The sequence below is a fragment of the Salvelinus namaycush genome, chromosome 28, assembly GCF_016432855.1.
Source record: "Salvelinus namaycush isolate Seneca chromosome 28, SaNama_1.0, whole genome shotgun sequence".
Lineage (NCBI taxonomy): Eukaryota > Metazoa > Chordata > Actinopteri > Salmoniformes > Salmonidae > Salvelinus > Salvelinus namaycush.
Window position 1 is genome coordinate 17,788,119 of NC_052334.1, and position 144,179 is coordinate 17,932,297.

At 43.0% G+C, this 144,179-nt stretch overlaps 3 protein-coding genes across 4 annotated transcripts; 1 reads left to right on the forward strand and 2 right to left on the reverse strand.

Annotated features, from left to right (window-relative positions):
- Positions 1-5,015: 5,015 nt before the first annotated feature.
- Positions 5,016-90,797, reverse strand: LOC120023797 (protein Daple-like). Its single transcript, XM_038967908.1, has 32 exons — positions 90,419-90,797; positions 85,636-85,736; positions 79,219-79,327; positions 45,812-45,881; positions 42,762-42,820; positions 41,050-41,133; positions 40,452-40,592; positions 40,055-40,251; positions 39,756-39,837; positions 39,109-39,267; positions 38,191-38,337; positions 37,819-37,963; positions 37,277-37,458; positions 36,753-36,890; positions 36,321-36,596; positions 35,608-36,153; positions 35,012-35,251; positions 33,078-33,205; positions 24,173-24,314; positions 23,781-23,978; positions 23,244-23,405; positions 22,661-22,938; positions 20,515-20,658; positions 19,712-19,898; positions 19,289-19,434; positions 19,113-19,202; positions 18,036-18,319; positions 13,738-13,941; positions 12,409-12,474; positions 12,181-12,249; positions 11,735-11,958; positions 5,016-7,618 (listed from the first exon to the last, which is right to left on the reverse strand). The coding sequence occupies exons 1-32, from the start codon at positions 90,476-90,478 to the stop codon at positions 6,653-6,655; spliced, it is 6,024 nt and encodes a 2,007-aa protein (XP_038823836.1). The 5' UTR covers positions 90,479-90,797; the 3' UTR covers positions 5,016-6,652.
- Positions 90,798-123,252: 32,455 nt separating this feature from the next.
- Positions 123,253-129,082, forward strand: LOC120023729 (stathmin-4-like). 2 transcript variants are annotated; one of them, XM_038967800.1, is made up of 4 exons: positions 123,253-123,266; positions 127,973-128,147; positions 128,422-128,613; positions 129,026-129,082. In XM_038967800.1, the coding sequence occupies exons 1-4, from the start codon at positions 123,253-123,255 to the stop codon at positions 129,080-129,082; spliced, it is 438 nt and encodes a 145-aa protein (XP_038823728.1). The 2 variants fall into 2 exon arrangements, with proteins under 2 accessions (XP_038823728.1, XP_038823729.1); XM_038967801.1 differs by lacking the exon at positions 123,253-123,266 and adding an exon at positions 127,605-127,710 and having other exon boundaries at positions 127,942-128,147.
- Positions 129,083-131,319: 2,237 nt separating this feature from the next.
- On the reverse strand, positions 131,320-132,358 carry LOC120023078 (interleukin-17F-like). Its single transcript, XM_038967035.1, has 3 exons — positions 132,326-132,358; positions 131,907-132,148; positions 131,320-131,554 (listed from the first exon to the last, which is right to left on the reverse strand). The coding sequence occupies exons 1-3, from the start codon at positions 132,356-132,358 to the stop codon at positions 131,320-131,322; spliced, it is 510 nt and encodes a 169-aa protein (XP_038822963.1).
- Positions 132,359-144,179: the final 11,821 nt, after the last annotated feature.

Genomic DNA, 144,179 nt, shown 5'->3' on the forward strand with positions numbered 1-144,179 from the left:
CCCCTTGTGAAACAAAACCGCGACTCATCAGTGAAGAGCACTTTTTGCCAGTCCTGTCTGGTCCAGCGACGGTGGGTTTGTGCCCATAGGCGACGTTGTTGCCGGTGATGTCTGGTGAGGACCTGCCTTACAACAGGCCTACAAGCCCTCAGTCCAGCCTCTCTCAGCCTATTGCGGACAGTCTGAGCACTGATGGATTGTGTGTTCCTGGTGTTACTCGGGCAGTTGTTGTTGCCATTCTGTACCTGTCCCGCAGGTGTGATGTTCGGATGTACCGATCCTGTGCAGGTGGTGTTACACATGGTCTGCCACTGCGAGGACGATCAGCTGTCCGACAGTACGGACATTGCAATTTATTGCCCTGACCACATCTGCAGTCCTCATGCCTCCTTGCAGCATGCCTAAGGCACGTTCACACAGATGAGTAGGGACCCTGGGCATCTTTCTTTTGGTGTTTTTCAGAGTCAGTAGAAAGGCCTCTTTAGTGTCCTAAGTTTTCATAACTGTGACCTTAATTGCCTACCGTCTGTAAGCTGTTAGTGTCTTAATGACTGTTCCACAGGTGCATGTTCATTAATTGTTTATGGTTCATTGAACAAGCATGGGAAACAGTGTTTAAACACTTTACAATGAAGATCTTTTAAGTTATTTGGATTTTTACGAATTATCTTTGAAAGACAGGGTCCTGAAAAAGGGACGTTTATTTTTTGCTGAGTTTAAACGTAATGAGGACATTAAGGGGTCAGTGCTTATGGTATAGCTGACCCTGCTCATGTATTATTCATTGAGGATACTAGACAATCTAACGGAGTTGACCAAATTTTGGAATCACAGTTTTGAAATAAATATTCTTTGAATTCAGATAGGGCTATTGCAAGAAACTACATAATATCCTTTTTCAGTTAATATCCATTTGGAGAGTTTGAAAATTGGGATCCTTTGCTCCGGACAATGTCATTTCCAGTCATAGAGCCGACATGGAATTTAATAAGTATTTAGAAAATTCCCAGAACAAATATTTTTCCTTATAACATGTTGGTAAATGTACATTTTGAGCTCAAATAATGCAACAAAATCTATAATAAGGTTTCCCTGCCGGACAAGGAGTGTCCTGACTTTCAAGAACCACCAAGATGCATATCCTAACTTTCTCCACCAGTGCCGGTGTTGTGCCGAAAAGCTCCCCACTTCCAGAATTCTCCCCCCCTTCGCGTGAACGCGCACACACTCAGTTCTTCATTGCTGCAACTTGCTTGAAGGGGGAACTCATGCGAAGGGGGGGGGGGGTATTCTGGCAGGGGGGAGCTTTTTGGCACAATATTGACTGCAGACCACAAACATTACAGCACAATTAGCAGCAATCAGACCTTGGAGGTAATGTCTAACTGAAGGCACTCCTGTGCTGTGAGTCAGCAATGAGTATAGAGATCCAATTCATGTCGGTTTAATTTCAGCAGTATCTAATCGGCTTTCCAAAGAGCCACTTGCTTGAGGCAAGTGTGTGTGTGTGTGAGTGACTAAATCCGAACCAGTTCATAGCTCAATGCCAGTCAACCTATTCAGTCATAGACCAATCATTCATAGACCAATACACCGGAGACTGGCTCCCTGAGGGCATTACTTAGCCCACTAAGAAAAACTCCAAGTGACTGGGGGACCACAAAAAGAATGCATTGGCACATTGACTTAGTTTGACTTCCTACTTCTTGTCCTAAACGCCCATAGAATAATTATTCCACTATACTCACTTGCAGAGGTATTGGACAATGACTGCTTGGACAGTGTAATATTTTAAAAGCTGGAAAAAATGTATATTACCCACTTAACAATATAGACAACTCTTTCCAAACCTTGCACCTGTTATCGCATTGGTCTCCAAGCTGAAATCTGTCCACAATATATATACTCTGGCTAAATACTGTCCACAACACAGCATTTAGTTTTTTTCTCAGTATAGCCTACATGATGTTTAATAAGATAGTTGCATTAGAAGAAGCTAAAATTGGATACATACATGTATTCTATAATATACACAATTTAGGCTACTTCCCTCAGACAACAAACACTGGAAAGCTTATTGTACAATTGCAATAGCACAGCATTTAGGAATTATTTGCAAAAATGGTCATTTCAAACAATTCGTTTTTAAAACCAATTAGAGCTACCAAGGCTTAGCCTATAAAAAAAATACATAGAATGAGTCTTTGGGGCAATGGACTAGGTTTAGAATATACAGTTGACTAAATAAAGCACGTGTTACAAAATAAAGCACGTGTTGCATTATTATAAAGATAGGATAAATAAAATAAAAATATGTTTACCTTATCTGCCCCCCTTGTAATAGGCTGCGCGCGCGCTGTCTGATGGTGAGAGGCCATAGGTTTCTCCGTAGCAACTCGGTCAGTGCTCTGAAGAAAGAATCGCATTTTTTTTTTACTAATCCGAAAGTAACCCTGCTATACCACACAAGAGTGCCACTGAGGAACGTCAGAGGCAGGCGGTCCCAAGGTGTTTCCCTCAGCGCCACAGAACATTTTCCCGCGAAATGTGTGTGAGGTGAGAAAAATATATATCAAAACCACACTTTCATGATAAGAATGATCGTTGCGCCAGTGCAGGACATCTTGAACTACATCTATCATCATGTGAGTGAATTCCCTGTCCTCCTCCTTCCAGTAAACTACACTCCTACTGTGTGTCTATTCATGCTGGGACTGACACTCTAATAATATTTTATCAGTTGCATGGTGTGGGTAAAACCATCACATATTACCCTGACTATTGTCACACAGTAACATAAATCGGCCTACAAAGACAGGCAGGATAAACTACATTTTACAAAACTTTATTTAAAAAGGTTTCAATTGTTTTTGGACAAAAAAGGTCTATGCATCTTCATTAAGCTATGAAAACAAATCACAAACATTTGCTATATTAAAATTTCAGTATCTTTGCATGTTTGTAGGTCTGTCATAACTAGTCATTTTTTAGTAGTGTTTGGTCACGATTATCAAACTCCAATCTCTAACCTACTGTACAGTATACACAGAACCGACATACCAGTCGGACAAAACACATGGTGATGGAACACGTATTGTGCATAGAAAAGAGAGGAAAGAAAGGAGGATACCTAGTCAGTTGCACAACTGAATGCATTCACCCGAAATGTGTCTTCCACATTTAACTCGGAATCAGAGAGGTGCGGTGGGCTCCCTTAATCGACATCCATGTCATCAGCGCCCAAGGAGCCGTTGTTGTTGTTGGTTAACTGCCTTGCTCCAGGGCAGAACGGTAGATTTTTCCATCTTGCTGGCTCGGGGATTCAAACCAGCAACCTTCCGGTTACTGGCTCAATGCTCTTAACTGCTATGCTACCTAGGCCTGTGTGTGATCCACAGCAAACAGCTGATGTTCCTCTTGGGAATGCCAATCATGCCAACCTTTGATCAATCTGTTTGGTGTCTGAATAGAACAAGTTGAAGGAAGATTTGAGTGCCAAATATTTTCATGCTCTACTACATAATGTTTACATATCTTACAGTATATACAGTTGAATTCGGAAGTTTATATACACCTTAGCCAAATACATTTAAACTCAGTTTTTCACAATTCCTGACATTTAATACAAGTAAAAATTCCCTGTCTAAGTTCAGTTAGGATCACCACTTTATTTTAAGAATGTGAAATACCAGAATAATAGTAGTGATTTATTTCAGCTTTTATTTCTTTCATCACATTCCCAGTGGGTCAGAAGTTTACATACACTCAATTAGTATTTGGTAGCATTGCCTTTAAATGGTTTAACTTGGGTCAAACATTTCGGGTAGCCTTCCACAAGCTTCCCACAATAAGTTGGGTGAATCTTGGCCCATTCCTCCTGACAGAGCTAGTGTAACTGAGTCAGGTTTGTAGGCCTCCTTGCTCGCACACGCTTTTTCAGTTTTGCCCACAAGTTTTCTATGGGATTGATGTCAGGGCTTTGTGATGGCAACTCCAATTCCTTGACTTTGTTGTCCTTGAGCCATTTTGCCACAACTTTGGAAGAATGCTTGGGGTCATTGTCCATTTGGAAGACCCATTTGTGACCAAGCTTTAACTTCCTGACTGATGTCTTGAGATGTTGCTTCAATATATCCACATAATTGTCCTGCCTCATGATGCCATCTACTTTGTGAAGTGCACCAGTCCCTCCTGCAGCAAAGCACCCCCACAACATGATGCTGCCACCCCCGTGCTTCACGGCTGGGATGGTGTTCTTCGGCTTGCAAGCATCCTCCTTTTTCCTCCAAACATAACGATGGTCATTACGGCCAAACAGTTCTATTTTTGTTTCATCAGACCAGAGGACATTTCTCCAAAAAGTACGATCTTTGTCCCCATGTGCAGTTGTAACCCGTAGTCTGGCTTTTTTATGGCGGTTTTGGAGCATGGCTTCTTCCTTGCTAAGCGGCCTTTCAGGTTATGTCGATATAGGACTCGTTTTTACTGTGGATATAGATACTTTTGTACCCGTTTCCTCCAGCATCTTCACATGGTCTTTTGCTGTTGTTCTGGGATTGAGTTGCACTTTTCATACCAAAGTACGTTCATCTCTAGGAGACCGAACACATCTCCTTCCTGAGCGGTATGACGGCTGCGTGGTCCCATGGTGTTTATACTTGCGTACTATTGTTTGTATAGATGAACGTGGTACCTTCAGGCGTTTGTAAATTGCTCCCAAGGATGAACCAGACTTGTGGAGGTCTACAATTTTTTTTTCTGAGGTCTTGGCTGATTTCTTTTGATTTTTCCATGATGTCAAGCAAAGAGGCACTGAGTTTGAAGATGTGGATGTATTTCAAGGCCTACCTTCAATCGACCCAAAAACTTCTGTCCCACTGGAATTGTGATACAGTGAATTATAAATTAAATAATCTGTCTGTAAACAATTGTTGGAAAAATTACTTGTGTCATGCACAAAGTAGATGTCCTAACCAACATGCCAAAACTATAGTTTGTTAACAAGAAATGTGTGGAGTGGTTGAAAAACAAGTTTTAATGACTCCAACCTAAGTGTATGTAAACTTCCCACTTCAACTGTACTATAATACACTCTAATAGGCGGACTAGTCGTCTACCTAATAGAGGAGTCTAATGAGATTTTTATCCACTGGCTTTTTACTAATACAGAAAACGCATCAATACATTACGATAATGAGAGGTTGTGCACAATTCAAAATGACACCACCCTTAGTGAACCACACACTCAACTTCACAACAAACTCATTTAGGTGAGAAGATAAAAACACAAACAAGCAGACATAGTTTTGTCATTTGAGAGGAACATAACATAACATAATACATTGAGTCTTACTGACATTTTAGAGCTGGGTAGTGGTGTAAAAAGAATATACAAAATGTAATAATTCCAACTATAATTCCACTATCAATAATTCAAAACTAAAAAGACAATCCTTTAATAGCCTCTTGTCGATAATGTCACCGATTAGTTTTCTGTAATAAAAATGTATCCAGTGTTCAGACACATATCTACTTATTCATCCTTGTCTTATAGTGCTCTTCGGATTGTATTTGGAAAATAAGATTTATTTTCTGCACATACAAGATATCTATTGTATAGGGATCAGTTTTCTGGGGGCATTAATGGTGGTTAGTCATGGAGAACATTATACATTTCATTTTTTAATTCTTCAACCTGACCAATGTCTCAAACTCTCATTCATCTTTCTTAATTTCTCTCTGTCCATCATCACCATTATGTCAATCATCTCCAAATCTCCATCTTTCTTCATCTTAAACTCACTCAATCCTTTCCTCCAGAAATGGTCCCCTCTTGCTACAAAAAGCCCTGCTTTGTCTCTCTTCATGAGTTGGTCAGTCTGGTGTTCCCTCCCTCTATGGTATATCTGCCTGTTTCGTCCTGCCTCGCGTACACAAAAACAGATATGGGATGAATTACATGCTCCCCACAAGCCAGTTTCACTTTGAGATGAGATATACGCAAAAGCCTATAGTTTGGGTCACCCACAGACGCAACAGAAAACAGCATCTTCAAAGTGGGAGCGGACCCATTTCCAGTAATGTGTCACTGAGGCTGTGTTGAGATAAACAATCTGTCCTCAAGCTCCTAAAGATGGAGGACAGACGTTACCATGCAATTACTCTGGGAGTGGTCTTTCTCTCCTTCCCCAAAATGTTAGTTTTTCAGATTCAGAATAGAACTCATTGGACAGGGCCAGACCCACTGTGCTGTGCATACAGTGCACATAGAGCAACCAGTGTTGTCCAATAGAAGAAAAGAAAAATACATTCGTTGCTCTCTAGTGCTTTTGCCTTCCTCAAAGCATTCCTGTACACGTTAATGTAACTGCGGCACTGGCGGTCCCAAGTACCATGCCCACGTGTTGGTCATGCAAATCAACCATATGTTGCCAGCTGGGTACAGCGCCCTGTGGTGTGGTGTTCTCTTTGGGGTAGAATTTCCTTTATGAAGCTTTAAAAGCAGCTAGGAAGTTTCAAATGGTCAGAAACAGAAAGGATGTGGTCCAGTACAGTGAGGACCAGCCTAGCGGTGCCAGACCAGGTATCCTGTGGTTTAGCAGGAAGAAAAGGTTTTGTACAGTACTGAAGCCTGCCACTACAATAACGGCTCCTAGACACAGCCGTACTCATACCACACAGTCTGAGGGTCGTTGTTGGGGTCTGGGGAGGTGCTCCTGGGGTGCTCCTCTGTGCTGCAGCTCAGCCCCCCTCCTCCCCCCACCTCTGGTTTCTTCAGCAGCGGGCAGTTAGCCTGGAGCCTCGCATCCCCCTCCTGTGGCTCCTCCAGCCTCAGAGCCGGCGCTGCCCTCAACATGGCAACCTCCCCACAGTGGTTCTTCTGGTGGGTGGGCTGTCCTTGTTGCTGCAGTCCGGAGCTGGGGCTGTTGTTCCTGGGGGTGGAGCCTGGTGTTGTTCTCCCTCCGTAGCACTTGGGCTGCAGGGACAGGGAGGAGTGGTGCTGGGGAGGGGCCAGGCTGAGAGGTTCCTCTTTGGGTGGAGCCAGAGACAGTCTGCGGGGGTCTATGTCCAAGGGTCCTGCTAACCTGGCAGACTGGGGGCGCTCCCTGGCCGTGGCTCCAGCCCCAGGCCTCCTGACCACCCCATCCCCACCACCTCGGCTGGGCGAGCCTCCTGCCTCCATGTCTGGCAGGTAGCTACCTGGACCATTGGAGTGCAGCAGGTCAGCGGAGGCCAGGCTGAAGGTCCGAGACAAACTGCTGCTGCCCAGACGTCCTCCACAGGGTGAAAAGGGTCCCAGGGGTAAAGGCCGCCCCCCTGTCCCTAACCCGTTGCTGGTCCGGTTGGGTAGGGTCTGTGAGTGGGACTGGGGCGTGGAGGTGGATCCCTCTTGTAGCCGGACGCTGGGCTTGACACACTGGCCTGGTTTGGAGGTCCTGCCTGGCCCCTCGCCAGCCTGGTGGAGGTCTGTGTCTCTCTTTACAGTGGGCGTAACATAGCTGGTGGGGGTCTTGGCTCCATCTCTCAGAGGAGAGGGCCGACAAAGGGTGGATCTCTCTCTCTGTTCTAATGGGTTGAAGTAGTCCGCCACCAGATCTTCCCGACTGCCTGACTGCACCTGAGGGGAGGGAGAAGGGAGACAGAAACAGTATGTAGACAGATTCGTCAAGGAAATAAACCCTCATCACCCAGGGAGGGAGTCCATCCAGAGCTATAACTCTCCATGCTCAAATTCCTGGATCACTGGGAATTCAAGGGTTTTTCTTTATTTAAAAAAAATTCTACATTGTAGAATAATAATAAAGACATGAAATAACACCTATGGAATCATGTAGTAACCAAAAAAGGTGTTCAACAAATACAAATATATTTTATACTTGAGATTCTTCAAAGTAGCCATACATTGCCCCAATGATATCTTTGTACACTCTTGGCACTCAACCAGCTTCACCTGGAATGCTTTTCCAACAGTATTGAAGGAGTTCCCACATATGCTGAGAACTTGTTGGCTGCTTTTCCTTCACGCTGCAGTCCAACTCATCCCAAACCATCTCAATTGGGTTGAGGTTGGGTGATTGTGAAGGCCAGGTCATCTGATGCAGCACTCCATCACTCTCCTTCTTGATCAAATAGCCCTTACACAGCCTGGAGGTGTGTTGGGTCATTGTCCTGTTGAAAAACAAATGATAGTCCCACTAAGCCCAACCCAGATGGGATGGCGTATCACTGTGGAATGCTGTGGTAGCCATGCTGGTTGTGTGCCTTGAATTCTAAATAAATCACAGACAGCACCATCACACCTCCTCCATGCTTCACGGTGGCAACCACACATGCGGAGATCATCCGTTCACCTACTCTGCTTCTCACAAAGACACGGCAGTTGGAACCAAAAATCTCAAATTTGGACTCATTAGACCAAAGAAAAGATTTCCACTGGTCAAATGTCCATTGCTAGTGTTTCTTGGCCCAAGCAAGTCTCTCCATCTTATTGGTATCCTTTAGTAGTGGTTTCTTTACAGCAATCCAACCATGAAGGCCTCTGAACAGTTGATGTTGAGATGGGTCTGTTACTTGAACTCTGAAGCATTTATTTGGGCTGCAATTTCTGAGGCCGGTAACGCTAATGAACTTATCCTCTGCAGCAGAGGTAACTCTGGGTCTTCCTTTCCTGTGGCAGTCCTCATGAGAGCCAGTTACATCATAGCACTTGATAGTTTCTTAAAGTACAGTTGCAAAAACTTTCAAAGTCCTTGAAATTTTCCAGATTGACTGACCTTCATGTCTTAAAGTAATGATGGTCTGTCATTTCTCTTTGCTTAATTGAGCTGTTCTTGCATTAATATGGACGTGGTCTTTTACCAAATAGGCCCATCTTCTGTATACCACCCCTACCATGTCACAACACAACTGATTGGCTCAAACGCATTCAGGAAAGACATTCCACAAATTAACTTTTAACAAGGCACACCTGTTAATTGAAATGCATTCCAGGACTACCTCATGACGCTGGTTGAGAGAATGACAAGAGTGTGCAAAGCTGTCAAGGCAAAGGGTGGCTACTTTGAAGAATATCAAATATAAAATGTATTTTGATTTGTTTAACACTTATTTGGTTACTACATGATTCCATATGTGTTATTTCATAGTTGTGATGTCTTCACTATTATTCTACAATGTAGATAATAGTAAAAAAAATAAAACTTGAATGAGTAAGTGTGTCCAAACTTTTGACTGGTAATGTAGTTAAAGTAAAACAGGGAAAATCAATAAATATGGGTTGTATTTACAATGGTGTTTGTTCTTCACTGGTTGCCCTTTACTTGTGGCAACAGGTCAAATCTTGCTGCTGTAATTGCACACTGTGGTATTTCACCCAATAGATATGGGAGTTTATCAAAATTGGATTTGTTTTAGAATTCTTTGTGGGTCTGTGTAATCTGAGGGAAATGTGTGTCTAATATGGTCATATATTTGGCAGGAGGTTCGGAAGTGCAGCTCAGTTTCCACCTCATTTTGTGGGCAGTGTGCACATAGCCGGTATCCTCTTGAAAGCCAGGTCTGCCTACTGCGGCCTTTCTCAATAGCAAGGCTATGCTCACTGAGTCTATACATAGTCAAAGATTTCCTTAAATTTTGGGTCAGTCAGTGGTTAGGTATTCTGCTACTGTGTACTCTCTGTTTAGGGCCAAATAGCATTCTAGTTTGCGCAGATTTTTTGTTAATTCTTTCCAATGTGTCAAGTAATTATCTTTTTGTTTTCTCATGATTTGGTTGGGTCTAATTGTGTTGCTGTCCTGGGATTTGTGTACAGAGCCCCAGGATCAGCTTGCTTAGGGGACTCTTCTCCAGGTTAATCTCTCTGTAGGTGATGGCTTTGTTACGGAAGTTTGGAAATCGCTTCCTTTTAGGTGGTTGTAGAATTTAATGGTTATTTTCTGGATTTTGATCATTAACAGGTATTGGCCCAACTCTGCTCTGCATGCATTATTTGGTGTTTTACGTTGTACACAGAGGATATTTTTGCAGAATTCCGCATGCAGTCTTAATTTGGTGTTTGTCCAAATTTGTGAATTCTTGGTTGGTGAGCGAACACCAGACCTCACAACCATAACGGGCAATGGGTTCCATAACTGATTCAAGTATTTTTATCCAGATCCTAATTTGTATGTCAAATTTGATGTTTCTTTTGATGGCATAGAAGTATTGTTTTAGTGATTCACCATAGTGAAAGCGTAGGCTCAGGTTCAGGGTCTCTATGTTTTTGGTTACATTTCTCAATTTCTTTTAGGTTTATGGATTCATTACAAACCATTTGTCATTGTTAATTTTCTTAGGTTGTCTGCTTGACATTTTTAGATTTAATAGGGAAGCTGAGAGATCAAATATACTGTTTAGGCTTTCTACTGTTCTAAGTTTACACCTTCACTATTACAGTAAAACATTTTGTCCAGGAAGTTGTCTAAAAGGGATTGAATGTGTTGTTGCCTAATTGTTTTTTGGTATGTTTCCACACTACTTTCCTTCCATCTATACCATTTAATATTATTTGGTTCCTATGGCTTTGATGAGTATTGCTCTGTTCAAGTAGACTGTGATTTTGCTGTGATCTGATAGAGGTGTCAGTGAGCTGACTGAACACAGTCTCTGGGTTGAGGTCTGTGATAAAGTAGTCTACGGTACTACTGCCAAGAGATGAGCTATAGGTGTACCTACCGTAGGATTCCCATCGAAGCCTACCATTAACTATGCACATTACCAACAACTCCTGAGGCTCTGTCGCACGCTGGTTATGTTGTCGTAGTTGTGCCTAGGGGGGCATATGGGGGAGGGAATGCTGTCACCTCCAGGTAGGTGTTTGTCCCCCTGTGTGCTGAGGGTGTCAGGTTCTTGTCCAGTTCTAGCATTTAGGTCGCCACATACTAGTACATGTCCCTGGGCCTGGAAATGATTGGATTTCCCCCTCTAGGATGGAGAAGATCTCTTCATTGAAGTATGGGCATTCTAGTAGAGGGATATGCTGTAGGTAGCACACAGGAGGACATTTCTCTCTGTTGAGATCATTTCCTTTTGAATTTTTTGCCAAATTCAAAATGTTCCTGTTTAGATTAATTGAATAGAGTTAGGTCTGCTCTATACAAAATTAGCATACCCCCTGGATATGCTCGGATATTCTAGGATGAGCGCTCTCGCTCTCTGAAAAACGTGCTTTACATAGCATCACTCACCACAGAACTAGACCTTACCTTATATCTGAAACTGGGGACTTAGAGAGAAACCTGTTCAGTATTCCTCATTTGCAGATGTAAAAAACAAACTTAGTTCAGACCATTCATATTTTAGAGGCTCTTTTTGGGAGATAGTTAAATAATTCAGCCAACCTAGACTAAATGATTGGACATCATAATTTAAAACATGAGATTTGGCCATAAGAAGCCACAATGCCTTCATCCATTTCCGTATGACACTGTATGCTTATAGTGGCTGGTGAAATTTAACAACCCAGAATATATGTGTCAAGCAAAACTACTGGCTATATCCACAACGCCATTCATGCCAAACCCCCCCATACATCACTTTATGACATAGTATGTGCCAGATCTTCCAGTTGTTGATGAATATGTTTAGCCATACTAAGCTAGTACCCCCACATCCCAAACCCTTCATCCATCTCCACATGACACATTATCTCTCTATGCTTACAGTGGTTGGCACGTATGTGTGTGTCAATGCTTACAGTGGGTGGTGACAGGGTGTTGCTCTCTTCCAGGAACTCTTCCAAGGTGACCATCTCGCTGCCAGGCTGGGGTGCACTCCTCTGGACCGGGGTGTGGGAGTGTATGTCGTAAGGGACAATGGCGCTCCAGGGGAGGGTCAGGGAGTGGGACACGTCGTGACTAAGGCCAACTACGTCATCACTGGGCAGACTGGCAGAACGGTCCTGCAGGTGCTCCAGGGAATCTGGATGGACAGAGGGAGGTAGAGATAGATAACTGCCGAAAATGACTTCATTAAGTCCGTAGTTGGGGATAGATAGTACCAAAAAGCAGGCTAAAATAGCGGTTGGAGATATGCTTAGTGTAACATCAAGTCTGGTATAGAAAGCAAAGATTGTTAAAAATAAAAAATATATTGAATAGGTACTTTGCAGGGTTTACAGATAGGAATAGATGCTGGTTGTACCTTTGCAGTTGACAGGGGAGTTGCTGCTGGAGGTGTTGCGACTGAGCTCAGCAGAGCCTGGTCGATAACCTGCAGAGAAAGAGATGGAGGGGACTACATTTTCACTATGGCTCAGAGAGGTAAGGGAGAGAAAGAATGAATAAGAAAAAAGAGTGAGCAAGAATGAAAGAAACCTAGTGAGAGGGACACAGAGCCGTCTGACATGTATTGATCATCCTTGTTCTTTACCTGCGTTTCCATGGACAAAATGAGCATCAGGGGAGTGAACCCGAGAGTCGTCCTCATAGATGAAACCTGCAGAGGACACAGACAGAAAAGGGGGAAGTGAGAGTTACTCATTCACGTCATCACACATTTATAGAGCGATAAAGGTATGTGTTATGAGTCATTGGTCTTAACAGACGTTTCCCCACAACTTTACCACATCATTGCACCAACGTCTCTTATTAACTGTTCCTGTCCCACTTTACAACTGAAAGTGTACACACTGAAAGGTCGGGAGAGTAAAGGGCGATTAAGGGTAATCTCCAAGCTGTAGGATAAAAACTAAACTGTATTTACACAGTAGGAAGTGAGCCGCCAGTATTTCAAGTATAAAAAAGATTTTCATTTTACATGAGCATAACCATAAGCTTATGTCTCTCAACACGCTTCAACCCTATATGACAGCCTATAGATAAACTATAGATAGTTGACTTAGTATCTACATACTGAATCCAAATGTTGCTCCTGTATAATATCATGTAGAAACTGACTCTGCAAGATGATGTAGCCTAAAACCACAAGGCTCCTTCCTGTAAGTGTTTGTGTATCTATTCCCCAGTTGATGGGACAAGGTTCTGAGATTCGACCAGAAGGTTTCAAGCAAAGTAAACAAACTTTCCATTAGACCGCGACTGTGATTATTGACTGAGGACAGCAGAATTATTCCATTAGAAAGCACTGAACACTGATTGTCAGCCAGATTTTTCAGCACTGTGTAAACAATGCATTCTGGGGGATTAGGGATTTAAGTCACCTGTTTGGTGTTATTCTAGAACACTAGCTAGGTTTCTATCCAATTGGCGACAGATTGTCATGCAAATATTTAAAAAAAGATGCACATTTCCCCACCAAAGGGGTTTCCATCAAACTGACTTGGTGCAGATAAAATGCTGTGCGTGAATACGTAGTGCACATAAAAATCACTTTTGTGATGAAGTGTCATGTACTGAATAACATTTATTTAACCCTTATTTTACCAGGTAAGTTGACAGAACACATTCTCATTTACAGCAACAACCTAGGTAATGGTTACAGAGAAGAAGGGGGATTAAAGCAGAAGTTAAATGTGTTTCCATCGCATTTTCAACTCTTGCAATGGTTTTGTCACAAAATAAGTTGCAGTAAAATTGCAAACTTGCCCAATCTGCCACAAAACTGTGGATGGAAACCTGGTTAATGACTAAGTAGAGACTGAAGCAAATTTGTTTCATGACATAGAAAGGACATACTGCGGGCCTATACTATGTCATGGTCATTGAAGACGGCAGTGCATGGGCATTGGGCCCACTGTACCTTTGGGCCTGCGTCCAGGCCTGGAGCTGGGTGTCAGGCCTGAGGTGGAGGGGTGGTTGGCGGGGGTGGAGTGAGCAGCAGCCCCCCCTAGCTCCACACCTCTCCGTCTGGCGTACAGCTCCTCAGTGCCATTCACACCCTCACTGCTGCCCCCTGAAGCACGGAACAGCTCCCTGCCTCTGGACACTCCACTGTTGTTTAGTGCTAGGGAAACAATGACAGAGCAGTTAGTATCTATGATTGTACCATATCCTTCCAAACAAACCCCATTCTGGACACAGCAGACGCAGGTGAGCTGGAGGCTGCTGGACAGTGGACACAGTTAGGGCAGATGGACTATACATTTGTTAAAGCAGAGAAGGGTTACCGTCAGCAAAAGCTTTCTAAGGGAACAAGTTGACTCCTGGCCTTTGGCGTGTTTACTACGGTACACTGATGTATAGTAGTCTCAATTATCACTTCTTCAGTCAGACCTTTCCAAATGACAAGGTACATACACCAATGGTTTTCAGAGGCATTTTGGACCTACCAATGTTGCTATCCGATTAGTCATAACGAAAGTATAATAGGCTAAATCCAATTTTACTTATTCAGGCTGAACCTTGGCCTGCTGAGACAGAATAGAACACTGACAGTTCTACTTCAACAGGAAGTGAAGGCCTTGGCAGTTTCCTGTCTGATTAGATCTCAGAAGAGAGAGAAAGATCACCAACTACTTCTCTGATAGAGTTCATTGTGTCAAATCGGAGGGCCTGTTGTTCGGACCTCTGGCAGTCTCTATGGTGGTGCCACAGGGTTCAATTCTCGGGCGACTCTTTTCTCTGTATACATCAACGATGTTGCTCTTGCTGCTGGTGATTCTCTGATCCACCTCTATGCAGACGACACCATTCTGGATACTTCTGGCCCTTCTTTGGACACTGTGTTAACTAACCTCCAGACGAGCTTCAATGCCATACAACACTCCTTCTGTGGCCTCCACCTGCTCTTAAATACAAGTAAAACTAAATGCATGCTCTTCAACCGGTCGCTGCCCACACCTGCCCACCCGTCCAGCATCACTACTCTGCACGGTTCTGACTTAGAATATGTGGACAACTACAAATACCTAGGTGTCTGCTTAGACTGTAAACTCTCTTTCCAGACTCACATTAAGCATCTCCAATCCAAAATGAAATCTAGAATCGGCTTCCTATTTCGCAACAAAGCATCCTTCACTCATGCTGCCAAACATACCCTCGTAAAACTGACCATCCTACCGATCCTCGACTTCGGCGATGCCATTTACAAAATATTCTCCAACACTCTACTCAACAAATTGGATGCAGTCTATCACAGTGCCATCCGTTTTGTCACCAAAGCCCCATATACTACCCACCACTGCGACCTGTACGCTCTCGTAGGCTGGCCCTCGCTTCATACTCGTCGCCAAACCCACTGGCTCCAGGTCATCTACAAGTCTTTGCTAGGTAAAGCCCCGCCTTAGCTCACTGGTCACCATAGCAGCATCCCCCCGTAGCACGCGCTCCAGCAGGTATATCTCACTAGTCACCCCCAAAGCCAATTCCTCCTTTGGCCGCCTTTCCTTCCAGTTCTCTGCTGCCAATGACTGGAACGAACTTCAAAAATCACTAAAGCTGGAGACTCATATCTCCCTCACTAGCTTTAAGCACCAGCTGTCAGAGCAGCTCACAGATCACTGCACCTGTACATAGCTCATCTGCAAATAGCTCATCCAATGAACTCATCCCCATACTGTATTTATTTATTTATCTTGCTCCTTTGCACCCCAGTATCTCTACTTGCACATTCATCTTCTGCACATCAATCACTCCAGTGTCTAATTGGTATATTGTAATTACTTTGCCACCATGGCCTATTTATTGCCTTACCTCCCTTATCTTACCTCATTTGCACATGCTGTATATAGATTTTCTTCAACTGTATTATTGACTGTATGTTTTGTTTATTCCATGTGTAACTCTGTGTTGTTGTATGTGTCGAACGGCTTTGCTTTATTCTTGGCCAGGTCGCAGTTGCAAATGAGAACTTGTTCTCAACTGGCCTACCTGGTTAAATAAAGGTGAAAAAAAAAGAGTGCGTTAATACGCTAACAGACAGCAGTGTCTCAGTCAGTAGGGTGTCTGGTAGGCTACTGGCTGGCCAAAGCCTTTGATTCCCTTCCCTGCTCCCTCAGTCAAGCATGGGATTGGTCATTGATGCAAAGCCTACCGTGTTTAGTAGTCACATACATCAATAGATCCAATAGAACAGTTATTATGTATTTTAGCACAGCCATTGTCATTAAGGTGGGCTGAGCGAGGGGATGACAAGAATGGTGTGGAGGGAAAAGAGATGGATGGTGATTGTAAAAAAGCATGGCAGAAAGTGACAGACACACGGCACACAAGAGTACAGGATATGGAATAAAGGAAGATGTGAGATTGTGGTGTTTGGGTGTGAGAGAAGGAGAGTCAGGGAGAGTATAGTGCTAGCTGGAGGCAGTCATTATCAGCAATGCAACACAGGCTAACGCTTAACATGGAACAACGTGGCACAGAGAGCATGTGTACACAGGCAACCTAAACACTCAATCACTCCCTAAGTGGTATTTATATCACTCCTGGGGGGGGAAGCAGAAATCCTTTGAATAGCAGTAAATATTGCAGATTGCCTCCAAGTAATTCTCCTCTCAACATTCCTTCATCCATGTGGAACATGGTATTGATACTGGCTGCCAGACTAAGAGACAGAGCAGACAGATTAACTGCCTTTATTGGGATGGTAGGCATCGCTCTTCACAGTTACCCACTTTACATGATTAACCATATCAGGTGACACACAGATCTCTCATTCTCACAGAAGTAGGCAAAGCTGTTGGATGGCTGCAGCAAGGGGGGCTCCAATCCAAAACAAGGCTACTTACTGCAGGGTCTACCAGAGTGGAGTGCCTGGTGTGAGGCTGGAGGCCTCAAACTAGCCTGTTCAGTTCAGAGTTCTGTGTGTGTGTGTGTGTGTGTGTGTGTGTGTGTGTGTGTGTGTGTGTGTGTGTGTGTGTGTGTGTGTGTGTGTGTTGTGATGGGAGGAAAGCTTGATAAGTGTGTATATGTGTGCATTAAGACGTCTGTTTTCTGTAAGGAAATAATGACAGGGGGCCAAAAAGTAAAGATGCTACAGATAAAAGAAGGGGGTAAATAAAGAGGAACGAGTGAAGATGGTGGTGTTATAAAGAGGAACGAGTGAAGATGGTGGTGTTATAAAGAGGAACGTGTGAAGATGGTGGTGTTATAAAGAGGAACGTGTGAAGATGGTGGTGTTATAAAGAGGAACGTGTGAAGATGGTGGTGTTATAAAGAGGAACGTGTGAAGATGGTGGTGTTATAAAGAGGAATGAGTGAAGATGGTGGTGTTATAAAGAGGAACGTGTGAAGATGGTGGTGTTATAAAGAGGAATGAGTGAAGATGGTGGTGTTATAAAGAGGAATGAGTGAAGATGGTGGTGTTTATAAAGAGGAATGTGTGAAGATGGTGGTGTTTATAAAGAGGAATGTGTGAAGATGGTGGTGTTATAAAGAGGAATGAGTGAAGATGGTGGTGTTTATAAAGAGGAATGTGTGAAGATGGTGGTGTTATAAAGAGGAATGTGTGAAGATGGTGGTGTTATAAAGAGGAATGAGTGAAGATGGTGGTGTTAGAACTGTCCAATGATGGGCGGGAGGGGCTCGGTGGTGCAGGTGGGGATGTCAGAGGAGGACCAGAAGCGAAGGCGTCTAGAGCAAGAACGTTGTGAGGGAGGCGTCTTGGGAACCTTCTCCTGGCTCCTAGTCCTCAGAAAGCCAAACCGCTTGGCTGCAGTGACAGGGGGTACTGCTGGCAGGACTGTGGTTACTGTTGACAGGGCTGGGGCAAGGAATGGGGGTACTGAACAGGAGGGGGTTATGTTTTACATACAATGACAAAGAAGAGGGAGAAAGAGATTGAGTGAAAGTAGTTAACTGCATGCATTATATAAATGAACAGGGCCCGAAATTGCCCAACAAAGATGACGAGATAAAGTATTAAAATGTTTAGTCATGCAACAGATCCCCATTGAACTAGTAGAGAATGAAGAACAGACTTAAAAAAAACAAAGGCAAGATGAGTTTGAGGGGGAAGACATTTTAGATTTTGTGTAGCTAGTTTACAGCTACCTCTTGTGGAAAAAAAGAGGACTTGTAGAACTGTAGGGCCAGGACAACTTCCATTATTCAGGGGTAGAACTACCCTGGATGAGTAGACATCCCCTCTGTCTGTCTTACCTCTGCTGGAGTATGTGGGGGTGGGGTTGAGGGCAGGGAAGTGTCCCTGTCCATGGTGGTTCTCCTCCAGAGAGTGGTTCCATACAGAGTCCAGGCTGAGGCAGGACTGGCGGGGGGGCAGTGGAGGGGGAGGCGTGGGGGGAGGGACGTCAGGGAAGTCCAAGGTGGGAGGTTCGGGCAGGGGAATGTCAGGGGCGCTCCGCACCCTCTCCCTGGAGCTGTCCTGTCTGTTCTTGGGCTTGATGAGTTTGGCCAGAGCCTTGGCCCCGGCCCAATGGTTCCTCCTGACAGACACAGACAAAAAGGAAATCATAGTTACACTCAGACATCCATCTAACTTCAGCCCATAGGTCACACTGGACTAGTGGAAACCCCTGCAGCAAAGCTACCACCTCATCCTCGACAGACAGGCACCATGGCAGGTGGAAGCTAGTCGGCCTACTGATGCAGCACATAGTACTAGCAGCCTGCCAGTCCCGTCAGAGACCTCACTGCCCGGGCCTGGCAATGACAGTGGCCTTGTTCCTCCTTTTCTTCCACCTCTCGAGAATAGTGCCAGCCCTCCTCCTCCTCTCCCAGAAAACCAAGCTGATGACTACCAGAGGCCCAGCGGCACTCATGAGAGTGACCTCCCCTTCTGTGAACACTGGTAAGCCTACGAGTGATGAGAAAGATCACCCCGGCAGCGTGGAGTCCAAGTTCCAATGTGTAATATAAAAAGGATACCTGCTAAATACTGTAAATACAGAAGCTATAGATAGGCTAGATGGCTAGACTACATTGTCTACATAATGAAACAATCCATAGTAAGCTATTGTTTTGATGGTGGACTGATTGTATTTGGCATTAATAGACAGGTTTTATGAAGCACAAACTTTCTATCCAAGCTGTGAGAGCACGAGGACAGCTAAGGTAGGCTATAGGCATACAGGACAATTGGGCAGGAGGGTTTACTGACCATATGACCTGACCAGGAAAAGCTCTGGGATCTAGGGCTTGCTAATGGATCCATTTGTCATCCTATTCATAGTTAATTGACTAAGCTACATTAGCAAATCAAAATGTAACAGTACTAACTTTTTAGGGGTTGGATCATAAAACTTGTACTGATCCATGATCTTCTCCTCCAGTTTCTCCTTCTGCCTCCGGAGCAAGTTCAACTTGTCACTGGAAACACAGGAGTTGTTAGATTTATTTATGACATTCAATTATCAAAATGACTTTCCTCTATACCTGCACACACATCTACTTACATGTACTGTTTCTGCTCTTCGTGGTAGAGCTCCTTGCTCTCCATGGTTCTCTCCAGCAGGGTCTGGTTCTGTTGGCTCAACATCTGGATCTGACTCAGTAGGTGGTGGTTCTCCTCCTCCAGGTTCCCCTTCAGACGGGTCAGCAGCTGGAGACAGAACACACAGATACACACTGTTGCTAAAACTGCAGCATGTACATGTGTCACTACAATTCAATTGCATAATATCCAACTTTAGAAATGCACTAAACATTTCATATGGTTTAAGTCAATGGTTACACTGACCCAGATGAAGTTGTATAGTAAAGATTAGGACACAAATTAAGCCTACTTCTGGACAAAACTGCACTTTCAAGTCTCTAAAGCATAAAAGCTGTATGTGCAGTAGCTGATTGCAGTCCTCGAGTGTCAGTGGTCTGTGTACCTCACAGTGGTTGTCCAGCTTGGTCATGGAGATGTCCAGGCCCTGGTGCTGCTCCTTCATCGAGTCGTATCTGGCCTGCCAGCGGTTCACCTCCAGCTGAGCTCTGTTCAGACCGGTCTTCAACTCCTTGGTCTGCACCTGCAGCCCGTCATACTCCGCACGCAGTTGGGAGTGAGTCTGGGTCAACCTACAGGGGATGTCAAGAGACAGTATGAAGAGACATATGAGGTCCTGGTGCTTTGCAAAATAAATCACTCTTCAAAAGCCTAATTTTAGGGTCAGATCGTCAGTTTTGTAGTTAGTTAATTTTGTTAGATTTTTGCATTGAGTTCAGCCATACTGATTGTTTCAGCCCATTCACAGACTTTTCCACTTGGCAACAAGAGTTTTATCTGATTGTAGTGTTACATGACACGTGGTAGTGTGTGTATACGGAGCAAGATAAGGAGAAAGTCAGCCATTACAGTATGTAACCACCAGAGGGTACCAGCGTCAGGCTGTACTCTACCAGTGTTTCTGCTGCACTCATATTTTCCATTGGAAACACGGTTCTCTACATTTTAGTAATTTAGCACACTCTTATTCAGAGCGACTTAGAGCATCAATTAGAATAATGTGCCTTACTCAAGTGCACATTTCTTCACCTAGCCGGCTTTGTGGATTCAAACCAGTGACCGTTCAGTTACTGGCCCAATGCTCTTAACCACTAGGCTACCTTCATTCTCTCCCATATGGTGACGTTTGTAAAGCTGGAGTTAGTAGGTGTGGTTGTATAGAGGTGCTGCTGTACTGACTGAGCTCACCGGTCCACCACCCCCCTCAGACTCTGGTTCTCCCCCAGAATCAGCGCATTTTTGTGGATCTCCTCTCCTAGACTCTCCCTCTCCTTCTGAAGGGTGGACTCCACTGTCTCCATGGCATCTTTCTGCTTCAGCAGCACTATGTACCTGCACAGAGAGAGACACGGAGACTGGGTTAAAGATAGAACCTCCACAGCAGTCACATAAACAGATATATGGTGCCCAGTTAACTGTCCCCAGGTTGTGTGTTGTGTTACATCTAAAATAGGCCATGGTGATCCCATCCCTTATAGATTCCTAATGATCACCAAACCACCTAACCTCTCTTTACACTTAATAAGAAAGAAACAACAATAGCGATGTTAGATTGGACAAGAGTTGGTTGGAAAAGTCATGAGATATTGAGCGCCTGTGACGTGGTGGTGGTTTGTTCTAAGAGCTGCCATGATCACAGACCTTGGCTATCCCATCAGGGTCGTTTCATTCATTTTCACCAAATGAAGAAGAAAAACACTGACCGAAACAGGGAGGGACTACCTCAACCTGTCCAATAACCACTAATTTTAGTTTTGTTAAAAAACATTTTGCACCAGCGTGCCCTAACAAAAACACAACCCATATATAGACCAGCTGACATTCCAGCTGATTAGGCCCTTGACGGTACAGCAGGCAGACTCTTCTAATCCATGGGCCTCAAACCCAGGCCCCTACTCCATTATTCATAAAGGAGAGAAGGCTAGGAGGAGAGATTATTAGTCAGCCAGATCAGCCAGCCAGTCCACAGTGCCTCTCACATCACTCCATTTAAACTGAACTGACGGTAAGGTTCACAATAGAGTACCACATAATGAGTCATAATAGCCATAAAACCTAGCGTTCAAACAGGAAAATGGTTCCAATCGCTTTTCCACCATTCATTTTTTCCCATAGGGGATTTTAGAAACACTTAATATAAGGGCTGTGTTTTGTGTAGTCTTACCCTGGCGTGACGTTTTGATAACCATGTAAATCTCTCTAGGACAAGGTGACTTTTATCAATATATTTGCATGGATTTACCCCCCCAAAATGAAACGCTAATTATCTGCTAATGTGGCTATCATAAAGAACTACAAATACCATGATGATTTGGATGAGACTGCTGAATCGAGGCAAAGGTAAGAATATCTGTATTAACTATCTAATGTTAGCTAAATGTAGTAATGAATAAATTGGCTAAATGTCTTTAAAATTGACAATTCTGTGAACAGTCTTGTGCAAGTTTTAAATAGACACAATACCTGTTAAGAAAATGTGTCAGCTACAGATTACATGCAGGTGCTTGCAGTGATTTGTAGTTTTGCATGATGTCTACTTTGATGCTAATTTGCATTTTCGAATCTGAGAGTAAATAGAGCTGAATATATTGATAAAAGTCATCTTGTCCTAGAGAGATTTAGATGGTTATCAAAACGTCAAGCCAGGGTAAGCCTACACAAAACACAGCCCTTATTTTAAGTGTTTCTAAAATTCCCTATAGGAAAAATGAATGGTGGAAATACGATTGGAACCAGTTGCCTGTTTGACCGCTTGGTTTTATGGGTATTATAACTCCACCACTGTGGGGCTCTATAGGACAATCTTTCCAGTACAGGAGGGACGGTGGAAAAACAAGGGTGTGTGGTGTGTGCAGACAAACAAGAGAACAGTTTCCATGGAAGAGGGTGATATCTGAAACCACTAGTGTGTGTGTGTGTATGACCCATTTCGGTCTGACCCATATGTGTGCAATCACTTGGTGTGTGAGGTGTAAAGAAATGTAAAGAAAATGATTTATTCTTGATTTATTGCCTTTTTTATCCTTTTGCCTAGAAGACCAGCATCCCAGAGTCGCCTCTTCACTGTTGACGTTGAGACTGGTGTTTTGTGGGTACTATTTAATGAAGCTGCCAGTTGAGGACTTGTGAGGCGTCTGTTTCTCAAACTAGACACTCTAATGTACTTGTCCTCTTGCTCAGTTGTGCACCGGGGCCTCCCACTCATTTCTAAGTGACCCCAAACTTTTGAACGGGAGTGTATATAAAAACATGTGTGTGCCCAGTGGTTTGTGCCTAGTGGTTTGTGTAACCCCTGTGAGTGTGTGTATGTATGTGTGTTCTGTGTGTGACCCACTTGTTCTCCAGTGCACGGTGCTCCTTCTCCAGAGCTCTCCGGTTGCCCTTCTGGGCGGCGTGTTGGGTGATGAGCTGCTCGTACTCCGCCGCCTGTCTCTCGTGAACGCTCAGCAAGCGCTCGTGGTCCTGCAGCACGCCCTCCCTACCCGCCCGCGCTTCCTCCCGCTGCCGCTGCCACGCCTCCGACTCGCTCTCCAGAGCCCCCACCTGGCCCTGCAGCACGGCATTCTGGGCCATGAGAGATGCACTCTGGGAGTTGAGGGTAGAGTTCTCCACCTAACGGAAGGATACAAAGGAAGAGTATCACTTTATTAAAACCATTAAGATGTTGTCTGCGTCAGCTGGCATTCAAACACACCACAGAGGTATAATTCTCAGATTATCACAACATCTCCATTTTCTACATCTCAAATTGGTCATCCTACAACATCTACATAGGCAACAACTGACACAGCTACTCTAAGAATGCAAACAAGGGGGTGAAAAACAAAAACAACCACCAGACCACCACACAGCCAAGCTCAGAGCGAGAAGCACAGTAGCATGTTGGAGTAGAGCCACTGTAGTATGTATTTTAGTACCTGTAGTTTGGCTGTCTGTTTGTGCAGGGCTGTGTTGTGCTGCTGCAGTGCTACAGCCTGCCCCTGTAGGACCACATTCTGGGCATTCAGCTGGCTGTTCTGGTTGTCTAGCTGTCTCAGCTGATCTTTCAGTAGGTGCTTCTCTGTCTGCAAGGTTGCATTCTGAAAGGAAAGTGGGTAAGATTATACATGGACAATACACCAAGTGTACAAAATGTTAAGAACGCCTTTCTAATATTGAATTGCGTACCCCCCCGTTTCGCCCTCAGAACAGCCTCAATTCCTCGGGGTATGGACTCTATAAGGTGTCGAAAGCGTTCTGTACACTCAGTGTATACCATTTGTATAACAGTTTGCCACATGCTTATGCCAGTATGTTTTGACAGAGACGGTAGTTGCTGTTTAGCTACTCATGTTCTAAGCATTCACAGCCATTACTGAGGAATCCTTATCAGAAGCTCAATCAAACATTCGAACCTTGCCTTTAATTTAATCCTATATCACCCATTCCATCCCTATAAAAAGAACACCACTCACGTTCTTCTCTATGTCGATGAGGCGGTCCTTGAGTTTGAGGAGCTCTGCGGTGGCCTCTCTCGTCACTGTCTCCCACTTCTCCTGACCCTGGCTGTTGCCCTGGACCTGAACCTGAACTGCAGCCTGCTGTGTGGAGCTGTGGGAGTGGGCCTCCTCCTCCTCCTGCCTCTGTCTCAGAGCCTCCAGAGTCTTCTTCAACTGATCACCACAGCACAGAGGTCAACAGTGTGGGGGGAAAAAAGATTGTAAGTGAACAAGTTACATAAAAGAGAGTAGAAGTAAGAGTGAAAGTGTGTGTGTGTGCAAGAGTATGATTAGTAGAGAATGTGTGTGCTTCAAATATGTAGGAGTGTGTGTTTCTGTGTGAATGAAAGAGGTGTATAGGTACGTACGGTGCTGAGTTCAATGCGCAGCTGCTGGTTAAGACTACTAGACTCCTTCAGTCGAGACTCCAGACCATGAATCTTCTCCTCACGGATCTCCAGATTCTTCTTCAGCGTTGACTCGATCTTACTTTCCAAGATCTTGTACTTACTGTGACAGGCATACAGTATGTCTAAATGTCATATCAAGGCCAATAGACAGTCCCAGACACAAATTACTTCATTGATTCAAATTAATCAGGAATGCGGTGCTTTTATTTAGGTGCCATGATCAAACAATGGAAATTCCTACAGAACGATGCAAATTTACACACACACATATGTATATATATATATATATGTATATATATATATATATATATATATATATATATATATATATATATATATATACACATACATACATACATACATACATACATACATACATACATACATACATACATACATACATACATACATACATACATACATACATACAGTGGGGCAAAAAAGTATTTAGTCAGCCACCAATTGTGCAAGTTCTCCCACTTAAAAAGATGAGAGATGCCTGTAATTTTCATCATAGGTACACTTCAACTATGACAGACAAAATGAGAAAAAAAATCCAGAAAATCACATTGTAGGGTTTTTTATGAATTTATTTGCAAATTATGGTGGAAAATAAGTATTTGGTCACCTACAAACAAGCAAGATTTCTGGCTCTCACAGACCTGTAACTTCTTCTTTAAGAGGCTCCTCTGTCCTCCACTCGTTACCTGTATTAATGGCACCTGTTTGAACTTGTTATCAGTATAAAAGACACCTGTCCACAACCTCAAACAGTCACACTCCAAACTCCACTATGGCCAAGACCAAAGAGCTGTCAAAGGACACCAGAAACAAAAACACCAGAAACCTCACCCATCTGACATTCTAGGCAGGCTCAAACAAACACTCCAATTATTTTAAAAACATTTTAAAAATTAAAATAAATAAAAAAAGAACATTACTTGAACACAGGTCTGGTGCTCACTGTGACTGTATGCTACCTCACCCGGCAGGACGAGATTCCCTGTTTTCCAGGGAAAATTAAACTGCTACAAGCCACACAGGAATGGAAACCATCTTTCCCCTGTAATTTTGCTATACCCCAAACAGTCTTAGAAATTGGTTATAATTGAACACTGCACACGTGCCGCTGTAGTTATTCTGACCCCTTTAGAGAGGAGTATTCAGGGACGCGCGCACACACACACACACCACAGTAGAAATAGAGAGCCAAAATAAAATATGGAGAAATAAAGCCGGAGATAAATAGAGATTAAACACTTTCAACACACTTTTGAACATAAACCCGGACTCACCCACTATACCTGGCACAGGAGGTAGGTAGGTAGGAAGGTTGGGCAGCAACCACTAAAGCAAATAACACTGGCTTAACATGAAAAGCCCCTTTACTTTGAGCTTTACAAAACCCAACATGACCCCTGTTCCTCATCCAAAGTGGACATTGGGAACACATATTTTCATAAGGGGCCAAGAAGCATTTCAGCACACACGCACATGCAATAAATTACAAAAATACCTACTACAAAATACTCAAAAACACTCGGCTCCCATGTAAAATAATATTACAAAATGGCTTCAGTATTATGAGGGTAGGATATTGAGGCCTACACGTGGTTATGTGTCTGAGACACTGGTAGTGTGGTGGCATACTGGGACAGTGTAGATGTAAAGAATTTGGTAGTATGATACCAGTCAAAGCTCGCATCCACTACAAGACCATAGTGCTTGCCTACGAAGCAGCAAGGGGAACTGCCCCTTCAGGCTATGCTCAAACCCTACATCCCAACTCGAGCACTCCGTTCTGCCGCCACTGGTCTTTTGGCCCCCCCCCCCAAAAAAAATGTATTTCCCCACCGTAACTTCGCTAAGGAAATGTTTTTTAAAATGTTTTTTTTACTTACAGTCGCAACTGTAAGTCGCTTTGGATAAGAGTGTCTGCTAAATGGCTAAAATGTAAAATTATGCATTCTGGTAGATCAGTGGAGGCTCCTCTGAGGAGGACCATCCTCAGTGAATTTCATAAAAATAGTAAAACATGTTTTAAATTCCTTTTTAGATAAAACTATACTAAATATAAACACACCACCAAATAATTAATTAAAACACTATTTTGCAATGAAGGTCTAAAGTAGCTTCAACAGCGCTCTGTAGGGTAGCACCATGGTGTAGCCGGAGGACAACCGTCCTCCTCTGGGTATATTGACTTCAATACAAAACCTAGGAGGTTCATGGTTCTCAACCCCATCCATAGACTTACACAGTAATTATGACACCTTCCAGATGAGGTCTTCCAACCTATCAAAGCTTTTGCAGCATGAACTGACATGTTGTCCACCCAATCAAAGGATCAGAGAATAAACCTAGTACTGAAAGCATAAGCTACAGCTAGCTAGCACTGCAGTGAACAAAATGCGGTGAGTAATTGACTCAGAGAAAGACAAGTTAAACAGTTTTGAACATATCAATTTCTTCCAAAATAAAGGAGAAGCAAGAGAGTAATTTTTCACGTTCAGTTTCACTTACTTAGCTAGCAAATGCAGCTATCTAGCTTATCCTACTCAAACACCCTGCTCAAATAGAATTAGCTAGCTGGCTATGACTAAACAACAACACTGGAACTCTTCCAAGTCAAGGAATGCTTTTGGTTTTAGAAATTTATTGCCACCGGTGTAAGTGCTAAACTGCTTACTGACTATACACCAATGTTACTGCATGATTGTAGCTATGTTGACTACTTTAGCTAATATAGTGACAACAATGTAGGTCACATACAGCTGATGTGTTGTGCATTGAAGTCCACAAGCGAAGGGAAAAGGTGAGAGGAGGAGAGCGCACAGATGCAAGAAGGAGAGCGCATAGATGCGAGAAGCGGATCCTCTGTTCAAACCACCACCCAGGACAATGGAGCTAATTCCAGTAGGCGATCTAAAACAACGACGCCGCAGAATGGGAAGGCGAAGCGGCCACCTGGCCAGGCTCCGTAGACGCTGCACATCGCACACCGCTCCCGAGTATACTACTAGCCAATGTCCAGTCTCTTGAGAACAAGGTAGACAATATTCAAACAAGGGTTGCCTTCCAGAGAGACATCAGAGATGATAACATTCTCTGTTTCACAGGATATGTTGTCGGAATCAGTTCAGCCACCAGGCTTCTCCATGCATCATGCCGACACAGATGAACCCCTCGCTGGGAAGAGGAAGGGCGGAGGTGTATGCTTATGAATGCATTACACGACTCATGGTGTAATAACAACATAAAGGAACTCAAGTCCTTCTGCTCACCCGACCTAGAATTCCTTACAATTAAGTGCCGGTCATTTTACATACCAAGAGAATTCTCGTCAATTATAGTCACAGCTGTGTACATTCCCCCTCAAGCAGACACCAAGATGGCCATCAAGGAACTTCACTGGACTATATGCAAACTGGAAACCATACATCCTGAGGTTGCATTTATTGTAGCTGGGGATTTTAACAAAGCAAATTTGAGAACATTTCTATCTAAATTCTTCCAGCATATTGATTGCCCTATGTGCATGCGCAACACCCTCAACCACTGCTATTCCAACTTCCAAAAGCCCTCCCCCGCCCTGCTTTCGGCAAATCCGACCACATCTTGCTCCTTCCGTCTTATAGGCAAAAACTCAAACAGGATGTACCTGTGACGAGAACCAATCAACGCTGGTCCGACCAATCGGAAGCCACGCTTCAAGATTGTTTTGATCATGCGGACTGGAATATGTTCCGGTCAGCCTCAGAACAACATCGACCTATTCGCCGACTCGGTGAGTGCATTTATAAAGAAGTGCATTGGAGAGGTTGTACCCACTGTGACTATTAAAACCTACCCTAACCAGAAACCGTGGATGGATGGCAGCATTCGCGCAAAACTGAAAGCGCGATCCACCACATTTAACCATGGAAAGAGGTCTGGGAATATGTCTGAATATAAACAGTGTAGCTATTCCATCCACAAGGCAATCAAACAAGGCCAGTACAGGGACAAAACACCTTCTTTGCCCGCTTTGAGGATAATACAGTGCCACCGTATCGAAGGGACAGCAGTGGTGAAGGTGGAACGTTTTAAGTTCCTCGGCGTATACATCAGACAAACTGAAATGGTCCACTCACACAAACAGTGTGGTGAAGAAGGTGCAACAGGGCCTCTTCAACCTCAGGAGGCTGAAGAAATGTGGCTTGTCACCCAAAACCCTCGAGGGCATCCTGTCGGGCTATATCACAGCCTGTACGGCAACTGCACCGTCCTTAACCGCAAGGCTCTCCAGAGGGTGGTGCGGTCTACACAACGCATCACCGGGGCCAAACTACCTGCCCTCCATGACACCTACAGCACCCGATGTCACAGGAAGGCCAAAAAGATCAAGGATATCAACCACCCGAGCCACTGTCTGTTCACACCGCTACTATCCAGAAGGCGAGGTCAGTACAGGTGCATCAAAGCTGGGACCGAGAGACTGAAAAGCAGCTTCTGTCTCAAGGCCATCAGACTGTTAAACAGTGATCATTAACTCAGAGAGGCTGCTGCCTACATTGAGACCCAATCACTGGCCACTTTAACCTTTTCTCAATAGGGGGGCGCTGTTTTCACTTTGTAAAAAATCGTGCCCAAATGAAACTGCCTCGTACTCTATTCTAGCTCGTACAATATGCATAGTATTATTACTATTGGATAGAAAACACTCTCAAGTTTCTAAAACCGTTTGAATTATATCTGTGAGTAAAACAGAACTCATTTTGCAGCAAACTTCCTGACAGGAAGTGACAAATCTGAAATCGAGGCTCTGTTCCAGGGCCTTCCTATTAATTTGCTTGAAATCTATGGATATACATGCACTTCATACGCCTTCCACTAGATGTCAACAGGCAGTGGGAGATGGAATGGGGTGTCTAGCTTGATCTGAGGCCGAACAAGAGCTTTTGGAATGACGTGACTGGAAATTTCATTGTCTTCGAAGGCGTGAGAAGGAACCCCAGATTGCCTTCTGAAAAGCTTTCGGTATACACGTTAGATATCTCCGGCTCTGATTTTATTTGATAGATGTAATAAAAACATCATAAAGTAGTTTTTTTCAACCGAGTTGTATCAGTTTATTGAACGTTAATTGCGAGTTTTGGAATTTTATTTTCTTTGCGTCATGTGAAGTTGGGCACGTTTGCGCCACATGGCTAGCTATGGTTGCTAATTCGACAGGCGAAGAGGACATTCTAAAACCAAACAACGATTTATTCTGGACAAAGGACTCCTTGTACAAGATTCTGATGGAAGCTCAGCAAATGTAGGAACCATTTATGATGTTATTTCGTATTTCTGTGGAAAATGTTTATTTCTATTTTCCGCCCTCATTGCAGGCGCTGTCTCGATATAACGTAAGCTGTATGTCGTACTAAAGTTATTTTTAAAAATCTAACACGGCGATTGCATTAAGAACTAGTGTATCTTTCATTTGCTGTACAACATGTATTTTTTAGTAAAGTTTATGATGAGTTCTTTGATTAGATTAGGTGACTGTCCAAAATATCTCTGGATAATTTTGTGCAGTTTGGCTACGTATTCACATTGTAAAACCAGGATTTGTAGCTATAAATATGCACATTTTCGAACAAAACATATATGTATTGTGTAACATGATGTTATAGGACTGTCATCTGATGAAGTTTGTCAAGGTTAGTGAATAATTTAATATCTTTTGCTGGTTTTTGCAATCGCTACATTTTGCTACTGATAAATGCGTTTGTGTGGTTAGCTATTGTGGTAAGCTAATATAATGCTATATTGTGTTTTCGCTGTAAAACACTTAAAAAATCTGAAATATTGGCTGGATTCACAAGATGTGTATCTTTCATTTGCTGTACACCATGTATTTTTCATAAATGTTTTATGATGAGTATTTAGGTATTTCACGTTGCTCTCTAATTATTCCGGCTGCTTTGGTGATATTTTTTATGGTAGCTGCAATGTAAAACTATGATTTATACCTCAAATATGCACATTTTCGAACAAAACATAGATTTATTGTATAACATGTTATAAGACTGTCATCTGATGAAGTTGTTTCTTGGTTAGTGACTAATTATATCTCTATTTGGTCGGTTTTGTGATAGCTACCTATGCGGTAAAAAAAATGGTGAAAATATGCGGTTGTGTCTTTTGCTATTGTGGTTAGCTAATAGAAATACATAGTGTTTTCGCTGTAAAACATTTTAAAAATCGGAAATGATGGCTGGATTCACAAGATGTGTATCTTTCATTTGGTGTCTTGGACTTGTGATTTCATGATATTTATATGCTAGTATTTACTTGTGGCGCTATGCTAGGCTATGCTAGTCAGCTTTTTTACTGATGAGGATGCTCCCGGATCCGGGATGGTGACCAAGTAGAAGATAACAAACGAATCACTAGTCACTTTATACAATGCGCTCCAAATAATGCCACTTTAATAATGTTTACATATCTTACAGTATATACAGTTGAAGTCTGAAGTTTACATACACCTCAGGCAAATACATTTAAACTCAGTTTTTCACAATTCCTGACATTTAAATCATAGTAAAAATTCTCTGTCTTAGGTCAATTAGGATCACCACTTTATTTTAAGAATGTGAAATGTCAGAATAATAGTAGAGATAATTACTTATTTCAGCTTTTATTTCTTTCATCACATTCCCAGTGGGTCAGAAGTTTACATACACTCAATTAGTATTTGGTAGCATTGTCTTTATAATTGTTTAACTTGGGTCAAACATTTCGGGTAGCCTTCCACAAGCTTCCCACAATAAGTTGGGTGAATTTTGGCCCATTCCTTCTGACAGAGCTGGTGTTCTTCCAACAAATTTTCTATAGGATTGAGGTCAGGGCTTTGTGATGGCCACTCCAATACTTTGACTTTGTTGTTCTTAAGCCATTTTGCCACAACTTTGGAAGTATGCTTGGGGTCATTGTCCATTTGGAAGACCCATTTGCGACCAAGCTTTAACTTCCTGACTGATGTCTTGAGATGTTGCTTTAATATATCCACATAATTTTCCTTCCTCATAAAGCCATCTATTTTGTGACGTGCACCAGTCTCTCCTGCAGCAAAGCACCCCAACAACATGATGCTGCCACCCCCCGTGCTTCACGGTTGGGATTGCGATCTTTGGCTTGCAACCCTCCCCTTTTTCCCTCCAAATGTAACGATGGTCATTATGGCTAAACAGTTTTATTTTTGTTTCATCAGACCAGAGAACATTTCTCCAAAAAGTACGATCTTTGTCCCCATGTGCAATTGCAACCGTAGTCAGGCTTTTTTTGGCGGTTTTGGAGCAGTGGCTTCTTCCTTGCTGAGCGGCCTTTCAGGTTATGTCGATATAGGACTCGTTTTACTGTGGATATAGATACTTTTGTACCCGTTTCCTCCAGCATCTTCACAAGGTCCTTTGCTGTTGTTCTGGGATTGATTTGCACTTTTCGCACCAAAGTACGTTCATCTCTAGGAGATAGAACGCCTCTCCTTCCTGAGAAGGATGACGGCTGCGTGGTCCCATGGTGTTAATACTTGCGTACTATTGTTTGTACAGATGAACGTGGTACCTTCAGCCGTTTGGAAATTGCTCCCAAGGATGAACCAGACTTGTGGAGGTCTACATTTGTTTTTCTGAGGTCTTGGCTGATTTCTTTTGATTTTCCCATGATGTCAAGCAAAGAGGCACTGAGTTTGAAGGTAGGCCTTGAAATACATCCACAGGTACATCTCCAATTGACTCAAATGATGTCATTTAGCCTATCGGAAGCTTCTAAAGCCATGACATCATTTTATGGAATTTTCCAAGCTGTTTAAAGGCACAGTTAACTTAGTGTATGTAAACTTCTGACCCACTGGAATTGTGATACAGTGAATTATAAGTGAAATAATCTGTCTGTAAACAATTGTTGAAACAATTACTTGTGTCATGCACAAAGTAGATGTCCTAACAGACTTGCCAAAACTATAGTTTGTTAACAAGAAATGTGTGGAGTGGTTGAAAAATGAGTTTTAATGACTCCAACCTAAGTGTATGTAAACTTCCGACTTCAACTGTACATGTGATATGACTAATTTATTTTATACCATCTATTGCACCTTGCCTATGATGCTCGGCCATCGCTCATCCATATACTTAAATGTACATATTCTCATTCACCCCTTTAGATTTGTGTGTAGTTGTTAGGGTATTACTGCAATGTTGGAACTAGAAGCACAAGCATTGCTACACTCGCATTAACATCTGCTAACCATGTGTATGTGACAAATAAAATTATATTTGAATACAACGTGGCTGCTATGAAAGTTAACTGTGTTTACGCGTGATCAGGGGTGTTTTCTTTCTGCAGATTCTGTTGAAAAACGTTTCTTAAAACGGAAGCAAATGGAACAAAACGGGGCTAAACATATCTGAATTTGTCCAATAGAAACTCTTGTTTGCAACTGTTGGACTAATAATTACACTCTATATAGACTAGATGCAGGCAAGAGTGCGCATGGCGGTATTGAATATCACCGTCTGTCCCTGTCTGTCACCTCAAATGTGTTTCTCGATCTGTGTGCACCTACGTTGTAAACTTTCATTCATAGGCTAGGTTGTAGCAACCTCATGGGCATCGGGAACATTTGAGTATCATGTAGTAGCCTGAACCTATCTCTGTTACATAGAACTGGTTGAATGGAATATGAATGACAGTCATCCAATATGTTGTAATAGAAATAAGACTATGCTCATGAAAAACAATTAATCATCCTCCCTCATCTTAAACGGCCACTGTGGTAGATGTATTGTAGAAAATCTGGTAGTGTGATGCATGCTGGTAGTGTAAAGCCACTTACTTGTCTTCACAGCTGTTCTTCTCCTGCAGTAGTTTCTCTCTGTTGAGACCGATCTTCTCCAGCTCGTCGCTCAGTATCTCCAACTCGTTCCACTGCTGCTGCACCTTCATCTTCTCATTCACCAGGTCCTGGACAGGACACACAATAAAACTCTGACTCTATTGACCTGTCTACCAAACTGTCAGACACACCGAGAAATCTGACTGGCGATAGGTACTTAGCAACTCTGCCCAGAATGTCGGCAGTTAACTTGTCGTTGTTCATATAGATGAGTTTGACCTCAGATTTGCTTAGTTTAATACTCCAGGCCACAATGTGGCACTAGCTTGTTTGGCTTACGCCTGCTGCAGCTGATGTAAGTTAACTAGCAACCTACGCTAATTTTGTTGCTATCCAGCTAGAATTTGTAGTAAGCCCTTGTTGATACTAACCAGATGGCCACAACTAGCGTAGCTAGCAAAATTATAATTAAATCACAATGATTGGTTTTTGACTGAAGTAGCTGCCTGTTAGCTGCCGAGAGTCGGTGGAATAGCTAGCCAGCTATGTTGTGCTAAATGGCAATGCTAACCGTTTAGCTAACATGATCTAAAAAGCAGACTGACACTGGGAGTATGGGATAGTGAATTAAATAATTTCTTCATCATCTTGCTAACAGTAGATAGCTAGCTTGGTAGAGCATTTAGTGTTGTGTGCATTGTGCTGCACCGAACACCCCATTCATATCATATGAAGTGTGTGTGACTGCCATTAGCTAACTAATGAGCAGGTGCTTAATATCAAACTGAACCTTACAAAAAAATACTTCAAGCACAAAACTCCTTAGCTAGATGTAAAGACTTGCGCTAGATAAAACATGTTATTATGCAGCTTTATTGTTGTAGTTACAATTCTGATGAAAAGGTGGTGGAGTACACCTGGAAAAGTTCCCTATTTTTTTTTGTCACTTCTGTCAGCTCCCTTATGAAAAAAGATTGCAGTCAGAGTGCAGCATAACTGCAGTACACTGCAATTACTACGTCCAAAATACCACAGTCGACTGCAGTTACTGAGCTTTACTGCAGCTTCAAAACTGCTATATTTTTTTGTTACGCTTCCCTAGGTGGAATTTTGTGCTCTCTGATTGGCTCAAAGTTAGGTTCTCGGCCACTGACGAGCATTGTGATTCTACACGTAGAAACGGCAGGTTTTCACTGTGATTATAGGGTATTGTGTGTAGATTGATGAGTATTTTTTTTATTTAAATACAATTTAGAATAAGGTGGTAACAAAATGTGGAAAAAGGGAAGGGGTCTGAATAGTTTCCGAATGCACGGTATATGCCTCAGCCTACTAATTATAAAAATGTAAAATAGGCCCTTTTATATAAAAAGTAAATATACCCTAGACTATAATTGTGACTTTGTAGGCCGCATGTCCTTCACCCAGCTTCATGGTTTGAACAAGATGCATAATTCCAGTCCAGTATAATACAATAAAGTACAGTAATAAAATTCCACAAAAAGATTAGCCTACTGGAGCTAGTTTCATTTATTTACCCAAGAGAGCATAGCTACATCTATGGGCTTTTATGTTTTCTGTCGTGCGTAATGTGCCGTAGACTATACACTGAGTGTACAAAACATTAAGAACACCAGCTCTTTCGATGACAAACTGACCAGGTGAATCCAGGTCAAAGCTATGATCCCTTACTGATGTAACTTGTTAAATCCGCTTGGGCTCATAAAATGTCCTTAATGTATGGCTCATCAGGCTCAGGTAGTATATTTATATGCTTTAGAATTACATTTCTGGTTAGGGTGGTAAATACCGGAATACACAGGGAAAAAAAGGATTTATTCTTGGGATGTAACATTTGTAAAATACATTTGAAAATATTCAACCCTAGTATGGTACACCTAGCACTTATCCTCCGACCTCTACCCCATACATACCTCTCGGAGTGTGGCCAGGGTCCTCTTGTCGATGGTGGCCTGTTTCTGCAGCTCCTTGTTCTGACTCTCCAGCTCTTTGACCATCCCAGCCACCTCCTTTAACCTCTCCAACTCCTTCTCCTTGGTGATGCCCTCCTTCTCTAATGAGGCCAGCTTTAGAGCGCTCTCCTCCAGCACCTCTTCCTTCACTTCCAGCTGCTGCCATAAACGTCGCGCCTCCTTCTCCAGCTGCTTCCTCGCCTTAAAATCAATTCCGTCAATTCAGTTAAATTACATTTGTATTATTCCATCAAGGAAATTCATTGTCAAATCAAATCAAAGTTGATTTGTCACATGCGCCGAATACAACAGGTGTAGACCTTACAGTGAAATGCTTACTTACAGGCTCTAACCAATGGTGCGGGAAAAAAAGTGTGTTTGTGTGTAAGTAAGTCAAGAAATAAAACAACAGTAAAAAGACATTTGAAAAAAGAGTAGCAAGGCTATATACCTGTTAGTCAGGCTTATTGAGGTAGTATGTACATGTAGGTGTGCAGCCAGGAGTGCGTAATACTCCACAACTACAGTATACATGTAGCATACACACACAGACGTACCTTCTCTGACTGGCCCAGCTCCTGTTCCAGCCCCCTCTTCTCCTTCTCCACCACCTCCAGGCGTTTCTCCGCCAGGCGCACCTCCTCCAGCTCCCGTCTCAGAACTCCGGTCTCGGTCTCCGCCTGCCTCAGCTCCCTCACCAGCCCCTGGATCTTAGTGGAGCTGTTCTCCAGGCTCTGCTGTAACCTCTGGTTTTCCTGGCCCAGGCTGCCGATGCTCAGCTCCAGCCGCTCCGCCCTCTTCCCCTGGGACCTCAGCTCCTCCACAGAGCGGGTCAGATCCTCCCTCTCCCTCTCCAGATCCCTGTTCTCCTGCTGGAGCTGGGCCAGGCGAATGGCAGCTGGCCGGAGGAACTCCACGGTGCGGCGGAGCTCCAGGTTCTCCTCGTCCAAGAGGCTGTGGTCATTCTCCAGCTTGGCCAGGCGCAGGCTGACGTTCTGGGCTGTATCCACCTGCTTCTTCAGCCTCCAGTTGTCCTGCTCCAGGCTGGTGTTGTCTCTCTCCAGGGCATCAGCCCGGTCACATGTGATCTTCAGGGAGGCCACCTACGTTTACATTTACAGTTCAGGCATGTTGCAACGATTGTGATATGTAGTCGTTTTAACTTCCTAAGTTGAATGCACTGATTGCAACTCACAATTACTGCAAGTAAAACATAAAAAAAATCCTGCAAATATTGGCGAAACAAGTACGAGTGCAAGACCTCCCTCACCTCCCTCTGCAGCTGCTCCTTGCTCCTCTCCAGATGTGTTGTCTCCCTCTCCAGCTCCACCCCCCTCTCCCTCAGTGTCTCCAGCTCCTTGGTGGCCTGCTTGCCCTGGGCTTCTAGCCGGGCCAGCTTGGACCCGGTGTTGGTGATGGTCTGGTGGAGGACGCGGTTCTCTGTCTCCACCTCCCTGACTCGGGCCTCGCTGTCAACCTGGGTGCGCTGATGCAGGGAGCTCACCGCCTGGCTCAGGTGCTCCTTCTCCTGCTCCAGCTCTGAGATCTGGGGAACACACATAAAGACAGTCAGGTGGGATAATGAGGACATAAGCGGGACCACCGAGGACAACATGCCACAGACAGTTAGGACCCGGAAGTTTTCCTCCGGGCCATGAAATGGTGCATTTAGCATGTGTAAAGGTAGAAGTACAGTTTGTGCCTGTCTGTTCTTGTCTGCCTGCAGTCTCTCCAGAGTCTTCTCCAGTTTCTGCTCGTCTTTGAGCAGGTCTTCTTCCAGACCCTCCATGTCCTGGGTGGTCTGCTTCTCCTGGTCCAGCAGGGTCTGCATACGCTCCAGCTATAGAAGACACAAAATGGATGACAATCATGATAGAAACCAATGACAAAATAGATTAAATTCATCAATCAACATCAAAGACGTCATAAATATGAAAGCTCAATATGTCAGAAGTATGTGTGAGAGATATGTACATTCAAAACATCCCCACCAGTGCTGGGACAATGACATATACTATGAATAGAGAAAGATAGCACTCAGTATATGCTGCTCTGCTCCCACCCGCATTCATTTAACTGCACCACAATACATACTGCAATGCATTCTGCTGACTCTCTATATAGGGCATGTGGGACCAGCATAGTATGCCACAACACAGACTGCCATTCTATAAAGCATGTGGGACCAGCATAAAGTAGCGTCTGTCAAATCAGTGTGTACAGTACCTTTTTGCTGAGGCCCTGGTTCTCTCTCTCCAACTCCATGGCGTTTAGCTGGTCCTCCTCCAGACTTAGTGAAGCCTCTCTGAGCTCCTGGATAGTGCTCTGCAGACCCTGGTTCTCCTTCTCCAGCTTCAGCAGACGGCTCGACGCAGACTCGTTCAGCTCAAACACAAATGACTTGTGCACTGCACGTGGGGAAGAGAGGGGTGCTTGTTCAGTTCTGTTTGTGAATACATTTTCTCCTATTTAAAAAAAAAAAAAAACTGTCTGGCATCTTGTATTTGGAGATGTTCTGTGCATGTGATCATGGTAGTGGCACACTGTGTAGGTCTGTATACAGTTTGTTGACAGAGGAGTGAGCACTGCTTTGTTATTAATGTAAAACTGAGGCAGATGCAGAGTCATTTTATCACCAAAATATATTTAGTCATTTTATCACCAAAATATATATATTTCAGCCCTTTTGCATCCAAAAACGCCATCAACAGCTAACAGAAGAGGATTAATATGGACTCTCCGCAGTGTGTGTGTGTGTGTCCCCTTACTGTCGTTGTTGTCGTTGTTCTTGGCCAGCTGCTCCAGTTCCCAGCCCAGGTGGGCAGACTCATTCATGCTCTGTTTCTGAGAGATCTCCAGCAGCATGTTCTCCTCTATCAACCCCTCCAGGTGCTTCTTATCTGTGTCCCGGTCCTGAGAGGGACAGCAGAGTGGGCCAGACACACACATATCCTTTTCACACTATTTTGCCAACCCTGACCATTTTGTGAAAGTGTTCAAATATTTTCTTGTTACATTTTCAATTCCAGAATAGGTCAAGCAATTACGGTGCATGTGTAACTCAGTATTGTCAAAAGGGTAAAGACACACACAGACCGCGTGATCCAGTCATCGATAGACACCGGGTTCAATTTTCTCACCATCTCCACGTCGTGTAGTTTTGAGCGCAGCTGCAGGTTCTCCTTCTCCAGCTCATGTAGTTTGTCACAACGCCCCCTGGAGGCTCCCAGCTGCTCCTCCAGCAGGGTTTTGGTCTCCATCAGAGTGGCGTTATCTTCTCTCAGCTCCTGTAGACACATATAATACAGACAGACACACAGTGAGATGGAGACAGAGGGACATATACAGCGTGTTTGAGGAGATCGGCCTGAGCAATACGCTGTGCATATTTGCTCATCTTGATCACATAATGAGTAGTTAATTGGGGATGCAAAGTGATTTGTAGATCAGTGATTCCACTGCAATGTAGTCGATCTCAAACAAGCACACAGAAAGATGGAGTGTGTGAAATATAATGAGTCAGAGGCTGAGATGGAGACAGAGGGACATAGTGATTCAGAGGCCTGCCACTGACAGCTGTGGAGACCCATGCCTGGACAAACCCATAAACCCTGGGCCTGGTCATTCTGCTGATCAGGAGATGCCATTGTTCCCCTGTGAAAGAGACAGCAGGGGTTCTAGTCAATGTAGTGGAACTAATTTGACCCAGAGACATGAAAGACATGCTGCTAAGGATTATGGGTCTTAATATGCACCACCAATCACCTCATCCTGTACTCAGTGTGTCTAATGTGTCTTGACAGACGAGATAGGCTAAATATGTGGATGTGTGTTGATAATGACAAAAATATATGTTGTCCCTTTCAAACAAAAGGTACATGAACAGTGGAGCATGCTGAAGATATGATACTTTTATTATTAAACCCAACTCGTTTTGGCAAATTCCTTCATCAGGTTATTTTCCTTAAATGTACAGTATTATTTGATTTCAGGTGTCATTAAATTGATGGTGAGTCACAACGTTTATTCAATTAAATTTAATGATCAGTGTGAATCACCTCGACTCGTGTCTTGTAGAAGTGGACGTCGTGTAGCCTCTCCTTGCAGCGGCTCAACTCTGTGTCCAGTCTGTCCACCTTGGCTGCCTTCTCCCTCAGAGCGTCCACTTCATCCCTGTACGCACGCACCAACCTCGCCTCTGCAAGTAACTGCATGTTCTGCACAGGTCACAAACACACACAATGGAGCTGGTCTCCGCATGGCACACACACACGCACAACACTATGGACTAGATGTGATCTGCAGTGAGGTTATGACAAAACTAGTTATGAAATCTTTCTATTTTAGAATTTGCTGGTCTCATGGGAATATCTTAAAATGGTACTGTCTTTGATAATGTGACATCAACTAAACATTTTCCCTTCTGTGAACATTCTGAAGACAGAATAAATATGATATGCTTTCTAGCATGTAATTTGTGGTCAAGATTTGAAATGTCTGGGAACCATTTTTCCTGACTGGAAAAAGAGGGGAAAGTTGGGTATCAGAGCATGTTTGTGAGCAAGAGAAACCGGGGGAGAGAGTAAGAGGGAAAGAAACGGGGAGTGCATGAGAAGGAGATAAACAGGCAGAGAGAGTGAGGAGAAGAAAGAGGGGGAGTGTGAGGGGGACACAGGGAAGCCAAACTGGAAGAGGAAATCTGCACCTCCTGCTTGAGTTTCTGCATCTCTAGATCCAGCCTCTCCACCTCATGTTTGGTATCCATCAGCTGCTCAGTCTTCTCCTCCCTGGGAGAGACACAGCATGCATTAGGTTGGCAAATCAATTTGTTCAGACATACCTACATTGTAATTAAAGAGGGCTTATAGTAAAACTTAAATTATTTTCCAAGATTTTAGCTTATCTAAATAAAACAAATATGTTAAATGCCAAAATATCCCAAAATCTAGCCTCTAGCATCTAACTCTAGCCTGTCATGGTAGAGATTTCCTTCTCCTGACTCACAGCTCCTGTCGCGAGCGTCTCAGTTTGGCTTTAGTGTCAGCCAGCTCCACAGCCAGATGCTGCCGGTCCTCTTTGGACAGCCGGCAGATAGGTCCGCCCAGGCCCAGGTCGGTCCTCTCAGGGTTGGGGTAACCCAGGTGGTTAGAGGGCTGCTGGGACTGGAGGTAGTCCCTCTCCTGGGTCAGCTCCACGATCGCCTGGAGGAGGGTGGAGAAGAACTCTGTCAGTCTATTGGCTGTGCGTAAAAAGAACACAAATCAAGTCTGAATGACATGCATATATCCATTAGGTACATATAATGTACAGATGCATCATTTACTTTTAAAGGTATTGTGAGTAATACAGTTGATTTTAAAAGTCGTAATTGGGTGTGTTTCAGACCGTCTTCAATACCAACCTCTGCACATTCATCTCTTTCATCTATGAGTTTGCGGAGGTGCAGGGCCATGTTTCTGGACAGGGGGTCCAGCTCCTCAGTGGGCATATCTGGCAGCTCCAGCCACTGCAAGTCCAACACATTCTCCTGGTTTTGGGTCACCTGAAGGGGTAGACAGACACTATCACTACACAGCGCTCTCTTGTATTTCTTCGGCTGTGCAGTGTAACATAATATTTCCTAAATAAATATATTACTGTAGCCCTAGGAATGAGACTTGAATGTGTCAGTATATGAAGACGCGCATACATAAATGTGAGAAAAAGTGGACTGACATGCATGAACATCTGTGTCTAAATGTCAATGGGAATGCCACACTGTGGGAGAGTAGGCCTAGGATTAATACCTTTGTGTCTTTACTTTACTAGATATATTTGACAGCGACCGTGCACATAAATCAATATTTCTGTAAATGTGCAAGATGCCTAATTTTAATCTGTATTTTCAAGCATATCTGAAGATAATGTGAGAAAAATAATCACTATAAAAAGGAATTGCTGATGTGCATGAGCATGTGTGCCTGCTTTGACGTGAACACACCTACACCTGTACTACTCACCTCTTGAATGTGGGAGACGATGGCTGCCTGCCTCTCAATGTCGAGCAGTTTGATTTTCTCAATGATCTCTTCTTTCCTCTCACACTGCAGAGAGAAACAATGACAGACACTTCTATTAGATATATATAGGTACTATAAACTATCAGAAACCTATTCTGATTCAGACTTGGTTTTCCCATTCTCTACGGAACACAAAGACTGGGTGTGTGAATGATCATAATTACACATAAGCCAGATGAAAAGGTTTAAATCTTGTAGAAATACTGTATAGAGTAACGTGGAGAACCTGAGGCACCACGTGTCTAATTGTCAGCGTAGGGCTTGTTGTTGGACTCAGGTAATTTTCATTCAATGGATAGAAAAAAAACAGGGTTAGTGCAATTATAAGATGCATAGATAACACATTGACCCTTCGATTGTGGTTTAAATCCCATCCGTTTTATCACCAAAGCCCCATATACTACCCACCACTGCGACCTGTATGCTCTTGTTGGCTGGCCCTCACTACATATCCGTCGCCATACCCACTGGCTCCAGGTCATCTATAAGTCTTTGCTAGGTAAAGCCCTGCCTTATCTCAGCTCACTGGTCACCGTAGCAACACCCACCCGTAGCACGCGCTCCAGCAGGTATATTGCACTGGTCATCCCCAAAGCCAATTCCTCCTTTGGCCACCTTTCCTTCCAGTTCTCTGCTGCCAATGACTGGAACGAATTGCAAAAATCACTGAAGCTGGAGTCTCATATCTCCCTCTCTAACTTTAAGCATCAGCTGTCAGAGCAGCTTTTCGATCACTGTACCTGTACACAGCCAATCTGTAAATGGCACACCCGACTACCTCATCCCCATATTATTACTTACCCTCTTGCTTTTTTTCACCCCAGTATCTCTACGTGCACATCATCTGCACATCCCTCCAGTATTAATGCTAAATTTTTGCGCCTCTAGGGCCTATTTATTGCCTACCTCCCTACATTTTCACACACTGTACATAGATTTATTATTTTTTTTTTTATCATCTATTTTTCTTTTGTGTTATTGACTGTACGTTTGTTTATGTGTAACTCTGTGTTGTTGTTTTTGTCACACTGCTTTGCTTTATCTTGGCCAGGTCCCAGTTGTAAATGAGAACTTGTTCTCAATTGGCCAACCTGGTTAAATAAAGGTGAAATAAAAAAATAAAAAATGGACTTACATAATGCATTCCATCTATGCCCGACATTGACATTTTTTGATTGTATCATGATTAGAAAAAAATGACTGAGGACATTTTATCAACTATTCAAAATGAGCGAGAGGCCAGGGGATTGGGAGGGACAGAAAACAATAGCCTCTGGTGCCGGCACCCTTTATATCTCAGAGCCTCTGCCAGCTCTGTGGTTTTGGTGCTACATTGGACATGTCGATTTCAAAGAGAAATTCATCTCAAACATTTGAGGGCCATTTTGAATTGATTCATAGAATGTTGATAACATGCCATTGCTGATGCACTGTAGGCTACTGTTTTCAGTTGCAGTTAATACAGTTAAATACCCTTTCCTTTTCCATATTGAGCTTGCCTGAGTACTGTGCCAGGTGGGTGGGCTTTGCACTTTGTCAGACTATTCCATTGCACCAGACAAGCTCAATCAAGGACATCTAAAGTATTTGAAAGACTTGGAATACTATTTGAGTCCAGATCTGCTCGTCTCAATTAGTGTGTATTGTGTTACCTGCACAGCACAGCCTAGGATCAACAGCAGCAGTCTCTTCACCTCTTCCATGCTCTTGCCTGTTGAAGAGAAAGATGAAGACATAACTGATTAAAACCACATTTTCTTTTAGCAGATTGATTTTGAGCTCAGATTCGATTTTGATTTAAATCCCACAGGTAGGCAGCAAATCACAAATGACAGCTTTCTGGGTCTCTCCCATCCCCCAGTTCTTACACTAATGGGCTGAAGGATCTCTCCCATCCCTGTTGGTTTGGTTAGGAGCCATCAGTCAGTGGGTCAATCATTAAATCAGCCTCAGCTCAGGGTTATGTTTGGGTGTTTTTGTGGATGTAGCAAGCCTTTATGTTTGAAGTTTCAAGTTAAGTTCACAAGTACAGTGAAATGCCTTTAATGCAAGCTCCAACCCAACAAAGCAGTAATCAATATAGCAAAAAAAATACCAAGGTAGAACAAAAACACAGAGGATATAAAAACAAGTACAGGAGAAAGTAAGACGCTATATACAGGGTCAGTTCCAATACCATATTTACAATGTGCAGGGATACTGGAGTATAGGGGTAAGGCATCAGGATACATGATAAACAGAGTAGCAGCAGCGTAAATTATGATTGTATGCGCGCATGTGTGTAGAGACAGAATAAATGTGGGTGCATGTTATGTGTGTTGGCTTGTCAGTGTGTGTCAATGTGTACAGTCCTGTGAGTGTGCATAGAGATGGTGCAAAAATAAAAATACAAGGGTCAATTCAAGATAGTCCATGTAGCCATTCTGTTAGCTATTTAGCAGCATTATGGCTCAGGGATAGAAGCTGTTCAGTAGCCTGTTGGTGTCAGACTTGATGAACCGGTACCGCTTGCCGTGCGGAAGCGCTATATATATTTTTTAAAAGAGACATATGATTTACAAAAGTCTTTACTGCTTCATTATGTACAGGGTTTGTATGGGATCAGCTCTCTGTGTGTGTGTGTCCTTGCCTGGAAGGAAATCCTAAAAAGCTGGATCAGAACTCTGGGGAAAAGGGCAACAAGGTTACCATGGAGACCATGTCTGAGACCCAGCCCTGCCCTTATTCCATTGAGACCAACTAAAAAGACAAGAGAGGTATACACATAGGCAGGCAGTGGTGTCGCCCTGAGAGGAGCTTTTCACTGTTTCTACAATCTACACTGTACATGGGAACTACACTGAACACGGGAACTCATTGAAAAGCTAACTTCCAAAGGCCATTCCATACAAACATAACACAACCATCCACAAACAATAATATGAACACATACCCCATTAAGCACCATTCAGATTAAGTTCACATACCAAGGCTGTCTTACAGCAAAAGCCTCCCAATAACCCCACCACTCCCATTCGTAGATCACTATTGTTCTTGACTGCTAAACACGTTTTCATATAAAGGCCAATCAAAGGCCTAGATCTAGTTCAATTGGCACCCGGTAGGAAAATAAAATCAGCCAAATTGGTCCTGATGAAAAAAAGTGATTTTTGTGTTTGACAGACAGTTGCAGGAAACATGCAAAACAAGCATGTGCGTGGCAGGGTAGTTACAGGGTAGCAGCCCAACCCATGAAAGGCCTAGCCACTGGGGGAGAAGGTACAACAGTTTGTCTGGCGGTGAAGCTGAACACTTCAAACATGAGAATGAGCCAATTTAAGACGGCATCATCCTGGAGATATTTTCTCACGCCAGCACAGTCACAAATGCCATGGAAATAACTTGTCTGGTGATCCTTTTATTAATTCATGCATAGAGTACAGCACTGTACTGCATTAATTATACTGAACATAAATATAAATGTAACATGTAAAGTGTTGGTCCCATGTTTCTCGAGTTGAAATAAAAGATCCCAGATTTTTTCCATACGCACAAAAAGCTTATTTAGCTCAAATTTTGGGCACAAAGTTCTTTACATCCCTGTAAGTGAACATTTCTCCTTTGCCAAGATAATCCTTTCACCTGACCGATGTGGCACATCAAGAAGCTGATTAAACAGCATGATCATTACACAGGTGCACCTTGTGCTGGACACAATAAAAGGCCACTCAAATGTGCAGTTGTGTCACACAACACAATGCCACAGATTTCTCAAGTTGAGGGAGCGTGCAATTGGCATACTGACTGCAGGTATGTCCACCAGAGCTGTTGCCAGAGAATTTAATGTTAATTTCTCTATCATGTCGTTTTAGAGAATTTGTGAGTACATCCAACCAGCCTCACAACCGCAGACAATCTGTAACCACGCCCGCCCCGGACCTCCACATCCGGCTTCTTCACCTGTGGGATCATCTGAGACCAGTCATCCTGACAGCTGATGAAACTGTGGAGTATTTCTCTCTGTAATAATGCTCCTTTGTGGGGAAAAACTCATTCTGATTGGCTGGGCCTGGCTCCCCAGTGGGTGGACCTATGCCTTCCCTTAAGTATATAGAGGAGGCCCCAAGAACCACACTAGCTAGATGTAATCTCTCGTGACAGAGTAGCATACACAATATATGGTTCTGTGTTCGAGATTAAATTAGATTAGAAAACAAACCTTCCTTCTCATAAAAGTTTTGTTTGTACTAAATCAGACTATGGTCCCATCAAGGCCCAATACCATAGTAGCATTATGTGAACTATCCCCAGCTGTGCCTATATCTTGAGGACAGCGGGCCTCTGTATCTTCCCTCTCCTCACCCACTATATCAGGTCTGACTCTCTCCATAGTCCCAAACATACAGCTAGCCATATCAGGTGTGACCCTGAGAGATTGTCGACACCAGGCCGGAGGCCACACACACTCAGCACTCTCCGTGGTCTGATTAGCCTCCTACATGCAGACAGACAGGCTGCAGGGTTCCAATGGGCCTTTTCCTGCCTTTCCCACTTCCTGACTGACCCCAGAAAAGGGCCACAACATGTGCATCCTTCCCAGCCAACAGATAACATGCCCTCATACAGTACAGTATATGAACTGGCCTGCTATGTCAAGGGGATATGTACGGTAGGTTTTTAACAACTTGTTAGTATGTCGTGGACAATGTGAGCACCACAGTACCTGAGAGGGGGTCCTTAGCCATGGTCAGCACATTAGGCAGAGTCATCAGGATGAGCTGCTGGAGACTGTCCTGAAATCACAGAGGGGAACATAAGAGGTTAACTAACAGAAGTACCAGAGGAAGGAAACAATAGCAGCAGAAGTCCTGTGTGCCAGCCTACCTGCCACCATGCACCAAAGCCCCAGCCTCCAGCCAGAACAGGAATCTTCCACTGGCGTGAATATGGAGGACGAGGTCACTTACAAACCTCGGGAAACACGCAATAACAGACAATCTTGATGGAAATTAGCCCGTTTTCAGCTTGTGGAGAACGTTTGGAGAGGAGGGGAGTTCACACAGCAATCAATGCAGGGAATAGTTACACGGGGGAGGAGAGGAGATGAATGAGCCAATTGGAAGCTGGGGATGATTAGGTGGCCATGATGGTATGAAGGCCAGATTGGGAATTTAGCCAGGACACCGGGGTTAATATCCCCTCTTATGATAAATGCCACGTGATCTTTACGAGACGTGTTTCTACCGTCATGTGCATTAATAGCACAATTTCTAACTTATTTGCATTTGTTGTTACTTACACTTGTATGTTGACTTCTCCATTGATGTTGTTTTTAAGTTTTCACAGACTTTTCTTAGCGGATGTACAATTGTCGCAAATTGAATTTTGGGGAGTTTCGGCCCCGGAGTGAACATAATTATACACTCGCAAAGCTGACTAAAAACGAGGGCTGAGGGCGAGAACTGACACCAAATAAGCAGTACCTAGTCACAGAAGTTGGCCTATGACATCACTCCTTTTCTTTCCCTCCTTTCCCCTCCAGACTCAGGAGGAATTAGATTAGAAAGGCCTTGGGTAGAATCAAAGGGGCTGCCCCCCCTTCAAGAGAAGAGAGGGGGCTCCTGTATAGAGGGGCTGGGTGGTGTTGTGATGACCACACTCCCTCCCTCCCTGCTATTCCAGCAGACCCTTGGCAGAGGACCCGGCCTAGCTACAGCTCTATTGTTAGGTGAAAACTGTTGAACATTCCATTTGTTACCCTTGTCATCATGAGTAGCCTCTAAAACAAAAACGGCCCCCCTTCTCCATTTCAAATGCTCTGAACTAGAAACCAGGACCGCACAATGAGTTAAGAAAGCGCAGAACAAAGCGGTCTAACTAGAGGTCGACCGATTATGATTTGTCGAAGCCGATACCGATTATTGGAGGACCAAAAAAAGCTGATACCGATTAAATCGGATGCTTTTATATATACAGTGGGGCAAAAAAGTATTTAGTCAGCCACCAATTGTGCAAGTTCTCCCACTTAAAAAGATGAGAGATGCCTGTAATTTTCATCATAGGTACACTTCAACTATGACAGACAAAATGAGAAAAAAAATCCAGAAAATCACATTGTAGGGTTTTTTATGAATTTATTTGCAAATTATGGTGGAAAATAAGTATTTGGTCACCTACAAACAAGCAAGATTTCTGGCTCTCACAGACCTGTAACTTCTTCTTTAAGAGGCTCCTCTGTCCTCCACTCGTTACCTGTATTAATGGCACCTGTTTGAACTTGTTATCAGTATAAAAGACACCTGTCCACAACCTCAAACAGTCACACTCAATTTGGTTTAAATAATGCAAAAACACAGTGTTGGAGAAGAAAGTAAAAGTGCAATATGTGCCATGTAAAAAAGCTAACGTTTAAGTTCCTTGCTCAGAACATGAGAACATATGAAAGCTGGTGGTTCCTTTTAATTAACATGAGTCTTCAATATTCCCAGTTAAGAAGTTTTAGGTTGTAGTTATTATAGGACTATTTCTCTCTATACCATTTGTATTTCATAGACCTTTGACTATTGGATGTTTTTATAGGCACTATAGTATTGCCAGCCTAATCTTGGGAGTTGATAGGCTTGAAGTCATAAACAGCACTGTGGGGGTCAAGCATTGTGAAGAGCTGCTGGCAAATGCAGGAAAGTGCTGTTTGAATGAATGCTTACGAGCCTGCTGCTGCCTACCACCGCTCAGACTGCTCTATCAAATATCAAATCATAGACTTAATTATAATATAATAAAAACACACAGAAATACGAGCCTTAGGTCATTAATATGGTTAAATCCGGAAACTATCATTTTGAAAACAAAACGTTTATTCTTTCAGTGAAATACGGAACCGTTACGTATTTTATCGAACGGGTGGCAAACCTAAGTCTAAATAATGCTGTTACATTGCACAACCTTCAATGTTATGTCATAATTATGTAAAATTCTGGCAAATGAATTATGGTCTTTGTTAGGAAGAAATGGTCTTCACACAGTTTGCAACGAGCCAGGCGACCCAAACTGCTGCATATACCCTGACTCTGCTTACACTGAACGCAACGAGCCAGGCGACCCAAACTGCTGCATGTACCCTGACTCTGCTTACACTGAACACAACGAGCCAGGCGACCCAAACTGCTGCATGTACCCTGACTCTGCTTACACTGAACGCAACGAGCCAGGCGACCCAAACTGCTGCATATACCCTGACTCTGCTTACACTGAACGCAACGAGCCAGGCGACCCAAACTGCTGCATGTACCCTGACTCTGCTTACACTGAACACAACGAGCCAGGCGACCCAAACTGCTGCATGTACCCTGACTCTGCTTACACTGAACGCAACGAGCCAGGCGACCCAAACTGCTGCATATACCCTGACTCTGCTTACACTGAACGCAAGAGAAGTGACACAATTTCAGGCACCGCATTGATTATATGCAACGCAGGACAAGCTAGTTAAACTAGTAATATCATCAACCATGTGTACTGTAGTTAACTAGTGATTATGTTAAGATAGATTGTTTTTTATAAGATAAGTTTAATGCTAGCTAGCAACTTACCGTGGCTCCTTGCTGCCTGCACTCGCATCACAGGTGGTCAGCCTGCCACGCAGTCTCCTCGTGGATTGCAATATAATCTGCATCCAAAAAGGCAGATTAACGATTGTTATGAAAACTTGAAATCGGCACTAATTAAATTGGCCATTCGGATTAATCAGTCGACCTCTAGGTCTACCTATCTGCTCGGGTTCTCATCTTACACTAGTAGCACCTTAGAGATGTCACGAGAATAAAAAGACAGGTGTGACTTTTCCTTAGCTAAGGTTACATGGTTGTTGTGAAAATCTGGGTCTGAATGCATATTTGGAGATTTACCAATAACTTTTTCAATAGTTACGGCCTACAACATTACATCTCAATAGTAAGTATACATAACAGTCAAATCAACTGAGTGAGACTGTTACGAACAGACACTTGGGTTGAGGGGGGTGGGGGAGGGGTCACAGTAGATAAGCATGGTACATCTAGACTGGATCCTCTGATTCAGAGGGGTTGGGTTAAATGCGGAAGACACATTTCAGTTGAAGGCATTCAGTTGTACAATTGACTATCCCCCTTTCCTATGGCCATAAAACATAACGACTAACTGTGTCTGACTAGAGGACCCCATACGTCTGTTACACCTCATCAATACTCCAACACAGCTTATGTCACATATGTCACACACAGTCCTTTTTTTATAAAACACCTTTTAATTGAATGGCTACTTAACTAAATCAATTTAGGGAAGCAACAACAATGTCCAATTACCAGCTCTTTGTCATGTGGCTAGCACTGGGGCTTTGTGGAGGTGTTACAGGGTGTTACAGGCTTCATGTTTCAGTAGACAGGTGATCATAGAGAGGGACATGAGGGAGAATGACAGCTCTGATACAGGCTTCTTATTAGTTTACCCCCTGGAGGACAGGCCAGTGAGGACTACCCAACACCTGAAGTAGTTGCAAGTGTTGGCTATGATGCATATCTAAATATACGTAACAAAAATATAAAACGCAAATAAAATAAAGATAAAAGACCCCTGAAAATGTCCATAAAAAAAGCTTCTCTCTCAAATTGTGTTTACATCCCTGTTAGTGAGCATTTCTCCTTTGCCAAGATAATCCATCCACCTGACAGGTGTGGCATAAAGAAGTAAATTAAACAGCATCATTACACAGGTGCACCTGTGCTGGGGACAATAAAAAGCTACACTAAAATGTGCTGTTTTGTCACACAACCAAATGCCACAGATGTCTCAAGTTGACGGAGAGTGCAACTGGCATGCTGACTGCAGGAATGTCCACCAGAGCTGTTGCCAGAGAATTGAATGTTCATTTCACTACCATAAGCTGCTTCCTCCAACATCATTTAATAGAATTTGTCAGTACTTCCAACCAACCAACCACGCCAGCCCAGGACCTCCACATCCAGCTTCTTCACCTGCTGAAGGGGGACGACGACTCATTCTGATTGGCTGGGCCTGGCTCCGAAGTGGGTGGGCCTGTGTCCTTCCAAGCCCACCCTTGGCTGTGCTCCTGCCCAGTCATGTGAAATCAATAGATTAGGGCATCATTCATTTATTTTGATTGACTGATTTCCTTCTAATGAACTGTAAAATCTTTGAAATTGTTGCATGCGTTTATATTTTTGTTCAGTATAGTTCTTCCAACTCTCTCCCTGTTTACATCCAAAATGGCACCCAGGCTCTGGTCAAAAGTAGTGGACTATAAAGCAAATAGGGTGTCATTTGGGAAGCATTCTCTTTGCCTGGTCAACTCCTGCAATCAGCCAGTCCCAACCATCAGCAAAATAGGAGAAACCAAACCAGAGTAAATGAAACTTGACAGCAGCCTGGCAGATGATGCCTCTAAGGCTATAACTAACCAAAGAGCACATCTCCATGTTGTTTCTCCAGTACTGGCTCATTAGGCACCAAACTGAAAAAACAAGGAGGGGGAAAACACACATTTTCATTTTATTGTTTAAAGTCTTTTGCTATGGTGAGCTTAACTGAACATGACCCTGTGGCATTAGCCATGTTAGTGGAAAACAACATTCTAACTGCCTGGGACACACTAATACACTAACAAAAAGAGGTCCATTTTACATTATGATGAATTTGATGAATTTCAGCCTTCAGGTAAGGTCATGTTCAGGTACTAGAGTCACATCTCTCCTATTCTATCTACTTTTCCATTACCCACCTAACATTGATAATTACTTCAAGTACAAAAACAAAGATGTTTTTTGCTGACCTCATACCTTCGTGTGTGATGCAGTAGGTAGGAACGTCCCTAGACAACAGCCATTTCCACTCTCAAATCTACGCTTGTTTAAACAGGGAAGTGGGAAGGGGAAACAAATGACAATCAGCAGCAGTAGCTCATTAACAATCTGGAAACATCGTTGGGAGGAATGGCTATGAAGAACTGTTAGGTCAGAAGGTCAAAGTAAGACCTCACTGGCAAGAAATGTTGGACATTTCCCTTTGATGTCAGGGTCCATTTCCTCTTCCTCTGTTGCTATGCAGAACACTGCAATCTAGGAAACCCATAGAAATTCATTTTTGTTTGGTTTGCCAGACCTCTAGCTTGATGTGTTTTGGTGAGAGATAAGTCTGTTCACATTAAGCTCAGAGAGGAGCTGTAGACCACAGGGTACTACTACACTATATAAAGCTGTACATTCTGAGAGATGGGGGATTGGGAATAACTGCCTGTGCAGATATACTGTACAGAAAACAGACAGAACAGAGGAGACAGAGGCATGGAGGAAAGACAGTGATCATTAATTGCAAAGACAAAGAGGCTAAAATAAGAAGCAACGGAGCCATTATATTTCTCCTTCAACAATGGATTGAACAAATGCTCAAGCTTGTTGACCGAGTGAGTAAATATGCTACCTATATCCTGGTAGCCAAAATGGGTGTTTAGGAGAGCCAATGAACCATACAGACATCTGACACACCAATCATCAGGTTTCGTTCATTCTGTCACATCAAATCCAATTTTATTGGTCACATACACATGGTTAACAGATGTTAATGCGAGTGTAGCGAAATGCTTCTGCTTTTAGTTCCGACAGTGCAGTAATATCTAACAACTCCCCAACAGCTACCTAATACACACAAATCTAAAAGGAGTGAATGAGAATATGTATATGTAAGGAAATGGATGAGCGATGGCCGAGCGGCAAGGTGCAATAGATGGTATAAAATACAGTATATACACGTGATATGAGTAATGTAAGATATATAAACATTATTAAAGTGGCATTATTTAGAGTGAATTGAATAAAGTGACTAGTGATCAATATATTGAAGTGTCCAGTGATTGGGTCTCAATGTAGGCAGCAGCCTCTCTGAGTTAGTGATTGCTGTTTAGCAGTCTGATGGCCTTGAGACAGAAGCTGTTTTTCAATCTCTCGGTCCCAGCATTGATGCACCTGTACTGACCTCTCCTTCTGGATGATAGCGGGGTGAACAGACAGTGGCTCGGGTGGTTGATGTCCTTGATCTTTTTGGCCTTCCTGTGACATCGGGTGCTGTAGGTGTCATGGAGGGCAGGTCGTTTGCCCCCGGTGATGCGTTGTGCAGACAGCACCACCCTCTGTAGAGCCATGCGGTTGAGGGCGGTGCAGTTGCCGTACAGGCTGTACAAGTTTGTCAGGGTTTTGGGTAGAGGTCGACCGATTATGATTTTTCAACGCCGATACCGATTATTGGAGGACCAAAAACAGCAGATACTGATTAAATCGGCCGATTTTTTTAATGTATTTGTAATAATGACAATTACAACAATACTGAATGAACACTTATTTTAACTAAATATAATACATCAATAAAATCAATTTAGCCTCAAATAAATAATGAAACATGTTCAATTTGGTTTAAATAATGCAAAAACAGTGTTGGAGAAGAAAGTAAAAGTGCAATATGTGCCATGTAAAAAAGCGAAAGTTTAAGTTGCTCAGTCCTTGCTCAGAACATGAGAACATATGAAAGCTGGTGGTTCCTTTTAACATGAGTCTTCAATATTCCCAGGTAAGAAGTTTTAGGTTGTCGTTATTATAGGAATTATAGGACTATTTCACTCTATACCATTTGTATTTCATATACCTTTGACTATTTTATGTTCTTATAGGCACTTTAGTATTGCCAGTGTAACAGTATAGCTTCCGTCCCTCTCAACAGCCACCCTCGAAGCATCGTTACCCATCGCTCCACAAAAGCCGCGGCCCTTGCAGAGCAAGGGGAACAACTACTCCTAGTCTCAGAGCGAGTGACGTCACCAATTGAAACGCTATTAACACGCACCCCGCTAACTAGCTAGCCATTTCACATTGGGTACACCAGCCTAATCTCGGGAGTTGATAGGCTTGAAGTCATAAACAGCTCAATGCTTGAAGCATTGCGAAGAGCTGCTGGCAAAATGCACGAAAGTGCTGTTTGAATGAATGCGTATGAGCCTGCTGCTGCCTACTGTCGCTCAGTCAGACTGCTCTATCAAATCATAGACTTAATTATAACATAATAACACACAGAAATACGAGCCTTAGGTCATTAATATGGTCGAATCCGGAAACTATCATTCCGAAAACAAAACGTTTATTCTTTCAGTGAAATACGGAACCGTTCCGTATTTTATCGAACGGGTGGCATCCATAAGTCTAAATAGTCTTGTTACATTGCACAACCTTCAATGTTATGTCATAATTATGTAAAATTCTGGCAAATTAGTTCGCAACGAGCCAGGCGGCCCAAACTGTTGCATATACCCTGACTCTGCGTGCAATGAACGCAAGAGAAGTGACACAAATTCACCTGGTTAATATTGCCTGCTAACCTGGATTTCTTTTAGCTAAATATGCAGGTTTAAAAATATATACTTCTGTGTATTGATTTTAAGGCATTGATGTTTATGGTTAGGTACAGTCGTGCAACGATTGTGCTTTTTTCGCAAATGCGCTTTTGTTAAATCATCCTCCGTTTGGCAAAGTTGGCTGTCTTTGTTAGAAAGAAAGTCTTCAGCGTTCACAACGAGCGAGGCGGGCCAAACTGCTGCATATACCCTGACTCCGTTGCAAGAGAAGTGACACAATTACCCTTGTTAAAAGAAATTCATGTTAGCAGGCAATATTAACTAAATATGCATGTTTAAAAATATATACTTGTTTATTGATTTTAAGAAAGGCATTGATGTTTATGGTTAGGTACACGTTGGCGCAACAACAGTCCTTTTTCGCGAATGCGCACCGCATCGATTATATGCAACGCAGGACACGTTAGATAAACTAGTAATATCATCAACCATGTGTAGTTATAACTAGTGATTATGATTGATTGATTGTTTTTTATAAGATAAGTTTAATGCTAGCTAGCAACTTACCTTGGCTTCTTACTGCATTCGCGTAACAGGCAGGCTCCTCGTGGAGTGCAATGTAAGGCAGGTGGTTAGAGCGTTGGACTAGTTAACCGTAAGGTTGCAAGATTGAATCCCCGAGCTGACAAGGTAAAAATATGTCGTTCTGCCCCTGAACAAGGCAGTTAACCCACCGTTCCTAGGCCGTCATTGAAAATAAGAATGTGTTCTTAACTGACTTGCTTAGTTAAATAAAAGTGTTAAAAAATTAAATAATATGTAATATATAATAATATCGATTTCCGATTGTTATGAAAACTTGAAATCGGCCCTAATTAAATCGGCCATTCCGATTAATCGGTCGACCTCTAGTTTTGGGTGACGAGCCACATTTCTTCAGCCTCCTCTTCACCACACTGCCTGTGTGGGTGGACAATTTCAGTTTGTCTATGATGTGTACGCCAAGGAACTTTACACCTTCTCCACTGCTGTCCCTTCGATGTGGATAGGGGGGTGCTCCCTCTGCTGTTTCCTGAAGTCCACGATCAGCTCCTTTGTTTTGTTGATGTTGAGTAAGAGGTTGTTTTCCTGACACCGCACTCAGAGTGCCCTCACCTCCTCCCTGTAGGATGTCTTGACGTTGTTGGTGATCAAGCCCACTACTGTTGTGTCATCTGAAAACTTGATGATTGAGTTGGAGGCGTGCATGGCCACGCAGTCGTGGGTGAACAGGGAGTACAGGAGGGGGCTGAGCACGCACCCTTGTGGGGCCCCAGTGTTGAGGGTCAGCGAAGTGGAGATGTTTCCTACCTTCACCACCTGGGGGCGGTCCGTCAAAGTCCAGGACCCAGTTGCACAGGGCCGGGTTGAGACCCAGAGCCTCCAGCTTGATGATGAGCTTGGAGGGTACTATGGTGTTGAATGCTGAGCTGTAGTCATTGAACAGCATTCTTACATAGGTATTCCTTTTGTCCAGATGGGATAGGGCAGTGTGCAGTGTGATGGCAAATGCGTCATCTGTGGACCTGTTGGGGCGGTATGCAAATTGAAGTGGGTCTAGGGTGGCCGGTAAGGTGGAGGTAATATGATCCTTGACTAGTCTCAAAGCACTTCATGATGACAGAGGTGAATGCTACGGAGCTGTAGTCATTTAGTTCAGTTAGCTTTGCCTTCTTGGGTACAGGAACAATGGTAGCCATCTTAAAGCGGGGACAGCAGACTGGGATAGGGAGCGATTGAATATGTCTGTAAACACACCAGCCAGCTGGTCTGCACATGCTCTGAGGACGCAGCTAGGGATGCCATCTGGGCCAGCAGCGTAGCGAGGGTGAACACGTTTAAATGTTCTACTCCCGTCGGCCAAGGAGGAGGAGGGCGGGGGCACAGTCATTGTCGGCGAGCCGCGACGGGGGCACTGTATTCTCCTCAAAGCGGGCTAAGGTGGTGTTTAGTTTGTCTGGAAGCGTGATGTCCGTGTTCGTGGCGGGGCTGTTTTTATTTTTGTAGTCCGTGATTTCCTGTACACCCTGCCACGTCTACAGTTAACTAATATGTCTCTTTTCTGTGTTAAAGACATCTTTATGTGGCCATCATAAACTAAGAACAAGGAGTATTTTACTAGCTGAAGATGTATTGATATGTGTCTATATAGCACTGTTAGTCTATTTCCATAGAGGGACTGCTGGCCAAGTCTTCCCAGCTTCTCAGGCACATGACATCAACAAACACAAGGCTGACTGGGCGGTTCACCACACTTCTTTGTAACCAATTAATCTGTAGTCATTCATAAATATGTGTCAAAAGTTTATTTTTGGCCGTCAGCCATATTTCAAAGCCCAGACTGCATATTGGCCTCTTGCCCAAGAACTGTTGCAAGGACACCACAGTTGAAAAGAGACACTCTGCTCACAAAGAACACGACTGAAGCAATGTCTGAGACCCCATAAATACCACTGTGTGTGTGTGTGTGTGATCCCTCAGAGACAATACACCCACCACTAGGCCTATTAACTCTCCATTCAGTGTGAATGCAACAGCATGTTGAAAGATGCATTCCTGCCACCATGGTAACCCCACCCCCATTGAAAGAATGCCAAGAGTGTGCAAAGCTGTTATCAAGGCAATTTTATTTTATTTAATCTAATCTTTATTTAACTAGGCAAGACATTTAAGAACAAATTCTTATTTACAATGACGGCCTACCCTGGCCAAGCCCTAACCCAGACAATGCTGGGCCAATTGTGCGTCGCCCTATGGGACTCCCAATCACGCAAAGGGTGGCTACTTTGAAGAACATAAAATAAAATATATTTATTTGTTTAACACTTTTTTGGTTACTACATGATTCTGTATGTGTTATTACATAGCTTTGAAGTCTTCACTATTATTTTACAATGTAGAAAATTGTAAAAATAAAGAAAAGCCCTTGAATGAGTAGGTGTGTTCAAACTTTTGACTGGTACTATATATGCGTCTTAGCTCTTACTGCAGGAGTCAGAAACCACTGAAATGAGCCAGGGTGTACAGAATGTTCAATACGATATGATTTCCCACAGTCAAAGTCCTGGAATAAGAGCTAAAATGCTAATAGTTGTTCAAATCTGAGAATTCTAAAATTGTTTCAAAGAATAAAAATGAAATTACAAAGTCTTTGCATAGGTATTCAGCTCCCTGAATCAATCTACACTGAACAAAAATATAAATGCAACAATTTCAAAGATTTGTGAGTTACAGTTCATAAGGAAATTAATCAATTGAAATAAATTAGGGATTTCACATGACTGGGAACACATATGCATCTGTTGGTCACAGATACACATCCCAAAAAAGGTAGGGGCATGGATAAGAAAACCAGTCAGTATCTGGTGTGACCACTATTTGCCTCATGCAGCACGACATCTCCTTCACAGAGTTGATCAGACTGTTGATTGTGGCCTGTGGAATGTTGTCCCACTCCTCTTCAATGGCTGTGCAAAGTTGCTGGATATTGGCGGGAAGAGGAACACGCTGTCGTACGCGTCGATCCAGAGCATCCCAAACATGCTAAATGGGTGAAATGTCTGGTGAGTATGCAGGCCATAGAGGAACTGGGACATTTCCCCTTTCAGGAGTTGTGTACAGATCCTTGCAACACGGGGCCATGCATTTTCAGTGCTGAAACATGAGGTGATGACGGCGGATGAATGGCATGACTATAGGCATCAGGACCTTGTCACGGTATCTCTGTGCATTCAAATTGCCATTGATAAAATGCATTCGTGTTGGTTGTCCATCAATAGCTTATGCCTGCCCATACCATAACCCCACCATGGGGCACTGTTCACAACTTTCACATCAGCAAACCGCTTGCCCACACGACGCCATTCACGCTGTCTGCCATCTGCCCAGTACAGTTGAAACCGGAATTCATCAGTGAAGAGCAGACTTCGCCAGCGTGCCAGTGGCCATCAAAGGTGAGAATTTGCCCACTGAAATTGGTTACAGAACTGCAGTCAGGTGAAGACCCTGGTGAGGATGAGGCGCACACAGACAAGGTTCCCTGAGACGGTTTCTGACAGTTTGTGCAGAAATTCTTTGGTTGTGCAATCCCACAGTTTCATCAGCTGTCCAGGTGGCTGGTCTCAGACAATCCTGCAGGTGAAGAAGCCAGATGTGGAGGCTCTAGGCTGGTGTGGTTACACATGGACTGCGGTTGTAAGGCCAGTTCTCTAAAATGACATTGGAGGCCGCTTATGGTAGAGAAATTAACATTATATTATCATCTGGCAACAGCTCTGGTGGACATTCCTGCAGTCAGCATGCCAATTGCACGCAGGCTCACTCAACTTCAGGCATTGTGTTGTGACAAAACTGCACATTTGGCCTTTTATTGTCCCCAGCAAAAGGAGCTCCCATGTAATGATCGTGCTGTTTAGTCAGCTTCTTGATGTGCCACCCCTGTCAGGTGGATGGATTATCTTGGCAAAAGGAGAAATGCTCACTAACAACAATGTAAACCAATTTGAGAGAAATAAGCTTGTTGTGCAAATTAATAATTTCTGGGATCTTTTATTTCGGCTCATGAAACATGGGGCAAACACTTTACATGGTGCGTTTATATTTTTGTTCAGTGGATGTTAGAAACACCTTAGGCATCGATTACAGCTGTGAGCCTTCTTGGGTAAGTCTATAAAGAGCTTTACACACCTATATTGTGCAATATTTGCCCATTATTCTTTTCAGAATTCCTCAAGCTCTGTCAAAATGTTGGGGATCATGGCTAGACAGCAATGTTCCAGTCTTGCCATAGTTTTGAATTAAATCTGCTTGAAAATCTAAATTTGGCCACTCAGGAATTAATGTTTTGTAAATATTTGTATATTTCATGTCACCTATTTAGGTCATTACAATGTTGATCCATCCTCAGTTCTCCCATCACAGCCATTGAACTCTGTAGCGGTTTTAAAAATCACCAAAATGGCCTAATGGTAACATCCCTGAGCAGTTTCATTCCTGTCCTGCAGCTCAGTTCAGAAGGACAACTATCTTTCATGTGTCTGGGTGGTTTACTACATAATCCACAGCATAATTATTAACTTGACCATGCTTAAAAAGATATGTCCAAAGTCTCTGATTTGTTGTTACCCATCTAACAATCACTTCCCTTCTTTATGAGGCTTTCAGAAATCTCCCTGGTCTGTGCTTGAAAAGGATTACTTGACTGAGGGACCTTACCGATATTGTGTGAATGGGGACAGAGGAAGGGTTAGTCATTTAAAAAAATAATGTCAATCCCTATTATTTCACACAGAGCGAGTCCATGTAACTTGTGTGATTTGTTTAGGGCTGACCCCAATTAGTTGACTGGGTCAATAGGTTGTTGGTCGACTTAGATATTTTTTTTGTCGAGCAGTAGCAAATATACATGTATTTTTTATGGCACACAATACACGTGTCTTATACGCGCCCATCTCAGTGAACTAAACCAGTGTGGAGGCCGCAGGGATGGCACAGTCCAAGAAGAAGGGAAGTGTTGCCAAGATGCAAGTCTCGCTCCAGATTGTGCTCTCTCCTGACAATTTGTGAACATTCATTGATCCATAACTTCATTGTGTGAGTTGTTTGCATTAGATTTAGTGTTTATCAATGGTTACGGAAATCTCTGTTAATGCATTCAATAAATGATTATTCCAGTCTTTTACCATTCTCATTGTAGGAGTAAACACGTTTGCAGAGCGCACAACCAATGCTAGACTTGTGATAATCAAGTTTTGGTTTATTTCATTCCATTTACTAGGTTGTCAATTTAGTCATGGTCTTTTGTTTGGAGCGCTCCTGTCAATGTTGAGTAAAGACTCGCACCTGATTATGGAGTGGTTGAAAAATGAGTTTTAATGACTCCAACCTAAGTGTATGTAAACTTCTGACTTCATCTGTAGATTGTAGCTTCCATCAATGTAATGGTCTGAAAACTTTCAATCCCCCACAAAATTTTTTGTTTTGTTATTAGTTGTTATTCGTCCCAACCTTCAGCTCCATTCTACCTCTCCATCTCTTAACACCATCCAGATTGGATTTCTATTTGCCATATATTGTGCTGTTTCACAAAAGTTCTGAACCTTTCTATTCTCACAGATTGTAAATTGAAAAAAAATGTTTCTAAAGGAATTATATTATTGATCAATTGACTATGACTTTTCAGACGCCAAGTAGTGCTATCTGCAGGGTTAGCTCTAGGTAAATATTGCAATTCTTCAGCCATTCCTGGACCTGTGACCAAAAACAAGCTACATATGGACAGTACCAAAACAAACAATCTAATGATTCTGCCTCGTCGCAGACCTCTTTGGCCTGAATGCCAAGCGTCACATCTGGAGGAAACCTTGCACCATCCCTACGGTGAAGCATGGTGGTGGCAGCATCAAGATGTGGGGATGTTTTTCAGTGGCAGGGACTGGGAGACTAGTCAGGGTCGAGGCAAAGGTGAACGGTGCAATGTACAGAGAGATCTTTGATGAGAACCTACTCCAGAGCGCTAAGGACATCAGACTGTGGCGAAAGTTCACCTTCCAACAGGACAACAACCCTAAGCACAGCCAAGACAATGCAGGAGTGGCTTCGGGACAAGTCTCCGAATTTCTTGAGTGGCCCAGCAAGAGCCCGGACTTGAACCCGACCGAACATCTCTGGAGAGCCCGGAAAATAGCTGTGCAGCAACGCACCCCATCCAACTTGACAGAGCTTGCGAAGATCTGCAGAGAAGAATGGGAGAAACTCTCCAAACACAGGTGTGCCAAGCTTGTACAGTGGCTTGTGAAAATATTCACCCCCTTGGCATTTTTCCTATTTCGTTGCCTTACACCCTGGAATTAAAATAGATTTTTGGGGGGGATTGTACCATTTGATTTACACAACATGCCTACCACTTTGAAGATGCAAAATATTTTTTGTGAAACATACAAGAAATATGACAAAAAAACTAAAAACTTGAGCATGCGTAACTATTCACCCCTCCCCCAAAAAAGTAAATACTTTGTAGAGCCACCTTTTGCAGCAATTACATTACTCTTGGGGTATGTCTCTATAAGCTTGGCACATCTAGCCACTGGGATATTTGCCCAATCTTCAAGGCAAAACTGCTCCAGCTCATTCAAGTTGGATGGGTTCCGTTGGTGTACAGCAATCTTTAAGTCATACCACAGATTCTCAATTGGATTGAGGTCGGGGCTTTGACTAGGCCATTCCAAGACATTTAAATGTTTCCCCTTAAACCACACGAGTGTTGCTTTAGCAGTATGCTTAGGGTCATTGTCCTGCTGGAAGGTTTGAAGACCTCTATCCCAGTCTCAAATCTCTGGAAGACTGAAACAGGTTTCCCTCAAGAATTTCCCTGTATTTAGCGCCATCCATCATTCCTTCTATTCTGACCAGTTTCAAAGTCCCTGCCGATGAAAAACATCCCCACAGCATGATTCTGCCGCCACCATGCTTCACTGTGTGGATGGTGTTCTCGGGGTGATGAGAGGTGTTTGGTTTGCACCAGACATAGCGTTTTCCTTGATGGCCAAAAAGCAAAATTTTAGTCTCATCTGACCAGAGTACCTTCTTCCATATGTTTGGGGAGTCTCCCACATGCCTTTTGGCAAACACCAAACATGTTTGCTTATTTTTTTCTTTAAGGAATGGCTTTTTTCTGGCTACTCTTCCCTAAAGCCCAGCTCTGTGGAATGTACGGCTTAAAGTGGTCCTATGGACAGATACTCCAATCTCCGCTGTGGAGCTTTGCAGCTCCTTCAGGGTTATCTTTGGTCTCATTGTTGCCTCTCTGATTAATGCCCTCCTTGCCTGGTCTGTGAGTTTTGGTGGGCAGCCCTCTCTTGGCAGGTTTGTTGTGGTGCCATATTCTTTCCATTTTTTAAGAATGGATTTAATGGTGCTCTGTGGCATGTTCAAAGTTTCGGATATTTTTTTATAACCCAACCCTGATCTGTACTTCACAACTTTGTCCCTGACCTGTTTGGAGAGCTCCTTGGTCTTCATGGTGCAGCTTGCTTGGTGGTGCCCCTTGCTTAGTGGTGTTGCAGACTCTGGGGACTTTCAGAACAGGTGTATATATACTGAGATCATGTGACAGATCATGTGACACTTAAATAAAAAGTCCACCTGTGTGCAATCTAACAAATGCTGTGACTTCTGAAGGTAATTGGTTGCACCATATATTATTTAGGGGCTACATAGCAAAGGGGGAGAATACATATGCACGCACAACTTGTCCGTTTTTAAAAAGTATTTTTAATTTCACGTCACCAATTTGGAGTATTTTGCGTATGTCCATTACATAAAATCCATTTAAATTTCAGGTTGTAATGCAACAAAATAGGAAAAACGCCAAGGGGGATGAATACTTTTGCAAGGCACTGTAGCGTCATACCCAAGAAGACTCAAGGCTGTAATCGCTGCCAAAGGTGCTTCAACAAAGTAGACTAAAGGATATGAATACTTATGGAAATGTTATTTATTTTTATTTTTATAGATTTGCAAAATTGTATAATAACCTGTTTATGCTTTGTCATTATGGGGCATTGTGTGTTGATTGATGAGGAAAAACAATGTAATACATTTTACAATAAGGCTAACGTAACAAAATGTGGAAAAAGTTAAGGGGTCTGAACACTTTCCGAATACACTGTAAATGTGCCCATTTGAGGATCTGATAGTATTTCTGATTGGCTTAACGCACCACCTCTAATGAGCTGTGGAGCTTCTCAAAGTAATGTTTTCACCTCACACAGCAAGCCAATTAAGTCTGTTTATACATCCATTGAGAATGACAAAAAAAACTAAAAAAATAACTGTCCAGCTCTCTCCCTTTCGATAAGCACTCAGCGTGAAAAGGGAAAAATGTCATGCTCTGATCCGGTGGAAACGTCAGAAAGATTACTTCTTATCCCTTGCGCAAATAGCCTAGAGCTTTGTCTGTCCCAAGCTCACTGGCATGGGAAACTCTGAAGGCCCAGAATATTTCATACAATGTTGCAAGATTGCTAGAGCAAGCTTTGGCCAGACCCAAGTTAATAGTTGATACAATGTTTCAAGTTTCTTGCAGACAGGCCTTGTGTAGCCAATGTGATTTATAGGATATTTATTTTTAAAATCAGGATATTTTCATCCTACAGGCTGCAATGTTTTTATTTGTTGGCTTTATGTAGTCTATTTTTATATAGTTGGCAATAGAAGTTAATTTTTAGGTTTGTATCATTGTCATTTAGATATCATTTTGATTAACCACATGACCACGAGTGAGATACGAAAACATTATAAATTAAACAGTTCCATGAAAATGTGCATAGGAAAACCATAACTGGCAAGCAGATCAATAGAAATGGTAAGATAAATTGGCATTCCACATGAGAAAGGACTCCTTGTGTAGCCTATTACCGGCAACTTCAGGAGAGTAAAGCCAGATTCTGAGAAAGCCAGTAGGAGTGGATGTAGGATGGTCGGGTCAGGTTATCTTGATCTCAGGCTCCCTCGACTCATGTGTCTTATTTCATCAAACAGTGCGCTTAAAGCATCAGACAAGCTCAATGCATATATAGTTGATTTTAGGGTGTGTATATGAAAACATTTCGACCAAGATTTTCATTTAGGCGGGGACAGCCCTAGCTGTGTTAAGCCAAACTTTACTCCATAACTAAATGTAGGCTTGCATAAACAAATGGGCTGAGTACTTATGCAACGACTCGATTTTAGTGTTTCTTTAAAAAAAATCTTAAATATATATATATTTTTTCTTCCACTTGACAGAGTATTTAGTGTAAATTGCTGACAAAGTCAATCCATTTTACTCCCGCTTTGTAACACAAAATGTTAAGAAATCCAAGGGTTCTGAATACTTTTGCAATGCACTATACCTTAGACATATAGATAATTGAAGCACACACGCATGCACGCTCAGAGGGGAACAGCTCATGAGCTTCACCAGCAGCAGATTTCAGATAAAATGGAAAATAAATGTGTTTATGCAACAAATAGTGCATTGTGTCGCTTTGAATCAATTAGTTTCTCTAATCAAACCGAATTGTTTCAGACTAAAACGTATCGTTCCTATATCATATCGGAGCCCATGTATCTAGATACTAGATATGTATCTAGATACTTATCAAAATGTCTTGAAAGGGAAATATGTAGGTAGGAGCATCCTTTAACAGCTATTTCCACTCTCAAATCTACCTTTGTTGTAAATATGGAAGTAGGGAGGAGAAACAAATGACATCTGCAGATCAGTTACATTTTGGAAACATCGTTGGGAGGAATGGCTATGAAGAACTGTTAGGTGAGAAGGTCAAAGTAAGACCTCACTGGCAAGAAATGTTGGACATTTCCCTTTGATGTCAGGGTCCATTTCCTCTTCCTCTGTTGCTATGCAGAACACTGCAATCTAGGAAACCCAAAGAAATTCATTTTTGTTAAGTTTGATAGACTTCTGGCTTGATGTGTTTTGGTGAGAGATAAGCTTGTTCACATTAAGCTCAGAGAGGAGATGTAGACCGAGTATTTCAAATTCAACATCATTAGGGTGAGATGACTTACCACTACAGATAAAAGTGAAAGGTAGATGAGAATCTCCATCACAGATAAAAGGAGAAAGGTAGATGAGAATCTCCATCACAGATAAAAGGAGAAAGAGGAGTGCTCCAGCCACACACCCCCCCTCCCTCACCAAGATCAAGGAGACAACAGCGGCAGGGTGGGTAGCTCTGCTCCGCTCCAGCGCTGGGCTCAACACAGTAACGTCAATCAGAGCATTCCCACAGGCCACACAGCCCTCAATTGGCCACCCTCTCCCCTATCAGCACAGACCATGGAAACAGCAGGACTCCTGCTTCCATCCACTCTGCCTGGGCTGCTTCAAAGCACCACTTCTATACATACTAATTTGAGTAATTAAGCGAAAGCAGAGACAAATCTCATTCAACAGACATTTAGTTATTACACTTAAAATACAGAAATTCAATTCCCCATTCTATTCCAACGTATTGTAGGTGTTCAGTGTAAACAATGGGCTGTATATACAGAGCTCAATGAGCAGGTATTATCAGAGGTGACAACCCTAAACAGTTTTCCTGAGGAGAAGGCAACACTAGTCTATAGTAAACATTGCTGCTGCTGTTGTGTTACGGGAGCCCTTCGGTGTTCTGCTCTGATACTATGGGATGATGCCCCACAGGCACATAGAAGTCTGCTAGCAGCTAGTCCTGAGCACCAGACTTCTGCAATAGCCTGGGGACACAGCTGGCGAGCTAGAGGCCCTTGAAGGTGTCACAGCTATGAACAGTCTGGCGATATGCCCAACCAGCACCCTGCAACCAACTGCTGCCACCCTACCTACCTAAACAAACAGCAGACATACTGAGGATATCCGGCTATACTGGAAACATAAGGACCAGACTCACAGGGAAACACACACTGGCTACCTGGGTTGTTTTTGTCACATTAGACAGAACAATTAATGAAGCATGCTAAAAAGGTCCAGGTCCCTCAATATGATTCAGGTTTTGTTCTGAAATGTGCATAATATTCTGTATAAAGATGTAATAAAATCTAATTGTATTTGTCATATGTGCCGAATACAATGTGAAATGCTTACTTACAAGCCCTTAACCAACCATGCAGAAAATAGAGTTAAGAAAATATTTACTAAATAAACTGAAGTAAAAAAATAAATAAAAAGTAAGAATAAAATAACAACAATGAGGCTACATACAGGGGGTACCGGTACCGAGTCAATGTGTGGGGGTACAGGTTAGTCATGAGGCTACATACAGGGGGTACCGGTACCGAGTCAATGTGTGGGGGTTAGTCGAGGTCATTTGTACATGTAGGTAGGGGTAACGTGACCATGCATAGATAATAAACAGCGGGTAGTAGCAGCAGTACAGAGGGAGCTCAATGTAAATAGTCCGGGTGGCCAGTTGATTAATGGTTCAGCAGACGTATGGCTTGGGGGTAGAAGCTGTTAAGGAGCCTTTTGGACCTCGACTTGGCGCTCCGTTACCGCTTTCTGTGCGGTAGCAGAGAGAACAGTCTATGACTTGGTTGACTGGAGTTTGACAATTTTTGGGTCCTTCCTCTGACACCGCCTAGTATATAGGTCCTCAGAGTTGTATATCATTTCTGTGAAGACTGTTTGTGAGAACAATGTAAAAAGGAAAAATAAACAAGGAGATTAAGAATGATACATACATGTTTTGATCCAGGTATTGGTTGAGTGGATGAAGTCATCATGTTCAGTAAAATCACAGAGACTGGATCAATACCCATAGTAGAACAGATCAGTCTGGTGAGGATTCCAATATATTAAATGTACCAGTGACCCATTTAGAGAAAACACCTTACACCCCCTTTGGTCTGACCTCTGATCCAGGCTTGGATCAATAACACAATCACCAGCTATGCACACTCACTGGTGGAGCTCAATCGCATGGGCTGGGTGTGTGTGTGTGTGTGTGTGTGTGTGTGTGTGTGTGTGTGTGTGTGTGTGTGTGTGTGTGTGAGAGGGCAAAGAGAGAAACCACTATTCAATTCCCTCCCATGTTCAAGGCCCATCCACCTTGCTAACTGTCCCACTGCACAATATTCTCTGTTGGGTAAACACCCACCATTCCCTTCCCAGAACTGACTACACATCTGTAAGCAGTAAGCACTCATACATACAACACTTCTGTATGTACACATTTTAACATCGATATTCAGTGAATGCTTCTGAAATAATACAGAAAGTTTCTCTCTGCAGTGCACTGAGCATTCCATCAGCAGAGCTTCAGTGGCTGTGTGATCAAAGCTTCACAATTCTGACCACACCGTACTGAATTATTTCTCTCCTGGGCTCCTCGGTCTAGTCTACAGGTATCTCACCAACCACAGGGTATTACCTACACTATATAAAGTGGTACATTGTGTACTAGCAGCTTCATTAAATAGTACCCGCAAAACACCAGTCTCAACGTCAACAGTGAAGAGGCGACTTCGGGATGCTGGCTTTCTAGGCAGAGTTCCTCTGTCCAGTGTCTGTTCTTTTGCCCATCTTAATCTTTTATTTTTATTGGCCAGTCTGAAATATGTATTTTTCTTTGAAACTCTGCCTAGAAGGCCAGCATCCCGGAGTCGCCTATTCACTGTTGATGTTGAGACTGGTGTTTTGCCGGGAATATTTAATAAAGCTGCCAGTTGAGGACTTATGAGGCATCTGTTTCTCAAACTAGACACTAATGTACTTGTCCTCTTGCTCAGTTGTGCACAGGGGCCTCCCACTCCTCTTCTGGTTAGAGCCAGTTTGCACTGTTCTGTGAAGGGAGTAGTACACAGCGTTGTACCAGATCTCCAGTTTCTTGGCAATTTCTCGCATGGAATAGCCTTCATTTCTCAGAACAAGAATAGACTGACGAGTTTCAGAAGAAAGGTCTTTGTTTCAGGCCATTTTTTGCCTGTAATCAAACCCATAAATGCTGATGCTACAGATACTCTAGTCTAAAGAAGGCCAGTTTTATTGCTTCTTTAAAATCAGCACAACAATTTTCAGCTGTGCTAACATAATTGCAAAATAGTTTTGTAATGATCAAATTAGCCTTTAAAAATTATAAACTTAGCTAACACAACGTGCCATTGGAACACAGGAGTGATGGTTGCTGATAATGGGCCTCTGTCCGTCTATGTAGATATTCCTTTAAAAATCAGCCTTTTCCAGCTACAATAGTCATTTACAACATTAAATGTTTACACTGTATTTATGATCAATTTGATGTAATTTTAAATGGACAAAAATGTTTGCTTTTCTTTCAAAAACAATGACATTTCTAAGTGACCCCAAACTTTTGAACGGTAGTGTATATATCGTGAATTGTCCATAAATCTGAAAAGAAAAATTGTAATATGATTTTCAGGCCATATCGCCCAGCCCTAGTGTGTGTGTACACTCCTGTGTGTGTGTGTGTGTGTGTGAGAGAGAGATCCCTCAGAAGCCGATACACCCACCACTAGGCCTACCAACTCACCATTCAGTGTGAATGCAACAGCAGGCTGAAAAAAGGCATTCCTGCCTCCATGTTAACCCCACTCCCACTACTCTTCTCTCCTTTATTGACAGAGTGATGACACATCCCCTGAACTCCCCCTCCCCTCACCCTTTCCCCAACCCCCACTGTCCATTTAAGGGATGTAGTCTTGTGGAAACATCCCCTTCCCAGCTGTTCCATTCTCCTTTGCTGAGTGTGCTGTGGAGGTCTGGGGGCTGGGGTGGGTGTAGGGCTGAGGCTGACTAAGACAGGGTGACATGACCAAGCCCTTATGAGTGGGGAGTGTGGAGGTCTGGGAGCCGGGATGAGTATGAGACTAGAGCCTACAGGGATAGGGTGGCATGATGACCAAGCCCCTCTGAGGGTACAAGCAGGACTCTCCCACACACCCATGTTCCTACAGCCTTGTGGCAGCCAGGCTGCTGATATTCGTGCCTGTATCACTGCTTCTATTGCCTTGTGGCAGAAGAACCCTTTGAAGATCTATGAACACAGGAAGCAGTCACTTCTCCACAGGATGTGTGGAAGACCATACTAATGTGCTAAGCCTTCTTCCAATTTCCCTAACGTTGTTCTAATGTTTGGGACCAATGCCACAGAGGACATGTTGGCAGCAAATGTTGTGCTAAAGTAAAACAGATGCCTCTCCATTACAGTTAAATAACAGACATGGCAGAACCGGCCCATATGGCAATTAAACTGTGGAGCCACGCAGACAGACGTCGTCCACTTAGCAATCTGGAGCAAAGACAAAGAGTGAGATCACTGAGATACCACACCAGACCGCCCACCCAGCCATACAAACAAAAACACACTGGCTGCCTGTGGCCTGAAATAACTTAGACAATAACTCACTCAGTCAGGATGTGGACTGGCTGAATCTAGACTAGAGGGTGTTCCTCACGTGTCTCACATTCAAACCTCACCAGACATGTTGCGTGCGCGAGCATTGCAAAATAAAAGTACACAAGTAAAATTTCGCTCACGTGTGTGAAGGAGCGTCTGCGTAGCCAAGACCTAAAACAGAACTTGGTTCTATTTGAGATGCTCCACGCGCTTCAACTTCAAGCCTCATTGGATATGGAAAATACAAATCCACATGGATGCTTGAAAGATAAACAAGGAGCTATTACTTAGATAATTAAAAACTAACTAGGTTTCCCTTTTTATTTGAGGATTAATCATCTGAGTAGAGAAAACACACGATTTTGTTTGACTCCGGGTCAAAATTCTACAAATAACTAGGCAAGGGAGTTTGAAATAATTTCACGATTCAAATAGTATCATACATTTTTGTAGTATATCAGGATATTCAAAATACACGTGGCTTTTTTAAAAACATACGTTTTTAACCTGATCACAGCTGCGCGAAGGAGAGGCTGGTGCTCTATTGCTGCAGCTCTCATCTGTGTGATCAGATGGAGGGAGAACACGGCTACAGTCATAACAGTGTTAACTGGAGTGGCCTAGAGAAGCTAGCTAGGCTTCGAGGCCACATGCTGTGCTTTCTCCCCAACCCCATTTAGATAAAACAGCCTACCCGTTGGCTGCTTGTTGTAACCAACTCGTCATTTCACAAACTTTTAAATCCGTCATTGTATTCCATCTTGCATTGCATTAATGAACTCTCACTCCACTTGCTACACATTGAGCCGCTTTGATTGGCCAACATACTCAATTAATAATTTGACATGTCATGGAATATCATTGTATGTAACAATGTCACATGGATATTTTAATTTAACAATTTTACAAAGAACCAGCTAAAAATAGGACCACATGCATGGCAGGTAAAATAACAACCCAGGACAAACTAGTTAGCAACTTTTAGCTAGCTAGTTACATTTCCATGAGTGTCTGTGTTTCGACCTGCCCCTAAATTAATATAGTTGGTTTCGATATTTTAACATGCGTGTCATGATCAATCTAGTGTGGATAGACAAAATCCATATGCGTGCAATGGCGTACGCACGAGCATGGCCCGTGTAGTCAGCATGTCCGACCTGGGGTTCTTTATACATGTCGGATCAGACATGAGCCTCAACTATCTAGAGAGGGTTCTCCGTGTCTCCCAGACTGATGATGGAGCATCATTACAGAGGTCACCATAAATGACTTGGATTAGTGTCTTGGAGACAATGGAAAAAATCTCAAATGCATACTTCTCGCATCCTCTCCTTAAAACCCATTGGATGAGAAAGCCAGAGGTCTCTCCCCTGACCACCTTCTCCAATGGGTTTTGAGGAGGAGGCGAGAGGATGCAATTGAGATTCTCCCACACGACCTAAGAACCTCATTCATCAGTTTCACACAGAGACAAAGCTGTCTTTAAAACCAACCAGTTACTGCACAGAATGCAGCTTGTGCATTCTGTGACGACCCTCCCACTCTGTCTGCCATATTCTCTCTCTTTGCTCTTGTTTTCCTTATTAGGATGTCGGTGGGCGGAGCAGGGAGGGTCGTCAGCAAAATGGGACACCTGGGCCCAGGTGTGTCCTGTTATAAATACACCTCTTCCCCATTCATTGAGGAGACTGTCTCCATGCAGATTTTGGTTGTGGCATTTTTTTTTGTGCCCGTTTTGTTTGGGCACCTTTCAACACCCCTCATTATCACATCTATGCATGCAACCACTCACTTACACTACATTCACCATTGTTTATAGGTCACTTCAGTTATTAAATATTTTTTGTTATTCCTTCTTTTTTTCAAGCCGGTTTGTGACAACTCACTTTGTCATATGACTACATTGGCAGGAAGAGGGGAACCAAGAGTAACACCAGGGCGTGAGACTGAGTTGTAACTCATAGGAAAGCAGGTGAAGTTTGAAGGGCACAAGAGGGTGTGTGATGTGCATCCTGAGTGGATGCAGGGCAAGGAGTGGGAGATGTGTAGAAACCTGCTTTGGGTGCTCTACGTGTGCTGTGCCACTTTGCAGGATGGGTCCGAGCTTCCAGAAGTTCCATGACATGTTGTAGGCTAAATGCAAACACTAAAGTGACAGTGTGAAATATGAATGTCCTACAAATCTTTTGTCTCTGAACAGTTGTTTTGTATCTTCTCTCTGTCTCTAATACTTGTTATAGTCACTGAATTGTTGTCAAAAGTAGGCTACTATTTCAACATTTTGTCAGGCCTCGTCTGTAATTATTATTATATACACTGCTCAAAAAAATAAAGGGAACACTTAAACAACACAATGTAACTCCAAGTCAATCACACTTCTGTGAAATCAAACTGTCCACTTAGGAAACAACACTGATTGACAATAAATTTCACATGCTGTTGTGCAAATGGAATAGACAAAAGGTGGAAATTATAGGCAATTAGCAAGACACCCCCAATAAAGGAATGGTTCTGCAGGTGGTGACCACAGACCACTTCTCAGTTCCTATGCTTCCTGGCTGATGTTTTGGTCACTTTTGAATGCTGGCAGTGCTTTCACTCTAGTGATAGCATGAGACGGAGTCTACAACCCACACAAGTGGCTCAGGTAGTGCAGTTCATCCAGGATGGCACATCAATGCGAGCTGTGGCAAAAAGGTTTGCTGTGTCTGTCAGCGTAGTGTCCAGAGCATGGAAGCGCTACCAGGAGACAGGCCAGTACATCAGGAGACGTGGAGGAGGCCGTAGGAGGGCAACAACCCAGCAGCAGGACCGCTACCTCCGCCTTTGTGCAAGGAGGTGCATTGCCAGAGCCCTGCAAAATGACCTCCAGCAGGCCACAAATGTGCATGTGTCAGCATATGGTCTCACAAGGGGTCTGAGGATCTCATCTCGGTACCTAATGGCAGTCAGGCTACCTCTGGCGAGCACATGGAGGGCTGTGTGGCCCCACAAAGAAATGCCACCCCACACCATGACTGACCCACCGCCAAACCGGTCATGCTGGAGGATGTTGCAGGCAGCAGAACGTTCTCCACGGCGTCTCCAGACTCTGTCACGTCTGTCACATGTGCTCATGTGCTCAGTGTGAACCTGCTTTCATCTGTGAAGAGCACAGGGCGCCAGTGGCGAATTTGTCAATCTTGGTGTTCTCTGGCAAATGCCAAACGTCCTGCACGGTGTTGGGCTGTAAGCACAACCCCCACCTGTGGACGTCGGGCCCTCATACCACCCTCATGGAGTCTGTTTCTGACCATTTGAGCAGACACATGCACATTTGTGGCCTGCTGGAGGTCATTTTGCAGGGCTCTGGCAGTGCACCTCCTTGCACTAAGGCGGAGGTAGCGGTCCTGCTGCTGGGTTGTTGCCCTCCTACGGCCTCCTCCACGTCTCCTGATGTACTGGCCTGTCTCCTGGTAGCGCCTCCATGCTCTGGACACTACGCTGACAGACACAGCAAACCTTTTTGCCACAGCTCGCATTGATGTGCCATCTTGGATGAACTGCACTACCTGAGCCACTTGTGTGGGTTGTAGACTCAGTCTCATGCTACCACTAGAGTGAAAGCACTGCCAGCATTCAAAAGTGACCAAAACATCAGCCAGGAAGCATAGGAACTGAGAAGTGGTCTGTGGTCACCACCTGCAGAACCATTCCGTTATTGGGGGTGTCTTGCTAATTGCCTATAATTTCCACCTTTTGTCTATTCCATTTGCACAACAGCATGTGAAATTTATTGTCAATCAGTGTTGCTTCCTAAGTGGACAGTTTGATTTCACAGAAGTGTGATTGACTTGGAGTTACATTGTGTTGTTTAAGTGTTCCCTTTATTTTTTTGAGCAGTGTATATATATTTTTTTTAATAGTCTCTGAATAGTTAGCATTTTTATGTTGTTAAAGACGTAAGTATCGTTGTCAAAGTCTACTTTGTGTGGGTTTTGAAATACTTCCAGAATATTGTCCTCTAGTCACATTTTGGATAATAATACAAAAATGTTTAAATATTTATAAGTATAATTATACTTGGTGCAAGTTAGTCAAATTTACTACAATTTAAATACTGTAGGGTTTTGAGTGTTCGTGTCTACACAATGGAAGACAAAATGAGTTACTCCTATTGGCATGAATGTGGTGTCATTAAGAGGTTGTGCTCTTAAACTAAGTTAGCTAAAAAAAACATTTTGTTTAAGATCTGTTTTAGACTACCAAGAAACACCCTGTGTGACCCTGATGTATCCCACGCCGGTCAGGTACTCTCCCTCTCGCAGACAAACGTTACAACGGTCAACAAACCACTAGGACTCGTTATCTACAGCACAGGAATGTAAAAAAGTCTAACTCCAAGGCCTTGTTTTTGTGTTTCCCATGGCAGCAGTCTCAGGAGGGCGGTTTCCTGTACTCTGGGTGAGGAGACATTCAGGCTTCAGGAGGTAAGCGAGCAAGAAGAGGGGAAGAGGGGTGTGGTAGATTTTTTTTAAATCCAGTGGCTCTTGTCCTGATCTCTAGAGCTTTACAGATGTTTTGCTAACAGTGAGCAGGTTGAGAAACTGAACACCGCTGGGAACCGGGAAAGCAAGCCATTTGGGCACCTGCAAAAAAAGGAGAGAGGAAGGTTGTGTAGAGCCAGGAGGCCAGCTCAGGGATGCCCCTCCCTCTGCCCCAAGCTGCAATGCAGAGCAATACACTCCATACTGCGCCAAGCTATCCAGACAAGCCAAAAACCGTCTGCCTAATGCGTTTGCTGGCTAGACTGTTTTCAAAAGATGAATGCCTGTGCCATATGTAGGTCCATTTGCATGTTGATATGAGCATAACATATACACCAGCCTACACACAGCACAGGGGATATATAAACTCAGCAAAAAATTTCAGAAAACTTAACATGTGTAAGTATTTGTATGAACATAACAAGATTCAACAACTGAGACAAACTGAACAAGTTCTACAAACATGTGATTACCAGAAATGGAATAATGTGTCCCTGAACAAAGGGGCGGGGGTCAAAATCAAAAGTAACAGTCAGTATCTGGTGTGGCCACCAGCTGCATTAAGTACTGCAGTGCATCTCCTCCTCATGGACTGCACCAGATTTGCCAGTTCTTGCTGTGAGATGTTACCCCACTCTTCCACCAAGGCACCTGCAAGTTCCCGGACATTTCGGGGGGAATGGCCCTAGCCCTCACCCTCCGATCCAACAGTCCCAGACGTGCTCAATGGGATTGAGATCCGGGCTCTTCGCTGGCCATGGCAAAATTGACATTCCCGTCTTGCAGGAAATCACGCACAGAACGAGCAGTATGGGTGGTGGCATTGTCATGCTGGAGGGTCATGTCAGGATGAGCCTGCAGGAAGGGTACCACATGAGGGAGGAGGATCTCTTCCCTGTAACGCACAGCGTTGAGATTGCCTGCAATGACAACAAGCCCAGTCTGATAATGCTGTGGCACATCGCCCCAGACCATGACGGACCCTCCACCTCCAAATCAATCCCACTCCAGAGTACAGGCCTCGGTGTAACGCTCATTCCTTCGACGATAAATGCAAATCTGACCATCACCACTGGTGGGACAAACCGTGACTCGTCAGTGAAGAGCCAGCAACGGTGAGTTTGTGCCCATAGGCGACGTTGTTGCCAGTGATGTCTGGTGAGGACCTGCCTTACAACAGGCCTGCAAGCCCTCAGTCCAGCCTTTCTCAACCTATTGCAGACCGTCTGAGCACTGATGGAGGGATTGTGCGTTCCTGGTGTAACTCGGGCAGTTGTTGCCCTCCTGTACCTGTCCCGCAGGAGTGATGTTCGGATGTACCAATCCTGTGGAGGTTTCATTACACGTGGTCTGCCACTGCGAGGGCGATCAGCTGTCCGTCCTGTCTCCCTGTAGCGTTGTCTTAGGCGTCTCACAGTACGGACATTGCAATATATTGCCCTGTCCTCATGCCTCAGGCACGTTCACGCAGATTAGCAGGGACCCTGGGCATCTTTCATTTGGTGTTTTTCAGTCAGTAGAAAGGCCTCTTTAGTGTCCTAAATTTTCATAACTGTGACCTTAATTGCCTGTAAGCTGTTTGTGTCTTAATGACCATTCCACAGGTGCATATTCATTAATTGTTTATGGTTCATTGAACAAGAATGGGAAACAGTGTATAAACCCTTTACAATGAAGATCTGTGAAGTTAATTGAATTTTTTCAAATTATCTTTGAAAGACAGGGTCCTGAAAAAGGACAGTTTCTTTTTTTGCTGAGTTTATTTGGTACAGATCTTTCCTTAAGTTCCAGACCTCAGCTGAATCTGGTAATGAATGGCGTGGCTGTTGAACAAGTTCAGGAGACTAAATTACTTAGCGTTACTTCAGATGGTCAAACATATATAGATTCAATGGCTGTAAAGATGGGGAGAGGTCTGGCCGTAATGAAGAGATGCTCTGCTTTTTTGACACCACACTGCAAAAAGCAAGTTCTGCCGGCTCTAGTTTTGTCTAATCTTGATATTGTCCAGTCATGTGGTCAAGTGCTGCAAGGAAAGACTTCGTAAAGCTGCAGCTGGCCCAGAACGACACGTTTTTTCCTTAATTGTAATCAGAGGGCTGACATAAATACTATGCATGCCAGTCTCTCTTGGCTAAGAGTTGATGAGACTGATTGCATCACTACTTTTTATAAGAAACTGTTAAATCACAAATTGTTTGCATAGTCAACTTACATAGACTTATCCAACCAGACATGCCACCATCTTTTCAGTCCCCAAATCCAGAACAAACTCAAGAAAGCGTATAGTATTATATAGAGCCCTTATTGCATGGAATATCCTTCCATCTCATTACTGAAATAAACAGCAAACCTGGTTTCAAAAACCAGACAAAGCAACACCTCGCAGCACAACGCCTCTCCCCTGCTTGACCTAGATAGTTTGTGTATGCATTGATGTAGGCTACATGTGCCTTCATTTTTTAAAATGTATTTCTGTCTTTGAGCATCTCTTATCTATTGATGTTCTGTATTATGTTTTGTGTGGACCCCAGGAAGAGTAGCTGCTGCTTTTGCAACAGCTAATGGGGATCCTAATAAAATATCAAATACCCCGCACACTGACTCGGTACCGGTACCCCCTGTATATAGCCTCGTGTTACTTTTTATCATTTGTATTTGGTAAATATTTGAATTCTTCTTGACCTGAGCTGTTGGTTAAGGGCTTGTAAGAATTTCACGGTAAGGTCTACACTTGTTGCGCATGTGACAAAGTTTGATTTGATACGTCAGATTATGGAGTCATGTTACAGTGAGGGGGCACTGCCTGACTCTCCAGACAATAGCTGGGGTATGAGGAGGGAACCAAAAAATTCTGCCCCTCCCGCCGTGTTCCCATTGTCTGTGTTCTGGTAGGACACTTTATGGTGCAGCACAGAGTGTAATTTGGGAGCTAATCTAATTTGGGGAGAGAATAGAAGGGGTGAGTCAGGGTGACAGACACAGATGATCCCTGTGAGTGAATAGGGGCCCTGCCTGCTGTCTGACCTACAGTGTGTACTGTCTATAGGGCTCAATGGGATGAGAGCAAGTCATCATAATATCTTCACATTCCCGTCTCCCATTTCTGGATGGAATTGAAGCACCAACAGCCGGTCTGGGTGGCTTAAGCAAGGAAATGTGAGACAGACTTTAGCCTGGATTTAGGTCTAAACCTATGCTGGTATATGTATTAGATTTGGCAGTTATTGTTAATCTTGGATGGGATGCCACGAGGAGGACCCCATCCCTTGCCACACGCACAAATAGGGTCACATTCATTCTACACACACACACGGCTGGCCTTTCAACTTGTAAACTGGTGTTTTAAGCGTATTATCAATCCTTACGGTGCATAGCTTAAAGCATTTATAACAGCATAGGGTCTAGATGAAAGGGAAAGATAGTACTTTTTGGTCAAGTTGCCAGGTCACCACCACTTGTAGTGTATAGTTAGGGGTTTGTGTGAGGGATTGTAACCCTGCCTTCTAGGCCATGCTTTCTCTAAGCATGTCAGACGTAAGCTGGGTTTGGTAAAGCTGTGAAACAGTTTTCGGTTTAACTCAACCTAGGCTCATTATCAAATAAATGTCCTATGTGACTAATACCCATGCACACATACCTGCACACACACAAGACTGGTGCCTTAGATTTCTGGTTAACAAACAACCTCAATAGAGAAGTGATAGGTTGGTGAGAGATTAGTCATTATACTGCCCTCCTACCAAAATCCTTCACAACTGAGTGATCTAACAGCATCCCAAATAGCACACTGTTCCCTACATAGTGCACTACTTTTGACCAGAGTCCTATGGGGGAATAGGGTGCCATATGGGACCATCATTTGCTATGTATTATGCTGATTGATTGACTAGATGGATCTATGGCAATGTCAGGGTCAATATGGAATCATGGTAAAGCACAATCAGATCTGTGTGACGCATGATGGTTAATGGGAACCTGAGGTTAAAAGGTCAATGAGGTTGTTTCTGTTCACTTGCAGCTGTGTCCTGTCCTCTACTCTGCCTTATCTAACTGCGTAAACACAAAAACAGGTAAGATCCCCTTTGCACAGCTGGCATTTACTTATATTGCCTTGGCTCCAAGTCAGAGCAGGTCCACCAAAGTCATGGTGCAGTGAAACATGGGTGCCGAACCACCTAGAAAAGTCTGAGCCTTTAAGGTAAAACACTGGGGTAAATCCTCAGTGGAAATACATCAACAAAAGGGAGTTAACAGAGTTTGTGTGAAAGCAGATCAGGCAGAGTAGAGGACAGGACACCACTGGGACCAATTTAAGATCAGTCGTCTGAAACTTATGGAGAGATGCATCGCGAGCACACTCACAGACGAGGCTGTGATGGGTGTTAAAACAAGAACCTTTGTCCTCACCCGCCTGAATGAGGGGAGATTAGGCGTTAGTGTATCAGGGACGGCGTGAGCCAGTACAGGACTGGAGTGACTTATACCAAGAGTGTGCAAAGCTGTCATCAAGGCAAAGGTGGCTACCTTGAAGAAACTCAAATATAAAATATTTTGATTTAAAACTTTTTGGGGTTACTACATGATTCCATGTGTGTTATTTCATAGTTTTGATGTCTTCACTATTTATCTACAATGTAGAAAATAGTAAAACAAAAAAGTTTTTTTTAAATGGAATGAGTAGGTGAGTCCAAACTTTTGACTGGTACTCTATACTAAATAATGTGATATTTGTTTTGATTTAGAATGGACCATAATCATGCACCAGTATTGAAACGGGCACGGGGAAAAAGTGTTGGTCCCATGTTTCAATGAGCTGAAATAAAAGATCCCCAAAATGTTCCATATGCACAAAAACCTTCTCTCAAATTATGTGCACAACTTTGTTTACATCCCTGTTAGTGAGTATTTCTCCTTTGCCAAGATAGTCCATCCACCTGATAGGTGTGGCATATCAAAAGCTGATTAAAATGGCATGATCCTTACACAGGTGCACCTTGTGCTGGGGACAATAAAAGGCCACTAAAATGTGCAGTAGTTCACACAACGCCACAGATGTGTCAAGTTGAGGGAGCGTGCAATTGGCATGCTGACTGCAGGAATGTCCATCAGAGCTGTTGCCAGAGAACTTAATGTTAATTTCTCGATCAATATTATTGGCAGTACGTCCAACCGGCCTCACAACCGCTGACAACGTGTAACCACGCCAGCCCTGGACTTCCACATCATGTGTGGGATGCTCTGGAGCGACGTGTACGACAGCGTGTTCCAGTTCCGCTTGGCACAGACATTGAAGAGGTTTGGGACAACATTCCATAGGCCACAATCAACAGCTTGATCTACTCTAATAGTGTTCATACCAGATTAGGACTGCTTTTCTGGTCCACGTCCTACTTTTAAGGTATCTGTGACTAACAGATGCATATCTGTATTCCCAGTCATGTGAAATCTATAGATTATGGCCTAATGAATTTATTTAAATTGACTGGTTTCCTTAAATGAACTAATATTTTTGTTCAGTGTAGTTGGGAAACCGAGGAGACAAAGGAGGAATGTTGTTGAAAGAGGTCAACCAAGAACCAAATGGGTCCCTCCTCTCTGCCTCACGGTGTGTGTGTGTGTGTGTGTGTATGTAGTGGATTTCACCCACTCAATTACAGTGGACAGAAAGTGTAAGCCTTTCCTCGGGAGGACTAGTAATCATGATTCATAATGAAACTCTACTTGTCTTCTCCATCTGAAGATGGAGAGAGAATGCCTTTCCTCACACTTTCACTTTTTCAAGATTACTTTAATTACAGGTCATGAGTAAAACAGACTACCATTGTTTTCAGTTATGCAAAGATTTCTGATGTAGGCTAATTTTCATTAATGACGGACCTACCCGCCACAAATATTGCAAACATTTCAACATCACAACATTTTCAGTCATTAAAACACATTGATTTTAGTAGTTGTTTGAAAATCGAGATATCACTGGAAGGACAGCAGACAAAACAATAAGGAGAGAAAGAGATACCTCCAGGGATAACTAACACACCTCAGTAGCCAGGCCTAATCACCATGATCAGGACGCACACACACACGACACCGCTGTCTGATCACCAAGACCACACACACACCTTCTGACTCTACCTGTGGACAAGGTGTAAGTGAGTGAGTAAGCAGCTATATTTTCAGTTTGATATGGTGAGCAGCATTCAAAGTGATCAGGAAAAAAGGAAAGATGCGTGAGGTGAGTGGGAGGGAAGTGGATAGAGAGAACTGGGCTCACCTGGTAGTAGTTCTTGACGTGCCTGATTACAATGTTGAGGTTCTGGATTCGTAGGTTCACATCATTGTTCACATTCTTATTCACTCTCTGGTTGGTGGGGCTGGGGTCTCTGGATAAGACGAGACAAGAAATGACAACCTGGTTTACAACAACTCTTTTAAACACAAAAACAAATAAACTACAGGATTTTCCTTCACTGAGTATTATTTTGGCTATGCATATTTTCTCCCAAAAGCTGCTTAGTCTGGCATGTGGGACTATTATGTATATAATCCTATAGGTTCCTAGGCTATAAGACTTCCTTTTTATGTACACCAACTCTAGTGAATGAGTTCTTTTAAATCAAATATCCACACAAAGGAAAATACTAGATTACTTTTTTGGGGATTAGGCTATACTTTAGAGCGGAACGACATATATAATATGAAGTTAATTCAGAACACGCTGACATTAGAGCTGGGACGATTATCGACACCAACTACCAGTGTTTTGGGGGTATCTGTACTTTACTATTAATATGACAACTTTTACTTCACTACATTCCTAAAGAAAAATGTACTTTTTACTCCATACATTTTCCCTGACACCCAAAAGTATGTGTTACATTTTGAATGCTTAGAAGGATAATAAAATGGTTTATGTCACACACTTATCAAAACTACATCCCTGGTCATCCCTACAGCCTCTGATCTGGTGGACTCACTAAACACATACTTCTTTTGTAAATGAGGTCTGAGTGTTGGAGCGTGCCCCTGGCTAGCCGTAAAAAATATAACAAAATGATGCAGTCTGGTTTGCTTAATAAGGAATTTCAAATTATTTATACTTTAACTTTTGATATTTAAATATTTTATCAATTACATTTGATACTTAAGTATATTTAAAATGAAATACTTTTACTCAAGTAGTATTTTACTGGGAGACTTTCACTTGAGTCATTTTCTACTAAGGTATTTTTACTTTTACTCAAGTATGACAAATTGAGTACTTTTTCCCACCACTGCCAATCACTTATTGCAGCCATTTTGCTGATACCGTTTGTTGCGTTTAGTGGCCTATACAACAGAAAAGTTAGACATTAAATACATTTGCTAATATGGGTGATTGTTAATGGGACAATTGATGGCTACAGCCATCAAACTAGTAGTAGTGTAAAGCATCACTAAAAAAGTGGTGCACATTAATGTTAAACATATCATTCTATTTATCATTATCGCATCAATTCAGGCAATTTATCACAACATAGATTTGTCCATATCGCCCAGCTCTAACAGACATGATTTCATTCTTTCATCGAAACAAGGAGGCCAAGAATACCCGATTGTTTTGTTGAGACTTAATAATAATAATTATTAATGCACATGACTTTTAGGAATGGCATTGTTAACCTACACAATCTGGAAATACACATCAGGGTCCCCACAGGAGAGGGTTCAACCCTCAAAGCCAAACATTTAAAATACATTGACTTGACTTTATCCAAATGTTATGTTACAGCCTTACTTGAAAATGAATTAAATTGTTTGTTGAAGCACCTTTGGCAGTGATTACAGCCTTGAGTCTTCTTGGGTATGACACTACAAACTTGGCACACCTGTGTTTGGGGAGTTACTCCCATTCTTCTCTGCAGATCCTCTCAAACTCTGTCAGGTTGGACGGGGAGCGTTGCTCCACAGCTATTTTCAGGTCTTTCCAGAGATGTTTGATCGGGTTCAAGTCCGGTCTCTGGCTGGGCCACTCAAGGACATTCATAGACTTGTCCTGAAGCCACTCCTGCGTTGTCTTGGCTGTGTTCTTAGGGTTGTTGTCCTGCTGAAGGTGAACCATCTTCCCAGTCAGATCCTGGGCACTCAGAAGCAAGTTTTCATCAAAGATCTCTCTGTACTTTGCTCCGTTCATTTTTGCTTCGATCCTGACTAGTCTCCCAATCCCTGCCGCTGAAAAACATCCCCACATCATGATGCTGCCACCACCTTGCTTCACCGTAGTGATGGTGCCAGGTTTCCTCCAGACGTGACACTTGGCATTCAGGCCACAGAGTTCAATCTTTGCTTCTCATGGTCAGAGTCCTTTAGGTGACTTTTGGCAAACCCCACGCGGGCTGTCATGTGCATTTTCTGAGGAGTTGCTTCCATCTGGCCATTACCCTAATTTGGCCTGATTAGTGGAATGCTGCAGAGATGGTTGTCCTTCTGGAAGGTTCTACCATCTTCACAGAGGAACTCTGGAGCTCTGTCAGAGTGACCATTGGGTTCTCGGTCACCTCCCTGATCAAGGCCTTTCCCCCCGATTGCTCGGTTTGGCCGAGTAGCCAGCTCTAGGAAGAGTCTTGGAGGTTTTTTGATACCCTTCCTCAGATCTGTGCCTCGACACAATCCTGTCTCGGAGCTCTACGGACAAAACCTTCAACCTTATGGCTTGGTTTTTGCTCTGACATGCACTGTCAACTGTGTGACTTTGTATAGACAGGTGTGAGCCATTCCAAATCATGTCCAATCAATTACATTTACCACAGGTGGACTCCAATCAAGTTGTAGAAACATCTCAAGTATGATCAATGGAAACAGGATGCACCGGAGCTCAATTTCAAGTCTCATAGCAAGGGGTCTGAATGCTTATGTAAATAAAGTTCCTGTTTTTTATATTTAATACATTTGCAAAAATCTAAAAACCTGTTTTCACTTTGTCAAATTTAGAATAAGGCTGTAACGTAACAAAATGTGGAAAAAGGGAAGGGGTCTGAATACTTTCCAAATGCACTGTATATAGTGTAAAACTTTTGACCATAAGGGTCCATTTCAGACGGAGCCCCGGTTCCTGGCTAGGCTGGGCTGCATGGAGGGCCTGCTCTGGATAGGCGTTGTTTGTGCCAACCTCATTTACATAATGTTGTGGGCACACCATGCAAATACTGCCAAGCTTGGCTCTGTATTCCAGTAGGTCTCTGAAAGGGCTTTAGTTTAAAAACAAGGAACAGTTTTTTTATTCAGGTCAACTTGTGTACCGCTTGCCTTTAGTTCTACCTTTACAGCCTTCTCTGACATGACCCATGCCCATTTCCAGTTCCCACTGGGCGGCTGGGAAAGCAGCACAAGGTCTGTATCCAAAACGCCCCTCAGAGTAGGAGGGCTGATCTAGGTTCAGTGCTCCCCTGTCAATCTAATCTTATGTATTATCTAGAAGGTAAAGCTGATCCTATATCAGCAAAACTAGAATACAGCCCCCAAGCATGCTTGAGTAGTGGAGAAACATTCCCATGACAAATAGAATGTATCTGGAAGAGTCAGAGGGGTCTTTAATCACATACAGTATGCACCCTCATGTACATATAAAGCTGAGAACATTGACACACATAGGAGGTCTGTGTACACATAGGAAATCCATAAGCTTGCATGTTGCCATGCAGTAGGGCAGGCTATAGCAATGGCCCTGTGGCTGATTATGGAGTCTGATGAGGTCTGGTGGGTAATAAGAATAGGCAGAGGGGCTGTGTGTGTGTGGAGTGAGTTCTGCTGCTGGAAATGCTGGCCTTAAGGATTCCAGCTCTCCACTCATCTGTGGAATAGGTTTAATGTAAACAGCTCAGACACCTGTGTGCGTTCGCCAGAGAGGAACTAGGCTATACACTGAGCGTTAAAAACATTGTCACCGCTGCTCTTTCCATGACAGCTTTCACCTGGATTCACCTGGTCAGTCTATGATCCCTTATTGATGTCACTTGTAAATCCCCTTCAAATCAGTGTAGATGAAGGGGAGCAGACAGGTTAAATAAGGATTTTTAAGCCTTGAGACAATTGAGGGGGCCTGTCCGGTTAGCACAGCTGGGAGCAACACAAAGGGACAAACACTAGGCACGAGAAGAGAATGAGGGAAAGAAGAGAAGTGTAATTAAAATAGAGAGGAGAGAAAAGTGGTAGCCCATGTCAGAAACCATCACTTGAATTAGTCAAACTAAACAAATGAGCACATAATTGGAATATAACTGTTGAACTTGATTACTTTGAAGTATGTCAATGAAGTAAAGAGTGTCAACACTAAAGAACTTGGTTTATGTGATGGAAGCAGACCGAACAACACAAATACACCTGCACTTCAAGACGTCAATTGGAAAAGAAGATGTCTGTCAAGCTGTTCAATGCAATAGTTCAAGAGAACAGTAGAGTCAGACCTTCTGGATTTACTTTTTCACAGGTTGAATTAAGCTTCTATGACACAGTCACAGCATTACAGGGAGTTTCTACACAAAGTGTAAATGTTCACTGACTGCACAGGCTCAGCCTGCAATTCACAGTAGGCATAAATAGATACCCTTTGAAGTTACAGAGCACAGGATGTGGTTCAAACCCTGAGACCTGTGACAGGTTTAGAGAAAGCCTGAGCCATATAATTTTGTCAGACAATGTCTGGGCAGTCGTTTTGCCAGAAAAGCAGCCATTTCGGTGTCAGAGCAAACTCTCTATCACATAATCATTATGTGAAAAAGAATACATACTTCAATATATTCACATACATTTCCCCCCGCAGTGAGATGGTTGTGTTCACTGTTTTCAGTAGACAGACAATCTCTGAGCTCAAAAGTTCTGACGCTGTGAGGGCCTCCTAGTCCTAACCAAACAGACATAAACTAAATCAATATACCTAAAAATGACAAAAAACAAATAAACTGTAAAAATCAGTGTTGTAAAAATACTTTAAAGTACTACTCCAGTATTTATGCTGCAGTAGTTTATGTGTCGGGGGGCTACGGTTAGTTGGTTATATCTGAAGTACTTCTCCTGTCTTATCGAGTGTCCTATGTGAATTTAAGTATGCTCTCTCTAATTCTCTCCTTCTCTCTTTCTTTCTCTCTCTCGGAGGACCTGAGCCCTAGGACCATGCGTCAGGACTACCGGGCATGATGACTCCTTGCTGTCCCCAGTCCACCTGGCCTTGCTGCTGTTCCAGTTTCAACTGTTCTGCCTGCGGTTATGGAACCCTGACCTGTCCACCGAAACGTGCTACCTGTCCCAGACCTGCTGTTTTCAACTCTTAATGATCGGCTATGAAAAGCCAACTGACATTTATTCCTGATTATTATTTGACCATGCTGGTCATTTATGAACATTTTGAACATCTTGGCCATGTTCTGTTATAATCTCCACCGGTCACAGCCAGAAGACGACTGGCCACCCCTCATAGCCTGGTTCCTCTCTAGGTTTCTTCCTAGGTTTTGGCCTTTCTAGGGAGTTTTTCCGAGCCGCCGTGCTTCTACACCTGCATTGCTTGCTGTTTGGGGTTTTAGGCTGGGTTTCTGTACAGCAGTTCGAGATATTAGCTGATGTACAAAGGGCTATATAAAATAAACTTGATTTGATACTTAAGTATTTTGGGGGGGGGGGGGGGGGGGGGGGTCTCTACTTTACTATTTATATTTTTGACCACTTTTACTCCACCACATTCCTAAGGAAAATAATATACTTGCTACTGCATATATTTTCCCCTGACACCCAAAAGTACTAGTTACATTTTGAATGCTTAGCAGGACAGGAAAAGTGTCTAATTCACACACTTAAAGAGAAAATCCATGGTCATCCTTACTGCATCTGATCTGGCGGACTCAGTAAACACAAATGCTTTGTTTGTAAATGATGTCTGAATGTTGGGGTGTGCCCCTGGCTATCCTAAATGTAAAAAAAAATAGTTCTGTCTGGTTTGCTTAATATAAGGAATTTCAAATGATTTATACTTTTACTTTTGATACTTAAGTATATTTAAAACCAAATACTTTTTTATTTTGACTCCAGTAGGATTTTACTGGGTAACTTTCACTTGAGACATTTTCTATTAAGGCATCTTTACTTTTACTCAAGTATGGAAAAAGTACCTAATATTCACCACTGGTAGAAATGATAGTGTGAATATAGTATGAATATAAGTCCATTATAATTTCTAAACAGCTTCATTTTCATAAAAATTTCAACACATTCTTCCATCACAGTTTCTTGACCATCCAGCTCGCTACTAATCACTAGACAGTCAGGAAGCATCAAAAAGAATGAAATACAACTACAGGTAGAGGGCCTATATTTTGCCAATTTTCAGTTCAACCTTCTGGACCTCGAAGACCAAATGTGGCCCGTGGGGGAAAATGAGTTAGACACCCCTAGAGGTGTGCAGACAGACACAAAGAGAGACTTTAGGATCACATTGACTCATGAGGGGCAGGAAAGGAGGTAAAAGAGTGAGTGAGAGTCCAGTCAGTGAGCCATGAAGGCATGGGGAAGGTTTCTGAACAGTCAGATACCAGGGGAAGCCATGCCAGGATGAAGACAGTCAGATACCAGGGGAAGCCATGCCAGGATGAACACAGTCAGATACCAGGGGAAGCCATGCCAGGATGTGGTTACGAAAGGAGGTAGATTGAGGCCACACACTCACATGTGTGTCATGATTTTGTGCAGGAAGACCCCATCCACCAGATCCATGAACATGGAGAGCTTGTCCTCTGAGCCAGAGCCCAGTGGTCCAAAGGTCTTCACCTGCAGAGAGAGAGGAGAGAGGGAAGACATGAATGGATTACTAAGAGCTCAGCTCAACTATGAAGAGATGGGTCACATCTGGTTGTTAGTACTTTCAGTTTCCAAGAATACAGACACATTTCCTGCTCTGACAGCCATCAATGCCATATACGTCTAAGACTGAGCATGTAAAGATGTTTAGACTGTAGATATAGGAGCCAGGAGGTACTGTAGGTGGGAAAAGGGGACACCTAGTCAGTTGCACAACTGAATGCATTCAACCCAAATGTGTCTTCCGCATTTAACTCAACACCTCTGAATCAGAGAGGTGCGGGGTGTTGCCTTAAATCAACATCCACGTCATCATCGCCAGGGGAGCAATTCTTGTTGGGGGTTAATTCCTTTGCTGGCTCGGGGGTTTGAACTAGGGATACACGATATATCGGTGAGCATATCGGAATCGGACGATATTAGCTAAAAACGCCAACATCGGCACGATGTCTAGTTTAACGGTGCAAAACTGATGTCAAAGCTGACGTGCATACCTATATAACGTAGATAGATGACGTAGGGACACCACATAAAATGTAGCACTACACTTGCAACACAGCATTCCTAACCTAGCCCACAATGTCTGCTGTGTGGATCGACCAGTCAACAAGTCGAGCAGTCATTTGAAAGAGTAAGAACATTTCAGCAAGACAACTCAAAGGCGAAATCCATTAACGCCAAGATAATGGAATTCATTGCCCTTGAAAATCATCCGTTCTCTGTCTTGGGTGATGTTGGCTTTCGCCGACTGGTCGAGCACCAGTACACAGTACCAAGTACGCTATTTTTCAGATGTTGCCTTTCCGGAGTGATAAAATAATTTATATGTTGAAAGATAATGATAAAATAATTCCACTCTGAAACCTTATAATTGTATGAAATTGATTAGAATCATAAAATTATAATCTGATGATGTGTGTAGTTTTAGTCAGAATTAGATTAAACAATGTATCTTTATAGTGGAAAAACACAGACTGTCTGAGCAAGGCGTAGCTTAGGATTTGAACTTGTATGTGTGTGCCGAAGAAACAACCCAGAGAACAATTAAACTGTGTTTGAACCGACCTGACTAGGCCTCTGAGAAACTTATGATAGCATAGGGAGTACTTCTCAAGGTTTCCCTAATCTCGGGGAATGGAACTGTCGGCTGGGTAGTGATACACAGTGGTGAGAACTATGGAGAAGGATAAAACTCACCTACTGTTTGTGTGTATGTATGTGCGTAGGTTATCTACTATTTGTGTGGAAGTACTGAGGATTTAGTACTGAGGAAAGTAGTATTGCATGCTCATGAATGTGCTGGTTGCCATACCGCAGCTGCTATTTCAACGGCATTTGAGAACATGTTTGAAACATGAACACACAAGCTAGCTCCATTCTAACAACTGACTCGAGAAATAAGCTCATCAGCTGCACCTGCAGCAGACGTGATACCCTCTGTCATGGCATTGAAACGCCTGCTCAACAAAACTGCCGACAGGCTGTGAACAAGCGATTCAGGGGCATTCTCTCTTTACTGTGTCACCACCATGCTCGATGCTATGTACAAGGACCGCTACTCGATGCAGACAAGAAACAGGGTTTACGTGAAATGTTACATACACAGCTGGACAATATGGAAACGGACACAGTGACAGTGCGCACCGAGGAAGAGAGGCCACGGACAGACAGAGCAGAAACTTCACTGCTTGAAATGTATGATGAAATCCTGGTTGAGAATGAAACGACTGAACAAACGAACAACGAAACAGCACAGCAAGTAAGTGAAAGAAATAGGTTTTGATTATATTTTACTGGTAATGGGACATATGTAAATGCCGACAAAATAACTTTTGGTCAGTGGGGTGTGTAACCTTTTAACTAGGCAAGTCCGTTAAGAACAAAATCTTATTTACAATGACGGCCTACCCCGGCCGAAACCCAGACAATGCTGGGCCAATTGTGCACCGCCCTACAGGACTCCCAATCATGGCTGGATGTGATACAGCCTGGATTCGAACCAGGGACTGTAGTGGTGCCTCTTGCACTGAGATGCAGTGCCTTAGACCGCTGCGTCCATGTGTGTGTTTGAACTATTTAACTGTACTAGAATGCTTAAAAGGCCGCTAAAATGTAAAATATCATTATTGACCAAAAATGTGACATTGGTGCAACACTAGTTTGAACCAGCGATCTTTTGGTTACTGGTCCAAACTCTTTTATTTTATATATTTTTTTATTTTATTTTATTTTTTATTATTTATTTTTATTTTTTTTGGTCCACACTCTTAACTGCTATGCTACCTGCCGCCCCTGAATCTGCTGTTATCAGTCTAAGGTGGGTCAGGGCTAGCAGAAAGGATGCCTGAGCCCAGTGAGAGAACACAAAGGCCGTAGGAGAGCAAGTTAGGGAGGAAAAAGCAGCCGCCAGTCCAGTTGACTGGCCAAACAGGAGGGTCCAGCCAGGGACCCTGACCCCCACCTGCTGCCATTACCCTGGGCCTTTCAAATGATGCTGTAGGCCTGCCATTACACTGGTCTACTCAAATGATGCACTCTCCCACCATAGCCTGGTGCCATACTATTTGTGCTAAAAGCATAGCCTGGTGCCATGGTGTATGGTACTGTAGTCGTTGACTGTCATACATGTGCTTAATCCATAGCCTGGTGCTCTACTGAATGTGCTTTAGCCATAGCCTGGTGGCACAGTGTAACCCTATGTGCTGTAGCCAACACTCCTACCATTGTCTGTCATGCCATGTATCCACGTGGCCATTCCATGTATCCACGTTGCTTCATGTGGCCATGGCATGTATTCACGTGGCTTACCAGTCAAAAGTTCAGACACACCTACTCATTCAAGGGTAGAATAATTGTAGAATAATAGTGAAGACATCAAAACTGTGAAATAACACATATGGAATAATGTAGTAACCAGTGTTAAATCCAAACATATTTTATCAAATCAAATTTTATTTGTCACATGCACATGGTTAGCAGATGTTAATGCGAGTGTAGCGAAATGCTTGTGCTTCTAGTTCCGACCATGTAGTAATATCTAACAAGTAATCTAACAATTTTATATATTCTTCAAAGTAGCCACCCATTGCCTTGACAGCTTTGCACAATCTTGGCATTCTCTCAACCAGCTTTACCTGGCTTTTACAACAGTCTTGAAGAAGTTCCCACATATGCTGAGCACTTGTTGGCTGCTTTTCCTTCACTGCGGTCCAACTCATCCCAAACCATCTCAATTTCTTTGAGATTGAGGGATTGTGGAGGCCAGGTCATCTGATGCAGCACTCCATCACTCTCCTTCTTGGACAAATAGCCCTTACACAGCCTGGAGGTGGTAGCCATGCTGGTTAAGCATGCCTTGAATTCTAAATAAATCACTGACAGTGTCACCAGCAAAGCACTCCCACAGCACCACACCTCCTCCTCCATGCTTCATGGTGAGAACCACACATGCAGAGAACATCAGTTCACCTACTCCACGTCTCACAAAGACATGGCGGTTGGAACCAAAAATCTCAAATTTGGACTCATCAGACCGAAGGACAGACTTGAGATGTGTCGGTTACTTGAACTCTGTGAAGCATTTATTTGGGCTGCAATCTGAGGTGCAGTTAACTCTAATGAATTCAACCTCTGCAGCAGAGGTAACTATGGGTCTTCCGTTCCTGTGGCGGTTCTCATGAGAGCCAGTTTCATCATAGCGCTTAATTGCTTTTGCGACTGCACAAACTGACTGACCTTCATGTCTTAAAGTAATGGACTTTTTATTTGAGCTGTTCTTGCCATAAAATGGACTTGGTCTTTTACCAAATAGGGCTATCTTCTGTATACCAACCCTACCTTGTCACAACACAACTGATTGCCTCAAACGCATTGAGGAAAGAAATTCCACAAATGTACTTTTAAACAAGGCACACCTGTTAATTGAAATGCATTCCAGGTGACTACCTCATGAAGCTGGTTGAGAGAATGCCAAGAGTGTGCAAAGCTTTCAAAGTAAAGGGTGGCTACCTTGAAAAATCTCAAATATAAATATATTTTGATTTGTTAAACACTTTTTTGGTTATACACGGTTCCATATGCATTATTTCATAGTTGATGTCTTCACTATTATTCTACAATGTAGAAGATAGTAAAAATTAAGAAAAACCATGGAATGAGGTGTCCAAACTTTTGACTGGTACTGTATATTGAAAGCAGTTGTTTCCACACAGGTGTTAATTAAGCAATTCATGTCCAATCATGCTTATGGTCATGTATAAAAATGCCCAGTTGCTCATTATTTTGGCTGCCATGACTAGAAGATATCAGTGACTTTGAAAGAGGGGTCTCAAACGAGGATAGGGTGTTTAAAGTGTGTGTCAGTCACCAGATCAACCCAACTGAAATGGGAGATTCTGGATCAGTGCTTGAGATAGCGTTTTCCACCGCCATATGATGGAATCGCTCGTGGAATAATGGTATTGCATCCCTTCAATAGAGTCAGTTACTCTGCTACTGTATGTGAGAAACAGAAAAACGAACAAGTGAAACATCACCAGGACTGGTTTAGGAGATGGACCAGTTCAAAATGTAATACATTGGCTAACAGTAGGTTACTAGGACACACCAACACACTTGCTCTGAGTGCACTACATTCAGTCTAGGCTACTTACCCACACCACCAGCGGGGTATCCATGAAGTTTTCCATCAACTCTGACACTGTAATATCCATTTTAAGAAACTTCACACAATTCCTCCTAGTTCTTAAATCCGAAAATTAGTGGTCACCGCCCAAACCTTCGCAGTAACTCATTCTTCTCAAGGGACCTTGCATGCCTGGTCAAGACGGAACAATGCCGTGAGACATCGAAGATAAACCACACGTTGTTGGGGCTCTACACATAACAAATCATCACGGCGATATATAGTTTCCCATGACCGAAAAAATACTGTGCATGTCACAGTCTTTCAAAATGTAGATGGCGTTTTCGAAGTTCATCTTAAACAGTAATAAAAGCAGAACGAAGTAAACGCGTTCACACTTGCATCAACACTTGTTTCACACACAGCAAAACCTAACTAGTGGGCGCATCATCCAACCATCCAACTATGAATAGCGCACTTCAGTGACAGCATGGATAGCCAATCAAATATGGTATACGACCCCAAACAAAGAACAGCCAATCCACGACCCCAGAAAACTGAACAAAACATGAAATATTTTAAATTGCCCAAGAGTACTCTCCACTGTCCAGAACCAATAACTGCAGTTGTTGGCTATTGAGAATGGGAAACACTCTTTTCATTACACTTCGGTAATGAAGTTACTTTTTTCGTAGCAGGCTAGGACACTGGGGTTAAAGTTAGAAAATGCTCTCCTAACCTGCTACGAAAATCCCTGAAGACTGTGTCCATCCCTATTGAGTGTGTCCCTATTGAGAATATGTCAAGCAGAGGTTCTGGTAGAAATTTGGTGTCATACATTTCCAAAAATGTAGGTGTATCACACTCATCACAGCAGCAAAATAATAAATGAAGGGTACACAATACTTTTGATTCCATAACAGTGACAAAAGAACATACTCTAAAAGTTTCCAGACATATTTTAGGAAAACCATTTTCAAAATGGAACACATAAAATAGCAGAATAGGACCTTGCACATAAGGGGATAAACGTATTGGACGGTACAGAAGAAAAAATCAATTGTGTGAGTACATAAAACCATAATTTAGTTAATTAACCTACCAGAATCCAATTGGAAGCACTGCTGCTATACTTTCATGTGGTGTCCATGGTGCATCTCACTGTTGCCCCCACTGTCCCGAGGTTAACATGTCAGCTAGTTTAGTAGAAGCTGTGCCACTTGGTAAGCAGTCAGTGTTATCAATAGACAATCAAATAGAAAACAAGGAAAAGAGTTGCGCTTTTACACTCACATTATTTAATGCAGTTCTCACAATGTATTAAACAACGGAGATAAAAAAAGAAAAAGTCACATTGTAACTTATTTACATTTTTGTTTCATTATATTTTATTATCAACCAAAGTATGTGTATATATATATATATATATATATATATATATATATATATATATATATATATACACACACAGTACCAGTCAAACATTTCGACACGCCTACTCATTCAAGGGTTTTTCCTATTTTCTACATTGTATATTAATAGTGAAGACATCAAACTATGAAATAATACATTTGGAATCATGTAGTAACCAAAAAAGTGTTTATATAAATATATATATATATATATATATATATATATATATACAGCTCAAATAAACTAAGAGAAACGACAGTCCACTACTTTAAGACATGAAGGTCAGTTTGTGCAGTTGCAAAGATCATCAAGCGCTATGATGAAACTTTCTCTCATGAGGACCGCCAAAGGAACGGAAGACCCAGAGTTAGTCTGCTGCAGAGGATAAATTCATTGGAGTTAGCTGCACCTTGTGCTGCAAGGAGGCATGAGGACTGCAGATGTGGCCAGGGCAATAAATTGCAATATCCGTACTGTGGGACACCTAAGACAGCGTTACAGGGAGACAGGACGGACAGATGATTGTCCTCGCAGTGGCAGACCACGTGTAACAACACCTGCACAGGATCGGTACATCCGAACATCACACCTGCGTGACATGTACAGGATGGCAACAACAACTGCCCGAGTTACACCAGGAACTTACAATCCCTCCATCAGTGCTCAGACTGTCCGCAATAGGCTGAGAGAGGCTGGACTGAGGGTTTGCAGGCCTGTTGTAAGGCAGGTCCTCACCAGACATCACCGGAAATAACATCGCCTATGGGCACAAACCCACCGTCACTGGACCAGACATGATTGGCAAAAAGTGCTCTTCACTGACGAGTCGTGGTTTTGTCTCACCAGGGGTGATGGTCAGATTCGGGTTTATCGTCGAGGGAATGAGCGTTACACTGAGGCCTGTACTCTGGAGCGGGATCGATTTGGAGGTGGAGGGTTCGTCATGGTCTGGGGCGGTGTGTCACAGCATTATCGGACTGAGCTTGTTGTCATTACAGGCAAACACAACGCTGTGCATTACAGGGAAGACATCCTCCCTCATGTGGTACCCTTCCTGCAGGCTCATCCTGACATGACCCTCCAGCATGACAATGCCACCAGCCATACTACTCATTCTGTGTGTGATTTCCTGCAAGACAGAAATGTCAGTGTTCTGCCATGGCCAGCGAAGAGCCCGGATCTCAATCCCATTGAGCACGTCTGGGACCTGTTGGATCGGAGGGTGACGGCTAGGGCCATTCCCCCCAGAAATGTCCGGGAACTTGCAGGTGCCTTGGTGGAAGAGTTGGGTAACATCTCACAGCAAGAACTGGTAAATCTGGTGCAGTCCATGAGGAGGAGATGCACTGCAGTACTTAATGCAGCTGGTGGCCACACCAGATACTGACTGTTACTTTTGATTTTGACCCCCGCCCCTTTGTTCAGGGACACATTATTCCATTTATGTTTGTCACATGTCTGTGGAACTTGTTCAGTTTATGTCTCAGTTGTTGAATCTTGTTATGTTCATACAAATATTTACACATGTTAAGTTTTCTGAAAATAAACGCAGTTGACAGTGAGAGGACGTTTATTTTTTTGCTGAGTTTAAAATGTAGAAAAGAGTAAAAATAAAGAAAATCCATTGAATGAGTTGGTGTCCACATTTTTGACTAGTAATTCTATTCTATATATTATATAACAAGACATAAAATAGACAGGAACACTTAACATTACATAGTCTCTCGTGTCAGCTTAACGAGTAGCTGATTTGGTTATGGGTGTTGGGATTACCTGGGATAACAATAATAGATAATATTCAACATAATATTTTTAACAACCACACAACCACTTACCAACAATTCTACATATTCACACACATAAAGGACTCACCTACTTGCGTACACACCTACATACTGTACATCCACAGCTCTGCTATAGCTTTTTCTAGTTGTAGATAATATAACATCACACTCCAGTTCAAAGTATGGGGCTAAGTTAATTTCAGGTTTTGGACTATGATTTTTGACAAAACAAAGACAATTAAATGTTGTCTTGGAAAAGACATAAGCTTTTAGTGTTACTCTAAGTAATTTTTTTATTCAACTTAGTTGTGAGTGCTGGGGTGACTGAAGGCTTCACATGCTTGATAATCCTCTCCTACAGTCAGAGCAGTGTTAAAGGCTTCTTCTATCCTGTACTCTCTGATGATTGGTTAGTTTACATGACGCAGTGATGGTATCTCTGATGTTTTCGCTGGTGAACTTTGAGCATACTTAATTGAGAGATACTCACCCAACAGGAGTAAGGGCTTTTCTCCAGTATGTATTCACAGATGTTTTTTCAGGCTACACTGTATTGACAAACTCACCCCACAGTCAGAACAGGAGTAAGGTTTCTCTCCAGTTTGTATTCGCTGATGATTTTTCAGGCTAGACAGTTTTGAGAAACTGTTCCCACAGTCAAAGCAGGAGTTAGGTTTTTCTCCAGTATGTATTCGCTGATGTATTTGCAGGCTAGACTGGTGTAAGTATCTCCTCCCACAGTCAGAACAGGAGTAAAGTCTATCTCTCAGATGAGAATCTTCGAGTACTCCAGGCAAAGCTATGGTGAACAAAACAAATGTAACAATTTGTTGCCAAATCATATTAGTATCATAATGAGATAATATCTACCTCTATCAATAAAATGGGGATATAGTAATTTGGTCAAAATATTTACCCCCTCTTGTTAAGGCCTGCTCTTACCTCGATAAACAGTTTTCCCTCCTCCTCTTCAGCTTTAATAACATTCAGCCCCAGAATTTGAATGCAGTCTTCCAGCTTCACTGATGCCATCTCTGGATCCTGCAGTGCACACTGGGCTCCACTGTTACAATCAGGACCCAATAGGTTTGGGTGTGGGAGGAGAGCAGCAGGCTGAGTTTGTCTTCACCACCCTACACCAAAGACTATATAATTACATCCTGGATTGAATTGAATTTATTTTGGGTAGCAGACATATACAACAACATGTACAATGTGGACACAGAGGATATCACTTGAAATTAATTGCACATCATACCGATCCTTCAAATAAATACACCTGACCAGAAGTAGGGTGCACAAGGGGCAGTGGAGTGGTTTCTCTTACTCAGACAACCTTGTCCAAATGAAAATCTTTGCCTGCTTTTTAAAGCTAATTTACTTTTTCTTTGCTTGATCTCCAAGGGGAGGCTATTCCAGAGACAAATGCCTGTATGGAAAAACATGCTCCTCGCAGTACTGTTTACTCTTGGGATTTTACAAGACATAACACTAGCTCTGGTATTGTGGCTGTGTTGGTTATAGACCATATCCATGTATCCTGGGGCACAATCATTTAAGATGTCAAACATATGATTAAGTTTAAGTTGGTCCACTCTGGATTCCAAAGGCAACAAGCCCACCCCACGGAACTCCTGTACCCCTATGTGGGTGCTAGGGAAGATATTCAGCATATACCTGATAGCATTACTTTGCATGACCTGCATTCTCTTTTTCAGCTTTTTTGATAGCCCACTATACCAGCAGAGCAAGCATAATCAAAATTACACTGAATTAAGGTTGAGACAAGCAGTTTTTTAACTTAATGTTAAAATATCTAGTGTTACGATATAAACATTTCAATTTGTTTGCCATTTTAGAAAGAACTTTAGCAGCAATCAGGTCTCCATAAAGGGATTGATCAAGGGACACACCATGATAAGATACACTTGTTTTAGATTCAATCTCTTTGCCTGCACAGTTTACCGTTATCTTGTCAACCAAAGCAATCTACGGTTTTGTTCCAAACAAAATCGATTAAGTTTTTCCCAAATGTAGTGACAATTTGTTGTCAGACAACCAATCTCTAACAAAACGCAATTCCTTACTCAGGGTCTCCTCTACCTAAACTGTATCCTTCCCTGATACCAGTATGGCTGAATTATCAGCATAGAGCAAGAGTTCGCACTTTACTGTATCTGGCATATCATTAACGTATACAGTCGTATGAAAAAGTTTGGGCACCCCTCTGAGGCTGCATAATAATTTACTCTGTCGTCACAGAAAATGATCACAGTGGCATGCCATTCATTTTCTAATAAAAGCTGAGTACTGGGGTATTGTCCGGACAAAGATTTTTAGTGTAGCAATATTAAGTTGTATGAAGTTAAATCAGATGTGAAAAATAGGCTATGCAAAAATCTGGGCACCCTTGTCATTCTGTTGATTTGAATACCTGTAACTACTTAGCACTGATTAATTGGAACACACAATTGGTTTGGTGAGCTCATTAAGCCTTGAACTTCATAGACAAGTGCATCCAATCATGAGAAACGGTATTTAAGGTGGCCAATTGCAAGTTGTTGTTCTCTTTGACTCTTCTCTGAAGAGTGGCAACATGGGGGCCTCAAAACAACTCTCAAATGACCTGAAAACAAAGATTGTTCAACATTATGGTTTAGAGGAAGGCTACAAAAAGCTATCGCAGAGATTTAAGCTGTCAGTGTCCACTGTGAGGAACATAGTGAGGAAATGGAAGACCACAGGCACAGTTCTTGTTAAGGCCAGAAGTGGCAGGCCAAGTAAAATATCGGAGAGGCAAAGGCGAAGGATGGTGAGAACGGTCAAAAACAGTCCACAGACCACCTCCAAAGACCTACAACGTCATCTTGCTGCAGATGGTGTCACTGTGCATCGTTCAACAATTCAGCGCACATTGCACAAGGAGAAGCTGTATGAGAGAGTGATGCGGAAGAAGCCTTTTCTGCACACACGCCACAAACAGAGTCGCTTGAGGTGTGCAAACGCACATTTGGACAAGCCAGCTTCATTTTTGGAATAAATGATGATGAAACAAAGATTGAGTTATTTGGTCATAACAAGGGACGTTATGCATGGCGGCAAAAGAACACAGCGTTCCAAGAAAAACACTTGCTACCCACAGTAAAAGTTGGTGGGGGTTCCATCATGCTGTGGGGCTGTGTGGCCAGTGCCGGTACTGGGAATCTTGTTAAAGTTGAGGATCGCATGGATTCCACTCAATATCAGCAGATTCTTGGGAATAATGTTGAAGAATCAGTCACAAAGTTGAAGTTACGCCGGCACTGGATATTTCAACAAGACAACGACCCAAAACACTGCTCAAAATCTACCCGGGCATTTATGCAGAGGAACAAGTACAATGTTCTGGAATGGCCATCCCAGTCCCCAGACCTGAATATCATTGAGAATCTGTGGGATGATTTGAAGCGGGCTGTCCATGCTCGGCAACCATCAAACCTAACTGAACTGGAGATGTTTTGTAAGGAGGAATGGTCCAAAATACCTTCATCCAGAATCCAGACACTCATTAGAGGCTATGGGAAGCATCTAGAGGCTGTTATTTTAGCAAAAGGAGGCTCTACTAAATATTGATGTGATGTTTCTATTGGGGTGCCCAAATTTATGCACCTGTCTAATTTTGTTTTGATGCATATTGCACATTTTCTGTTAATCCAATACACCTAATTTCATTACTGAAATATTACTGTGTCCATCAGTTATTTGATAGATCAAAATGAAATTGCTGATCCAAACACCCAATTATTTATAAATGGAAATCATGGAAATTGTCAGGGGTGCCCAAACTTTTTCATATGACTGTACAAGAAATAAGAGAGGCCCTAAAATTGATCCCTGCGGTACTCCACAGGATATTTCTTTGGCCTCTGACAGAACATCACCAACATTACAAACTTGTGTTCTGTTGGTCAGATAAGACCTAAACCAATTCACTGCTACATAATTTAGACCCATGCATTTCAGTTTCATCAGGAGAATATCATGGTCCACAGTGTCAAAAGCTTACTGCAATTCTAACATGACCATACCTGTATAGTTCCACTTCTCACTTTCCTGATTAATGTGGTCAAAAAGGTGGATAAGGCAAGTATCAGTGGAATGAGCTGTTCTAAAGCGAGATTGTAGTTCAGAAGTTTGTGCTCAAGAAGGTATCCCTCAAGTTGATTAAAAACAAATCTCTCAACAACTTTGGATAAAGTGCTGAGGATTGACACAGGCCTGTAGTTTCCTACATTTGTTTTACTGCTCTTCATGTGGAGTGGAACCACCCTGGCTATTTTGAGATCCTTGAGAAATGTACCACTACTAATAGAAAGGTTTACTATATGCGTCATCATTTTGGCAGTGAATATTGTATCATATTAACCACATTAACATCCACAGTTTTCTTGCACGTAAAATCATACCTTATAAAAATAAATCAATGCAGCTGTGATGGAAACAGGAAGTTTCTGTACAATTTTATGAATGCAGACAGATCATTTGTTAATTTGACATGATGGGATCGTTTTGTATCGGTAAAATATATTATGTGAGAAATGGCAGTGGAAACGACTTTATGTGCAAATACTGATATAATAATCATCATATCGATGCAAACTTGGATTGACGCGATGATGTGGTGTGTGGTCCTCCCACTACGACTAGGGAAACCATGTAGTTTACTAGGCTTCTGGAAGTCCTAGACACATCACTACTGACTGATAGCCAATAGTGATAAGTAGCTTCTTCTTCTTCTTCTTCTTCGGAGTTTAACAGCGGTTGGCATTTGATATGTTGCATTACTGCCCCTAACTGGACTATAATATAAATCCATTATACTTTGTGATACAAAATGGGAAAAGGAAAAACTAAACAAAAACACAAAATAAAATACACAAAAAAACACCCTTCCAACTAACCACCACACCAACGGACTGGGATGATGAGACACCACCACTCAACACACCCTGTAATTCTTCTGAAGTCAAATCCTGTATACCCAAATACCTCTCTGCAGCTGCCACCACAACATATATTTTCTGTTTCTGTGGTACAGCTGATCACCATTGCTGTGAACGCTAAGAAGCCAACCTTACTGAACCATAGATCACTCCTGTGCTGGCACAGATCTACTACTCACAGGGATCCTCTCAGGAACCCTTACCCTTGACCCCTCCTCTTTCTTCCCTTCTTCAGTATACGACACCTACTGCACTACACCTCAACCTGCCTCTCTTGCATCGGACACACCCGATCCCCGGCAACATGGGCACCCCTACAGTTAACACACACTTTATCCACCGAAACGACACAATCCTCTATCCCATGCCCTCCTGCACACTTCCCACATCTTGGAATCTCCCTCCTACAAACTGTTGTGACCATGACCATAAATGTTGCACCTGAAACAGCACAGTGGATTCGGCACAAAAGTTCTAACAGAATAAGTAACACTGTATTTCATTTTCAATACATTTGCAAAAATATCTAAAAACATAGTCACTTTGTCATTATGGGGGGTTGTGTGTAGATGGGTGAGAAGAAAAATCGATTTAATCCATTTTAATTGGTATCCACAAGTTCATCTGACTCTGGGGAAGTATATAAACGGATTAATTGCCAAAATCCCAAAGTATCTCTTTAATAGAGAGAGGTCTCAAATATCCCTTTCATTTGTATCCCCTGTAGCTTTAGAATTGAGGCAAAGTTGGTTCCCGTTTAAGTCACGGCTTTGGCCATGTTCGCTTGGGTAAAAGAAATTGGTCCGTGAATGCTCTGAGTACACCTCCTGATAATCTGTCTGGCCCCGCAGCCTTGTGAATGTTGACCTGTTAAAAGGTCTTGCTGAAATCCACTACAGAGAGAGTGATAACAGTCATCTGGAACAGCTGGTGCTCTCATGCATGCTTCAGTGTGTCTTGCCTCGAAGCGAGCATAAAAGGCATTTAGCTTGTCTAGTAGGCTCACGTCATCGGGCAGCTCGCGGCTGGGTTTCCCTTTGTAGTCCTTAACAGTTTGCAAGCCCTGCCACATCTGACAAGCGTCAGAGCCAGTGTAGTAGGATTCAATCTTAGTCCTGTGTTGACGCTTTGCCTGTTTAATGGTTCATCTGAGTGCATAGCGGGATTTCTTATAAGCATTCGGATTAGTGTCCCACTCCTTGAAAGCGGCAGCTCTAGCCTTTAGCTCGTGCGGATGTTGCCTGCAATCTATGGCTTCTGGATGGGATATATAACGTACCGTCACTGTGAGGACTATGTCGTCAATGCACTTATTGATAAAGCCGGTGATTGAGGTGGTATACTCCTCAATGCCATATGATGAATCTCGGAACATATTCCAGTCTGTGCTAGCAAAACAGTCCTGTAGCGTAGCATTCCGCGTCATTGGACCACTTCTGTATTGAGCGAGTCACTGGTACTTCCTGCTTTAGGTTTTGCTTGTAAGCAGGAATCAACAGGATAGAATTATGGTCAGAGTTGCGAAATGAAGAGCGAGGGAGAGCTTTGTATGCGTCTCTGTTTGTGGAGTAAAGGTGGTCTAGAGGTTTTTTTTCTTCTCTGGTTGCACATTTGACATGCTGGTAGAAATGAGATAAAACGGATTTAAGTTTACCTGCATTAAAGCCCCCGGGCCACTAGGAGCGCAGCTTCTGGATGAGCATTTTCTTGTTTACTTATCAAATCAAATCACATGTATTTATATAGCCCTTCTTACATCAGCTGATATCTCAAAGTGCTGTACAGAAACCCAGCCTAAAACCCCAAACAGCAAGCAATGCAGGTGTAGAAGCACGGTGGCTAGGAAAAACTCCCTAGAAAGGCCAAAACCTAGGAAGAAACCTAGAGAGGAACCAGGCTATGAGGGGTGGCCAGTCCTCTTCTGGCTGTGCCGGGTGGAGATTATAACAGAACATGGGCAAGATGTTCAAATGTTCATAAATGACCAGCATGGTCAAATAATAATAATCACAGTAGTTGTCGAGGGTGCAACAAGTCAGCACCTCAGGAGTAAATGTCAGTTGGCTTTTCATAGCCGATCATTCAGAGTATCTCTACCGCTTGAAATTTGATTGATTTGACCGTAACAGCTTACAATCTAAAGTAAGTAGGTGTGGTAATGAAGGACCAGTGGTTAGTATACCGGCAACTTCGAACGCCGGAGAGGAGGAGCGGGAGTAGATGCAACACACAGCAGTGACTGTATATACTGTATGAATGGACAAAGCCATAGATCACTAGGGTTGAATAACGGGAACTGGGTTACTGAGATTTACCGCCCATATAACTGTGAGAAACCGGTAAATTATAATAAATTATTTATATGAACAGCATTACCTTAAATGGAACTGTTATATGATAAACAATGTCTAAATCGGGCTTCTCTATGGGTCATGGCCTACTCTGCTATCTGCATGATCAATCATCAAGACTCAGGGTGGGAACAGACAGCACATCTCAGTATGGAGCACAGTTCACAATGCATGTATTACCTCATCATGGCAACTTTTTTTCTTGTGAAAAGTAGGACTACATTTGCTGCAGCATAGCCTATGCTACAGTAATTTAAGGACCGAATACGAGTCCAATTTACACATCTCCATCTAGCTTTTGGGGGTCATCTTATTTTTTCAATGTAGAGATGTATTTTTTTAATTGCAACATGTTTTAAAACAACCTAACACTCGAATATCGTTGCTTTAAATCAGTGCGCACCAAAGCACTCGTCTTTCTCTCTCTATCAATTCCATTCAAATAAAAATAAAAATAAAATATATATATTTTTTAAATTCCATCTTAAATAGATAGGCCTAATCCACAGGAGGTTGGTGGCACCTTAATTGCGGAGGAAGGGCTCTTGGTAATGGCTGGAGCTGAATAGGTGGAATGGTATCAAATACATCAAACCCAAAGTTTCCATCATTATTATGAGCCATCCTCAAAACAGCAGCCTCCACTGGTCTAAACCTCTTCAAGATTAATATACACTAGACATACAAAAGTGTGTGGACAGCCCTTCAAATTAGTCGGCAAGTCAGTTGAGAACAAATTCTTATTTTACAGTGACGGCCTACCCTGGCCAAACCCTACAATAACCCGGACGACGCTGGGCCAATTATGGGACTCCAGATCACGGCTGGTTGTGATACAGCCCGGGATTGAACCAGGGTCTGTAGTGACAGCACTAGCACTGAGATGCAGTGCCTTAGACCGCTGTGCCACTCGGGAGCCACACTCACAGGTGTAGTAAATCGAGCACACAGTCATGCAATCTCTTTAGACAAACATTGGCAGTAGAATGCACTCACTGAAGTGCTCAGTGACTTTCAACGTGGCACCGCCATAGGATGCCACCTTTCCAACAAGTCACTCGTCAAATTTCTGCCCTGCTAGAGCTGCCCCGGTCAACTGTGTGCTGTTATTGGGAAGTGGAAACATCTAGATGGCAACACATTTTGTGGCTGAGCTGTCTATCCTCGGTTGCAACACTCACTACCGAGTTCCACACTGCCTCTGGATGCAACGTCAGCACAATAACTGTTCGTCGGGAGCTTCATGAAATGGGTTTCCATGGCCGAGCAGCCACACACAAGCCTAAGATCACAATGCGAAATGCCAAGCATGGGCTGGAATGATGTAAAGCTCACTGCCATTGGACTCTGGTGCAGTGGAAACACGTTCTCTGGAGTGATGAATCATCATTCACCATCTGGCAGTCCGACGAACGAATCTGGGTTTGGCGGATGCCAGGAGAACGTTACCTGCCCGAATGCATAGTGCCAACTGTAAAGTTTGGTGGAGGAGGAATAATGGTTTGGGCTGTTAATCATGATTCCAGTGTTCCAGTGAAGGGAAATCTTAACGCTACAGCATACAATGACATTCTAGATGATTCTGTGCTTCTTAATTTGTGGCAACAGTTTGGGGAAGGTCCTTTCCTGTTTCAGCATGACAATGTCCCTGTGCACAAAGCGAGGTCCATACAGAAATGATTTGCCGAGATCAGTGTGGAAGAACTTGACTGGCCTGCACAGAGCCCTAACCTCAACCCCATCAAACAGCTTTGGAATGTATTGGAACGCAGACTGCGAGCCAGGCCTAGTCGCCTGACATCAGTGCCCGACCTCCCTAACGTTCTTGTGGCTGAATGGAAGCAAGTCCCCATAGCAATGTTCCAACATCTAGTGGAAAGCCTTCCCAGAAGACTGGAGGCTTCTGCAGCAAAGGGGGGACCAACAATAGAATTCAGCACACGACTAAAGAGAAAAGACAACCAACTAGCGCGCGCACTAGAAAGCTACAGCAGCGCATCCACTGAACGATAACGACATGTTAGGTGAGAAGCCTGACTACGGGGTGTTGTGGTAATTTTCTGTATTACTAAATGAGGAGAGTTTACAAACCACACACAAGTCAGAGTTATATTTTAAACTTCATCTTTAATCATATGAGCTTCACCATAGCCCTTTGACTCTCAGATCAATTCAGTGTCTATAAATGAATTCTCTGAGTCCTTACAAAATAATACTTAGTATCTTTTATAGCCAAGATACACCCCTCTCAACTCACATAACAAACCACAGATCTTAGAAACTTCACAAAGGGCCTTTTACTTGAGAGAGGAGTATCCCATAGCCAGATAGCATTAGCTATAAATTATCGTTCAGTTTGGTCTCTTAGACGAGGTTCTACTTCTCGTTCTTGGTACTTCAAAGTACCAAAAGATTACCTCATCCAATGGCATATATCAATTGTCAATTCTAGATACCCCCATCTCAAATACACAACCTCCTGGACAAGCTCACGGAGGGGAGTGAGCCTCTAGGTCATATACTAGGTCAAGAGAAGGGCAACATCAGAGGGGACATACAATGGTTCCAGACACTGCCATACTCCTCCCCCCAATGGGAAAAGGAGGGAGTGACTGGAGTACAGACATTGTGGAGATAACTAACTGGTTTCCCATTAATCACGCCCTCCCTTCACATGGTTTAGCAGATACATCCACATACAGTATGAAGACAATATTCAAACCTGACTTCTCCCTTTCTGATATTCTGCATATTACCAGACATGTAAAAGACAAGCCTGACCTCTCCCCTGTCTGGGCCCCAAGTGACTTTTCCCTAGAGAAGAAAGGAAAATGCAACTGCCGACAGTATAGTCCAAAAAGAGACATTCTAATGACAAGTATCCCACATAAGCATAGTATGAAAGTAAATAAAACATATTATTTATCTATGTTACCTAACTAATTCTGATTCAGCTACGACAGGGGGTGAGAAGGTGATGAAGCGTACTTCATGAGCTGTAACTGAAAAACAGCTTGCATTTGGAAAGTTTGAGGTGAGGGAACAAGTGTGGGGCAACAAGAATTGTTAGTATTGTTGAGTATTTCTTGCTAGCGAACTAACTAACATTACTGTCCATGAACGAATGTTTTCCCGATACATTAACGTTATGTGGTTAATATTCAAAATGAGAGAATTAGGTGTTAATGAGGCATTGCTTGCGAAACAAGTGGATTCAGGGATGATTTGGAACTGGTGCTGGGCCTGGCTTAAGCTGGATGCCACTATAGAGGTGAAAGGAACATAACACACTTTTCCTCTTTCTCACTATTTCAATACGGTAGATAAAAACGGGAATGCCAGATGTACTCTCTGCCTGAAAGAGATCAATTATGCCAACAAAGAGTTTCATGATCTGCTGCTGGCACATTGTAGAACAGATGTCCACAGGCAGAAAGTGTACAATGTAATAACGTGCAGTGTAGCTCAAAGCTATTGCTTTGTTGTGTTGAACTTGATATACAGTTGTGTGAGTGAGGGGGGATTATTTTAGTTTTTACTCAGTGAATGTTATTTTTTTTTTACTTTTACTTTTTACTTGATCAATGTCTACTATAGTGGCCACTTTATAGTGGCCACTAAAAAATAGAATGCCTGTTTGTTTCATTCTACTTTAAGATATTTTTTCCCCAAGTGCAATATTTAAATGTGTGTGTGTGTAGTCACAAGTGTTCTGTTATAAAGGCTGGCATGGCTAACAGCAATATTTACTGTCATTTACAGTAAAGTTTAGGCAACAAATAACATTGGATTGCTTTCCAATTTTTTTTTAGCTGTGAGTTTAGTGGGGATTTTAGCATGTAAATCTTGGTGGGGCAAAAAAAAGAAGTGGGATGCATGCCAGCAAAGCCACTACACAACACAACACTAAACAATACATTAATTGCACTATAATGGTGACAAACGGTGCCCACAAACTGTTAGGGGCTACATAAAGCTGTCCCAACAGCAGTCCCAACACCTTACCACTGCTACACCTGGCAGGTGTACATCAGCAGAGCCTTGTCTGGCAGCGAAACAGTTCATTCAGCCTCATTTACTGCCTTTAAAAAAACTTAGCTGATATGGCTGACTTGCTTAAACAATGTGGTTTCTACAGACAATTGAGATGTACAAACTATGGCATAAGGGGATGACAAGCGGATAAAAGGCAATTCGTAATTTCGATTAAGATAAGATTAAGATTAAGAGCGAGCGACGACAGACGTAGTCAATAACTATTTGTTCAGCACTTTTGAAATGTACTGCGACATAATTCAGAACATGGGCCGTTCTTACAGTGGTCTCCCTGTACACCAAGTCAGAACCGTAGAAAAAAATAAAGGGGGCATATAAGCAGACAATGAAAGCTCTGACAATATTCGATGATTACATTTCTCTAACACAGGTTATAGGCTACAGTACATGTGCACCACCAAGTTAGAACAGTAGGAAAAATTAAGCGGTGAAAATAGGCCAAATTATTAGGGAGAGGCACATTGAATGCCGTTTGGGTATTTGCGTGATAAAAAAATATACGTCAAATAACACTTTGACTCGTTAAATAAGTGTCAGAATGGTGGGTGTAGCTGGTGTATGCAGTCAGGCGCAGGAGAGCAGAGAATTGGGAGCAACGTAACTTTACTCAGAATAATGATTGGTGCAAGGTAAAACAATACACTTGCCAAAACACAAACACACGAACATCAACTTTTACGCACGGGCAAGAAACAGCACCCGTCGAAATAACCAGTCACCAACATTACCGAACATGACAAAAAACAATCCCGCACAACACCATGGGGGCAACAGAGGTTTAAATACATGAACAATAATTAGGGGAATGAAAAACAGGTGTGTAGAAACAAAGACAAAACAAATGGAAAATGAAAAGTGGATCGGCGATGGCTGGTAGACCGGCGACGCCGACCGCCGACCGCCGCCTGAACAAGGAGAGGAACCGACTTCGGCTGAAGTCGTGACAATAAGCTTTTAATTTGACACGTCAAATAACACTTCTATTATAGAATGTTGTATGTGCTGAATACCGTGTTCGTGAAAATAGACAATTATTAGGGTGAGGCACATTGGCTACTAACAGCTTACTACACACCATACACTTATATATAATGTAGCTAAGAAAATAATACTATCTCCCTGGCATATTACATAAACTACTGCAGCATAAATACTGGAGGCTGAGACAGGAGGGGTCGGGAGACACTGTGGCCCCATCTGACGATACCCCCGGACTTTGCCAAACAGGCAGGATATAACCCCACCCACTTTGCCAAAGCACAGCCCCCACACCACTAGAGGGATTTCTTCAACCACCAACTTACCATCCTGACGAGTATAGCCCACAAAGATCTCCCCCACGGCACAACCCAAGGGGGGGCGCCAACCCGGACAGGAAGATCACGTCAGTGACTCAACCCACTCAAGTGACGCACCCCTCCTAGGGATGGCATGGAAGAGCACCGGTAAGCCAGTGACTCAGCCCCTGTAATAGGGTTAGAGGCAGAGAATCCCAGTGGAGAGAGGGGAACGGGCCAAGCAGAGACAGCAATGGCGGTTCATTGCTCCAGTGCCTTTCCGTTCACCTTCACCCTCCTGGGCCAGACTACACTCAATCATAGGATCTACTAAAGAGATGAGTCTTCAATAAAGACTTAAAGGTTGAGACTGAGGCTGCGTCTCTCACATGGGTAGGCAGACCATTCCATACAAAATGGAGCTCTATAGGAGAAAGCCCTGCCTCCAGCTGTTTGCTTAGAAATTCTAGGGACAGTAAGGAGGCCTACATCTTGTGACCATAGCGTACGTGTAGGTATGTACGGCAGGACCAAATCGGAAAGATAGGTAGGAGCAAGCCCATGTAATGCTTTGTAGGTTAGCAGTAAAACCTTGAAATCAGCCCTTGCCTTAACAGGAAACCAGTGTAGAGAGGCTAGCACTGGAGTAATATGATCAAATGTTGGGGTTCTAGTCAAGATTCTAGCAGCCGTGTTTAGCACTAACTGAAGTTTATTTAGTGCTTTATCCTGGTAGCCGGAAAGTAGAGCATTGCAGTAGTTTAACCTAGAAGTGACAAAAGCATTGGAATGTGCTGTCTAATTGGCACCAACCTCTCAAGAGGTCCCAATCTACAAGAAAAATCCCCTTTCATCCAAAAATACATCAACTTCCGAGTTACTCCAAGACAAACAAGGTGCATGTGGTCAAAAATGAACGTTGTGACCATGCCTATGTTCAACAGGGTAACAGGACATTGTCCTTTATGGTGATTTTCATCTTCCTGTCTCGAAAACTGATCATCTGTGCGGAGTGTAGCTGTTTTATCTGGGAACGTCATATGAATCTTGACATAGACCCCTTCCTGAGTGCAGCGCTCACACCCACTGTACACAAAGTCATACAAATATTCCCCCAAATCATGTGGTTTACTCTTGCCAGAAAAACACCAATAACAAAGGGCTCCTTCTCAAAAGTTGGCCACAGAAATTGGCCTAAAATTGGCCACAACTGCAAAGAAGAGCTCTTGTATAAGGGAAAATCATCAACATTCACTTGGAGGCCAATGGTGGTGTTGGCAATGTTGACGAAGCGGCTGGATATTGTCTTGAGATGATTTGTACGTTGGATTCTATTTTTGTAGGACAGTACGAGCTTGCTTTGGTAGATTTGGATGGAATTCCTTCAGCACACAAAGAACATCTGAGAGGGTGTTCTGTGGTATATCATTCCTCAATGCCCACTCACATAGCACCTTACATAACTTTGCAATATTATCTTCCTCTTGTTCCTCATCAAAACTGTCACTTGTCTCATCACTATCGTCACCAACCAGATTTGCATCAAAAGAACTTAAGCAGTCCAGATACATCTTCATGATTAGGCTCCTTGTGGAGATTCAATTCCGGAGGAACGTCTTCTAACACTTGAGAATCATTAATATTCTTTAGTGATGGTGATGAATTAGCAATCGATTGGAGTATTCTTAATCTGCGCCTTCGTTTCGTCCAATAACTTCTGCCAGGCATAACTGCCTTTGGACAGCCACTACTACTGCAAGTCAATTGTGCTTCAGATAAACTGACTAAATTCAGAGGACGACTGACCTTAACTCTGAGGCTTTTGTTTTTATTTAAAATGTATTTAACCTTTATTTACCTAGACAAGTCAGTTAAGAACAAATTATAATTTACAATGACGGCATACCATAAGGCAAAAGGCCTCCTGCGGGGACAGGGACTGGGATTAAAATAAAAATACATTATATAAAAATATAGGACAAAACACACATCACGACAAGAGAGACAACACACCACTACATAAAGAAAGACCTAAGACAACAACACAGCATGGTAGCAACACAACATGACAACAACATGGTAGCAACACAACATGGCAGCAGCACAACATGGTAGCAGCACAAACATGGTACAAACATTATTGGGCACAGACAACAGCACATTTACATTTACATTTAAGTCATTTAGCAGACGCTCTTATCCAGAGCGACTTACAAATTGGTGCATTCACCTTATGATATCCAGTGGAACAACCACTTTACAATAGTGCATCTAAATCTTTTAAGGGGGGGGGGGGGTTAGAAGGATTACTTTATCCTATCCTAGGTATTCCTTAAAGAGGTGGGGTTTCAGGTGTCTCCGGAAGGTGGTGATTGACTCCGCTGACCTGGCGTCGTGAGGGAGTTTGTTCCACCATTGGGGTGCCAGAGCAGCGAACAGTTTTGACTGGGCTGAGCGGGAACTGTACTTCCTCAGAGGTAGGGAGGCGAGCAGGCCAGAGGTGGATGAACGCAGTGCCCTTGTTTGGGTGTAGGGCCTGATCAGAGCCTGAAGGTACGGAGGTGCCGTTCCCCTCACAGCTCCGTAGGCAAGCACCATGGTCTTGTAGCGGATGCGCACAAAGGGCAAGAAGGTAGAGACAACAATACATCACGCAAAGCAGCCACAACTGTCAGTAAGAGTGTCCATTATTGAGTCTTTTGAATGAAGAGATTGAGATAAAACTGTCTGAGTTTGAGTGTTTGTTGTTGTTGAGTGTAGGTTTCAGCAAATCTGTGAAAAAAAGAAGACGTGAACCAGTGTGGTATTAGTGAAGAACGTGGGTTGAGTATACGGGATATGGTACAGCTAAATTATGGACACATCATTTGATAGATTAATGTTACATGCCTTGCGCAAAATAGTAAGCAGCATCTGGATATGTATGCAACAAAAGTTCACTATTCACCTTCTGCTACCATTTCTGTCAAGCCATCCACACATACAGTTTGATGCATACATTCGATAAATCAAATGTATGCACCACACCGAACGCATTGTAACTACCTCTGCAACGCAATGCTGCAAGGGAATGAATGTACTTCTGGTGTACCAAAATGCAAAACGCGGTCGGTGTGATCGAAGGTAATGGCAATAACCAGAAGTTAACTTTGGTTAAGTGACTGATTTTCTGACCTATGGTGGCGGTTTAGCTTTAAAATACGTATCTTTGCGTTGAAACAGGTTGGGTTGAAACAGCGGATTCAGGGATAATTGACTTCTGTAAAACGGCCACACAGTCAACATTAAATAACTTCATCATAGTGTTAACATTAGCCTAGCTATAGTAGTTAACGTTAGCTATTCTAGCTCTTGCTAAATTCGTTTTGTTGGCCAGACAAGCAATGTTACCAATGTTAAGTTAACAAATCACATTTTTTCACAAAACAAGTAACGTTAACAGATGTTATGGCTGAGCCGATTGCTTACTTGTCAGTTTGTGAAGTCGACCGTTCCCTCAATAAAAACTGTGCACATAAAAACGCAGGCTCGCATATGTCTTCACTGAGTGCGGTTCCAATGGCCCAGAATGTTCTCGACCGCAAGGGGCCACTGACGGCTGATTTCAGGCTCTTAGGGCCCAAGGGCCCCACTCAGTCATGTTTGCTGGGATGGTTTGAATGAGGTCCGCAATTCCAGTCCATATAATACAGTATAATACAGTAATAGACTACATTCCACACTCAGAAATATTAGGCTACTGGAGCTTGTTTCATTTATATACCCAAGAGAGAAGGTGGATAGTCTTAAGTTCCTAAGCGTACACATCAGTGACAAACTGAAATGGTCCACCCACACAGACAGTGTGGTGAAGAATGCGCAACATCGCCTCTTCAACCTCAGGAGGCGGAAGAAATTTGGCTTACTATTATTACTGTAATAATACTATTATTATTTATTATTTCCTACATTTAGTAGGCAATTTATCAACTATAGTTAGATAGGTCTACATGCAGCTTCTCTTCTGTCATAACTTGTTGCTCCAGAAGACTAAATAAAGTAGTAATCTAGTTAACACTGGTAAAGTTGTCTGTTTCGTTTAGGGACCGGGGAGAAAGCTCATTCAACATAAGCATTCTCATTCACACCCAGTATAGCTCTAAATATATATAATTAGCTCATTGAACAATATGTATCATTTTGGCAAGTATGTGACATTTGAGATTTATTAGTGTTTTCTGTTGAAAGAGTATAGTATATATATAGGTTTCAAAACATATGACAAATAAAGATGATAGGTTACTAAAGAAACTTGGAAATACATATCTACAAGCTTCAACTAAAATATAAACGCAACATGTTACAATTTCAAAGATTTTACTGAATTAGTTCATATAAAGGAAATCAGTCATTTGAAATACATAAATTAGGCCCTAATCGATAGATTTCACATGACTGGGAATACAGATATGCATCTGTCGGTCACAGATGCCTTAAAAAAAAGGAGGGGCTTTGATCCGAAAACCAGTCAGTATCTGGTGTGACCACCATTTGCCTCATGCAGCACGACATCTCCTTCGCATAGAGTTGATCAGGTTGTTGATTGTGTCCTGTGGAATGTTGTCCCACTCCTCGTCAATGGCTGTGTGAAGTTGCTAGATATTGGCGGGAACTGGAACATGCTGTCGATCCAGAGTATCCCGAACATGCTCAATGGGTGACATGTCTGGTGAGTATGCAGGCCATAGAAGAACTGGGACATTTTCAGCTTCCAGGAATTGTGTACAGAGCCTTGCAACATGGGGCTGTGCATTATCATGCTGAATCATGAGGTGATGGCGGTGGATGAATGGGACCACAATAGGCCTCAGGATTCGTCACGGTATCGCTCTCGATAAAATGCAATTGTGTTAGTTGTCCGTAGCTTATGCCTGCCCATACCATAACCCCACCGCCACCATGGGGAACTCTGTTCACAACTTTGATATCAGCACGGTCTGCCATCTGCCCGTTACAGTTGAAACCGGGATTCATCCGTGAAGAGCACACTTCTCAAATCAAATCAAATGTTATGGTCGCAGACACATAATTAGCAATGTTATTGCAGGTGTAGCAAAATGCTTGTGGCATTGTGTTATGTGACAAAACTGCACATTTTAGAGTGGCCTTTTATTGTCCCCAGCTCAAGGTGCACCTGTGTAATGATCATGCTGTTTAATCAGCTTCTTGATATGCCACACCTGTCAGGTGGATGGATTGTCTTGACAAAGGAAAAATGCTAACTAAAAGGGATGTAAACAAATTAATACACTAAATTTGAGAAAAATAAGCTTTATGTGCGTATGGAACATTTCTGGAAATTTTCTGGGATCTTTTATTTCAGCTCATGAAACATAGGATGAACACTTTTACATGTTAACAATATTTTTGTAGACTATAGTTTCTCTCCTGTATGTTGTCTACTCATGTCACAATGGAGAGAATCCCTAACACTCCCACAGTGAGAGCACGGTTAGAGCTTCTCTCTATTGTGGACTCTACTGTGTACTGTCAGCTCACCTGATGCTCTAAACCTTTTTTCCACAGTCGGTGCATTGGTGGGGCTTCTATTCTGTTTGTGACATTTTATGCCGTCTTAACCTGTACCGTGATGTAAAACTCTTGACACTAGTCGCATGCTATTCTTTCATCCGTATGTTTTCGCTAGTGTTTTCTTACATCTCCTGAGCTAGTAAGCAACCTCTCACAGTCATTGCAGTGATAAGGTTTTTCTCCAGAATGCACACGCTCATGTAACTGAACGTGTCCTGCAGATCGGAAACTCTTTCCACAATGAGCACAGTGGTAGGGTTTCTCTCCTGTATGTCTTTACTCGTGTCTTTGTATACTGCCTTTTTGTGGAAAAAAACTCCCACAGTGAAAGCAGTGGTAGGGTTTTTATCCATTGTGCACTCTACTGTGTACTGTCAGTAGAGATGCTCCAAATCTCTTTCCACAGTTGGTGCATTGGTGGGGCTTCTCTCCTGCATGTGACAATTTATGCCGTCTTAATCCTGAATGTGATTTAAAACATTCTTGACACTGGTCACATGCTATTCTTTCACCAGTATGTTTTCTCTGGTGTTTTCTTAAAGCTCCTGAGCTAGTAAACCTCATCTCACAGTCGTTGCAGTGATAAGGTGTATCTCCAGTATGCACACGTCCGTGTAACTGAACTTCTCCTGCAGTTCTGAAACCCTTCCCACAATGAGTACAGTGGTAGGGTTTTTCTCCAGTATATATTTGCATGTGTTTCACTAAGGGTCCTTTAGATGAGAAAGTTGAGTCACACACAGTGCAGTGATAAGGCCTCTCTCCAGTGTGTAGAGAGGCATGTGGACAATAAGATGTGCAGACATAGTAAAGCATTTCCCACATTGAGAGCAGGAAAAGAGCCTCTCTCCAGTGTGTGTGCACTGATGTACTTTTAAAAGGTCCTAAGGTTGAGAAACACTTCCCACAGTCAGAGCATACGTGAGGTTTCTCTCCAGTATGAATAACCTGGTGTGTTTTATTATTATTATTTCATTTTTTTGGTGATTTTTAACCCCCTTTTTCTCCCCAATTTCGTGGTATCCAATTGTTAGTAGTTACTATCTTGTCTCATCGCTACAACTCCCGTACGGGCTCGGGAGAGACGAAGGTTGAAAGCCATGCGTCCTCCGAAACACAACCCAACCAAGCTGCACTGCTTCTTAACACAGTGCGCATCCAACCCGGAAGCCAGCCGCACCAATGTGTCGGAGGAAACACCGTGCACCTGGCAACCTTGGTTAGCGCGCACTGCGCCCGGCCCGCCACAGGAGTCGCTGGTACGCGATGAGACAAGGATATCCCTACCGGCCAAACCCTCCCTAACCCGGACAACGCTAGGCCAATTGTGCGTCGCCCCACGGACCTCCCGGTCGCGGCCGGCTGCGACAGAGCCTGGGCACGAACCCAAAGTCTCTGGTGGCACAGCTAGCGCTGCGATGCAGTGCCCTAGACCACTGCGCCACCCGGGAGGCCACCTGGTGTGTTTTTAAATGACCAAGATGAGTTTTCCCACAGTCAGGGCAATGGTGCGGTTTCTCTCCAGTATGCGTTTTCTCATGTGATGTTAGCCATCCTGATGATGGGAAACTCTTCTCACATTTAGAACAGTGGTTGGGATGCTGCTGTCCTGTATGTGTCTTGATGATGCTTGAGCGCTTTTGATGAAATTAAACTAATTTCACAATCAGGGCAAGAGTAAGGTTTTTCTCCTGTGTGGATCCGTTGGTGTGATTTTAATGCTTCTGAGCCTCCAAACCTTTTACAGTGGAATGGCTTCTCAAAGTATGACATTGAGTAAAGCTTCTCCCACAGTCAGAGCAGTGGAATGGCGTCTCTCCAGTATGAACTCTCCAATGTTTTGTTAAACCTTGTGATGTCGATAGAATTTTCCCACAGTCAGAACAACAATATGATTGTTTACTTTTGTGAATATTTTGGTGTCTTTTCAGTTCTCCTGATGTAGAGAAGCTCTTTTCATTCTCAGGCTGACGTTGGCTGGAGCTCAGTCCTATATTAATTCAATGGACTTGAGTTAGACACAGGAGAAGATCATTCAGTTGTTTTGTCTTTCCCTATCTCATAACTTTGGAGAAAATGTGATATTATATAGAGTTATTGTTTATGATTCAAAACCAAACAACATAATTAAATACATACCCCTAGGCTACAACTTAAAAGTATGTATGCATTAAAACGCTGATTGCCAAGAGAATGTGCAATGAGACAATTGTTATGGCAGCAGGATTGCCCTTAACAAATTATATTTCCCCGCACTTTCTACCGAGTATTACTGCACACACAGTGAAATAATCAAAACCTCTTAAACCAAAATGCAACTCACGAAGAGGAATTGAAACCTCAGTGTCATCCTCCACTGTGTTGCATAGTTTGAAAGTGGAACCCGCTCCCAGGAGTTTCCTGCAGTCCTCCAGGCACACGGAAACCCATTTGATAGTTGGAAATGATCGATTGGCTTTAGGCTGGTGGAAAGGAGACACCTCCTGTCCGGAGCTGCCAGAGTCGCCCTCCTGTCCGGAGCTGCCAGAGTCGCCCTCCTGTCCGGAGCTGCCAGAGTCGCCCTCCTGTCCGGAGCTGTCAGAGTCGCCCTCCTGTCCGGGGGCCCGCTGTGAGGGTCCCCAGTCCGGGGTCGGCGGCGAGGGTCCCCGCTCCAGAGGCGCCACCTAAGTGGGCCAAGACTAAGGTGGAGCGGGGTCCACGTCCCGCACCAGAGCCGCCACCGCGGATAGATGCCCACCCAGACCCTCCCCTATAGGTTTAGGTTTTGCGGCCGGAGTCCGCACCTTTGGGGGGGTACTGTCACGCCCTGACCTTAGAGAACCTTTTTATGTCTCTATTTTGTTTGGTCAGGGCGTGAGTTGGGGTGGGCATTCTATGTTGTGTTTTATGTTGTCTAGTTCTATGTGCTTGGCCGGGTGTGGTTCTCAATCAGAGGCAACTGTCTATTGTTGTCTCTGATTGAGAACCATACTTAGGTAACCTTTTCCCACCTGTGTTTGTGGGTAGTTGTTTTCTGTTTTGTGTCTATTACCTGACAGAACTGTTTCGTTTTTGTTCTTCCTCGTTGTTATTTTGTTTAGTGTTCAGTTTTGATTACATTTATAACATGAACACTTACCACGCTGCGTTTTGGTCACCTTCTTCCCAGGACGATCGTTACAATATGTTCGTCAAAAGAGAGATCAGGGTCCAGAGTAACGCTGAGGTCCTTCACAGTTTTATTTGAGACGACTGTACAACCATCACGATTAATTGTCAGATTCAACAGAAGATCTCTTTGTTTCTTGGGACCTAGAACTAGCATCTCTATTTTGTCCGAGTTTAAACGTAGCACATTTGCAGCCATCCACTTCCTTATGTCTGAAACACAGGCTTCCATGTAGGGCAATTTTGGGGTTTCACCATGTTTCATCGAAATGTACAGCTGTGTGTCATCCGCATGGCAGTGAAAGTTAACATTATGTTTCCGAATGACATCACCAAGAGGTAAAATATATAGTGAAAACAATAGTGGTCCTAAAACGGAGGCTTGAGGAACACCGATATTTACAGTTGATTTGTCAGAGGACAAACCATCCACAGAGACAAACTGATATCTTTCCTACAGATAAGATCTAAACCAGGCCAGAACTTGTCCGTGTACACCAATTTGGGTTTCCAATCTCTCCAAAAGAATGTGGTGATCGATGGTATCAAAAGCAGCATTAAGGTCTAGGAACACGAGGACAGATGCAGAGCCTCGGGCTGACTCTATTAAAAGGTCATTTTAAAAAAGGTCACCTTCACAAGTGCAGTCTCAGTGCTATATGGGGTCTAAAACCAGACTGAAGCATTTTATATACATTGTTTGTCTTCAGGAAGGCAGTGAGTTGCTTTTTCAACAGCTTTTTCAAAAATGTTTGAGAGGAATGGGAGATTCGATATAGGCCAATAGTTTAAAACACAATCTGGGTCAAGGTGTGGCTTTTTCTGCCACTTTTAGTGAGTTTGGTACACATCCGGTGGATAGAGAGCCGTTTATTATGTTCAATATAGGAAGGCCAAGCACAGGAAGCAGCTCTTTCAGTAGTTTAGTTGGAATAGGTTCCAGTATGTAGCTTGAAGGTTTAGAGGCCATGATTATTTTCATCAATGTGTCAGGAGATATAGTATTAAAAAACGTGAGTGTCTCCCTTGATCCTAGGTCCTGGCAGAGTCCGTAATTTGCTTTCTAATGATCATGATATTTTCCTCAAAGAAGTTCATGAATTTATCACTGCTGAAGTGAAAGCCATCCTCTCTTGGGGAATGCTGGTTTTTAGTTAGCTTTGCGACAGTATCAAAAATACATTTAGGATTGTTCTTATTTTCCTCAATTAAGTTGGAAAAATAGGATGATCGAGCAGCAGTGAGGGCTCTTCGATACTGCACAGTACTGTCTTTCCAAGCTAGTCGGAAGACTTCCAGTTTGATGTAGCGCCGTTTCCATTCCAATTTTCTGGAAGCTTGCTTCAGAGTTCGGGTATTTTCTGTATACCAGGGAGCTAGTTTCTTATGACAAATGTTTTTTGTTTTTAGGGGTGCGACTGCATCTAGGATATTGCGCAAGGTTAAATTGAGTTCCTCAGTTAGGTGGTTAACTGATGTTTGTACTCTGACATTCTTGGGTAGGTGGAGGGAGTCTGGAAGGGCATCTAGGAATCTGGGTTGTCTGAGAATTTATAGCACAGCTTTTGATGATCCTTGGTTGGGGTCTGAGCAGATTATTTCTTGAGATTACAAATGTAATAAAATGGTGGTCCGATAGTCCAGGATTATGAGGAAAAACATTAAGATCCACAATATTTATTCCACGGGACAAAACTAGGTCCAGAGTATGACTGTGGCAGTGAGTAGGTCTGGAGACATGTTGGACAAAACCCACTGAGTTGATGATGGCTCTGAAAGCCTTTTGGAGTGGGTCTGTGGACTTATCCATGTGAATATTAAAGTCACCAATTTTTTTTTATATTATCTGCCATGACTACAAGGTCCGATAGGAATTCAGGGAACTCAGTGAGGAACGCTGTATATGGTCCAGGAGGCCTGTAAACAGTAGCTATAAAAGTGAATGAGTAGGCTGCATAGATTTCATGACTAGAAGGTCAAAAGACGAAAACGTCGGGTTTTTTTGCCAATTGAAATTTGGTATCGTAAATGTTAGCAACACCTCCGCCTTTGCGGGATGCGCGGGGGATATGGTCACTAGTGCAACCAGGAGGTGAGGCCTCATTTAACACAGTAAATTCATCAGGCTTAAGCCATGTTTCAGTCAGGCCAATCACATCAAGATTATGATCAGTGATTAGTTAATTGACTGTAACTGCCTTGGAAGTGAGGGATCTAACATTAAGTAGCCCTATTTTGATATCACAATCTCTTTCAATAATGTCAGGAATGGAGGAGGTCTTTATTCCAGTGAGATTGCTAAGGCAAACACCGTCATGTTTAATTTTGCCCAACCTAGATCGAGGCACAGACACAGTCTCAATGGGGATAGCTGAGCTGACTACACTGACTGTGTTCGTGGCAGGCTCCACTAAGCTGGCAGGCTGGCTAACAGCCTGCTGCCTGGCCTGCACCCTATCTCATTGTGGAGCTAGGGGTGTTAGAGCCCATTCTATGTTAGTAGATAAGATAAGAGCACCCCTCCAGCTAGGATGGAGTCCGTCACTCCTCAGTTGCCGGACAGGAAGGAAACCGCTCTGGGAATTCACCATAAGGCTAATAGTGACTTTGAAACAGTTTAATGTCTGTGATAGGAGAAAACTTAAGATGGATCAACAGCATTGTAGTTACGCCACAATGTTAACCTAATTGAAAGAGTGAAAGGAAGGAAGCTTATAGAGGATAAAAATATTCCAAATCATGCATCCTGTTTGCAATAAGGCACTTAAGTAATACTGAAAAAAATGTGGCAAAGAAATTCACTTTTTGTCCTGAATACAAAGTGTTATGTTTGGGGCAAATCCAATACAACACATTACTTAGTACCACTCTCCATATTTTCAAGCATAGTGGTGGATCGATCATGTTATGCGTGTGCTTGAAATCGTTAAGGAAAGGAAAGTGGGATACCTAGTCAGTTGTACAACTGAATGCCTTCAATTGACTTGGCAGTTGAAATAAAAAATGGAACAGAGCTAAGCACAGGCAAAATCGTAGAGGAAAACCTGGTTCAGTCTGCTTTCCATCAGTCTGCTTTCCACCAGACATTGGGAGATGAATTCACCTTTCAGTAGGACAATTACCTAAAACGCAAGGCCAAATGTACATTGGAGTTGCTTACCAATAAGACAGTGAATGTTCCTGAGTGGCTGAATTACAGTTTTGACTTAAATCTGCTTGAAAATATATGCCAAGATTTGAAAATGGTTGGCTAGCAACAACCAATTTGACAGAAAAGAATAATGGCAAATATTGTACAATCCGGGTGTGCAAAGTTCTTAAATACTTACCCAGAAAGACTCACAACTGTAATCACTGCCACAGGAGATTCTAAAATGTATTTACTCAGGGTTGTGAATACTTATGTAAATTAGATATTTTCTCAAAACATGTTTTCACTTTGTCATTATGTGGTATTGTGTGTAGATGGGTGAGAAAACAAAGCTATTTAATAGATTTTGAATTCAGGCTGTAACACAACAAAATGTGGAATAAGTCAAGGGGTATGAATACCTTATACACTTCCATGCGCCAAGAGAGGATGGGAATGTTAGCAACCTTGGCTAGCATTGTGGCGCGAATTCGACAGAAGAAATGGACATTCTAAAACCAAACAACGATTTATTCTGGAAATAGGACTCCTTGTACAACATTCTGATGGAAGCTCAGCAAAAGTAAGAAAACATTTATGATGTTATTTCGTATTTCTGTGTAATATGTTGATGCCTATTCTCCACCGTGTTGGTGAGCGCTGTCTCACAATAACCCAAGCTGTATGTTGTGGTAAAGTTATTTAAAAAAATCTAACACAGCGGTTGCATTAAGAACCAGTGTATCTTTCATTTGCCATACAACAAGTATTTTTATGTAAAGTTTATGATGAGTTCTTTGGTCAGATTAGGTGAGTGTCCAAAATATCTCCGGACATTCTGGGGAAATGTTGCTACGTATTCACAATGTATAACCACGATTTGCAGCTCTAAATATGCACATTTTCGAACAAAACATAAATGTATTGTATAACATGATGTTATAAGACTGTCATCTGATGAAGTTGTCCAAAGGTTAGTGATTCATTTTATATCTATTGCTGGTTTTTGCTAAAGCTATCTTTGCGGTGAATAAATGCGGTTGTGTGTTTGGCTATTGTGGTAAGCTAATATATTTCTATATTGTGTTTTCGCTGTAAAACACTTAAGAAATCGGAAATATTGGCTGGATTCACAAGATGTTTATCTTTCATTTGCTGTACACCATGTATTTTTTCATAAATGTTTTATGATGAGTATTTATGTATTTCACGTTGCTCTCTGTAATTATTCTGGCTGCTTCGGTGCTATTTGTGATTGTAGCTGCAATGTAAAACTATGATTTATACCTCAAATATGCACATTTTTCAAACAAAACATAAATGAATTGTGTAACATGTTATAAGACTGTCATCTGATGAAGTTGTTTCTTGGTTAGTGACTAATTATATCTATAGTTTGTCGGTTTTTTGAAAGCTACCTATGCGGTGGATAAATAGCGTTGTGTGTTTGGCTATTGTGGTGAGCTAACATAAATATATATTGTGTTTTCGCTGAAAAACATTTAAAAAATCGGACATGTTGGCTGGATTCACAAGATGTTTATCTTTCATTTTCTGTATTGGACTTGTTAATGTGTGGAAGTTAAATATTTCAAAAAAATATTTTTTGAATTTCGTGCTCTGCGAAGGCAGCTTAATGTTGTGGGTGTTCCGCTAGCGGAACCCCGGGGCGAGAAAGGTTAAGACAAGGTCAGTCAATACAGAACATTTCAAGAACTTTGAAAGTTTCTTCAGGTGCAGTCACAAAAACCATCAAGTGCTATGATGAAATTGGCTCTCATGAGGACCACCACATGAATGGAAGACAGAGTTACCTCTGCTGAAACGGATAAGGTCATTAGAGTTTACCAGCCTCAGAAATTGCAGCCCAAGTAAATGCTTCAGAATTCAAGTAACATACACATCTCAACATCAACTGTTCAGAGGAGACTGCATGAATCAGGCCTTCATGGTCGAATTGCTGCAAAGAAACCACTACTAAAGGACACCAATAATAAGAAGAGAATTGCTTGGGCCAAGAAATACGAGCAATGGACATTAGACCGGTGGAAGTTTGTCATTTGGTATGGAGTTCATATTGGAGATTTTTGGTTCCAACTGCCATGTCTTTGTGAGACGCAGTGTGAGTGACCGGATGATCTCCGCATGTATATTTCCCACTGTAAAGTATGGAGGAGGAGGTGTTGGGGTGCTTTGCTGGTGACACTGTGATTTATTTAGAATTCAAGGCACACTTAACCAGCATGGCTACCACAGCATTCTACAGCAATACACCATCCCATCTGGTTTGCGCTTAGTGGGACTATCATTTGTTTTTCAACAGGGCAATGACCCAACACAACTCCAGCCTGTGTCAGGGCTATTTTACCAAGAAGGAGAGTGATGGAGAGCTGCATCAGATGACCTGGCCTCCACAATCCCCAACCTCAATGAAATTGAGATGGTTTGGGATGAGTCAGACTGCAGAGTGAAGGAAAAGCAGCTAACAAGGGCTCAGCAGATGTGGGAACTCCCTCTAGACTTTTGGAAAAGCATTCCAGGTGAAGCTGGTTGAGAGAATGCCATGAGCGTTTTGACTGTAAGTGTATATATTTTCGACGCCTTCTCTCCTGGCTTAAGAATCAAACGGTCTCTCCCACATTCACAAATACAGCAGCATGGTATTCTGTGAAGACTGAGAATACAGCCTTTTGCCTTTCTGCAGGCAAATTACATCATTAGCCTACAGAAGGACCGCTTATGACTTGTAGCACATTTGTTAGTGCCTTAGGTGAGTCGGCTGGGCCCAATCACACCCTGACTCTCCATTCGGCCCTAACTCGTCAATGTTTCCAGATCTGTACCGTAGATATAGTTTTCATTTGCTCTGACAACTCTGCTTTTTGCACAACAATAATTGATATAGCCTTAAGAGAGACGGGTGGATTATATCACGGATCGGTCTTTACTCTTAATGGCCAAAGTTTCCCTTAGTTTGTTCAAGATTAGTGGGTTTTACCACAGATTCTCACACACACACACACACACACACGATCCCCGACTCTCAGAAGAGATGAGATAAAAGTGTTGTGGCAATACAAACAATTGCACCAGCCAGACGCCTCCTGTGTCGCTGTGTTCTTCCGGCGATGGTGACTCACCTCCGCAATGGCATTTACAGGACCCTTCACACTTAGCCCTCTCCCTGACACCCTCCGCTCCCCTCACAGCTCGTGGGCTACAAATTCCGCTAGACACAGAACAAAAACAGGATATGGAGAGTGGCAGAGGAATTCACAGCTCAGCAGGAAAATGTCAAAACGCCTACAAGTGATCACGTCTACAAGGAAAAAGCCAAAGCTGTATGAGGAGGATGGTGTAACTACAATCTACAGAAATCTAGTTTGCACGACAAGTTGACACAACTGAACTCTTTTTGGGGACTAGAGAATGCGGTCAAATGTCATATAAGCTTTTGTCTGTGTACAACATAGCGGACATATCTTTTTCATGCAATAACATTAACTTTGTGCTTCCTATTTCATGCATTAACTTGCCTTCACGTTTAATTTCTCACGTCGTAACAAAGACCTAAGCTTTGTTTTCAGTGAAGAGGATATATCTGTGGTGTCCAATGACGACATGCATTCTGCAAGATGACATCATTATATTGTCCCGCGGGCATATTAGAAATATGAAATAAGGTTTACGTCATAGAATTGATTTCATCTGATTTATCGTTAAGGTAACTTTGGTCCAGCAGTCTCCCTTAGCCGGATGACTCATGCCGCCAGTACAATATTGAGTCTTACCTTATGACATAATCCTCTGGGTTTGGAGTGTGAGGAGTTTAAGTAGATTCAGGAAGTGTGTTGACCTGGCCCTCTGGAATACAGCATATCATCCATTCGTACTGTATCTGATGGAGATGAAAGGAATGATATGCATTGCTGCGGCATACATATTACATATTACTTCTGTTCTGTCCTCTTCTTCTATTTCCTGCCCTAGGCTCTTTCAGATAATAATTTAATTGATTGAAACCCTGAATTCTATTGTCACTGCAGAGCTGTATAATGAGAGAGAGAGAGAGAGAGAGAGAGGAATAATGACGACAGTCTAATGAATAGTGGATGGAGTTTGGTATGGGTGAGTGGTCAACAACACGGGACTGAAGCAGTGAGTTCATCATCCCACTACACAGAGGCTCGCTACAGACCGACAAGCCCCCCACACCAACTCCCCAAACAGCACTTATAGATTTACTGCAGACCTCCCCACCCCTTCACACAAACAAGAGACTTGTCCCACCATACCAAGCTAAATTAATATCTTTATCGTAAACCTATGTCACCTTTGTGCCACCCCCTTACAAACATGTTATAGCACTGAAAACCTCTGTCCCCCTTCTCCCCTCACAACCCTTATATAGATTTACTGTTAAACCATGTGGGTCTCCACTCCACCCCATGCAAACATGACTGTTGTTGCATCATCTGACGTCTGGTGTATATGATTATTACGTTTAAATGAAATAATGCCTATCTTTCCTTGTGACATTGTCCTCATTGTTTGCTGTGTCATTATGTGATCTATGTGGATGAGGGGTCAGATACATGCACTGCATCTGCAAAGACAAGAAGAAGCATCCGTGATTGGCTGGAAATGACATAATTGGAGTGTTACTGGTGATGATTAGGCTTTCCTTGCAACACATCGTCATCGACCCTAGCCTCCTCCTCTTCCCATCCCCCTCTCCCCCTTCTAGGAATGTTTATGTCATTGTTTTACACTGAATAAATGTGTATGGGTTTGCTCTGTCACTTCTGCAGGGGTAAGACTGCATAGTCCAACGCAGTGATAGACAATGGAGATGTGTAATAAAAACAATATCATCCATCTTCTCGCCATCAATCTCTTTCTCTTTCTTGCCTCCAATTCTGTGGCTCTGTTCTTCCGCACATAACTGCTCCCACTCTCTTCCTCCCTCTCTTTCTTTCTTTCCTTCCTCTTCTTTCTCTCCGCATCCTTTGAAATGCACTGTATCTCTCTCCTCTGCTCATAACCCACACAGGTGCATTCTCTCATCAGCATCCACTCTCATCCCCTCCTCTCTCTCTGTCTCTCACATTCTCCCCTCTGCACACGACTCTCCTGCTGGCATGAAGCTGCATGACATCATCTGGGCTGGTGCAAGCAGAATAGGAGATGAGGACACCGTGTGTGTCGGCACCCTCCCTTCTTTGCACCCCCAACACTGTGTGTCTAATTACAATGCACCTTGAGATGATAAAACCACCTCTCTCTACTGCGTGCTGTGTTAATGGGTTTGATTCATTTGCCTCCTGAATCCCTGCACTCTGCAGTCCCTGCCCTCCACCCCTGCCTTACAACACTCATGTATGATGACATCATTCGAATGCAGCCGACTTCTCGCCTTGAGGGCACAATCATCAATATTAATGTTGCCTGCTATTGATGCTTGTTAGTCTTCACACAGAAATGTAGGTTTAAATTTTTAGATATTTTAATTGATGTAAATTGGTGGATGGCTCAGGTTCCTTTCATCCTATTGTATCAAATTCTCCCTCTTTTATCTCTCATATCCTGCCTTGATCTGTTTTCTCTCCAGCTAGTCTCTCCCTGTTTGTGCTGTGAACCCTGAGTGATGACATGGTCATGCTGGGAGTCTGTGTTCCTGACGTGACTGGGATGTTCTTAGAGCACTTAGTGTTCTGTTCCTAGGGTTGCAATATTCCAGGAACTTTCAATAAATTCCCTGGTTTTCCAGAAATCCTTGTTGGAGGATTCCAGATTGCCTGCTTATTCCCTCTTGATTCCGGGAATCCTCCAAAAAGATTTATTGAAAGTTCCTAGAATTTTGCAACCCTATCTGTTCCACACACCGCTTCCAAGCATGGCATCATGGAACATGTAGTTTTGAATGGGATCTAGCGTCGTGGTGTCTCACTGTCAGTACAGGGCTGGACAGTCCTGGTCCCACAGTGCTGCAGGGTCTGCAGACTTTTGTTCCAGCCCAGCACTAACTAACACATCTCATTGATAGTGAGGCAGGTGTGTTAGTGCTGGGCTGGAATAAAAACCTGCACACCCTGCATGTTTTCTAGTGTTTTTCATTAAATTATGGAACCAATAAAAGTACTTCAATGCAAGCAAATTACACTGTGTACAAAACAGAACACCTTCCTCATATTGAGTTGCACCCCCTTTTGCCCTCAGAACAGCCTCAATTCATCGGCGCATGGACTCTACAAGGTGTCGAAAACATTCCATAGGGTTGCTGGCCCACGTTGACTCCAATGGTTTCCACAGTTGTGTCAAGTAGGCTGGATTTCCTTTGGGTGGTGAACCATTCTTGATACAGATGGGAAAATGTTTAGTGTGGAAAAACCCAGCAGCAGTTCTTGAAACACTCAAACTAGTGTGCCTGGCACCTACTACCATACCCCCGTTCAAAGGCACTTAAATATTTTGTATTGCCCATTCACACACTGAATGGCACACATACATAATCAATGTCTCAATTGTCTCAAGGCTTAAAAATCCAGGCTTTAACCTGTCTCCTCCCCTTCATCTACACTGATTGAAGTGGATTTAACAGGTTACATCAGTAAGGGATCACAGCTTTCACCTGGATTCACCTGGTCAGTCGATGTCATGGAAAGAGTAGGTGTTCATAATGTTTGTTACACTCAGTGTATATATTGATCACTATTTAAAAAGTCTATTTACATCTCAACTTTATTTAAATACCATTAAAACTGAGACACTTGGAGGAGAACCAGAAGAACAGATGGACCGTTTTAAATAGCCTTTGACAGGCCGCAGTTGATCCAGAAACAGTGTGTCTGTGCGTGCACACATGAGCTTGTGTGTGCGGTAGTTGATCCAGACAGGGCTGTTGGCAAGGTGAGTGTAGCCTAGACATCAATATCTCTGGGACTGAAGATGATGAGACATAGATCCATCTGTGCTGACAGTAATAGATCTGACATTTACTGCTAAAACCTGACTGACTCAAACCAGCCACAACCAGCTCTTCATTCAACATTATTCTCATTCTGATTTTGCAAATAACTTTTTGTACAGAGTGCATTGTATGCGTTGCATTGCTTGGGCAGGAGCTCACTGGAGCTGGATACCGGCACCTCAAATGTTCTACTGCTTATTCTCCTGTTGCTCAAAGGTATTGTGGACCTCCTGCACCTAAATATAAAGAGTACCGGCACCCAAAATTAGTACTGGCACCTATTTCAGTCCAAGTCAAGCCCTGATGCGTTGCAAAGGAAAAAGTACATGCAACGCTCATGCAAAATCACTGATACATGTCAGTCAGTGCCCTCCATCAGACTATCTACCAAAGTGCTAAAATAGTAATTACCCTAATTCATGTGTTGTATAAATACCTCTATCTTGTTTCTCTCACTATTTAGGATGTTGCCATCCTTGCAGCTTGCCTCCACTCAGCAAAGGGTTAAAGAACATCCCCTTAACCCCTGCCTATTCCTCCCCCACATTACCCCCGCTCCCTCCTCTCCACCAGCTCTCCAGCCAATCAGGGGCCTGGATTCCTCTGGGCCAATGGGATGGCTAGGAGGTGATGTCATGCAGTAATAGCTGGTTGTGGTGCTGATGCTGCTGAGAGCACAGCCCAAACAGTAGAGAAAGAGGGAAGCAAGATAAAGACATAGGAGAGTACCACCAGCATTGCTCAGCACAGGGTGAGTCCATCTAAACTACCGAAACAACAAAAAAGTATGGCAGGTTGCATTCTGCATCCAGGATAATTGTCCTATTATATTAATTTCAACAATGTTATATTAATTTCCAAAGCTCTTTTCTTGTATATTTTGCTGATTTAAGTCTGTCTGTTGTTCACTAAATATTGGGCTGTTTCATATTTGAAAAGGCTTTAGCTATCTGAGTGTATGTATGAGATGCCTCTCTGCTGCAGTCAGATGATGGACATTCTCTGTGCAACACTGACTATGACATCCCCCGAGATACACAGGGAGTTTACATCACCTCTGCTGTAGAGGTGTGTGCTCAGTGTTTGGCTGAACAGATTAACCACAGATGGAGATAATACATTGAAATGTAGTGATGCTTACAAGAAACAGTCTGCCCTAGATGATTTTGTAAAGTGGCTTTAATTCACATAAATGCAGTTTATGCAATCACACCTCGTGTATTGCTTATTATGCATTTATTAAAAAGTACTTTACTTGTTGACAAAACAGTTTAATGTGAGAAAGCTGACGTTGATGATCAATACAAGATGACTGAGATGACTTTATGCATGTTGTTATGCAATGAGGAGATTGTGAGTCTGCATAGTGGAGAGAGATCTCAGCGTATGTGTGTGTGCATGTTCACTCCTGTCTGTGAGATAGTGTGGGGGCCTTTGGTTTGGAAGCCAGTGTAAGTCAGAAAAGCATGTTGATTTCAAGGATTTACTTCTCAGTCAATGCTCACAGTAGGCAGGCTCAACAACAGCAATGTTCAATATGGAACAGTATTCCTACAGCTAGTCGTGACTGAAGTTTTTTAGGGGGTATTTTATTAGGATCCCCACTAGCTGTTGCGAAATCAGCTGCTACTCTTCCTGGGTATGTAGGGGGGAATGTATTGTGTGGCCTAGTGGCCTAGCTACTGTTGCGAGGTAGCTTTGTAAGTATGTGAAATGAGAGGGCCGTGATAAAGAGAGTGGATGGAGAGAAAGAGGAGAAAAAACAAATAGAGAGCGAGAGAAAATATTCAGATTCTCTGTGTGTGGATTCTTTTGTTGTTTTTGTGGTGAAATGAATGTACCACAAGTGAGTCACAGTGATTGCTTGAAGAGCAGGAGCCAACATAAATGGAAATATTTAAGTTATTATCAAGAATTCAATAGATGTATTTTTCTCTTCTTCCATCACTCTCTTCTTTTTGCTGTAGACAATAAGGCCTGTATGTTATGTGAGCAAGCTAGGTAGGCCCCGCCTTGTTTAATCATAACAGTACAGTACCATCATGCTCTGATAATGAGTGTGATCTGTCCATCTAATTATCACGAGGAGAGACAGAGGGCTTGAGAATGGTTAGGTCACTTCTGCGGTAGAATACAGATGGTACTCGCACCCATTCTCCCTCCACCCCCCTATCTCTTTCACACCCCTCCCTCTCTCGTTTCATGACAAGCGCAGGGCCTCAAATGCTCTTGATGAGTGGGTTTGAATGAAGGCTTCACAGTAGCTCACGATGGGCCAGTTTTATTGTAATGGTAGTGGGATTCTATAGCAATACAGGGATTTAACATGTGTTTGCAGATTTCAGGATCTGATGATAAAGCAACTTTCTTTGTCTCGCCTTTCAGAAATATCTGATTCACCACAGTGTCTTTAGAAGAAAAACAAGAGGCAGAATGACTCTTGCAGGTACTGTGTGTGTGTGTGCTTGCGTGCTCGTATGTGAGTGAGAGAGATACAGAGAGACTAATGCTGATCTCACTTAATATTCTCACCCCTGCAGCGTACAGAGACAAGATGCGGGAGCTCCCTCTAGCTTCCATCTTCTGTTCCTGCATCCTACATGAACCCAAAGAAAAGCCCACCAAGAAAGAAGGTAAACGTTTTTTCACAATTCTAACACAATCATCAACCTACCATTCCCACAGCACATCATATAAGCCAGTTCAGTCAATGAGCCAGTAATCAGATAAATATAATATTGTTTTTTGAGGACGCTAAAAATGGCAGCTACACAAATGGCAACCCCCCCCCTTCATTGGTCCCCAATTTCCTTTGGGTTCTTCCTTTATACAATCTCACACTTTGCTTCATCTCTGCCTGCCCTCTGCAGGTGTGGTGGACCTGAACCTGTGCATCATCAGGGATATGGAGGTGATTGAGCTGAACAAGAGAAGGTCCGGCCAGGCCTTCGAGGTCATCCTGAAGCCACCCTCATTCGACGGGGGTCCGAACACCCTCGCCATCACACCCCCACGCAGGGAGCCCTCCCTGGAGGAGATCCAGAGGAAGCTGGATGCCGCGGAGGAGAGGAGAAAGGTGAGGGGTCAAAGGTCAGGGGTCAGAAAGGAAAGACAGACAGACAGAAAGACAGCATTGACTGTTTCTAGATTGGTATGGTGGAATGCTCACAGAATGTTGGTCAGAATTGTCTGTTCCCAGTTTGTTGGGGTAGAGATGGAAGTTCTTGAAGTGTTAATTGGGACTGCTTTGTTTTATCGAAGGGATAGGGATTGTGGTGGGGCTCTCTGCCCACTCTGGTCTCTGTTTATCCACTCACCCCTCTCTCTTCCACCCCTCTACCACCCCCTAGTGCCAGGAGGCTGAGTTGCTGAAGCACTTGGCAGAAAAGCGGGAACATGAGCGTGAGGTGGCCCAGAAGGCCCTGGAGGAACACAACAGCTTCATCCGGCTGGCCAAGGAGCGGCTGGAGCTGCGCATGGAGCACAACAAGGAGAAACGGGAGGCACACCTGGCCGCCATGCTGGAACGCCTGCAGGAGAAGGTAGAGTTACACTCAGCTGATACCCTAGGCAGGGTTGGGGTCCATTCCATTTCAATTCACTCAATACAGGAAGTGAAATTAAGTGGAATCGACTCCAACCCTGACTCTAGCTCTCTTTTTTTAATCTGTCATGGATATCATCTATATTATGGCAGAATAGTTCTAGTCAGTTGAGATATGTTCTTTTTTGTGATATTAAAGTTCAGAATGAATACTGTGTAACATAATTGAAACTATTATTGTCCCTATCTAATGTAGCTGGTTTGAGAAGCAATCAAGACATACACATGTAATTGAGATACACTCTACTGACTAAACATCCATAGATCATCATTACTTTTGACCAATATTTTCTTCCCTGATATGAAACGGACAGGAAATCTAAAGGGTGGTTTCTGTGTTTCTCTTTCAGGACAAGCACGCTGTGGAGGTGAGGAAAAACAGAGAGTACAAGGAGGAGAGCGGGTAGAGAGAGAGATGGAGAGAGAGCGTGGGGCCTCTGTTTTGTTGAGTGAGAAAAGGAGAGAAGAGAAAAGACAACAAAAAAAGACTTAAAATGTTTCTTAAAAAAAAAGACTTAAAAAGTTTCTTAAAATGGAAATGGGATTTGTTTGACAGACGAGAATTCACAGTGATGGAATAGGAGGTGTGCATACAATCTTTTTGTGCTTATAAGTCAACAAAAGCAAAAAATGGAAGTTGGTTATTTTCAGAGCAGGCAGAGGTGGTTTCCTCAGAGCAATGGTGGAGAGACAGAAAATCAAGTTGTAGTTTTGTAGTGCCCTTGAGTGTAGTGGAGTATAAGAGCGCTATGCACAATTTATAAACCACACTGAGTAGATATTGGCACATTTTGTAGGCTTGGCATTTATAATAGACCATGAACCCAGGACTCCCTGGAAAACAGTGGAAATTGTAACTGAGTGGACTATCCTGGCTAAATAAAATGAAAATAAAATGAATACATAATTATTTGCAAGAAATGGAAATATATTCTGGTCAATAAAATCACTGACACACATACTTAAATTTAAAGCATTCTACACATCATGCTGGATCACACTTTTCACCACTTTTTGGCATGTCAGCTTATGTACATAAATAGGTGAGTAGTCTAGTGTTGATATTTTGTACAGATTAAGGATCTTAATTTGATCCCTCTTTTGTTGCTGAGAATTTACATTAAAATATGGGTTTTTAAGGAGAGTATTCTCTCTCTGCAGTAGTGAAAGATATAGGCATGATATGGAATAAATATATGAATTAACTCAGCTGACTTGCATAATACAGTACTAGGAGCAGAAAAACAAGTTATTGCCTCTGTCATTTTTCTTAGAGGTTGATGTTTTAGTTAACTAAAACTCCTAGTAATGTAATACGCCAGCTAAAACATGCTGAAATGCAAACTTGAGATGTGTTTGAGGCTTCTAAAGTTTGTAATTTCCACTTTGAAATGTCAGACTTCATTTGCCCGAATGAAAAATGTATCAACACCCACAAAATCTCTATGAATTATAATCACATTAATTATAATCACATTTCCTGTTGCTGCAGGATTATTTTCCTGTTGTGGCAAACTAAGATCCTACATCTGTACTGCTAGTTTCTTTGTATGTTTGCAGACATAGTAGTTGTGATTAGTCGTAGAATAGACTGTATTGCACGTATATGTACTACTTACAGATGTATGTGATATGTCACTCTATATCAATTAAAAAAGTAAAAGTCAGTATAAGAGATCCTTGTTGTTTGTATGTTTACTTACATGTGCACTAGTCACGTGTGTGCGCGCGCTTGTGTCTTAGCTAACTGCCCTGAACTCTGTGTTGTAGGTGTCATGACGGCCTGATCACAACACAAGCTGAACTTATTTTGGAAGCCATTTTGGGAGGCCATTCGCCAGCCTGTAGCCCTCTGGGTTCAGTTGTTTGGAGAAAAGACTCTGAGACTATGAGATGTTAATGATGACACGTGAGAGGTGGTCAAGTCAACGACTGAAGCGGAATGTTTTAGGATCTGACCAGTACAACAAAAAAGATTGAGCTGAAACAGAGTTCTGCTCAGGATTCTCACTAATGTGACGACAGTGCCATTGGTGTGTGTGTGGAGTTTGTGATTGGAGGGCCAGGGGAAGTGGTGGCATGTGCGTGAGTGTAAGTATGAGCATGAGCCTGAGTGTGTATGCTTCAGTAAAACCACTTTGATATCACACATTGTGCTTTGAGCTCACACCTTCAGGAAAGGTTTTAACTCAAATTTCATTAATGAGTTTGGTTGGTAAACTTGAGTCTGTCTGAGCCAACATCATTGTAACTCTACTGAGATGAACAGAGGTCAGGGTATGATGTGGTTGTTTGTTACTGTACAGAAATTGTGCTCCATTTTAGATGACAAAAAGGAATAAAAAGAGTTGTTTTGAATTGATTATGTGAATTTCTTTATTTAAATAAATACGAACATATTATCCAATACATTAAATAACCCCAAAATAAACAATACATAATCAATTGTGCAATTTAAAGCTCAATAGATGAATTATTATTCAAATCAATCTTTTAATGACACAGCCAAAGCTACATAAAACTAACACACAAATACTTTCAATACATTCTACGCATGTAGGGATTGAGCCTTCAACCTTGATATTGCCAGCACCATGGCCCAACCAGCTGTGCCACCAGGCTGGACCTCGTCACTCTAATAGCATTACTGTTTGATGGTAGGCCTGACACAGGTGCAGCCCACCGAGATGACCTTTGGCTCCAGCCGGTAGTGGCATTTCTTCCCACTTCCCATCACCTTCCTCAGGACCAGGATCTGGTAGAAGATGGGTTTGGACTTCAGGTGCCAGTCCTCCTTACCCTTGATGTTCAGACATCCCTTCAGAGAGCACCTGACCTCCGAGATGATGGGGGGAAAGCGTCTATCGTCATAGGTAGTGCTGGATAGAGAGGATGATATTAGAGATCACAATGTATTCAACAGAGCACAGTCGCATACTTATTTCAAAGCAAGCATCTTAAAGGTATGAAAGGTATAAAAACAGTGTGTGTGGGGGGGAGGGGGTAGTAAATAGCCCTTCCCATGAGGACAAAGGCTATTTTAAGCTTTTACGGGTTAGGTTTAGAATTATGGTTAGGGGTAAGGAAAATAGGATTTTGAATGCAAATACATTTGAGTTCCCCAAAGAGGATAGAAGAACAAAACGTGTGTGTGTCTTGGTGTTGGTATCGATGTCCCCTTGTATTGTGACATTTGCATTGTGTATGTGTAAGCTACTTGTTGGTTCTTACTTGTAAGTCCATGGGGAGATTGAATGGTTCCAAATGGGTCTGATGGAATGGAAAGGAACCAAGTAATTTGGGTCTAGGTGCAAGGGGAGAATTACTGTGACGGGACCTGTAGACTCTGACTCTGTAGGCTTCTTGTGTGTCTGCAGTGTGGTTCGTGTGTGGCTCTCTGTCTTCTCTGGATGGGCACGGGGGGCCGCCTCTGCCCCCATCATCATTACCAACACCCCCTTCATACACAGCACCTGAGGAAGCGAGGGACTGTTAGTAGCCTGGTATCACCTCTGAAATGGATCTTTACCCCAGGTTTCATTGGGACTCTTACTTTTCAAACAGCACACATTTTAATGTCTTCCCCAGCTGATACAGACACCAGTGGAAAAATCCAGTAATATCTTGAAGAAACTAAAGTCATCACTTACCGTCAAAGACTGGAAGCTTAAAGTAGATAACATGATGCTGCTGTGTTGTACTGTGGTCTGGTTGTTCTGTTGCTGTGTTGTGGTCCTGGTCTGGTTGTCTGAGGTGATGCTGTTAGTTTTATACTGTAGTGGCCTGGTTCACTTCCTGTGACGCTGCGATTGATTTTCATCCTGTGCTTAGTAAGCACTAAGTAACCACACAACATGGAAAGTAGTGCACATAGTTACTTCTGACATATATGGAAAAGTTTGGCACGGGGGTGGCAGCATCATGTTGTGGGGATGCTTTGCTGCAGGAGGGACTGGTGCACATCACAAAATAGATGGCATCAAGAGGTAGGAAAATTATGTGGATATATTGAAGCAACATCTCAAGACATCAGTCAGGAAGTTAAAGTTTGTGTCACGTTCCTGACCTGTTTTCTGTTGTTTTGTATGTGTTTAGTCGGTCAGGGCGTGAGTTGGGGTGGGCATTCTATGTTATGTGTATCTATGTTGGTTAATGGGTTACCTGATATGGTTCTCAATTAGAGGCAGGTGGTTTACGTTTCCTCTGATTGAGAGCCATATTAAGGTAGGTTGTTTCACATTGTTTGTTGTGGGTGGTTGTCTCCTGTGTTTGTATGTTGGTACCACATGGGACTGTATCGTTCGTTCGTTTTGTAGTCTGTACCTTTTCGTGCGTTCTTCGTTGTATGTAAGTTCTCATGTCCAGGTCTGTCTACGTCGTTTTGTTATTTTGTTAATTATCAAGTGTAGTTCGTTTTTTCGTCTTGTTTAATAAATTAAATCATTATGTCATCATACCTCGCTGCACATTGGTCTTCCGATCCCTCTCTCCTCTCCTCGTCCGAGGAGGAGGAAGAGCTAGAGTTTCGTTACAGAACCACCCACCTCTCAAGGATCAAGCAGCGGGGAAAAGGGCAGCGACAGCAACCGCAGAAATCCCAGGATTCATGGACATGGGAGGAGATCTTGAACGGAGAAGGACCCTGGTGGGTCCTGTGGCAGCCCCACGCACCAGGCTGTCTCTCCGTCTCCTCCCTACAGGTGTGCCAGTCTGTCCAGAGCCGCCTGCACTGCCAGTCTGCCCAGAACTGTCTGTCTGTCCCGAGCTGTCAGAGCTGCCCGTTTGTCCAGAGCCGTCGGCCAGCCAGGACCAGCCAGAGCCGTCCAGCCAGGACCAGCCAGAGCCGTCCAGCCAGGACCAGCCAGAGCCGTCCAGCCAGGACCAGCCAGAGCCGTCCAGCCAGGACCAGCCAGAGCCGTCCAGCCAGGACCCGCCAGAGCCGTCCAGCCAGGATCCGCCAGAGCCGTCCAGCCAGGACCCGCCAGAGCCGTCCAGCCAGGACCCGCCAGAGCCGTCCAGCCAGGACCCGCCAGAGCCGTCCAGCCAGGACCCGCCAGAGCCGTCCAGCCAGGACCCGCCAGAGCCGTCCAGCCAGGACCCGCCAGAGCCGTCCCTCAGCCCGGAGCTGCCGTCCCTCAGCCCGGAGCTGCCGTCCCTCAGCCCGGAGCTGCCGTCCCTCAGCCCGGAGCTGCCGTCCCTCAGCCCGGAGCTGCCGTCCCTCAGCCCGGAGCTGCAGTCCCTCAGCCCGGAGCTGCTGTCCCTTATCCTGGTGCTGCCCCTTATTCCGGTGCTGCCCCTTATTCCGGTGCTGCCCCTTATTCCGGTGCTGCCCCTTATCCCGGTGCTGCCCCTTAAATTAGGTGGGTTTAATAGTAGGGTGGTCATTGGGAGGGGGATAGGGAAGCTGGGATTGACTATGGTGGGGTGGGGACCACGCACAGAGCCTGAACCACCACTGTGGTCAGATGCCCACCCAGACCCTCCCCTAGACTTTATGCTGGTGCGTCCGGAGTTCGCACCTTGAGGGGGGGGGTTATGTCACGTTCCTGACCTGTTTTCTGTTGTTTTGTATGTGTTTAGTCGGTCAGGGCGTGAGTTGGGGTGGGCATTCTATGTTATGTGTATCTATGTTGGTTAATGGGTTACCTGATATGGTTCTCAATTAGAGGCAGGTGGTTTACGTTTCCTCTGATTGAGAGCCACATTAAGGTAGGTTGTTTCACATTGTTTGTTGTGGGTGGTTGTCTCCTGTGTTTGTATGTTGGTACCACATGGGACTGTATCGTTCGTTCGTTTTGTAGTCTGTACCTGTTCGTGCGTTCTTCGTTGTATGTAAGTTCTCATGTCCAGGTCTGTCTACGTCGTTTTGTTATTTTGTTAATTATCAAGTGTAGTTCGTTTTTTCGTCTTGTTTAATAAATTAAATCATTATGTCATCATACCTCGCTGCACATTGGTCTTCCGATCCCTCTCTCCTCTCCTCGTCCGAGGAGGAGGAAGAGCTAGAGTTTCGTTACAGTTTGGTCGCAACTGGGTCTTCCAAATGGACAATGACAACAAGCATACTTCCAAAGTTGTGGCAAAATGGCTTAAGGACAAAGTCAAGATAATGGAGTGGCCATCACAAAGCCCTGACCTCAATCCTATAGAACATTTGTTGGCAGAACTGAAAAAGCAAGGAGGCCTACAAACCTGACTCAGTTACACCAGCTCTGTCAGGAGGAATGGGCCAAAATTCACCCAACTTATTGTGGGAAGCTTGTGGAAGGCTACCCGAAACGTTTGACCCAAGTTAAAAAATTTAAAGGCAATGCTACCAAATACTAATTGAGTGTATGTAAACTTCTGACCCACTGGGAATGTGATGAAATAAATAAAAGTTAAATAAATGATTCTCTCCACTATTATTCTGACATTTCACATTTTTAAAATAATGTGGTGATCCTAACTGACAGGGAATTTTTACCAGGATTAAACGTCAGGAATTGTGAAAAACTGAGTTTAAATGTATTTGGCTAAGGTGTATGTAAACTTCCGACTTCAGCTGTAAATGTGATATGAGTAATGTAAGATAGGTAAACATTATTAAAGTGCCATTATTTAGAGTGCATTGTATAAAGTGACTAGTGACCCATTTATTAAATTGGCCAGTGATTCGGTCTCAATGTAGGCAGCAGCCTCTAATGAGTTAGTAATTGCTGATGGCCTTAAAGCTGTTATTCTCTGGTACCAGCTTTGATGCACCTGTACTGACCTCGCCTTCTGGATCGTAACGGTGTGAACAGGCAGTGGCTTGGGGGGGGGGGGGGTTGATGTTCTTGATGATCTTTTTGGGCTTCCTGTGACATCGGGTGCTGTAGGTGTCATGGAGGGCAGGTAGTTTGACCCCTGGTGATGAGTTGTGCAGACCGCACCACCCTCTGGAGAGCCTTGCGTTTGATGGTGGTGCAGTTGCCGTACTAGCCTGACAGGATGCTCTCAATTGTGCATCTGTAAAAGTTTGTCAGGGTTTTGGGTGACAAGACAAATTTCTTCAGCCTCCTGAGGTTGAAGACGCTGTTGCGCCTTCTTCACCATACCGTCTGTGTGAGTGGAACATTTCAGTTTGTCTGTGATGTGTACGCCGAGGAACTTTCCACCTTCTCCACTGCTGTCCCTTCGATGTGGATAGGGGGGTGCTCCCTCTGCTGTTTCCTGAAGTCCACGATCATCTCCTTTGTTTTGTTGATGTTGAGTAAGAGGTTGTTTTCCTGACACCACACTCCGAGTGCCCTCACCTCCTCCCTGTAGGCTGTCTCGTTGTTGTTGGTAATCAAGCCCACTACTGTTGTGTTGTCTGCAAACTTGATGATTGAGTTGTAGGCGTGCATGGCCACGCAGTCGTGGGTGAACGGAGTACAGGAGGGGGCTGAGCATGCACCTTGTGGGGCCCCAGTGTTGAGGGATCAGCGAAGTGGAGATGTTATTTCCTACCTTTACCACCTGGGTGCGGCCCATCAGGAAATCCAGAACCCAATTGCACAGGGCCAGTTTGAGACCCAGGGCCTCCAGCTTGATGATGAGCTTGGAGGGTACTATGGTGTTGAATGCTGAGCTCTAGTCAATGAACAGCTTTCATACATAGGTATTCCTTTTGTCCAGATGGGATAGGGGAGTGTGATGGTGATTGTGTCGTCTGTGGACCTGTTGGGGCGGTATGCAAACTGAATTGGGTCTAGGGTGGCCGGTAAGGTGGAGGTGATATGATCCTAGTCTCTCAAAGCACTTCATGATGACAGAGGTGAGTGCTATGGGGCGGTAGTCATTTAGTTCAGTTCTTTGCCTTCTTGGGTACAGGAACAATGGTGGCCATCTTGAAGCATGTGGGGACAACAGACTGGGATAGGGAGCGATTGAATATGTCTGTAAACACCAGCCAGCTGATCTGCATGCTTTGAGGACAGATTTCCACCAGTAAAATGTCCATTGCTTGTGTTTCTTGGCCCAAGCAAGTCTCTTCTTCTTATTGGAGTCCTTTAGTAGTGGTTTCTTTGCAGCAATTAGACCATGAAGGCCTGATTCACGCAGTCTCCTCTGAACAGCTGATGTTGAAATGTGTATGTTACTTGAACTCTGAAGCATTTATTTGGGCTGCAATCTGAGGTGTGTCGTGGAAAATTGCAAGATTATGTTATAATGCTTGTATTGCATTGTAATGGTTGTTTTATTCAACAGAATAGAGTCTTTTGTTAACTATTGTGTGTGTGTTCTACTGAGAATGGGCCTCTATGAGATAGCACTGACAGAGAAGATTTACGATGTCTTTGGGTGATAAAACCTAAAGAGCATTCCAGATAACATGAGCTAATGGTTCTGTTCTATGCCGTACCAGGGAGAGACGGTTCTAGTTTGGAGTAGGAGGGCCAGACACTGGTCTTTACAATGAAAACTGTTGACACAGCAGTAACTGTCTGCTATGTTTTATAGATATCTTTCATACAAATCTTAACCTTTGTGAACTGTTCCTAAGATCTGTGGTTCGTCAGTGTAAGTGGAGAGGGGTGTATCTTGGCTATAAAAGATCTTTGTACTTTTCTGTAGGTACTTTCAATGGTTCATTAGAGATAGCGCATCATTGAAAGTCAAAAATGCTATTGCAAAGCTTATTATTATTAAAGATGTAGTTTAAGTATAACTCTGACTGGTGTGTGAAGTTTGTAACTCTCCTCATTTGGGAAAGCAGAAATATGCCACCACAGGTGCAGTTAACTCTAATGAACTTATCCTCTGCAGCAGAGGTAACTCTGGGTCTTCCTTTCCTGTGGCGGTCCTCATGAGAGCCAGTTTTATCATAGCGCTTGATGGTTTTTGCGACTGCACTTTGCGACTGAAACTTTCACAGTTCTTGAAATCTTCCGGATTGACTGACCATCATGTCTTAAAGTAATGATGGACTGTCCTTTCTCTTTGCTTATTTAAGCTGTTCTTGCCATAATATGGACTTGGTCTTCTACCAAATAGGGCTATCTTATGTTGCCCTATTTGGAATAAGCACGAATTACGAAGAAAATAAATTCAACAAATTAACTTTTAACAAGGTACACCTGTTAATTGAAATGCATTCCAGGTGACTACCTCATGAAGCTGGTTGAGAGAATGCCAAGAGTGTGCAAAGCTGTCATCAAGGCAAATGGTTGCTAATTTGAAGAATCTCAAATATATTTTGATTTGTTTAAAACTTTTTTGCTTAAAAGATTCCATGTGTTATTTTATAGTTGTGATGTCTTCACTATTATTCTACAATGTAGAAAATAATACAAATAAGTAAAAACCCTTGAATGAGCAGGTGTGTCCAAACTTGCGATTGAGGTACTGTAATATGTACAGTACGAATTCTCTCGACTAGCCCGTACCCCCTGCACATTGACTCGGTACAGTTACCACTTGTATTAAGCCTCGTTATTTTATTGTGTTACTATTTTTCCTTTATTTATTCAGCAAATTTCCGTATTTACTTTTTAAAAACTCTACATTGCTAGTTAAGGGCTTGTAAGTAAACATTTCACGGTAACTGTTGTATTCTACACGTGACAAATAAAAATGTAGTTGATTTTATTAGTCACATACACGTGATTAGCAGATGTTATTGCGGGTGTAGCGAAATGCTTTTGCTTCTAGCTCCGACAGTGCAGTAATATCTAACAAGTAATATCTAACAAATTACACAACATATACCCAATACAAAATCCAAAGATTTTCTATTGGGTTCAGGTCTGGAGACTGGCTAGGCCACTCCAGGACCTTGAGATGCTTCTTACGGAGCCACTCCTTAGTTGCCCTGGCTCTGTGTTTCGGGTCGTTGTCATGCTGGAAGACCCAGCCACGACCAAGATCTCGCGATACATGGCCCCATCCATCCTCCCCTCAATACGGTGCAGTCGTCCTGTCCCCTTTGCAGAAAAGCATCCCCAAAGAATGATGTTTCCACCTCCATGCTTCACGGTTGGGATGGTGTTCTTGGGGTTGTACTCATCCTTCTTCTTCCTCCAAACACGGCGAGTGGAGTTTAGACCAAAAAGCTCTATTTTTGTCTCATCAGACCACATGACCTTCTCCCATTCCTCCTCTGGATCATCCAGATGGTCATTGGCAAACTTCAGATGGGCCTGGACATGCGCTGGCTTGAGCAGGGGGACCTTGCGTGCACTGCAGGATTTTAATCCATGACGGCGTAGTGTGTTACTAATGGTTTTCTTTGAGACTGTGGTCCCAGCTCTCTTCAGGTCATTGACCAGGTCCTGCCGTGTAGTTCTGGGCTGATCCCTCACCTTCCTCATGATCATTGATGCCCCACGAGGTGAGATCTTGCATGGAGCCCCAGACCGAGGGTGATTGACCGTCATCTTAAACTTCTTCCATTTTCTAATAATTGCGCCAAATGTTGTTGCCTTCTCACCAAGCTGCTTGCCTATTGTCCTGTAGCCCATCCCAGCCTTGTGCAGGTCTACAATTTTATCCCTGATGTCATTACACAGCTCTCTGGTCTTGGCCATTGTGGAGAGGTTGGAGTCTGTTTGATTGAGTGTGTGGACAGGTGTCTTTTATACAGGTAACGAGTTCAAACAGGTGCAGTTAATACAGGTAATGAGTGGAAAACAGGAGGGCTTCTTAAAGAAAAACTAACAGGTCTGTGAGAGCCGGAATTCTTACTGGTTGGTAGGTGATCAAATACTTATGTCATGTAATAAAATGCAAATTAATTACTTAAAAATCATACAATGTGATTTTCTGGATTTTTCTTTTAGATTCCGTCTCTCACAGTTGAAGTATACCTATGATAAAAATGACAGACCTCTACATGCATTGTAAGTAGGAAAACCTGCAAAATCGGCAGTGTATCAAATACTTGTTCTCCCCACTGTACATATGAGATGAGTAATGCCAGATATGTAACATTATTAAGTGAATGAGATATCGTAGAATAGTATACACATGAGATGAATAATCCCAGATATGTAAACATTAAGTGACTAAGATATTGTAGAATAGTATAGAATACAGTTCAGTATATACATATATGAGTAATGCCAGATATGTAAACATTATTAAAGTGACTAGTGTTCCATTCCTTAAAGTGCCCAGTGATTTCTAGTCTATGCCTAGAAATCACTTATGTAGGGCTCAACAAAGTGTTTGCCAAATAATTTTATACTGACATTAGCCAACCAGCCAGCTGTGGCAAGATGTATGGTTATGGGCCAGAGTTTGTCATGAATAGCTCTGATAGGTATGAAGATATCTATGTCACAGCAACAGTATGTCAGTTTAAACAGCTATTGTCAAGCCATTTGAGTCAGACTTTTTAGAGATCAGATCAACTTTATTATCCCACCAGGGGGAAAATTTATTTGGTCATATGCTTCAAATGATGATGTATGTCTGTCTGCAATTTGATATCAAAATATTTTTGGGGACTCAATGTTCACTGTCCTGGGAAAATAGCAAAGTTAAAATCGTATCACAGTAATAATACAACTATGCAATCATAGACACCGTACGAATCCTCGCTCTTGATACTCCCACGCGTCAACACTCAGAACATAATAAAACCAGCCCCTGACCTGGATTGTCATGCCGATCACTATGTAACCAAACACAGAGATTCAGAAGGACCGCACCGTGAGTTTCCATCCTTACATTTCACATTGCTTTGTCATGGTTTTGCACTCCCGGATCGTGTTCAACATGATATCGAGACAATGTAGTTATTATTTTCGTATCAATTGGCATTTACGAAACGGTAAGGGTAGATTCCCAACTATTCATAATAGATAATATCTAGATGCGTTTTGGATGATTCATTTCACTGTACAGAGCTGAACCCTAACACAGTGTGTCCCAAATAGTGGGCCTGGACATGACTAGTTCCCCTTTGGTCACAACAAACGACTGAGTTCAGGCCAGACACATTGGTTTGATTCAGTTACAAGAAAAATCCAAAAGCTTTAGGCAAGTAATTTACAGCCCTTTCTGAAGTAAAAGTTCATATTCTCATAGTTGCAAAACTGTAACTGGTTTGATATTCAGTCCGCGATACATAAAGTAATGGAAATCGAGAGATCTTGGAGTGACAGTTCAGGTACTCCAGAAAGGCTTGCCTGTGTTTCATGTGGCTCAGACCTTCTAGGACTTTCTACTTGTTATGTCAACACAGTGCGACAATCTATGACACCACCGTCAGAGGAAATATGGACGTCAGGCCCAGGGTTAAGCTACATGGGGGTTTCTAAACATCCAGGAATCTCTGAAGTTGCTTCTTCTTCCTCCACTAAACCTACCAGTGTGGGCTAAGTAATATCTAGGAACCACAGGGGAACACTTCACCTGACCCCAAATACAATTGTAAAACATATTTTTGAACTATTGCATTTTATATCAATTATATGGATTTAAAACCTGTTTATCTGTGGCTTACACTGGTCAATCAAGAGCTGAGAACAAGTCACAAATATCTCTTTACTTTCCTGACTTCTCTAAGTGGATAGCAGCTGTCTTACAGGCTCCTGACCAAATCCGCTATTTTGTGTTTTCATTAAGCTGATCTTAACGTTTTTTGTACACAATGTCTCTGCCATAATTTCCTATGACCGAAAACAGCTTCTGGACATCAGACAGCGATCACTAACCTCAATTTGGATGAGAATTTCTACTTCAACGAGTTGGCAGCTCTGGATGTTCTGCTTACTCCAGACCAGGCCCTAATGCCCGGGACTTAAAAGAGGAAGTAGCGGCAAAAAAGAAGAGGCAGGCAAAATGGCATCCTGCCGAGACTACGTCATCAAACAAATAGGCGCCATTAACCTCCGTTCTGTTGGCAAATGTGCAGTTACTGGAAAACAAACTGGATGAGCGTTGTTCAAGAATATCATATCAAAGGGACCTGAAAAACTGTAATATCAAAACCGGGAGGACTAGTAAAATAGAATCGAAAAAAGCATGAACACTGGTTGACTTGGAACATACACCACGAACTGGCACAGAGAGACAGGAAACACAGGGATATATACACCAGGGATAACAAGCTACACCAGGGATAACAAGCGACACCTGGAGGGGGTGGAGACAATAACAAGGACAGGTGAAACTGATCAGGGTGTGACAGGGGTTGTACGAGATCTTCAGTTTCTTGGCAATTTCTCGCATGGAATAGCCTTCATTTCTCAGAACAAGAATAGACTGACGAGTAAGAAAGTTCTTTGTTTCTGGCATTTTGAGCCTGTAATCGAACCCACAAATGCTAATGGTCCAGATACTGGACTAGTCTAAAGAAGGCCAGTTTTATTGCTTCTTTAATCAGAACAACAGTTTTCAGCTGTGCTAAAATAATTGCAAAAAGGTTTTCTAATGATCAATTAGCCTTATAAAATGATAAACTTGGATTAGCTAAAACAATGTGCCATCGGAACACAGGCGTGATGGCTTCTGATAATGGGCCTCTGTAGATATTCCATAAAAAATCTGCTGTTTCCAGGTACAATAGTCATTTACAACATTAACACTGTCTACACTATATTTCTGATCAAGTTGATGTTATTTTAATGGACAAATCATTTGCTTTTCTTTCGAAAACCAGATAATTTCTAAGTGACCCCATACTTTTGAACGGTAGTGTAGTCTCACTGGTTTCTCTATGCATCGTCAAGACCAAATGGCAGACTGGGAAAAGACAAAGGGAGGAGGGGTGTGTCTCTTTGTTAACAACAGCAGGTGCACAATCTCTAATGTTAAGGAAGTCTCAAGTTTTTGATCGCCTGAGTTAGAATAGCTCATGATAAGCTGTAGACCATACTATTTACTTAGAGTTTTCATCTATATTTTTCGTAGCTGTCTATTTACCGCCACAAACCGGTGCTAGCGCTAAGACCACACTCAACTAGCTGTATATGGCCATAAGCAAACAAGACTATACGCATACAGATGCAGTGTTTCTTGTGATTTTAATGCAGGGAAACTGAAATCAGTTTTGCCTCATTTTTACCAGCATGTCACCAGTGCAACTGGAGGCGAAAAAACTCTAGATCACCTTTACTCCACACGCAGAAACGCATGCAAGGCCTCTAACTCTATCCTCCTGCTTCCTGCTTACAAGCAAAAACTCAAAAAGGAAGTTCATCGGATGTGGTCCGATGAAGCGAATACTAAGCTACAGAACTGTTTCACCAGCACAGACTGGACTATGTTCTGGGATTCATCCAATAACATTGAGGAGTTTACCACATCAGTCACCGGCTTCATTAATAAGTGCATCAACAATGTCATCACCACAGTGACCGTACGTACCCCAACCAGAAGCCATGGATTACAAAAATCTAATAAAAGTACATTTTATTGGTCACATACACATATTTAGCAGATGTTATTGTGGGTATAGCAAAATGCTTGTGTTCCTAGCTCCAAAAGTGCAGTAGTATCTAACAATTCACAACAATACACACAAATCTAAAAGTAAAAGAATGAAATTCAGAAATATATAAATATTAGGACGAGCAATGTCTGAGTGGCATTGACTGAAATACAGTAGAGTACAGTATACACATATGAAATGAGTAAACAGTATGTTAAAATTAATTGTTTTCTATTTAAAGTGCCCAGTGATTCCATGTCTATTTACATAGGGCAGTAGCCTCTAAGGTGCAGGGTTGAGTAATCGGGTGGTAGCCGGCTAGTGATGGCTATTTAACAGTCTGATAGACTTGACATAGAAGCTGTTTTTCAGACTCTCGGTCCCAGCTTTGATAGACCAGTACGGACCTCACCTTCTGGATGATACCGGGGTGAACAGGCCCTGGCTCGGGTGGTTGATGCCCTTGATAATACTTTTGGACTTCCTGTGACATCGGGTGCTGTAGATTTCCTGGAGGGCAGGCACTGTGCCCCTGGTGATGCGTTGGGCGCTGCAGTTGCTGTACCAGGTGCTGATACAGCCCGATAGGATGCTCTCAGTTGTACATCTGTAAAAGTTTGTGAGGGTCTTAGGGGCCAAGCCAAATTTCTTCAGCCTCCTGAGGTTGAAGAGGTGCTGTTGCGCCTTCTTCACCATACTGTCTGTGTGGGTGGACCATTTCAGATTGTCAGTGATGTGTACGCCGAGGAACTTGAAGCTTTTCACCTTCTCCACTGCGGTCCCGTCTATGTGAATAGGGGAGTGCTCTATCTGTTGTCTCCTGAAGTCCATGATCAGCTCCTTCGTTTTGTTGACATTGATGGAGAGGTTGTTTTCCTGGCACCACTCCTCCAGGGCCCTCACTTCCTGCCTGTAGGCTGTCTTGTCATTGTTGATAATCAGGCCTACTACTGTTGTGTCATCTGCAACCTTGATGATTGAGTTGGAGGTGTGCATGGCCATGCAGTCAAGGGTGAACAGGGAGTACAGGAGGGGGCTGAGCATGCACCGTTGTGGGGCCCCTGTGTTGAGGGTCAGCATAGTGGAGGTGTTGTTTCCTACATTCAAGTTCAGACCCAGGG

Coding starts and splice junctions, on each gene's coding strand:
- LOC120023729 (XM_038967801.1), top strand. CDS start 127,626: ATGCGGGAGCTCCCTCTAGCTTCCATCTTCTGTTCCTGCATCCTACAT. Junction 127,711..127,941: donor CACCAAGAAAGAAGGTAAAC/GTTTTTTCACAA, acceptor TGCCCTCTGCAG/GTGTGGTGGACCTGAACCTG. Junction 128,614..129,025: donor TGGAACGCCTGCAGGAGAAG/GTAGAGTTACAC, acceptor TTTCTCTTTCAG/GACAAGCACGCTGTGGAGGT.
- LOC120023797 (XM_038967908.1), bottom strand. CDS start 90,478: ATGGATATTACAGTGTCAGAGTTGATGGAAAACTTCATGGATACCCCG. Junction 40,252..40,451: donor AAAGAGATGAATGTGCAGAG/GTTGGTATTGAA, acceptor ACCCTCCTCCAG/GCGATCGTGGAGCTGACCCA. Junction 33,206..35,011: donor CCCTGGCCACACTCCGAGAG/GTATGTATGGGG, acceptor TGTCCTGTCCAG/GACCTGGTGAATGAGAAGAT.
- LOC120023078 (XM_038967035.1), bottom strand. CDS start 132,358: ATGTTATCTACTTTAAGCTTCCAGTCTTTGACG. Junction 132,149..132,325: donor TAAGCTTCCAGTCTTTGACG/GTAAGTGATGAC, acceptor TCGCTTCCTCAG/GTGCTGTGTATGAAGGGGGT. Junction 131,555..131,906: donor ATCTCCCCATGGACTTACAA/GTAAGAACCAAC, acceptor CTCTCTATCCAG/CACTACCTATGACGATAGAC.